The sequence below is a fragment of the Notechis scutatus genome, chromosome 1 (genome assembly GCF_049901735.1).
Source record: "Notechis scutatus isolate UNSWTSFEM ecotype Mainland chromosome 1, rNotScu1.2, whole genome shotgun sequence".
Taxonomy (NCBI): domain Eukaryota; kingdom Metazoa; phylum Chordata; class Lepidosauria; order Squamata; family Elapidae; genus Notechis; species Notechis scutatus.
Window position 1 is genome coordinate 132,787,061 of NC_142009.1, and position 144,179 is coordinate 132,931,239.

The window sequence follows — 144,179 nt, forward strand, 5'->3', positions numbered from 1 at the left end:
CCACATTTCTTGCCTGTCATTATTTAGGTAAGCTTCAAGTGACCTAGCCTCTCTTTTTTGCAGCCTCTAGTCCTCCTCAATAGCATAATCCCAAATTAATTGTCAATGAATCTCACTTTAATCTTTCTGATTGAAGCTTCTATTGCAATCAATTATATCAAACGCCTTTGGGAACAGGATGACCATGTGACTTTATGAGGGCCAATAACATAAAAAAGAATGGCAGGGCATACAGAAAAGGAGGGGATGGAAATCGTCAGGTGAAACATGTTTTTGAGGTAGAGGGAGCCATTTTTCCAGAAGAGGATGAGAACAAGGGAGTTCTATGCAGCTGAAAATTTGGTATAATGGCTCTCAGATTATGATGCTGTCCTTCAAACTGCAGGAAGTGGACTGCCTGTTACAGTGGTGGGATTCAAAAAATGTTACTACCAGTTCTATGGGCATGGCAGGGGAAGGATACTGCAAAATCTCCATTCCCTCCCCACCCTACTAACCTGCTTTCCAGCTCTGTTCTCCTGTGCAGGGCAACAAAAGAAGACCTAGCCAATCAGCTGGGATTCAGGAAGCAGAGAATAGATGTGGGCGGTGGGTTCAGCCAGACGTAGTATTTGCCGGTTTTCCGAACTACTCAAAATTTCCACTACCAGTCCTCCAGAACTGGTCAGAACCTGTTGAATACCACCTCTGGCCAGTTATCAGATGTGTAACTTTAGCCTCTCTCTCCTTCAACGCTTTGAACTATGGTATTTATTTCTTGTATTTCATCTACAGTCTAAGTGGGCTCTGATCACACTTGCTACAAAAGGGTTACTATGCCCAGGAAAAAAAATTAAATCAACAGATTAATAATTTCTTGACATAATGGACAACAGCTCTCCTGTACATCAGGGGATAAACCAATCTGTAGCAGCTGCAGATAGCTATTTACAGATTGGGCACCAAGCCAAAGTCTTGTTAAGTGTAATATTCTTTCACTGCTTTTCCCCGCTCTTTGGGTCCCACTACACACCATTGTTTAGAAGCAAAGTGTCCACCTTTACTCATATGAAACATGGCTAGCCTTGTCAAGCTCAGGATATATCCATGTTGAAGTCTATTCTCCGATTCCCAATAAGCGAATTATTCACCAGGCAGTAACAATGCTGCAAGGTTTTTGCAAATGGATTTGAAACTTACTAAAAACCGAGCCAACAGGAAGATGCTGTTCATAAGGTTGCATGATTTCGAATAGTCAGTCTCAGAAGGATATCACTTGGACGAGTAGTAAGCCGATAAGGCAGGGATGAATTTAGGACCCCCATGTTTCTAAAAGCCAAATACTCGCAATTTGAACATTTGTGGGTTCTGAATGTACCCGGAATTCCATTCCTTTATTTCAGAGCACCTGGTGCAAGATGATGATGTGACCACAACTGGTGGAAAATGGGGTAGAGTAAGAGAATGGCAACAGGGATGTTTGGTTCCTTTCAGGTCTGTTAGCCTGCCTGCCATTATGGTTTCATTGCCCATCAAGAGTTAGATGGTGATCCAATCCAGTCCAATCAGTGGTGGGATTCAAATTTTTTTTACTACTGGTTCTGTGGGCGTGGCTTGGTGGGCGTGGCAGGGGAAGGATATTGTAAAATCTCCAGTCAGAGGTGGTATTTGCCAGTTCTCAGAACTACTCAAAATTTCCACTACCGGTTCTCCAGAACTGATCAGAACCTGCTGAATACCACCTCTGAGTCCAATCCCATCCAATTAGTCTACTTCTCGGAAAACAAAGCAATGATGTTGGTTCATTTGGATGAAAACATCCTTTCCCAATGATTTAGATGGAATGTCTCTTTCTTTTCTTTTTCGTTTAATCAGTATTTATGGAACATGTGCTACCTGGCCCTTTACAAAATATGTTTGTGTCCGGCGGTGACCTGATCCAATCATTCTGCTTCTTCAGCCCACCTATCCTGCCTGGCCAACTTCTTTAGCTCAAAGGCTGAAGTTATGTAATTTGCACTCTTGTAGGTGAGAGAGACAGGTGACTTTTTTATTTTTGTCTTCTCTTTGGTTGGTCAGACTGTTACAAAAGAACTGAAAAACAGGCATCAATGTGTACATGTTGTTAGAAAATTGGCTTCTGAAACATGGCCATGTTGCCAGCAGGAGCCCCCTCTAACAGTCTCCAACCCTGCTCCATTCTCCATCAGATGTGGTCACATCACCTTCTAGCACTAGGCAATTCCAGGTAAAGGAATGGACAACTGATTTTGACACTGATCCCTGGTCTTTTACTTTCAAATATTACCAAGGGGAAACCAGAAACACTCAAATGTCCATGCAAAGCCCAGGAGAAAGAAGCTGCATGATAGGTTGGTAGCCCTGATGTTAGAGTGAATCACATCAGAATCACTTGGATCAATCAAGCAGCCTAACAATTACTTTGGTGAAAATTTCACATATAATCCTCTAACTGGATGTCATTATTTCAAACTGCTAACAACTAAGAGAATTCTCTTTTCTCTAAATTGCACTCAATTTTCCCAACTCCTCACCTCCAAAGTGGATTTCCAATTCATGAAAATGAAATGTAAGCTGCAAAAGCATACAACCAATGCATTAAGAATTTATTAAATGAAAGGGGGGGGATGTATTGCTATTTCTAGTATCTGTCCTTTAGAGCTGTTAAAAATGTTTGTTAAATTTTTTGCAAGTATTTAAATTATATTATTGCAATGTTTCCTTATTGGAAACATTAGCCCCCTTTTCATATTTGTTTATTTATTCATCTTAAAAGCAAACAAAACACCAAATAAAGTCAGGATATGAATCTAAAGAAAAATAAATTAAATAAACAAAAAATAGCAATAGCACTTAGACTTCACAGCACTTCACAGTGCTTTAAACAGTGCCCCCAACAATCTGTGTCTTCATTTTACCAACCTGGGAAGGATGGAAGGTTGAGTTAACCTTGAGGCAGTGAGAGTCAAACTGCTGGCAGTGAGCTGAATTAGCCTGCAATATTGCATTCTAACCACTGCGCCACCACCAATTGTTTATTTATACATCTCTCATCTCCAATTAATCTGAATGGCTAACAATCAGAAATCTTACCAAGAATCCCCCCCCAAAGATCATTTTTAAAAAACCCACCCACAAAATAAACCAAATAAATAGTGTCAAAAACTAAACAAAAACAAAATAAATATACAAAAGCATGTATCTGTTAAACTCAAATATACAGTTGTATCATGATCTCTTCTGTCGGATGGAATAAAACCCAAAGGGAGGCACATACCAGTTCTCCAGGAGGAAAGGAATCCAGAATATGCAAGCAGGGATAAGTAGTGTTCACTTCCAAGGTTATATCACAGGGTATTGTCGTATAGGGGTGGAGGAGTTGAACTTATTCAAGCAGATTCAATAGTTAAATACAAGCGATGGCTTTCCTTCAGACAATTCAAACAGTAAACATGTAGGGCCTTAAAGGTGACAACCAGCCCTTTGAATTGTACCTGGAAGCCAACCGGTAACCAGTGCAGTCCTCAATGCAACAGGATCACCCACATCTATTGGGACACACCCATCATTGTTCAGGCTACCACATTTTCAGTTTCCAAATGCTTTCCAAAACAGCCTCATGTACAGCAGATGGTAATCCATGCAGGGGGTGACTAAGGTGTTAGTGACTGTGAACAGAACTTTCCCATCCAGGAATGACTAGAATTGGTATACTGCATAAAAACACTTCTGACTAAACAAGAGCTGTGAGTGCAGAAGGACGTCCACCTCTCACTCCCCCAAATTGCAGACCATGTCTGGACAAGGGAATATAACTCTATTCAGGCCAAAGGCACTCCACAGTCTCACTCTGTTCCTCCCCACCCAGACCCTGACGGCTTCCAGACACTGGATGAGCATTTCTGCCTCCAATAGCAATGTTTTTCCTGAAACAGTAACATCGGTTGTAGATTCTATTATTTTCCACCCCACAGTGAACCTAATTTGAGCTTCAACATACTACTGCCCATAATTATTACTTTGTGTGTAGGGATACACAACCCGAGGAGCCAGAGTTGCATGAAAATGAGACACCCCGCCCCTCCAAAGATTGCTCCTAAATGAAGAAGAAAGATTGCTCTATGCAGGCAGGGCTGCTGCAGAGGAAGTGAACAATGTCATTATGGGAAATGTAACTTGACAATCAAAGTCCTGCACTTTTTAACACCCATCTGATACTGCTAATTTCCCCTGTGGACATCCCTATTAACCAGGTAACAGTAGTGGGATTCATTTTTTTTTTTTTACTACCTGTTCTGTGGGTGTGGCTTGGTGGGCATGGCAGGGGGAAGGTTACTGCAAAATCTCCATTCCGTCCTCACCCCACTAACCTGCTTTCCATCTCCGTTCTCCTGTGCAGAGCAACAAAAGAAGACCCAGCCTGATCTGCTGAGACTTGGGAGGCAGAGAATAGATGGGGCAGGGCTAGTCATAGGTGGTGTTTGCCAGTTCTCCAAACGACTCAAAATTTCCGCTACCGGTTCCCCAGAACTGGTCAGAACCTGCTGAATGCCACCTCTGCCAGGTAAATAATTCTATTAACTGTTTTCCATTAATTTAACTAAATAGCTAGTTTGGTCTAGTGTTTAGGGCACAGGGTTAGAAAGCAGGAGACCATGAGTTCAAGTTCTGCCTTAGCCACAAAAGCCAACAGTATGATCTTGGGCCAGTCATTCTCCCTCAGCCCAAGCCACCTCTCGGGGTTGTTGTTGGGAAACTAGGAGGAGGAAAGTATGATGGATATGTTCACCACCTTGAATTATTTGTAAAAATAATAAAAGGCAGGATACAAATAAATAACAAACAAATAAAACAAAAGCCTAGGAATAATTTTTACTATGTTCCAACCTATTAAAAACATCTGCCAGTTCCGCACTCACTATAGACGATCTTCTACTGACTCCGGAAGTTTTGCCCACACTTATGGTCCTAGTGAAACTGAGAAATAAAATGATTTACAATTGTGGAGTTTGTAGTTTTGAATATCTATAATTATGTATCATAAAGTTTATAAACATAAACTATTATTTTTTTTTAAAAAAGGATAATCCCAGAATAAATAATTTAACAGAAGCCAGCCATATTGTGGCAGGTTTGTATATCCATGTCTCAGAAATCACTATGTTATAGAGTCCTTCAGCTCTTTCGAATGTTTCTGATTCATTCTGCCAAAACTCTCTCAAACCATTCCTACTTTCCTTCATTAGAAGAAAGAAAAGTGAATAAATTGCTCCTTTCAGAGAGGAAGGGAGGAAGGGAGAAAGACTTATTATAGCTTTATTTTCAGTCTTATATGGAATCCTTCCTCAGTGAAATTAAAGAGAAAAAATAACATTTACTGGCTTCAAAGCTGGAAGACCTTAGATCTGAATCTGAATTCCATCTGTCTTAACTCCATCACCCCTCAATTTGCTCCTTTCTAGGGTGAGAAATCATTGGCTTTGGAGGTATCTGTGAAACTGGAAGTTTCCAATATACTTCAAAAAAAAATGAGGACCCAAGGACTTATATAAGCTAACATTCTGCATGCCATTGATCATTCAGAGACAATCAGGAAGCTCACACATAGGACATGAAGAAGTGTGAGAGAAAATGGACTTGTCCAACATTTTCCATGCCATGTATGATAACATATATCTTTATTTTACCCACCCATAAACTAACAAGCCCCAGTCTCCACATCACAGAATCATTCTGAAGTCTTATTAATTTTGTTTGTACCTTTTCCAGAACTGAACTGTGTTAAATTGCATAGGATACATTTGCATGATAAATTTATATCCATATATTGATCTATATGTTGGCTGGTTAATTTTCAAAGTCTTTTATAATGTGGCTTGTTTTTTTTTTTTTGTTTTTTTTTTAGCATAGAACTGTTTTTCTAAAATTTACCCCCTTCAAACTTGTAGAATTTGGCTTTCCCATAATATTAAATTTTGGGCAAATCTTCCCAAACAATTATTTAAAATCTACATACATCCCCAAATGAAACAAATGTCAGCTTTGGAAGCCATATTGAGATCTGATGCTCCCACGCTGCCACAATTGACCCTGGGAAAGTGAGAGGGGGAATTCATTTGAATATATCTAGTTAGATAAAATATAATTCTTTTGTTGGTTCAAGGTCACATAGTGTTGCGCATAGTGAAAAGGAAGTCTTACTTTGGGATGGATGGTGATTGGGCCATGTGATGTGGTGATGGGTATATAGGGGATGGGTTTGTAGTTTTTACTTTTGCAAGGAAGCCCGAAACTTTCAGATTCGGGATTCTACAGATATACCAGTTACTATCCAAATAAAAGGAACCTTTGAGAGATGTCTGTCTTGGAGTTATTGGTTGGAATGGACGTTTGCTGGAATGCTGACAACAAACAGCTTTCAACCATCACTATTATTTATTTATTGTTTCATACAGAGAAAGCTCATTTACATGAACTGATTCAGTATAACATATGCAAAATTAATTAGCGTGGTTACTTACAAAACAATAAACTGCCTAACCATTTTAAAGTATTTTGGAATTAAATACCTGACCTGACATGTGAACTTAAAAGAAGTATTTTTATTTAACAATAATCTGGTACCAGAAATATTCAAGACCTTACTGCACAGTAGTATAATGAGAAATCAGAATATAGAAGAAATTCATTTAATTGAAATTTACTGTTCAAGCTTAATTCAAAGTTTAATCTAAATTTGATGTACAGGTAACCCTCAATTTATGACCACATCTGAGCCCAAAATTTCTGTGGCTAAACGAGACAGTAGTCAAGTGAGTCTTGCCCCGTTTTACAACCTTTCTTGCACCAGTTGTTAAGTGATTCCCTGCAGTTGTTAAGTTAGTCACATGGTTGTTAAGTGAATCTGGCTTCCCCACTGATTTAAGATTGCAAAAGGAGATCGCATGACACTGCAAACATCATAAATATGACTTCGAATTTTGATCACAGAATCACAGGAATGCTGCAATGGTCATAAGCAGTGGTGGGATTCAGCCAGTTTGCACCAGTTTGGGAGAACCGGTTGTTAACTTTCTGAGCAGTTTGGTGAACTGACTGTTGGAAGAAATCATTAGGGCAGAGAATCAGTCGTTAAATTATTTGAATCCCACCACTGGTCGTAAGTGTGAAAAAAGGTCATAAGTCCCTTTTCCTAGTGCTATTGTAACTTTGAATGGTCACTAAATGAACTGTTGCAAGTCGAGGACTACCTGTGTAAAAAGTATCCAGTGCAAAATTTCAATCCAAGTTCAAATCTTAGAGTTCTGACAATGCATATCATTTTTAGTATGCATATTTTAAAATATGCAAATCAAATTCAACTAATTGAGCTAGACAGAAAAGTAAAAGTGAAAATCTGCAGGAAACAATGCTGACATATTCTCTTACCCCTTAGGCTATTTTTGTTGTTGTTGTTGTTGGTGTTGGTGGTGGTGGTGTGTTGGTGTTCATTGGGAAAACATCCTTCTACTGCCTACCTTCCCGCATACAGCAGATCTCCTCAAGATAAGCAGTCACTAATTTCATTTTCTTCTAAATATGTATTAACCCTCTGCAAAAGATTGAAAAGGGCTAAAAAAGAAACCCAGTTGCTAAGACATGACTTTAGGAAACATGTAACTTATCCAACCTGGAAAAGGCAATATTCTCTATGAATCAAAGGATAAAATAATATGCATCACTTGGCAGAGATTTTATGATATTTTACAATAATATTCTGTATTTAATTATACTACAGTACTACATTATATGTATTAATAAATCAGTGGCTATTAAGTTTAATATATAAGTAGATTTTTATTTTATTGCAGGAGGCAGAGGGCTTCTCTTTTCTTTTTCTGATTGTTTCTTTTTTTTTTAAATTTCAGAATTGTTCCATTTAATTTCAGTTTTTAAAGTGTATTTTAGTCTCGTGGGTATTTAGTGTTTTCTGTAAATTGAAATAAATGTATTTTAAACAAAAATAATAATAATGGAAAGACTCCATGAAAACATGGATGCTCCCTGCTTTTTAGCGTTTTAGTAATTTGAAGGGATTATTATTCTAGTAGAATATTGTTGTTCCAGTTTTCCATCTAAGCAGCAAGGAAGGGACATGAACTGGTAGAAATGGAAGCAGAGATTTTCAGTGTCAACTGTACACTTCACTTGTACAAAGTCTGCTTGGCACCAGGAATATGAACTACAGCAGTGTTCACAGTTGTATACATAGTGCTCTGGCTGAGCAAGCATACAAATTAAGCCTCTGAGAGGCATTCTATGGGAATTCTCCATGTCTGCAAGCTCATGATGTCCAAGACCCAACTTCTATTGGTCTAACTCTAAATTAAAGCAAATGGTGATATGCACTGCTTTCAGATCAGTATCTAGCTTCAGATGCAAAAGAGGATGGATAACAGAAAAAAGCTTTTTTGTTTTATTTTCAGCAGCAAAATTGCTGAGTTAAATATTCAATAATGCAGAAGACTTGACTGCTATGCTGTCTCTATTCACTGGTATAATTGTAATACATTTTTTGTATCTCCTTCTTAATATGGTATGAACCTTCACTACTCTCAGTTTAATCTCTCCATTATCACTAGACCCTTGAGTTGGTTCTTGTAGTTTTTCAACCAATGCTCCAAGCAGTGGTGCTTCTTTTAATCTGCAGAGATGCTTCTTTACAATAGATGTAAAAAATAGATGTCTTGTCTGTGTCAAACATAGTTGTCAAGTATGAATGGATTTTTGAGTGATGCTAGGAGAATGTAATCAGCACATGTACCAGGAAAGCAGCAGCTTGAGGTTATCAGTGCTTGTGAGGAAGTGGATAAATACTTTTCCTTGCTTTTCCCTTGAGTTCTGATGGAGTAGAATTATACTGGTAGAATCATAGGGCTGGAAAAAGATCTTGGAAGTCTTTTAGTCCAGCTACGGTAATAAAATGATTGCATGCCAGGCTGTTAGATTTGCACTGAAAAAAATATAAAGGGGAATTCAGGGGAATTTAGATTATGCAAAAACCCAGCTCTCTAGAAAAGGTTCTAATGCTTGGAAAGGTGGAAGGAGAGAGAAGAAGAAAGCCAGCAGCAAGATGGGTGGTTTATTGGAAACTTGAAGAACAGTTAAAGGAAGATATAATGTAGGAAAATCTACTTACATATCACTAAAAATTGACACAAATGTCATACTCAATCACTCAATCAGTCAGTTTTTGAAAGGCTCATATCACTTGACATAGCATCAATCACTTTTATGGATATGAATCAAGTATTATGTGAAACTTGCCTAGCAATCCTTGATGATGAACCTGACATTTTGTTTATACTGGTCACTATAATTGAAAACAAATAATGTTCATTGTTTATTATAGAGACCAGAATATGCAAAGTGCTTTCAACCATGGCCTACAATCAATGGCTTGGTTATCACCTGTGGAACAATGATTGAGGAAGGAAAGTTTGTAATCCAACCATAATCAGAAGTCTACTCTACCATATAGTAGAAGGTTTGTCCAAGCTTTTTGGAGATCTTCCCTTTCTACCCCACCTCTAAAATAATGTCTTGATTCGGAGAAATCTGGATGGAAGAGTCACCACTAATCAACATATTATGTAGATCTTGGAAGTTTAGAAATATAATTGTTATCCAATTACTTATTTATCTAAGGAAAACGGCATCCTTTTATTCATTATTAAAAGGTGTCCTATTCTACCAAATTTCAGGGCAAAATTTTGGGATTTTATAATATTTATTGCTTCAGGCACCTTGCTTCCTAAAATCCTATGAAATTATAAGTGCTTTTTAGTTTTTTTACCTTTTTGTTGTGGAATTACAATCTAATTTCCCCTGCCATTCCCTCTAGCTATGTGAGCAATGGTCAGAAATGCAACAGGCACTCCCAGACATCCCTAGATGTCCAACTCTCAGATGGATCTAGGACAAGTCGCCACAGCCAACTTGCGCCAGCCAACTCCCCCTTGAAACAACTTGCTGCGGCCAACTAGCTTCAGGACAACTTGCCATGGAACAATTCAACACAGGATAACTCAAGAGAGGGACAAGTGAATTGCAGCAGGCTTTGTCTTGCTTTTGGTTGAAATTTCTCAAGTTAGAAGTCCTCAAAGCTGGGGTGAGCTACAATTCTGCTTGTCCCTTTCTTGAGTTATCCTGCATTGAATTGTCCCATAGCAAGTTGTCCCATACAGAGTTGGCCATGACGAGCTGTCCCATTCCACTCCTAGATAGTGAGAAGAAAATATATATTATAGTGTATATTGTATATTGCAATTTTATATTATGCTTCAGAAAAACCTGTGAAGGCTGTTCTTGAAGGCTGATATTATCATCACGAGCTTCATCATTATTTCTGAATGCGTACTTAGAAATGTGCTGTTCAATGAAAGTGTGTTTGATTTGCTATTAGAGGGTGGTAAATATGGATTCTTTACTTCTTTTCTATTGATGTTTAATTTCAAAGGGGTTCAGAATAGTACTTAAGAGGAGGCATGTGAAACATGACTGAAAAACAGAGACCTTTCTTTGTGGCTTCTGCTAATGTGAGTAAAAAAATGTTCTACTAAAGTTTTCTGCTTATAGACTCAACTGCATGAAGCACAAAGAGATAGGGATTACTTAAAATTGGGATATAATTCACTATCAACAGTTAATCAGTTCTTAACAAAATTGGTATATGCTAACATAAACTTGTACTGTATAGGGCAAAATCCAAGGACAATTTATGCTTAGTTCTAGCTATAGACAAAACAGGACCTCTGCTGTCTCCATTTATTTTCTTCCCTTGTTTGTGGCCTTTAATGTTTGATATATTAGTTATTATCTAAATTGCTACAACAACATTTTTGGTTGCATCTAAAAATACACATTTTCAAGATTTTTAGAAATATTTGCTAATACCTCTGTGTCTTACTAGTCCTTTCTATTCTAAAGGAACATTATATTTATTTATGATCATGCCACTGAAACAAATGCTAGAGGATGTCCATATTCATCAGCAGACATGCTGAATTAATCTCTTCCATCACACACAAGTTTGCAGAATCTAAAAGACCATAACTTTTATGGAAACAGAATAAATGTTACATGCTCATCAAATATGAAACACTTCTATCTTTTGGATCCCATGCAAACTTCCTTCTCCCCTAACATTCAGTAATTGTTCTATTAATCCTACAGAAATAAAGCAAGCTCAGTGAAATTAGTGGGGCTCTATGCAGAATAGATGAAATAAGAGTACAATCTCAAATCCTGTGAGGTCCAATGTAAACAGACAAAGAAAAACACAGAAGGGGAAAGTAAGAAGGCCAAATAAGAAGCAAACAAAATGAGGGAAAGGAGAAGCAAGGAGATTTAGGCATTGGAATTTTCCGTTGCAAATTATCATCACAAACCGGCTGTCTGGGAACTTCTCCAACTTGGTGTTCCCCATTTGATAACATGGTGTTTCTAAGCAACATTTTGCTTAGTCCATGCATACAAATGGTCGGTCGCCATTCTGTGATATGAAATATTTTTTTGAGAGATGCAGATGAATTTCACAGTTGTGGTTTTTCTAAAATAAATACAGCAGGTTTTTTTTTTTTTAAGAATGTAAAGAAAAGATAACAATCCTTAGTATATTGTGTAAAACAACCTTGCCACAATGCAGATGAGATAAGGGCATTTTCTCAATAATATATTAATGGATCGCTGTTCTTCCTGAAAAATTCAAGTAGATACGTATTCAAAGAACATGTGACAGGACTGTGAGATGTATCTTTGCTTGGGCTTTAGAAGGAAATCATCAGCTCTACACAGCAATTTCCCAAGACGTCACCAATAATACCGTGTTTCTCATATAATAAGGCCAGGTCTTATTTTTTTTTGAGCCCCCCAAAAATGGCTAGGCCGTCTTTTCAGGGGTGACTTAATTCCCCCCCCTTGCATCTTCGGGCGGGCGGCGACGGCTTGGATGTTGACCTCAGTGTTGGTGGGGCACTTTGTATCAGGGTCAACGCAGGCAGCACCATATCCGAGTGTGCAACAAAAGTACTTCCTAATGGCAAGCCCCCCCCCACCATTCCTCCCCCCCATTTTGCATGTTTTAATATAGGCCTTAATTTGGGGGGAGGGGCTTAATTTCATTTCATGCCTATAAAACATGCTGGGACTTCCTATTGGGGGAGGCCGTATTGTTGGAGAAACAGGGTAGTTCACTGATTTTGCTCAGTTACCATTTAAAGTCTGGAGAGATCCTTACTATAAGCTTTTTTTAATGCTTCAATCCATCAATAAAATGGATAAAATACCAGACTGGTATCTACTGCAAAGACCAGGTCAGAAACCTAAAATATCTTCAGTAATATGTCTAAGAAATGGTAATTATTACATTAAGGTTTTTTTTTTCAACCTATAGGATCAGGTGATTTCAATGCTTGCAATAAGATGTGTGATAATTATATGCAGGCCTTCCTTCATATAATCACTTAATTAGTGATCAACAGTTAGTAACGTATTTTGGAAAACCTGTTTCCCTTTCTAGCAACTGAAACAAATTCTTAATAGTTATCCCAGAGCAGACTCATAGAAACAGCCCTGAGATACATCTGCAGAGTCTTGTCTGCAAAATGTTTAAGACACTCATAATTGATGAGTCTTGACACCAGAGGTGCAACAGGCAAGATTCCTGATGCTGATGATAGAAAAGAAACAGTCTTATTCTAAAGTCGGAAGGATATTTCAGGGATATGTTATCCTGCAGGCCAATGCAATAGCTTACATCTTGGCAAAAGATTCAGGAAACTGACATGCTCTCTCCCATCTCCTGGGCCAAGTTTGCATTAGATAACTTAGACAAACTCTCTAGTTATTTGACAAGAATAGCCACATTTTAACTTTTGGAACAAAATCCTTCTTTCTCATCTGAGAATCTTCAGTTCTAATTCCAGTGTAACCAAAGTTGTTATACATCTTGGAACTACCATGTACAGTATTTCATCTGGAGATTAATAATATAGTGAGGAAATCTAACAAAAAGAACTATCTGTGAAAAAGAATTTTCATTGAAATTGCCACCTTTCCTTTAATGGAAGATTGTTGCTCCCAGGCTTAAGATTTTGGAAGTTGTTGTCAATGTGAACCTCAAAAGTAAATTGTGTCAACTGTCCTGGAGCATGATATTTGGAATATGTTCTTCTAGTTCCTGTTTCAAGTATAGTTACAAAAATCAAGCAAATGGAATATGAACGTTGTAATACTGTAACTATTTAAAGAGTGACATTTAATCACCTGCTAAATGACATTCTGCTTCTCCTTATATTCTAGGGATCTTAAAGCTGGCCAAGAAACCAGGAGGCTGAGAGTTCTAGGATATGAAAGATATGAAAGACAACTAGGTGATTTTGAGCCTCTCTCTCGCTCTCTCTCTCTCTCTCCACACCTCACAGGATTGTTGTTGTGGGGAACAGTGGTGGGATTCAAATTCTTTTACTACTGGTTCTGCGGGCGTGGCTTGGTGGGCATGGCAGGGGATATTGTAAAATCTCCAGTCAGAGGTGGGATTTGCTGGTTCTCTGAACTACTCCAAATTTCCGCTACTGGTTCTCCAGAACTGGTCAGAACCTGCTGAATACCACCTCTGGTGGGGAAAATAGGAGGAGGAGAGAGTAGAAAGTATTTGAGTTATTTATAAAGTAATAAGGGTAAAAGTAGTCCAGGATAATAAAAAAGTAGGATTTAAAAAATCAAATAAATAAATAAATCTCCCCATCTTTTTGGAGGATAAAGAATAAGATCAAGTCCCTTAAGTCAGGGGTCCCCAGCCCCTGGTCTGTGCACCACAGCATGCCAAAAATCAGGCCGCACAAAAACATGAAGCTCCATCCAGGCCATGGAAAAACCTCTCTCCACGGAACCGGTCCCTGGTGCCCAAAAGGTTGGGGGCCACTGCCTTAAGTTGTTCCTAACACAGCCATGGACAATGCACTAGGCCCAAAAATATATCCAGACTTCAGTGGGATCATTTTCTTCTCACTAGTTCCTGGCTCCCTTCATCAACTAGCCTCTGAACTCTATGGAATGTAGTGCAGAATGAGGTGAGGTCCACATGATGAATTTCTGAGGGAGGGAATGAAAAAAACTGCATGCTTTGAAGTCATGATTTTATTTACTAATCATCAGGGTCACTCAATTTATAAATGGCTGGTGCGGAGAGATATAAAGATGACTATTATTTCATGATTAATAGCCACATGCAGAATTAATTCCTTTACCTTCAGAGGACACAAGGGGGTTATATAGTTTCAGGTAATTTAAATTTCACGGCCAATAGCCGAAGATCACCCAGCAAACTAGTAAAAGCCATTTACATTACCCATGATTCTAGCATTTTAGGGCAATTCAGTATGAAGAGAATAGAAAAGGTTTGCAGTCTTTTTTTCTATAGCAAAATCTCTCACATGGTAACCTAACTGATTACTGTAATGTCAGTTATCTCTCTTGTAGGTGACTGAGAAATAAATGTTCCCTATTCATTCATCTTCCTGGAATAATCCAGACACTTGAATAGGGATTTTTTTAAAAAGAAAATAAATCCACTTAGAATCCCAATGGGAGAAAATGGGGCTGGTTTTTTTGCTTCCAGCAATTCCTGAGGGGAAAGGATATTAGCCAGAACAAATTCCAGCTAGCATCCATCTTTCCCTAGGAAACCGAAACCCTATGGTGGAGATGGATGGAAGTTGTACTGAAATTTACAAAATTGTCAAAAAGTCCTGTCTTGTTTTTCATAGAGTTAAAAAAAAATCTACAGCATTAAGAACAAAGATTTTCTTTCTGCTGTTCCATGTGACCATACAACATTCCCCTTTTCCAGTAATCCCCGATTTGGAATTGTTTAGCCTGACTCTTCTTTTGAAAAAGTTGTGTTTCCTGTTTCTTGGCCCTCTTCAGTTGATTTAAGAATATTAAAAACCAGATGAGCCAATATTTGGTAGCAAAACATCACTTTTCATTCTGACATGGAAGCCAGACCAACAATCAGTGACGCTTCTGAAAATAAAGAACAAACACATGCCGTGTCACCTCCCCTTCCCTCATCCTTTCATATATGGATACTCCACTCCCTGCTGATCCTTGTAGTCTATGAAATTTTACAAAGTCACTCCAGCACAAAGGAACATTACTCAGACCCAAAGGTGCTTTTTCAGGAGGCAACTGGAGTTTCTTGTTTTTTTTTCTTTTGAAGACATTTCACTTCTAATCCAAGAAGGATTATACTGTATATTCCTTCCATTCCCCACCATCCAGTCAGAGCTGAAGAAGCTTCTTGGATGACAAGCAAAATGTCTTCAAAAGAAAAAACAAGAAACTCCAGTTGCCTCCTGAAAAAGCACCTTTGGGACCAGTGGTGGTATTCGACTGGTTCTGCCCGGTTCTGGCGAGCCGGTAGGAGCGATGAACAGTGGAGACCGAACCAGTTTTCTCCACCGTTCTGCTCTTGTGCCCACCTGCCTGCCCAGGCTCCCAGCTGAATTTTATCTGCTGAATTTGAAGTGCAGCTGCTTTGCGCGGCACAGAATAGTGCCACGTGGCAGTTGCTGAAGTGACCGGGATTGTGCAGGCTTGCAGGAGGTGAGTTAGAACGCCTCTGCGCCTGTGGAAACACCTCTGTGCCTACGCAAAGTGCGCATTTGGCACGCACATGCACGCAAAATGTGTGCACACGCATAAAGCGCTCCTACCAAGCCACGCCTACAAAATGGTGGCAACAATATTTGAATCCTACCACTGTTTGGGACAACCATGACCTGGATGCCCAAGAATCTCCATAGACTTATTACTTAGAGTACTTAGAGTGGCCTCAAAGTAAATCCATTCAGAGGAAAGTTGGCAAGTAAACTTAGAAAATGCATATGAGCCTCCCTTGTTTGGTATGTATCACTCCCTAGATGTGCAAGGATGTTAGGATTTCATTTTCTAAACAGTCATAGAACAACTGACAGACCAGAAAGAAAAAAATAGCAAACCACTAAAAAAAATAGTACAAGGGCAATAATGCAATACAGGTAGCCCTCATCTTACAACCATTCATTTAATGACTGTTCTAAGTTACAATGGCACTAAAAAAAACTTATGACTGTTACAGAATCCCCACAGACACAGGATCAAAATTCAGACACTTGGCAATTGGCTCATATTTAGGATGGTTGCAGTGTCCAGGGATCATGCGATCACCTTTTGCTACCATCTGACAAGCAAAGTCATATGGGGAAGCCAAATTCACTTTACAACTGTGTTTCTAACTTAACACCTGCAGTGACTCATTTAACAACTGTGGCAAGAAAGGTCATAAAAGGAGGTAAAGCATATCACTTAACGAGTGTCTCATTTAGAAGAGAAATTTTAGGCTCAATTTGGTCATAGGTCAAGGACTATCCATATACAATAGAGATTTCTGTAGAGCTTGGGAAAATGAGCAAAAGAGATGGCATATAGGCAAAATGAATCAAATCTCACATTTGAGTAATCTTGAGCCTGAGTCTGAAGTGATTCATCAGACATTGCTTACAAGGGTAGCATTCAGATTTCCCCACAGACAATGGCAGAGAATCAGGGGATAGCCAAATATCTTCCCTTGAATAGTGGTCTTATTAAGACCATCCTTCCACTAGAAATAGAAATGGTCAGCTGGTTCTTGCCATTCCTCAGATCAGTCAGGCAGCAGAGACTTCTTTAACACCAGAATAAACCAGCCACTTATTTGTGACACATAATTGGTCTTGTGTTCTTAACCCTGTTTCTGAGTTAACATTTCTGAAGTATCCATCTTCCAAGACTGAGTGAGCATCTTCAAAAAGTCACTCAGCCAGCATGTCTTCAACAGTCAGCGTTGCCGCTTCAGTTTAATCTAGCATAGGGTTGAATTCAACACCCTGCGGAGACTGCTGTCAGATTAATTAATTAATTTTATATTTTGCTTATTCAATTGTATGAACAAAGGAAACACTCACTGATTCCAGTAGGCCCAGAAAATTGATCAATAGACATCGAACAACCATGTTATTCAAAAGTAAGAGACTCAGTTTGGTCTAGTGATTAAGGCACCAGGCTAGAAACCAGGAGATTGTGAATTCTAGTCTTGCCTTAAGGCATGAAAGTCAGCTAGGTGACTTTGAGGCAGTCACACTTTCTCTCAGTCCATCCCAGATAGTTGCTGTTGTGGAGAAAATAGAAAGAGGAGGGAGTATTAGGTGTATTCACTTGAGTTAGCTACAAAAATAATAAAGGCAGGATATAAATAAATAAATATAAATAAATAAATAAATAAAAATAAAATAATCATTAAGGATGAATTGATTAATGAAAGTGACTATGCTAATAATCCAAGTAGGGCAGCTTCTTTAGTGGTCTGTCAAAGTCTGAGGAAAACACATACAATCCCCACACAAAGGGGGCCTCCCCTGCTGAATGTTGGGTACTCATATCCTTCTACCTCACCAAAAAGGACACCTTTTCGTTCTGACACTGCAGTCAGCTGCTTGCATAATTCATCTTTCCCAAAGTTTCAGGAAGTAGGTATATCCACTGTGGAGTCAAGATGCTGGCCATGACAATGCAATCACAAACACACCACCCTTTTTAATGTAATCACACTCAGAAAGTATGTAAAAGGGGACAGAATTTTGATGACAGTTGCAAAACCCCATTTTGAATTTGTGTGTGTGTGTGTGTGTGTGTGTGTGTGAGAGAGAGAGAGAGAGAGAGAGAGAGAGAGAGAGAGAGAGATCCACACCCATCTGGAACTTTTTCTAAGCAGGACCTCTGAAAAGGAGATAATTAAAACAAAATGGGACAACTTGTATTGTACTTTTTTTTTAAAAAAAAAGGTTCATTGTGATATTATTCATTGTACCATATTAAGCATTTACCTTTTATTTTTATTATTAGCCTTGAGCATTTAACAAAAGAAAGACAAAGAAAGCTATGATTCAAAACAGGAATAGTTCCTTGACTTTGCAATTTCACTTGCTTCTATAAGCATCCTTGTTTGGGCTGTTTCCCAAGGTTTTTGTTGTCACATTCATCTTGTACAATGACTCACAGTTTTAGCAAGCATGCGGCCCAAAGCTGGATCGGGGGAACAAATCTCATAATTTTCATCCTCGGCTTCCTCATGATGCTTCATGAGGCTGAGGAGAAAGAGAAGAAGCGCCAGACTTCCATCAGAATCATTTGGAGATAAAACCTCCCAGGATTCTCTGACCTTTGAGAAACACTGACATAAACCAAACTGGGTCATCTTCACTCAGAACAACAGCCATGTCAAAAGTATGCTGATCTCAAATCCGGATAATCGTAAACGTGGAAGGAACGCCACCTCATTTCTGTTCCCAGCAAGCGTTCCCTCAAAAGTGACCTGTTGGCCCTCCATCTTCCAACCTCCTCATTCACACGGGGAGCCGATGCCTGATTTCCAAGGGGTACAGACTGAGGCCCTGCCCCTCAGTTTGACACAAACTCTTTTGAATAGATGGGGTTGGCGCCTTCAAGATTTAGGAACCACTTCTGTACTTAGCAATGTTTAATCAGGCAGTTTTAAAATGTTACAGTGTAAAAAAAAAACATCTTTCCCCAGCCTGGTTCCAAGACCAGCCGCTTGGCAGCCTTGAGCAGTATCAGATAGTACCCTCAGATAATTTCAGAGTACAAAGTGAAATATTTCCTAAAAGAGCTACTCACTTAGCTCACATGATTTTTGCAAACAACATTGGGCTTCCTCTTGCCTTTTAAGTCCTGGTGGTCTGGCTTTTGAAGTGACAGGCTAATCGGCAGCGACAAGTGGGCTTGTCTGCAGGGCTGTGTCAGGCTGAGCGAGCAGGCGGGTGCCTTTTTGCCTTTTCCTTTTAGCAGGAGGTGGTTTCTGGTCAGAAAGTTGGTGGATGCCTGTCTCCCAGCTCCGTGTGTTTGGATAAAACTGGCCAGGCCTGTAGGAGGATCAGCGTGAAGCATCACACCTGGAGGAAAAGACAACTCGCTCCAGCCCCAGTGCCATAAGACTGGCTCCACAAAGTCTAGCCAGCATCTGGAATGGATATCAAGAGACACAGTGCAGCCCTGACTGGCGCTCTGAACTACCTTTGTACTGTTCTCTACAAATTGAAAAGCAAAACAGACATCAAGGATATATTTATATAACTGTCTTCAAGCTGCTTTTTCTTCTCCCATCTGCTGCACATGATAAGTCTCAAATATTTTTCTAATAAGAAAACAGTTCTTACAATCTTTGTGCAGCTCGGTATACCAAACTGACCTTTCCCTTCTCTCTCTCGCTCTCTCCCCCGGTTTTCTTTTCACTTTAATTGTTTCCAATTTTTTAGGGAATAGTCAGCTTTCTGGAGCCAAAGACCCACACTGGTATATGAAGAAGTCCTCTTATGGAAATCATGAACATTGTTGCGCAAACTATTTATAGGCACCCAGATAAATAGCTAGATGACACCTACTCTATGATAGACAGAAGCACACACACATACTCAGAGAGAGGAATCTATATAAACATACGCATATATATCCATATATAGAGAAACGTCGATATAGATAAACATAAAATACCACCCACACAAACATCATTGCTGCATTCAACAGTAAGGAAGCAACGTGCATCTAGGTTTGCATCCCAATTTTAATTCAAGAAGGGGGAAGCAGGACCCAAGGAAATAGACAAGCAGAGAGCTCTACTGCATCAGACCCAAGATTTACCAGGCTAAGAAAAAATGAGGGGTTGCATTTCCATCCCTAAATGAATCAATTCACACAACCCAAGTGGATATGCAAATTAGAATATACCCATATGGCAAAATCCATAATTTTCCAGTTTGGGTGATGCGGTCATTCTAGTCAAATGTAAACCTTAGGAACCAACTGTTTAAAATGAAAAAGTCCTTTTCCATCCATACTGAAATGCAGAGAATTGGGAGCAGTTCCAATTGCCTCAGGACCAGGTTATCTGAAGGACCGTCCTTTCCCAGTCAGGTCTACCCAATGCACCAGAGCAGGGAGGTAGGAAATGCTACGGATCCCCTCTTTTAAGGAGGTCCATCAAGTGGGCCTAAATGGTCAGTGGTGGGATTCAGCCAGTTCGCACTGCTTCAGGAGAACCGGTTGTTAACTTTCTAAGCAGTTTGGTGAACTGGCAGTTTGGTGAACTGGAAGAAATCATTAAGGCAGAGAACCAGTTGTTAAATTATTTGAATCCCACCACTGAAAATGGTCCTTTCCCTTGATGGCTCATTCCGTGCAGAACATCATCCCTACAAAGATAAGATTAGCTTCCACTTTGACACTCTTTTGTAAGGCCCCGAAGACCTGGTTTTGCCAACAGACCTGGGAACATGCTAACCGTGTTCCAATATCTAAGGGGCTGCCACAAAGAAGAGGGGATCACTCTATTTTCCAAAGCACAAGAAAGCAGGACAAGAAGCAATGGATGGAAACAAATCAAGGAGAGAAGCAACCTAGAACTCGGGAGAAATTTCTTGATAGTTAGAACAATTAACGGCTTGCCTTCAGAAGTTGTAGGTACTTCAATACTGGAGATTTTTAACAAGAGATTGGACAATCGTTTGTCTGAAGTGATAGAGAGTTTCCTGCTTGACCAGAGGGTTGGATTAGAAGACCTCCAAGGTCCCTTCCAACTCTGTTATTTTGACCCAGAGTAGGATGGGGCTTATCAAATGGTTCATTTGATTGCTGTTGCCAGAGCAGTGGAGGTTGTTGTTTTTTATTGTTTTTATATTGTTGAAAGCCATCTGGCCACACAGTATAAAATAAATATATAAATTTCAAGGAAAAATACTCCTCCATCTGGGAACAATGCAGGTGAAAAGTTTTTCCCATGTGACTGGCATGTGGATCCCTATATACAAAGATGGCCTCAAAAGATCCTCTCAGATGTATGGGTTTATAGCAAGGCAGACAATCTCTAAGATTGATAGGGTCTCATCATTCAATGATTCCATGATTAGATACAATACCTTGAAAGTTAACTGGCCACCATGAAGCTATTTCAAGACTAGGTGACACTAGCATTATGTTAGCCGAAATATAGTATAACTAAAGAATCAATAAGTTTTGCCACTTCAGATGGACTCAGGGAAGTCCTGGCAGCCATGATTAACACAGTTGCACAAATGTACTGGTCAACACCAACATCTCATAATCCCAAAACGGTATCAGGTTAAGGAGGCTGCTTAAGTTATAAAACTGAACATTTTGAAGAACTATAGCTGCTTCCAAAATATTTCTTGCTACTGGCCAAAATAATCTTCACTTTGGGGTTTTTATCTCAGCTTGTTTGGCTTCTTCCAGACCATTGTTAAATACAGGCAATATTTAGGGCTCACTGACAGTGTTCAAAGAACCCTGTCCAATGTTGTTGAGCAACCTCTATTCAAAATGGTTAGAAAGCAAATTTAACTCATTTTCTATTTTCAATATCAGCATGAAATATGGAGGTATCCTCATGAAAGGATCCAAAGATGTGGTAGATAAACCTAAATTAGGTTACACTGTTAAGTACACAGTTACAGGTAGGGTCAAATCTCTCTCTGTTTTTTCCAGATTGAACTCAGTTCAAATTAATATACTCATTATGTCTCTTTTCAGAAAAAAAAAAATCCTTAAAACTATAGTGCACATGCCAGTAACCTCCAGATTTACTTTGTGTGTGACTAGTCTGGAAACTTTCCTGTGTCCCAAATCTAGTGGTTAGGTTGGCCTCAGAAGGAACGCAAAGAGGCCATATTACACCAGTATTTAAAACCTGGCACTGACTTTCAGTTTGTTTCCAGACAAAATGAGAAAGGCTGGTCATTCCTTTTAAAGCCTTCTAGAGTTTAGGTTCAGGCTCTTTGGGAGAACAACTCTTTCTCGATGTGTATTTACAGGGAACATCTAAGCATGTTCAATGACAATCCCTACAAACTCATCTGGTGGCAACTTGGATCTCAACTTCTCTTTGGCACAAATGCGGGGAGAAAATAAGACACTCTTCGCTTCAGTATTTGGTAACACAAAAGCTTATTTTTTATTCCTTCCTCCGCAAGGAGTCCGAGACAATAGCTAAGCAAATAAAATAAAGTCGTATCTAACCCGAGTTTCCTGGGATTCGGTATTTATAATGATTTCCCCTCATTCCTCTTTATTACCCCTGATTGCCTTTATTACCCATGATTACCATTATTATTTAGGATTACTCATCATAACTGAATCACATGAATCGTGGTTAATGTGTATATCTTAACCTCACAGTGTTTTACATACACCGCGCGTATTATTATGATACAGAGTTTATTTCCGATGAAGGGGAATTCCATTCTTCAGATTGTTGTGACTTCGGTTCAAACACGTGTGTTGCATAGTCACGACATGTGTCCCCCTCTACCAGGAACCAGTCTATAAAACAATATACATTATATCACTACTTATTTCTCTACTTGTGGCCCAGGTTTATCAGGATATTTGGTATGGGATTGCCTTATCAGTCTATTTGCACACATATCTGATACTTTCACCCATGTTGCCTCTGTTTCAGATCTCACTTAGTATTGTAATACTTTTCCATCTCACTTAGTATTGTAATACTTTTCTACATATCCAGGAATCTAGGATTTTGTCAATTTCAGCATGTGTCACATCTTTAGCTAGTACAGATTACTCAAGTTGAGGTATATTAATGTGTTCTACAGGCTTCAGTAAACTAGCATGAAACACGGGATATATTCGATGTAACCATGGTGGTAGTTTAAGTTTTACAGTTACGGGGTTTATCACTTTCGTAATTTGGAAAGGTCCAATATATTTTGGTCCTAATTTTTGACTATTTAGGTGTAATTTTATATATTTAGTTGATAAGTAAACATAGTCTCCAGGTTGGAATGTTTTATACTCTTTTCTTTTCTTGTCTGCTTGTTGTTTGTATTCTAGTGCTGTTTTATTGAGAGTCTCTTTTACTTTATCCCAACTATCCTGTACCTTTTTTTGACCACATTTGGACACTCACAGGTTGTTGATCATCACATTGTAAACCGGGGATTGGTACAAATTCTATCCCATTTACTACTTGGAATGGGCTATATCCTGTGTTTGCATGTATAGCATTATTATATGCTACTTCAGCAAATGGAATTAAATCAGCCCGTTCTTGCTGTTGATAAGAGATGTATGATCTCAAATACCTCTCAATCATCGCATTAGCTCTTTTAGCAGCACCATTGGTGCTGGGATGGTATGCAGAGCTAAGACCTTGAGAGGATCCTAAAAAATGTACAAATGCTCTCCAGAATCATGCCGTGAATTGCAGACCCCTATCCGAAATTATCGTCCTGGGTGTGCCATGTAGTCTATATACATGTTTGATAAATAAGTTTGCTAACTTTGTTGACGAAGGTAATCCTTTACATAGTATGAAGTGAGCTTGTTTTGAAAACAAGTCTATGATATTCCAGATTACTGTGTATCTGTTACTGCTGGGCAACTCTACAATAAAATCTATGGCTATGTCTTGTCACGGCTGGTTTGGATCTGATACAGTTTGTAATAGTCCTAAAGGTTTTCTGACTCGAGGTTTCACAGTAGCACAAACGAGGCATTCTTTAATGTACTGTTCAATTTCTGATCTCATATGTGGCCACCAAAACTGCCACCGTACCAAATCCAAAGTGTCCAGCCTGCCTTACATCATGACATTGGGATAATATCTTTTTCCTATAACTCGATGGAACATATATTTTATCCCCTTTCCAATACAACCCATCTTTATATAAACAGACAGTGTTATTGGATTTTATCCATGTATTCAGTTTTGTAGCAACTTGTAATTCCTTTTTGGTTATCTCTTTTGTGGTCAACACCTGAATTTGTTCAATTGGCATTTCCCCAGAGATCATGGGCTGAATAACTTCGTCTCTAGGTGCATTGTATTGAGGTAGACTAGTGTATCCACCATGAAGTTTTTTCCTCCCGGAACATATCTCAATTGGAAATCAAAACGTTTAAAATACAAAGCCCATCTTACTTGTTTATGGGATAGTTTTCTTGGTTTCTGTAATGCTTGCAAATTTTTATGATCTGTCCAAACTTCGAATTTTTCTTTTAACCCTTCTAATAGGTGTCTCCATGTACTAAGTGCCCATTTCACAGTGAAAGCCTCCTTTTCCCAAATAGCCCACCTTCGTTCTGTGCTTGTAAATTTTTGTGATGTACATGTGCATGGCTGTAATTGGCCGTCCAGGTTATACTGTAATAGGACAGCTCCCACAGCCACATCACTTGCATCAGTTTGTACTACAAAACTCTTAGTTGTATCAGGATGTTTTAAAATGGGCTCTTGAGCAAATAAGATTTTTAGGTTGTCAAACGCTTGCTGACACTCCTGTGACCACACAATGGGTTGACTAGGTCTGGGTTTTGCCACTTGATGTTTAGTTTTTAACAATTCTGTTAGTGGTAAAGCAACTTGTGCAAATTTGGGAATAAACTGCTGGTAAAAGTTCGCAAATCCTAGAAAACTTTGTAATTGCTTTCATGTTTTTGGTTCTTTGCAATCCACTATGGCTCTGACTTTATTGGGATCCATTTCTATTCCTTTATTGGATATTCTGTACCCCAAATAATCCAGCGACGTACAGTGAAACTCACACTTCGAAAGTTTCACATATAACTTGGCATCAAGTAATTTTTTCAGAACTTTTCTTACTAAGGCCATATGCTCCTCCATTGTTTGGGTATAAATCAAGATATCATCTAAATATACTAAAATGCCACAATATAAATGTTCTTGTAATACTTCATTTATAAGTTGCATAAAGACAGCGGGTGCCCCTTGCAACCCAAATGGCATAACGTTAAACTGGAAACTTCCAAGGGGGAAATTAAAAGTAGTTTTCCATTGATCCCCCTCTCGTATTCATACTCAATAGTAGGCTTCTCATAAGTCCAATTTCATAAAATACCTGCCAGTTGCTAACGTTGCTAACAAATCATTGATTAGTGGTAAGGGATATACATTGTCTACACAAATAGCATTGAGTCCGCAGAAATCAACACAAAGACGCAATCCACCATCTTTTTTCTTGCGAAATAAAACAGGAGCAGCTATATGTGATTTCCCGGGTTGAATAAATCCACACGCCAAATTTTTATTTATATATTGTCTCATTTCCTCCATCTCTTTTGGAGTCATGGCATACATTCTTGGTTTTGGAAACTTGGCACCAGGAATTAAATCAATTGCGCAATCAGTTGTTCTGTGTGGTGGTAATGTTTCACGCTCCTTTTCGCTAAATACATCTGCCAGATCTTTATATTCCTTGGGATAAAGTAGTTTCTCAGAATCATCTAGAGCGGTTACAACTTCCCTATTATTCACATATGGAGGGGACATAGGACCAACTGCAAGTCGTAACTTTCTAAAACTGTCTTCCCACCATATCATACGCTTCCATTTGTCTAACCATACTAGACCTAAAATTAGTGCCTCCCTCATCTGTGGTACTACAATAAATCGCAAAGACTCCCAATGACTCCCTATCTCTAGTTTGATAGGGGTTGTTATTATTGTCGCAGGACCCCCACCTAATAATGAACCATCTACTTGTTCAAAACACATAGGTTTGGGCAGGTCTTCCACTGATAACTGTAATTCATCAACCACTTTCTTACTAATTAAATATCTAGTACATCCAGTGTCGATCAATACTCCATACTGACCCCTCAATTTTCTGCTTAGATTCTCTAATACTTCTAGTATAACAAATGGTCTCACAGGATTACTCACCAAATCATCCTCATCCGGACTGTCCTCTCTGCTATCATATAGCCCCAAGACTACCCTGGGTAGTTGTTTGCCATCAGATGTTTTCTTCTCACGTCTACTTGTCATTACTTCCATATTCATTTTTTGTGACACCCCTTGAGATCTTTCTGTCCCTTGTTTCATACCACGGGGCACCCTACTACTTGGTACATTACTACTTGTGGCATCAGGAATGCGAGCCACATGTTTTCTAATGTCTGTTTCTATAGATGGACACTCCATTGCTCTATGTCCCAGACCTTGGCATCGGAAACACCTGATTGGCCCCATTCCTCTACCACTACCTTTAGCCTCTTCTCCCACCTTACCCCGTGCTACTATTGCTCCTATTTGTTGTCTTTTGGGGCCTCCAAACATAGGAGGGAACTCCCTCAGTCCCACATCCAACTCCACAACTGTTTTATACCATTCCCCCAGTTTCTGGGGGACCCCCCTATAAAGACAAGCCTGCCTCAATCCTTTGTCTAAACCACATCTAAACTCCCTAATCAATAATCTTTCTGGCCAGGGGCACAACCTAGTTGCCAACTTCAGAAACTCTCTGACATACTCCACAGCAGGCCTCCCGTCCTGCTTTAATAACTTTAATGCTTCTTCATATTGATGTATCCTCGACCTATCTTCAAATTGAACTCTGAGTGCATCCAAAAACAAACCAACATCAATCAATTCCTCTGCATGCACACTGTGCAACTCTGCTGCCCAATCGGCAGCATCACCAGTTAACACTGTAGTTATTGCAACTATAATAGACCACTGAGAAGGGTAGCAATTTGAATATAATTCCAGGTGGTTCACAATTTGACTTAAATATAATGTTAACCTATCAGGGTTCCCATCAAAGGAAGTGTTTATAGGAGGTGGACCCCAAACCATTCTTTGAGGCCAATATCCAGACATGCCTGACGGACCCCAGGACAGAATTGTTTTTCTATTTCCCATCTGCACATCCATAAATTCAGCCCTGGAACCTCGAACCAGTTTAGAGGTTTTACTCAGAGTTCCTGATACCCCTACTACATCTGCTAGTGATTCATCTACTTCCTTAGAAAATGCTCCCTCCGACCTCCTACTCATATCCATGCTATCTCTGGCACTTGGACTAAAGAAAGATGTTTCTTCTGTTCTAAGTACCCTCCCTGGACTGTCCCAAATGGTCTGGAGAGTAGAATCATGAATGCTTAATTCACCATACTTGACACGGAGCAAGTCCAACGTACTGGCATTTAAACTGGTGGGAGAAATAGTCCACTCATCATCGTCAGCAATCTGTCATTTCCTCCATTTTTCAAACGTCCCAGAGGGCAGCGGCATAAAAGTGGGAGGCTTTCCTTGTGAAGCCTTCCCTGTCATATAGTCCCTCAACTCCAATCCCAATTTCCTTTCCTTCTGGATTTTCGGCCATACCACAGGCTGAGAATCTTCTTCACATCTCACGTTATCTGTTTGTCCACTTTCCAGAGACACCACATTATCGTCCAATTGGATTGAGGGCTGCTCAGGCAACATGCCAGCCCCGCCAACAGCATTAGCTGTCTCCACCTCCGAAATGTCTTCTAAACCACCGCCAACAGCAGTACCTTCAGCCATAATATCACAGATAATGAAATAATATAGGATATGGTGAGATCCGACTTTCCTCTCAACTTCTCTTTGGCACAAATGTGGGGAGAAAATAAGACACTCTTCGCTTCAGTATTTGGTAACACAAAAGCTTGTTTTTTATTCCTTCCTCCGCAAGGAGTCCAAGACAATAGCTAAGCAATTAAAATAAAGTCGGATCTAACCCGAGTTTCTTGGGATTCGGTATTTATAATGATTTCCCCTCATTACTCTTTATTACCCCTGATTGCCTTTATTACCCATGATTACCATTATTATTTAGGATTACTTGTCGTAACTCAATCACATGAATCGTGGTTAATGCGTATATCTTAACCTCACAGCGTTTTACATATACTGCACGTATTATTATGATACAGAGTTTATTTCTGATGAAGGGGAATTCCATTCTTCAGATCGTTGTGACTTCGGTTCAAATGCGACACATTGGGGCTGCCTTTTCTATTGCCACCCCGATTCTTTTTAATCCACTCCCTGCAGAGTTCAGATTTTTATTAGTTTTTTTTTTTTTAAGTTCCCACATCATTTTGAATGGGCTTTAATGTTGACTTAATAAAGTTAACAATTTGGGTTGTGTTTTTTTAAAAACTTGGAGCTGTTTTAGTTGCTATTTTCAATTTTTCAGTGTCCTGATTTTACATTGGTTTCTCCTACAAAGCAAAACACTTTAGCAATTGATAGTGCATCTAAACAATCAGACAAACAGTCCCTGACTCTTACAAGCAAGGAAGCTGTGAAACCTCAGGTTAGAGACAGCATCACAAATCTCCAGCATATTTGGATTTTCAATGAAATCGGTGGGATTCAAAAATGTTTACTGACTGGTTCTGTAGGTGTGGTTTGGTGGGCATGGCAGGGAAAGAGAAATCTCCAGTCAGAGGTGGTGTTTGCCAGTTCTCCGAACTACTCAAAAATTCCGCTACTGGTTCTCCAGAACTGGTCAGAACCTGCTGAATACCACCTCTGAATGAAATGCATGTCTGAAGAAGGGTGGGTTTATTGAGGGATAAGGCTTTGGATCAGAAAGGACATTGATTCTAAAGAAATATATGTAAAGTATAGCACCTCTTTTTATACACCTGGTGGGGTATAATTTTATGTAAAGGTGGATAAAGATGGCAATTTTCCTATCCCTTTTAAGCTACTATTTCTTTTGTAGTAAAAGTTTGACTAACAGTTGCAAGCTAAAGCATAGGTGTCAAACTTTATCATGTCACCTGACGTATTGTGACATATTGCGACCTTTTTGCCTTTGCAGAGCCAGGGTGGGCGTGGCCTACAAGTGACACATCTGGCCCACGGGCCACCAGTTTGACAGGCCTGAGCTAAAGGGAGTACGTAAAGCTCAGGATAGCAATAGCCTGCAATTTCTCCACATCTGGCCTGCCGAGGCACTTCCTTCAGCCTGAAACCATGTGTCCCTTTTCAATGATCATCCCTGATGCCCAAATTTACCCATGCTTCTCTGTGCAGGGAAAAAGAGGCAATCCATCAGTTTTTCCATGAACATTATTCAGACCCTCATTTTCCATCCCTGCCCACAAATCTTCACTGATCACAGATTTTCTACCTCATGGAACACTACCACAAGAGACACTTTTAAAAATACTTAAGAATACTTTTTAAAAAGTATTATCTAACCTAGTGTTTCTTAGCCTTGACAGCTTGAAGATGGATGGTCTTCAACTCCCAGAATTCCCCAGCCAGAATGGTCTTCAATTCCCAGAATTCCACAGTTATCTGGGGAATTCTGGGAGTTGAAATCCATCCATCTTCAAGCTGCCAAAGTTGAAAAAACACTGATCTAACATATTCTAACCACTTGAGTTTCTGCTGTTATTATTTTTATAGTAGCTGTAATTAGAACGAGAACTAGCAGACACCTAGTGTATGATTTATTCTGTCATTTGCAATAGTACAAAAGTTGCTAGAGGAAGTGACTGTGGTAGCAGCCTTAGTGATTCCAGCTGGAGAGTCACACTACACAACAGGGAACAACATGTTGCACATGTTTGTTGGATTTCCAAAACAATTATTCATTTCATTTTATTTGCTTGCTGTCAACATGAAACAGGTTCTATTCTGTATAGTTAATAAGAAGAAATAATGCTTTTAACTGTCTAGATGGGAACCGTTTTACAATCCCAAATAACATTTGTTATCATTAAGAAAGATATTCAAAGTCTTCCAGATCCCACTATAGGCATGTTCTCTCTAACAATACCTTCTAAAACTTATGGAAACTTATTTCACACACACACACACACACACAACCTATCACAGAAATCCTCCCCATTCAGGCCCCTTTGTGGAATTTCAATTTCACACAGGTTAAAGTAGCCTAGCTTGCAATTCAAATCAAGAACTGGAAGATCTCATTATAACAATGCAAGGAGAAAATCACAATGGACAGCAATAGCCAGCAATAGCAAATTTGGCATTTATTGACACCATCTTCCTTTTTTGGAAAAAAAAATAAGTCTGATGTGGTGGTTATTTATACCCCATGTTTGATTCTCAAGAATCCCCAAAGTGTTGTAAAGATTATAAATTCATAAAAATCATTTTCATAAAGTTGAGATGGAGAGTAGAGGAGAGGCAATTCAGGGCATCATTTTGCAAGAGCATTTCAGGTATCCTTCATGACATGATTGAATAGAAATCCTGAGCAAACTGCAACTCAAAAGCTGCATGCAGCCTCCTCCAACCTGCTTTTATAATCATGAGAATAAACTAAGAAGTAAACTAAGATGGTTGCATGATTTCATGTTAATGCCCATCTGGAAATGAAAAGAAAGGCTAAGAAATATAGAAATAAAAACAATAAAAAGAAAAAAGAAATGCCCCAAACTTCTGCCCATGGTCTTTGGTTTTGATATTATTTCACTGCCTGGCCCCAGCTGGGAAGCCAACCTGAATCCACAGTATTCCAAACTGGGAAGAAGCCATGCTGGGTTTTGTGCAACAAAGTTCATTCTTTTATAAGTTTGCTGGATGAACTATACTGTTCTCCTCTTCCATAAGTAAACAGTAGGGTCTATCCTCAAGATAAAGAGAGTTTTACCTTCCTGAACAGTTTTCTGGCAGTATCCCACTGGCAAGGCCAAAACTAAATTAATTAGTAGATGTATTGGAAATAACAGTAGCCAAAAACATATGGCTTCTAGACCCAAAATTCTCCTAAGAACACTGCTTAAGCCTGAGTATTGTCTTACTCTATTTACTCTCATTCCACCTCCATCTTTCTGTAGCTAATTAAAGGCATTGTGTTTTAATACTGTATTTTACTATTTTACAGCTATAGTCAAACAAATGGTAACAGGACTCATAAGAGAGGGGAATTAATTGTATATTTGGTGATGAAAGCCTACATGTTTTGCTCCTTTTCAGAAATATTCTGATCCTTTTAGACTCCATCTTGTTTCTTCCCCCCTCCCACCAAAAAAAAATATGTGCTGTGATATTCAAATCTCAGTTCTGTGTGAGGCTCTACAATTTCTTAGAAACTCCGTCTGCACTTTAATGCAGAACAGCCATCGAGATCCTGTCTGAACAACTTGCAGACTCCAGAATTTGTATGGAATCTATAAACTCAAAGCAGGGAGACAGAACGAATGGGTGCCAATAAGTTTAACTTCATTTATCTATATTTGGCAAAAATTGTGCTGCAGCTGGAGACGAAACGCTGAACTAAATAACTGCAGTGCTGTGAGCTCCAAAACAGCAATTACTAAAGTGGAGCTGCCTTGTATAAGATCTTACTTTTATTTATTGCATTTAAAGCCCTTTGCAAGCTGTAGAGTACAAGTGTTGCCTAATCAAATAATGCTTGCTTCTAAGGGTATTGTCTCCACTTCAATTACTAAAATATTATGATATAGAGATAAGGAACATTTCTTCCTTTGTTTCAGCTAAACTAAAATAATATGCTTGGCACTCCTTGTTCTCCTTTGCTCCTCATTTTTCAAACAGTTTATTCCCGTATTAAAACTTCAGCAACAGTTCTTCCATAGTATTTATCTGACTATTTCACTAGGGATTAATCAAATCTCGGTAATATTTTTTCCTTTGCTCTGAGCATGAAACTTTCTCAAATCATAGACATACAATTCCTAGCTCAAATCATATTTAGGATTTCCTCTATCCCTGAATCTCAGAGATGCAGAAAATGATTGTTATTTATTACTTTAGGGCCCAAGACCAAACTAAGATCTAGAATGGTAAAGAGCAGCCCTTGGTGCTCTCTGAGCTTGGTTGTTTTCTTGCAGACATTTCATTACCCAAACTAGGTAACTTCATCAGTGCCAATTATGATGATGTTACCTAGTTTGGATAATGAAACATCTGTAAGAAAAACAACCAAGCTCAGAGAATGCCAAGAGCTCTTCCTATCAACCATGCACTACAAATATTCTCCTTTAATGATAAAGAGCATTGGGTGAGGATCCCCATCCCTTATGAGATATGAAGAGAAGGGACCATATGAAGGGTGTTCTCTATGGGACTTCCCCTCCTGCAGAATTGCTTGGCCACAAGACAAGAATGACCCCAACTCTTTGGGCCCTCCAGAATTGGCCTAAGACCTAACTTTTCTGAAAGACGCCAAAGCTTGTTAAGTTCTTGAGTTCTTCTCAGCTTCTTGAATGAGAAGTGGAACATTTTCAAAGGAAAAAGAAGAAGAAAGTCCAGTTACCTTTTAGAAAAGTACCTTTGGGACAACCATGACCTGGATAATTGAGAATCTCCACAGACATCTTCTAAAAGGCGTTTAGCTCTTAGTCTCAACCATCTAGGGTAGGCGTTTCCAACCCATGGCCTACAGGCCACATATGACCTGGACAGCTAGAAATGTGGCCCCACCAGATATAATAAAAATATAAACAAATAAGATCTAGGGCAAAATCAGTGCAAGATTTCAACAAGGCATACAAAGATACAAAGTCCTAGGGGGAGAAATGAGAGGGAAGATATATACACAAACACATACACACACACACACACAAACACACAAATGCAGAGAGAGAAAGAGAGAGAGACATCAAAGCACTAGTAATAGTAATTTGACTGTATTTGAGTGAACTCCCCCAACCCACCTCACTTGCTAAAGGAACCCCATCATGTTCTTATGGAATTTTAGGATACCGCAAAACACTATTTGAAAAACTTTCGATTACACATCTTAGGTTTTTTTTTCCTCAGAGTAATAAATAATCTTATTTATTAAGGGATGCTTTAAAAAGCATTTCAGCCTCCCCCTCACATCCCAAAAAACATTTTTTTTTCTCAAGAATAATGGGGAAAAGCAGGACCTGAATCTATATCACTTCTACTCTCAAGCCAAGTACAGCAAACTGGCTAACTCTGCTATATATTTCCTTTACTGATATACTTGTTATTCCACAAACAGATATGTATGTTCCAGATCAGTTGGAAGTTCTAAGAGATGTAGACCATTTCATCACTTGTACATTACTGCAGAATTAAGTACAGATAGTTCTCTACTTACAACAATTTGTTTAGTGACCTTTCAAAGCTATAACAGCACTGAAAAAGTTATTTGTGATCAGTTTTTACACTTACGACTGTTGTAGCATCCCCATGAGATGTGATCAAAATTTAGATGTTTGGCAATTGATTCATAGCTATGATGGTTACAATATCCCAGGGTCAATAATCCTTTTGGGACCCTCTGACCAGCAAAGTCAATGGAGAAGCCATTTAAGAACCATCTGACTAGTTTAACAACTACAGTGATTTACTTAACAGTAGTGGCAAGAAAGGTCAAACTCACTTTAAAATGTTTCACTTAGCAACAGAAATGTTGGACTCAATTATGGTCATAAATCAAGAACTACCTTATATTGTAGCAACATTATTTTTCTGCCATATCTCCTTGACAATGCCTTCATTTCTTTGTTTATCCATCAGGCTTAAGTCGTTCCTAGCTCTACCAGTCTTAAAGTTGCATTCTCTCCCTTATTCTTACACAATCCACAGACAGTTTCCAGATGTATAAAATCTGTTATCTTGGATAGACACCAGGTCATACAGGGATTGATAATGCAGTCATGAGAAAATGACTGCAATGGAGAGAGCAAATTTCATTGCAGTATAGTTTTGTGCCAACTCCAAGATGGATGCACAGCATTAGAATAAGATAGCATAGTAAACACTGTCAGTTCAGCAAATCTGGAAAGTACCAGGATGAGAAGGCTGATGTACGTTTTCAAAGGTAATTAAGTCACAACAGATAACATGGCCTCTGATTAACCGATTAGCTCCTTATAAATCCCATCATTCTTGATGCATTGTCTACTGGTGGGTTCATAAATAAGAGACATTGTGTAAGATTATTTTTTTGTTTGGTCTGCGATCTTTCAAAATTCCTGAAATTTGAAGCTTTGAGAGCCATCTAACTTATAGCATAGTGCCCTGAACTGATTTTCATATGTAGAACTGAAATGCAGCTTTCCTTTTAAAGTAACCGATGAGAATGCTGTTCTTACTCATTACCCACTGTGTCCATTATAAAACAGTGGTGCAGACATTTTACAGGACAATTTTGTCCTTTGATGGTATTGCAAAATTTAGCAACGACTCACTAGCTTGTATTTAATTTGGAAGTCTAAGATGTTCTTATTAGTAGTACCTATTTAATAATCAGACCATTCTATACTTAAATATGTTTTGATTGCAGGCTCAAACTGTTAAGATACCCAGTGATTAATGCAAAAGCTAAAAAAGATATAGACATTGGAGTTTTTCAAAACTAATCTATAGTATTTAGTTCATACATTAAAATATAGTAAAAAAAACCAACAGCTTGGATTTTCCTTTTCATTTGTTGTCCGCCTCTTTCATTCATCTAAGGGGGGGGGGGGGCTCCCAGTCATTATTTTAAATAAACTGAACTTTTGTTCAAATAGAGGAACTTTTTTTAAATTGGAGATGACAAATCAGAATCCAAATGGATGTTCTGAACCTGGTTTATTGAATTGTCATTAAACAACACAATGTTCCTTATTTGGGTATAATAAAAATGCATTGTTCTCAAACTAGATGCCAAATGCATAATGTATTCTTCCCTTCTGCAAAAAAGAAAGAAAGAATGGAGGTTGAAGAAGAAACCAAGGCTGCTGCCTGCTTTTCCATGTTATCAGTTGAATTCCATTTGTAGAAGAAATGGCAGAATCCAAAATGGTATGTTTATGACCCTCCTAAATTCCAATGATTAAGAAACATTGGGCATTGTTTAGTTAAATCAGGGTCTCCAAAATTGGCAACTTCTGGGAGTTGAAGTCCACAAGGCTTAAAGTTACCAACTTTGGAAGACTTCTGAGATAAACCGTTGCTCCTTTTCTAGAATAGTATTCAATTTTTTTAAAAAAAAAGAATATGTTTTTAATCTCAAGGATGCCAAAATGATTCAGGGAAAAAAAAACATGACTGAAATGTTGTTCTTCGAATGGAAAACTTATGCACCCCTCTAGAATAGCAGGGAGTAACATTTGTTTGGAGAAAGGTGTAGCTGTTCTTTTTCCTTGTTATGTAACTCAGCAGATCCCTATCACAAACACTCACAGCTATACCTCGGCTTCCCTCCCTCGGAATCATGCTGGACTTCAGCTTCTTTAAAAATCACACATTCCTCGGAATAATCAGAAATATCAGTCTTCTTGTCACTAATCTTGATTGAACATTAACCTGTGTCTAAAGTGGTGGGACCCTGTTTATTACTGTTCTATTGGCATGTGGGTTGCTGGATGACTTTATAAAACACTATAAATCTCTGGACAGGGGACAGCCATACATATATCATCTGTCTTAATCCATATTATAAATCATTCTCCTGACATCTGATTCCTTCACTGATGGTCACTGAAGGAGAATCACACGTGGATTCAAAGTGTGGATTGAACATTTGAGGCATGATATGAATTCTGAGCAGCCTTTCAAAAAGTCTCTTTTCCTCAGTTTATCTCCCATATAATGGAGGCTCTGGAAAGCTTTCTTCATATAGCAATAGCACTTAAGACTTATATACTGCTTCACAGTGCTTTACCCTCTCTAAGCAGTTCACAGAGTCAGCCTGTTGCGCCCAACAATCTGGGTTCTCATTTTATTGACTTCAGAAGGATGGAAGGATGAGTCAATGAGTCAACCTTGAGCCAGTCAGGATCGAACTCCTGGCAATGGGCAGAGTTTGCCTGCAGTACTGCATTCTAACCACTCAGAGGTAGCACCTGAGAAGGAATGACTGAGGCGAGGAGGAACGGAATGAGACAAGGATACAGATCGATCATCATTGACTTACAACCTCCAAAAAGGTAGTTACAACCTGGATTGTTGACTGCCGCATCTGCATCATGTCATTGCATTTTGGGCACTTGGCAACCACCCACTTTTATGGCCAATTGCAGTGTCCTGTGGTCATGTGACATCTAATTATATATCGTTTACCAGAAATTGGCATTTACTGGCAAAAATATATATAAATAGATGTCATGTGACCACAGGACACTGCAATTGGCCATAAAAGTGGGTGATATTTACTTCCAGTTTCTGGCAAAATACATCCTTTATGGACAATGGGTTTGCTTAACAACTGCTGTGTTCTCTTGGTGGCCATCATGTTCACTTAATGACTGCTGCATTCACTGAATGACTACTGCAAAAATGTTGTAATTTGGACTGGTCACATGGGTGCCTTGATTTACAACTGCCATGTAATTTAACAGAAATTCCTGGCTCCATTGCAGTCATAAATCAAGAACTATCTGCCCTTTAAAACCAGAAGGACTTAATTGGGCTGGTTCTTTCTTCTTCTTCTTCTTCTTCTTCTTCTTCTTCTTCTTCTTCTTCTTCTTCTTCTTCTTCTTCTTCTTCTTCTTCTTCTTCTTCTTCTTCTTCTTCTTCTTCTTCTCCTCCTCCTCCTCCTCCTCCTCCTCCTCCTCCTCCTCCTCCTCCTCCTCCTCCTCCTCCTCCTCCTCCTCCTCCTCCTCCTCCCTCCACAGCAAGTGCAATATTAACTCCTTGCTGGGCAGAAATCATGAATGTATATGGAAGAATCTCTCTTTAAAAAGACCCAGTCTTTAAAAGCCTCTTGCACTGAGGATGGTACAACATCTTCTTACATTTAAGCTTCACAACATAATCATTTTGCGATTTCAGGAACATATGTGACTTCTGTAGTCCCATGTGTTATTTATGAGAAGCTCCTCTGAGTAGAATGGGACTTATTTCTGAGAAAACCACATGGGCACTATACTCTAGGTATTCTTTTCTGGAATGTACTAACTATATTGGTTATTTCACAGTTTACACACGCCTTTGCAGTACCCTGTTGAGATCTCTGCAAGCAAAATTCAAACAGAAATAGGCTTCTCCTTTTTTCCACGCCCTTCAGCTCTCATTCTTTACATTGCTACATAAATAACCGTGATTATAAGGACAGAACTACATTCTCTACTTCTGTTTGATGTAAACACCTCAACTTCAAAATATTCTCAGGGCCTATCAGCACTGAACCCAGATACATTCTCACAGTCAGAGTGACACAGAATTAAAGTAGGTATTGTTTTTAATACAATTTCTCTCGGTAAATAATTGATGAGTTTTTGTGGTTTCCACCTGGGTATAAATGTGAACTGCAGTGTACCCATTTTTGAATGCACTGAAGACAAATTCTTTCATATTTACAGCCTAAACTACATGCTTGTTCAGAAGTAAAATTAACAGTTTTCAATCAACTTTCTCATAAGAAATAAATTTAGATGCCATTCTTCCTTTGCAAAGAGTATTTAGATTGCCAAAAGTCCTTGAATGGCAAAATATTCAATTAAAAACCTCCTACACATTTTATGCTGACCCAATGCAGCCTCTTAAATTCCTGAACTATTAGTATTTTTGGAAACAGTTTTCCCAAATCTTTATGTCTTTATGAACTGGAAAAAATAGAATACTGTTTGAAAACCGTTAAATGGGCTAGAGTTTCAAAGAATGTTAATTAAATATAGGTAATCCTTGGTTTATGACCACAATTTCTATTGTTAAGTGACTTTTGCCTCATTTTATGACCTTTCTTGCCAAAGTTGTTGAGTAAATCACTACGGTTGTTTAGTTAATTACCCGATTGTCAAGTGAATTTTTCTTCCCTATTGACTTTGCTTGTCAAAATGTCGCAAAAGGGGAACCACATGACCCCATAACACTGCAACTGCCATAAATGTGAGTCACCTGCCACGCATCCGAAGTTTTATCATGTGACCACGGGGATGCTGCAGGAATGGGATTCAAATTTTTTAACAACCGGTTCTGTGGGTGTGGCTTACATGGCAGGTGTGGCTTGGTGGTCATATGACTGGGTGGACATGGCTTGGTGGTCATGTTATTGGCTGGGTGTGGCCAACTCAATATCACTCACATCGAGGCACGCATCTCCCCACCTGGCCTCTCATGACTGTGGGGATGCTGCAACAGTCGTAAGTATGAAAAATGGTCATAAGTCACTTTTTTCAGTGCCATTGTAACTTTGAATGGTCACTCCACACAAGCAAAGTATCTGCAAAGGAAGGGAAAAAAACTCCAGAAACTCTAGTCCTGCCAAGAATGTAATAAGGGTTTACGGAGAGGCAGTTTCTATAAGCAACACCAGAATGTTTCCTTCCTGCCTTCCTTACAGGATTAGGCCAGTAATTTCTTCTAACAACCGGTTCTCCGAACTGCTTAGAATGTTAACAACCGGTTCTAGCAAATGGGTGTGAACTGGTAGAATCCCACCCCTGGGATGCTGTAATTTTCATAAGTGTGAAAAACTGTCATAAGTGGCTTTTTTCAGTGCAGTTGTAACTTTGAACAGTCATTAAATGAACTGTTGTAGAGAAGGGCCACCTGTAGATATTCTATAAGCTTAACATGTAAGTAATACTTTTTTCACATATATTCATTGAACACTCAAACAATATGTAGTAAGTATTGGATATGTAAGTTGGAAGTATGGGCCTTTTGAAGTTGGGTTTATACTGTACGGTAATTTGCAGGGGATTCTGCTTCATAGTTTTTGGACTTGTCCTACATTTATTTACAATAAATATGTTCAATTATGTAATTATAAAATTAAACCAATTGTTTTTGTTAAATATGCATCAAAGTTCTTAATAGGTATTAGGGAAAAGAGTTAAAAGATGAATGGGATATTAAGTTATATTATGAAAACTAGGGACCCATCCCATTGTCAAGAACTGTGGATATACTGGGCATGAGCCACAGTTAAAACTAATAGACTTGCTCTTGTAGATGGGTTTCTCATTTAAAAGTTTGGATGGATAATATGGGTTTGATTTCATCATGACCTATAGTTAATATGGAAAATCTATCTATCTGTTCCATTTTTAATATTGTATTATACATTTAAAAACAGAAAAAGAACAACAGAAAGAAAGGAAAAAATATAAATAGGAAAGAAATTTTACAACATTAAAAAGAATTTCAAAGTAACATTAGTTTGGTTCTATATATTAAAATATATTATGCATCTATTTAAACTTAAAATATCACTCTGAAAATTGAAATAATATGCAGTAATTAATTGTAACAACCAATATAAATTATAAATCAAGATGAGAAATTAAAATAATTTCTGCTCAGTCAAAAAAATCTATACTTATTTAGCAAGTGATAAGGAAACTTAAACATTAAAATCTTGTGTTAGAAGAAACGAAACTTTGAATAGGGTAAAACCCACATGTGGAATTTTAATCCAGTCTTGGTTTCCATATTGTACACACTCCCATAACTTAATTTACCCTTGTTCTACAGGAGGAATTATAAATGATTCAGTGAGAAACAGTTATTACTATATTCAAATCCAGTTTGCTGTACCTTTTGAGATTGTGAGGTTTAATAATGTTTAATAGAACATAAAACAGTTTCTATTAGAAATTCTTAGAAAACGAATTATATATTTTAATAGATACTGGAACAATATATTATCAGTTTTCACTGTTCATTTGATATTATTTACCAGTGCTATCTGGCTTTGGGCCAATCATTCTCCCTCAGCCCAACTGACCTCACACGATTGTTGTTGTGGGGAAAATAAACAAACAAACAAATAAAATAATCATTGTTTCATGTCAGCTGTTGTGTTTAAATTCTGTATCCACTGAATCACACAATCTTCTCTTTCTGTTTATACATTAAACACAAATAATTTTGAGATGCTACGAACTAAGGTACACAATCAAATTCATTTGATGTTCAAAATAGTAGTGTGGTTCTAAAAATGAATTTCCAAGACATTTTCCCATCTTGATTTACTGTAACCAATTGTTTATCTAACTAAGTTCCCTCCAATCCCACTGATATCTTTCCTGGATTTAGCTCCACATATTCCATAGGAGTCACCCATTTTTAGTTTTGTTCCATTTGCACAGCTGTCCTATCATCTTTTTATATATATATATATATAAATATATATATATGTATTCTTTACTGAGTCAACATGGGAAAAACTGTTGTTTGGCACATGTAAAAGGAAGCCTGAAGGATCCACACTTCACTAATGTTTTCCTTTGCTAGCTGAAATGTTTATGAGCCTCAAATACTGTTAGAATGAATTTATCCAAGCTTCGCCAAGAGAGCCAAACAGGATTTAATTAGTTTCATTTTTACTCTAGAAAAAGGTAGATCAAAACCTAAACAAGAGCAAAAGAGGGAAATCCTAACAAGAAAGAGAAGACCCCGTAAAGTTGAGGGCATCCTAGACATATAGAGATTGGGCTCCTAGCCCAGTCAAAAAATGAAGAAAAATATATCCTGAACAGAAGCTAATTCATAACTCCATTTTTATTATTATTATATATTGACAGATGCAACTTACATTTTAAGAATTTTAAAACTACTGTAGCATTTTCTAAGATGCCTAAATATAGCCTTTCTCTACTGATCTGCCTGCCCATGAACATCTGGATATGCAAAGGACAAGTAATTTTATTTACGAAAACAAATATTAATTATTAGAAGGAGCTTAAAGCTTTGCACGTGTTTTTAAAAATGGGGGAAGCAGCCTTGTCCCGTACTAAGTAAAACCTAGCACTAATTGCATTTAATGCATTCAGAGAGCGAATACCATTTTCAGGCTGAATCCAAGTCTTCAGAGCTAAGCCTAATTGTTGATTTCTTTTTTTAAAATTTCTTCATTTCCATCTGCTAATTACCGCAACATCATGCCCAATTAAGAATTCTAGGAACTCAAAAGCTTGCCATACTTTCTTGCCTTTAAGTGGATTATAATAAAGGACATGAATAATAATCAATAGCAAACTTTGGGATTTTTTCCCCTGAATGATTTTATATCGCAGTTTTAAATGTTGAATATACAAAAGACCCTGTGTTTGATACAGACCCGGTATTTTGCAAATAAAATACGATTTAACCACTAAGTATTCTTAAGAGTTAAAACTTCAGTTCTTTGAGATGGAAAGGGTTTTCCCCTTCAGCCAAGCTATTGCTTTAGATTTAGTTCACCTACAACCTTCATAATTGCAGTGATGTTAAGCATATATCTCAGCCCAACTTATCTCACGGGGTTGTTGTTATTGTTGTGGGGAAAAATGCAGGAGAAAGGACTATTAGCCACCTTATGTTTCTTATAAAAGTAATGAAGGTGGGATTAAAAAATATCTAATAATTTAAAAAAAACAACCAACTGTAATATTGAAGAAGTTGGGGAGGGCAGAGAGAAAATTGTAGCAAATGTGTCGATTGCCTTCTTACTGGCAGCCTTATAGCAATTATGGCACCCTCGTGGCAATAGCCTGCCTGGAACATGCCATATAATTAGCCTCAGCTTGCAGCCCAGCACCGAGACCCAAACTATAGGACAAGAATATAGGGATCCATTCTACTGATCCTGTAGCTCCTCTCTCTGTTGCTCTCAGCAGAGACTGATGCAAATCTACAGCCTGGAAATTAACTCTGGCAGAGAGGAAACATCCCACAGTGTACATGAATACCCAGAAAAGGATAATGGGGACCTTGTTCCAGCAGCTGTGTCTTGCCCTCTGAATATTAGCACCTGTCGGTGGAAGCAATCAATGCTGGTCAATGGGCAGCTTCCCTTATAGCTCAATTCACACAATGATCATCAGTTGGAGTGGCACCCCACACTGCCAAATGGTGTCCTTTTCTTTTCAAGCACAGCAAACAATGTCACTTCTAAATCACTGGCACCACTCTGCAATCTCACTTGATTCTCTTTACTTTATTATTTCGTTGTGGTTTCCAAAGATGATGGTCTAGTCAAAGAATGTAGACACATGTGTTCGTACGTGCACATATGTTCTATTTGATTTCTTTAAGAATTCCACTGCCGCATTTAAAATCAGTCAACTGGCACATATCAATGATATCTGATGGATTTCTTGCTTATTACCTCTGTTGTTTGTTGCATTGAATGAAATTGCTTTTCGTCATGAGAATACAGAGTTACTTTTGGAAAATAAAAAGGGAAAATGCCTCTATTTGATCAAGGGAAAAAATCACATCCCTTGGTCAACTTTATTAGGCGTCTTCTGCTTATAAAACAATCATTTCAAGGATCTTGATTTGTCTCTATCAGTAGTGTAAATTAAGCTAAATTGTGTAAAACCTGATGAATGAATGTGAAAGAATGAATGACTAGCTGCTGTTGGAGAGAGTTGTGTGAGGCACAAAACATTAGGAATGAAGGCGAATATATGTGGTTATGTTGTAAGATTGAATCTAGGTTGGTCACAGGAACCAGACGGTTTATCTTCCAAGGTTTTGGACTTGTTCTGGAGCCCATCTTCAGGGAACCTCTCTGGCAGGGTGTGTGCTTTGGGTTATTCTGGGTATGATATGTATATGGTGCCTGGAAGCTCAGAAAACAAAACCTCTGATCTCAGTGACCGACTTTGATTGGATCCTGCAACAAAGAATCAGGACCATTCTTAAGGTTGCAGCATAGAAGATTCAGTCAAGGCTATACAGAAGAATTTGGTCAACTGAAGTTCATCGCTAAACTGGCACCAGATAAGAGTCAATGGAATTCAGGAAGGGTTGAACTTGAAGTGCTTGTGGGAAAGCAATGATTCTAAACTCATGACATGCTTAGCTTCACCCTCCAGCTGTGCCAGTTCTTCTCTTACAGATTGTGTGTATGTGTGCAGGTGGCTAGCAAGGCACATAAGTAACCAGACCAGGAGTGGATGCCACCAGATCAGGGAAGAGGGCAAATGACTTACCAAAACAATTTACAATCTGCTGGCACTGACCTTGTAGCAACCCTGAAGCCTCAAAGATGGCCTTGTGGGAAGGTCACAAATGTTAATTGTGTAATCACAGGATGTTGTAAACTTCATAAGTGTGAGTCAGTTGCCAAGTGCACCTATTACAATCATGTGTTCTCAGAGATGTTAGGCTGGTCAGAATTCAAGGACCACTCATATACCACCGATTCAGCACAATCAGAACTTTAAACACTCACTGAATGAGTAGTCATTAAGTGAGGATTACATAGTAACAATGAAACATATCCTCATTATTGCTGTGAAGCTAGGCTGTGTTCCACAGTAGAGTTCTCTTCTTTCCTTCAATATTCACATTGAAAAAATAATGCTTTTGTCACATGAAACAAACTTGGTCCAATCAGTCTCACTGCTTAATTATATGAACTACGATATGATATTGAGTATATTCACTATTATTAGTTTCTGCCTTATTTTGATTAACTTAAAAAGCTACAAACTGAAAAGATCTCCCAGCTTGATAGAAACTTCTCTGCTCTTTTAGATATTACAGTAATTTATTTCTGGATTTCATCTCAGTGTTTCCAAACAAACTTTTGTAATGTTCCTGAGTTTTTTAAAAATGTTTTTTTTGTTCTGGAGAGGTTAGAAATCCTTTGGAGGAAATAAAAGACTTTTACTATGTGACTAAATATTTTATACTCTTTCCAAAAGAAAAAAAAATGTTATTGTTTGCAATTCTCCCTAGATTAAAAAATAAATAAAAACTGTTTCATTGAATAAATAAGAAGAAACGGTTCTTGATCCATCCAGTTCATTTTCATATCTGCACTGGGACTGGATTTTTTTATTTTTTATTTGCTGAAACCAAAAAGAAGAGAGAAAAAATAAACAAATTGAATCAGGGGATGGAGAAAAGATAGATGGCTCTCCCAATGCCTTTCCCCCGCCTTTTTGTTGCTCTTTCAGACTATATTCGTCCTTCATATTTATGTAAGCCACATTCTATATTTAAAGCCCATGAAATATAAGGTCGTATTCAAAACAAGTTTTAATATTCACTTTCAGGAGGCTATAAATTTGCTTTGTCTCATCCTGCATCGGTATTTTCTCCTAAAGTACTTTAATGAGACTTCCTTCATGTAAATTAGCAGAATCACAAACCGGAAAAGTTCTTTTTTTTACTACAACCACAACTAAGCAGAAGTACAAACCTTAAGAGAAGAAATAAAATACAGATAATCCTTGATTTAACAATAGTTCATTTGGTGACCAAAGTTCCAATGGCACTGAAAAAAGTGACTTACGACCATTTTTCAGTTATGACCTTTACAGAATTCCCATAATCGTGTGATCAAAATTCAGATGCTTTGCAACTGGTTCATATTTATGACTTGCAGTGTCTTGTGATCACCTTTCATGACCTTCTGACAAGCAAAGTCAATGGGGAAACCAGATTCACTTAACAACCATGTTACTAAGTTAACTGCAGTGATTCACTTAACAAATGTGGCAAGAAAGTGGGGCAAAACTCACTGAACAAATATCTCACTTAACAGAAATTTTATGGTTCACTGTGGTCATAAGTTGAGGACTACCTATAGTTGGAAAAACTAGTAATTTCTTGAAGTCAGCTTTAAAAAAAAATATTATGACCAGTTTGTTTTTCTAATAGCAGTAAAGCAACAATTGACTGAATCTAATTAACAAACCAGGTCTATGCATGTTCCTTTTAATACACAATTAGGGAGTTCATGGTTTATATTTACAATACCAAAGGCAAATTTCTAGTCAATTAGATCTAATCTTGTCTCAAAATTAGATCTTCTTGGGGTGCTGTAGAGACAGGGGAAAGGGCGGGTGCCAAATGTTATGAGTATTGCACCATTGGGACATTTATTTTATTTTTATTTTATTTATTTGATTTGCCAATTGTTTACAAGATAATAAGTATAAGTGTATACATAGTTGTGAATACATGAAATGGGTACATATAAGAAAAATAAAAGAAGAATAAGAGAAACAATAGGACAGGGACGGTAGGCACGTTGGTGATACATACATTGTATGTATGCGTAGAAGGGGAGGAGCTTGCAGTGCTGAGCTCATCATTGTGACAGAGTAATTAGATTCTGCAGATGCCTCTGGATCAGGCCAAAAGCCCATCTACAGGATGTTGTATCAAGCAGAGAATGTTAGCATATTTTATCTACTTTTCATTCTCTCTCTGTCTCTCTCTCTGTGTCCCTCCCTCCCTCCTTCCCTCCTTCCCTCCTCCTCCTCCCCCTCTCCCTCTCTCCCCACACCCACAAATATACATATTTCAAATTTTAATTTTATTTCATTAAATTCTCATAGTTGGAGACTGGTATTTTGGTGTTTATTTAACTAGGTAGTAGAAAAGGGATCTCCTGTTTTCTACTGTAACAACCATCTCTCCCATGATCTGGAGTTTCTCTGAATTCAATTAAGTCCCAATTGGACACTGCAGCTCATAAATGTCCCAATGTCTAGTCTGAACCTCCATCTTTGTAATTTTAATCTATCACTTCCGATATATAGCAACAATAATAATGCATTGTATGAACTCTACAAATATTGGGAGTAATTCATTTCAACATTTGTAAAGGAGTTAGGCGAAGGGGATTTAAGGACTAAATAGAGACACGTGTAAGTCTTCAATCATCAAACATACAAAACATGTAATTAAGTATGTTGCTTAGAAGGAAAAAGGACATAAATCAGAAGGGCTTGGAAATTTCGGTGGCTTGGGCTACCTTTTGCTGTTCAAAAGAGAGAGAAAAATATTTGCATTTTGTTGATCCATATTAGAAAGTCTTGCTTCATTCTGCTGTAAAAAAAGTAAGGCAAGTGCTCTTAAACAGATTATGATTAAAATGGCGGTGGGTTCAACAGATGTGGGTGTGGTTTGAGTAAGCTAATATTTGCACATGAAAATAATTTATGTTTATAGAGGACAGGCCTCTGTGGTTTTACAGAATGATTGATTATATATCTGCAGCTGGAGATTGAAAGGAACCACAGCTGTAGCAGTAGCAACCTTTTGCTATTGTGTGAGAACAACACTAAACAAGAGCTCATGCCACTAATTGCTGCTAAAACCTCATGTTCCAGCTTCTTTGTGATGTTAACAGCACTGGGATTTCAAAAACAATAACTAAGAGATCTTTGGCTTTGAAACAATCACATTCCTTTAAGCAGAAAAGTATCAGTCAACTTCCACCACAGGCAAGGATAGCAAGAATGAGGGGGAGAGTTTCTTCTCTGATACCAGTTCAGAAGCCGGAAGTACATTTTGCTATGTGCAAGACAGCTGCTATGGGTGATCTGGTTTAACAAAGGCCATCAGAAATAAAAGCCACAGCTATGGGCACTCCAGAAAGACAGGTGGTCCTTGTCTTACTACAGTTCATTTAGTGGCCGTTCAAACTTCCAACAGCACTGAAAAAAATGACTTATGACTATTTTTCACACTTATGACTGTTTTTCATACTTATGACAGATGTAGCATCCCCATGGTCATGTGATCAAAGTTCAGATGCTTGGCAACTGGTTCAAATTTATGACAGTTGCACAGGGTTGGGATTCAACTGTGGGCGTAGCTAGGTGAGCGTGGCTAGGTGGGCATGGTCATGTGACTGGGTGGGCGTGGCTTCTTTTTTGCAGCAAACCCCTCCCCCCCATATTTTTTGCCTCCTGGGCCTCCTGGATGAAGCAGTAAGACAGCAAGAGGGATCCTGGCACAGCTGATCATCAGAACAGCTGATCGTTGGGAGAGGGAAAAATACCTTAAGCAGTGACTGGGCGGGAAGAACGCAGTCAGTGATGTCGGGCATGCAAACAATGTCACGCATGCACGATAAGAACCGACTGGGCAGGGAGGGGAGCGGTGGGTGGAGAGGGGCGGGGCCAGCCAGAGCCACAAGTTGCCAGTTCTCATAACAACCAGTTCTATAGAACCAGTCTGAACCAGTAGAATCCCTCCCCTGAAGTTGCAGTGTTCCCGAGTCATGTGTTCTTTCCTTTGTGACCTTCTGGCAAGCAAAATCAATGGAGAAGCCAGATTCGATTCACAAGCGTGTTTACTAACTGAACAATTTCAGTGTTTCACTTAGCAAATGTGGGAAGTAAGGTGGTAAAAGGAGGCAAAAAAACAAATGCTTCACTTAGCAACAAAAAAATTTGGGGATCAATTGTGATCGTAACTCGATGACTACCTGTGCTGCAAACGAAATTAGATAAACCAACCAATGCAAGATTCTTCCTTTTGATGCGCTGCTTTTTATTGTGGCAAATGAACTGTCATTAAACGTTTCACAAGACGTTGATTAAAATTGCTTAGGGTATATCTTATGTACCAAGGAATCCCTGCTTTTCTTAAAAGCCACCTGCCTATAATGAGGAGGAGAGTTTTACTTGATGAAAAGCAATCCAGAGTCTAAGTAATATCAGAAGTAAGAGAACTAAGACTTGTTAAGTGTTCTAAACAATTGTTTATTGCACATTGCCCAGAGATGATGATTGATTGATTGACAGACAACCAGACAGCCCAACACACAGACTTACCCAAACTTATACAACAGTACTGGGGCTGGAAAGCAGATCTCTGAGAAATCCCAAGCAAATCTTCAAAACCAGAAAGGCACACGTTTGTGAGATTAAATTTTAAATAAACTCAAATTAATCCTATAACAGTAATATATCAAGACTAATTTTTGGTGAATTATATCGATGAGCAAGGCGCTGGAATAACATAAACCTCTATGTTATTACATAGTTTCCCTTGCAGGCCTCCATAGCATCTTCTACAAACGATGTTTTGCATTTTCCCGCTCCATAAAATTCCAAGGCTATAATTCCCAGTTGACTGGCAGGAAGAAAAGAAACTCTGTTCCAAACTTTCATTAGGGCACTTTATGAGTGTGTATGTGTGTTTTAAACCCATTAAACACTTCTGGGGTGAACTAAAAGCTAAATCAGAGACTCCAGAGACCAGCAAACTGTAGCTCACAAACCCACATTCAGTCCCAGACCCTTTTTGGCCTCAACAGTATCCTTAGATTGCAAAGTCTGTGGACAAAATAACTGATTTGGGATGCAGGAGGTTTTCATCTCCCCCCTCCACCCTTTGTTTTCCAAAAGATGAGCTAGAGAAGGCTACTGGGAAGAGGGGCAAATTACCTTTATTCCCACCCTTGAAATGTACCTTTAAAAAAGAAATAAAGCTCAAATCTAGCTCCCACCAGTTGGCAGCAAAGTGACAGTATTCCCACTGTGTGATTTCGTGGAAGTTCAGACTAGGAATGGAAGCAGTTTGCTTTTTTTTTTTTTTTTATTCCCACATTTAATCCCATGCCAAAAACAGAAATGTGAGAGGAAAAATTCTTCCACGCCTCTTCTGATAAAGAGATGTGGGCCTCAACCTTATGCAAGTCTCCTGCTTGTAAGATTTGATCACCTCCAACATCTTTAAATGTCTGCCTGCCATCTTAGTCTCAAAATATACGAGAGATACAATTCCTATAACACATGTTCATTTTCTGGTGAACTGTGGTGAGGGGAGAGGGGAAAAAAATGAAATAAATTTGATAGTAGTACCTCCTCGCCCTACAGTGGGTTTTTTTTTTAAAGGGGGGGCAGCACAAACACTCCCCTATGGGAGATTAAACCCATCTCAGAAAAACTTGCTGGAATCGTACCTTATTAATTCCTTATTATCATACAAAAACATTCACTGGTGGAAGAGATAAAATTAGAGAGCTGTTCAAATCATAGTTTGCAACATAAAAGCATCTTCCATTAAAAAAAAAAATGTAAAATGAAAATAAAAGGCTCTCGGTAGACCTGTGAGATGAATTTGGTCTATTCATAATTAGAAGAAATTCTGCTGTCAAGAAATTCGAGCAACAGAAAGCAAACATGAGCTGAATTTGTAAAGCAGAAGAAAAAAAATATCAGACATAAAATCATTTCAGCAGAAGAAATTAAACTGAAAATGTATAATTCTTTTGCTAGAATGGTTACAGGTAGTCCTTCACTTACGGGAGGTCACTTAACTTCCTTTCAAAGTTACAATTTATCTGAAAAAGGGGACTTATGACTCGGAATCAAAGTTCTGATCGTCAGAAAACGCCCCCCCCCCTATAGTCACATGACTGAACACTGAGTGCTCAGCAATATGGCCACCCTTGTAGCTTCCTGTGAGTTTTACAATGGTTTTGTTGAAAACCAGCACTTTTGTTTCTCAGCAAAAATGCACCTACCTATTGGTACCCATTCACTTAATGACTGACGCAAAAAAAAAGGTTATAAAATTAAGGCAGTCAAATGATTGACTCATGTGATGTTTATAAGGAGTATTCAGTGCAAATAGAAATACATATTATTTCAACAGCAAGGAAGATAAAGCGGTAATAGTTCAATTGGTTGTTCTATTCAAAGGGGAGAATCTATGTTGTTTATTTGGATAACACTTCTGGATTTTGGGCTTGTGATGAAAAAAAAATGAAATTTTGATGATTAGATAGAATTATTGTTGCAGAAATGGCTAGTTATATACCAGGCCTGTTAAACTGGCAGCCTGCGGGCCAGATGCGTCACACACAGGCCACGCCCACCCTGGCTCTGCAAAGGCAAAAAGGTCATGATATGTCACAATGCATCACATGATGCAATCGAGTTTGACACATGTGTTATATGCTAATATGTAAAAGTAAGAAGTTGAGGTTGTAATGTTGTTATCTTGTACTGTACTATGCTAAAAACAGTCAGAAGTCAACGCCTTTTTCTTTCTTCCCTTGGACCTCATATTTTTTTGCCCCCTTTCTTTTTCCTTCCCTTAATTTCCTGCTTTTATTTTTCTGTGTAGTGTATATGTTGATAAAACAATAAAAGTTATTGTCAGCCTTCAAGATTTTCTCCCTTTGCTTTGCATCTTTCGGCTGTCATAAGTAACGGGGGGAGGAGGGGGGATATGGTTATGGGAAGTGAGCTTGATGTGTTACAAAACAGAACTGTATAAGTTGGGGGGGGTAGATTCTTGCTTAGGCTTCTATCCTATGCTATGCGCAGCTGCAACTCTTTATCAAAATATGTCAAGGTCAACGGACAGAGGCCTCATCACCACCTGGAGATCCCCACATGATGATATACACAACTTTTAATTGGATGAGCCAATTGAACTATTGGGGGTGGAACGTTGCCATCACTTTGTATATGTGATTTACGCGCCCATTTTCTCAGATTCAGAATTCTTTTGTTGCTACCACTTGATTTCCAGTAAAAGATATCTTTTCTCTAATTAATGGAGTCTAAGTATTTCTTTCTTGGATTTTGAATGGAGCACCAGCTGAAAGTTATATATTAAAAAAGCATGATTGACCCATCTGATGACTGTTATGACATACAACTGGAAAGAGCAGTCTCCACAGGGGTGGGCTTCAAAAATTTTAGCAAAGGGTTCTCTGCCCGGTTGTGGGTGGGCGTGGCCATGGTGGGCGTGGCCTAGCTGGCCTCCTGCATCACAGCAGGGGGGATGTTTTTGCCCTCCCTGAGCTCCAGAGGCTTTTCTCAAGCCTTTGGGAGGGCAAAACAGCCTCCCCGGGCTCTGGAGGCTCTCTGGAAGCTGGAGACAGGCCCATTTCCGGCCTTCCCAAACTTCCGGGAGGGCCATTTTTCACCCTCCCTGAGCCTCTCCACGTGCCCTGCACTTACCAGCATCCAAAACGGGCCACGTGGGGACTCCTGGGATGGGCAGGGTGGGCGGGGCCAGCCAGGAGTGGGATTTGGGGGTTCGCTGAACTGCACAGAATGTTAGCTAGGGGCTCTACCTGCGAACCCCCAGAGCCCACCCAGGAGTCTCCATGATAGTTTTCCATCAAGGACTATTTTCTAGAATGACCTGATGCCTAAAATGAAAGTCCATTAGCATCTATGAAGAGAGGGATGGCACAAGGGAATACAATTATGAAAGCTGTGTTGGAGTATTGTGATGCAAGCCCAACATTGTGATGTCACACACATGTATGAAAGGGACAGAGCTTACAGCAGGAGGCTGCTTTTATTGTGTTAATGAAAGCAGTAAAATCCCGCAGGCTCCCATGCTAATGTCCCTTGCTTGCGTTACCAGGTTTTTAAAAAACTCGTTACAGATTTTTCATTGATCAGAGACTCAGGAGAACATTACGCTCCATTTCCTAGCTCTCTACCCAGTTTCCACCTAAAGTTCAAAATATTCTGTCTAGTGAAATGTGAGGGATTTGTGGATAATCTCTCAACCTGTGTGATTCCAAGCCAAACCTCATTTAGGGAGATCCAGCCTGGGCCAAAGTTATAGGTATATATGTATGTATTATGCTGTCCATCTCTATCATTTTGTGATTCCTGATGACATCACCCCCTCGACAAAACTATCTCTGAATATTGCAACATACGGGGTTATCATCTTATCAAGTCCTTTTTGGCAGAAATGCAGGCATCAGAAAAACTAATTGTCCAGCAGATTTTGAATTAGAATTGATGTCCTGGCTTGCAAATTTCATAGCATGGAGCAGCTCTGCAAGGAAAGTGGAATTGGGTTAATGTAATGGGGATCTATAAGACTTAAAAATGTTTTTCCTAGCAGTATTTCTTTTCATGTTGGGCATTATATAAAATGGTTCAGTTTGGTTTTATACATGTTAAAACCTATAAAAGCAAAACCCAGAACTAGTTTTCTCATTGAAAACCAGTTTTATATTAGAGATTTCCATTTCTCTGATCAACGTCCTTCCTTTCAAATTAAAGCCAGAAAAAAATATGCTCTGTATATATTACTTGTTTCTCCCTGTTATGAGTTTCCCATGCAATGTGACAGGTCACTGCAAAATTAGCAGGAAAGATGAAAATAAGTATGTAGTAACCTAAATTTGCATATAAAGGGATGTTCTATAAATTATGGTCATTATCATTTTTTCCCCTGTAAAGAAAGCTCTGCACTGGCAGTGCATTTGTCATGACGAAAGCAATATGCAAATGCTGCCTAATTAGGATCCCCTGAGACCTATTTCAAGAAAGTAAACAGTAGCACTTGGAACTGCTGTAACACTAAGGAGTAATTTTGGGCCTGTTTAAACTAACAGAAACATCATAATTAGCTTCATGGCCTGTGGATCATGTTTGAAGGATTCCCATACGACAGGCGCACTTTTAAAAGAAATTGGGATAAAAGGAAGGGCTGTCCCTTTAATGTCAAAGACCAACATCTGCAAGGCCATTTGCAGAAGCTCCAGAATTGCTCCCAATGTGCAGCAATCCAAGGCAGCGTCTTCATAGCTTACTAAAGTCATGTCAAGCGTGTTTTTTTATACAGGCAATTATCTCTGAAAACTTTGGCCTACTTAAGAGAACGTTTCTAGCCTGATTTCTCCACTCATCAGAATGCTCTGCAGTATATTTGATGTGGAAGACAGCAGGACAATCAAAGCTTTGCAGCGGCCCTGTGTTTGAAAATAAGGAAATTCACTGTTACAAGCCATGTTCTGCCAAAGTCTACCTTGTATTTCTCAAAAAAAAAAAATCTGCTGTGTTGCAAAAGGGGTTTCTGATTTTTTCCCCCCCTGTCTTATTCTCAGGATGTTTGAGGAATTCTGACACAAAAATGTCCAAAAAAATCACCCCAAAACCTGGTGTGTTTTTAAAACTTATTTTGATAAAGGACATTGTTTCTGTTACAATTTTATTATTCTATCATTGTGAAGTATCTCTGGCTGCTCATATTTTGAAGATAAATAGCATTCTTGGGGAAACTTTCCCCTTTAACTAATGGGTTATAAGTCATGCAGGCTATCTCAGCCTCCAAACATACCATGAAAGGAAAAATTGACAAATACCCCTTGGGCACCATGGAGCTAAATAAGTACATAAATATCCCACTCCATCCATGAGAATTCATCAAAATCTTTTTTGAAATGAAATGTGCATAGAAATTATATTTCTTCAAATTGAAGGCAGAATGTTCAAATGTTCAATTTCTTTTGCAATCCAGGCCCAAATAGTTATGGACTGTAGTACCCACTGATGGGGATGGGCAGAGGTGGCATTCAGCAGGTTCTGACCAATTCTGGAGAACCGGTAGCAGAAATTTTGAGTAGTTCAGAGAACCAGTAGTGGAAATTTTGAGTAGTTCAGAGAACCAGTAGTGGAAATTTTGAGTAGTTCAGAGAACTGACAAATACTACCTCTGACTGGCCCCGCCCCCATCTATTCTCTGCCTCCCGAGTCCCAGCTGATTGGCTGGTTCTTCTTTTGTTGCCCTGCACAGGACAACGGAGCTGGAAAGCAGGTTAGTGGGGTTGGGTTAGAATGGGTTTTTGCAGTAACCTTCCCCTGCCACGCCCACCAAGCAATGCCTATCAAGCAACACCATGCTCACCAAGCCATACTCACAGAACCTGTAGTAAAAAAAATTTGAATCCCACCACTGGGATGGGGAGTAGAAGGGCTGGGGTAGAGGGGCTACAGCAAACAAAATGGGCCAATGGGAGCAGGGCAGATCTTAGCCCTGAACCACCTCATCAGTGAAACATGCTAGATCCGGTCAATGAAATTGTAGTAGAAAAAAAGGAATATCTACATTAAATTTGGAGCAGTTGCTTTTACTGTGGTCTGGAGATGAGATATGAAGGCAATGTCACTAGGATATGTTGTATAAAAATGCTTTTCGGGTTATGTCTATGTCAGAGGGAAAGGAGATGTAATAATGAGCTCTTGAAGGTGCAATTCTGCCTGAGTACTTTGAGTGACTTGTTTGAAGTGGTGCTTCATTCCCTAAAACACCTCTCCAAAGAATACTCACAGTTTTAAAACACATACAATTTAGCTGCAACTATTGGAAAATCACATCTATATTTAGGATTTGTTTATTAAGTAGACTTGTAAGGGCACCCAACTCCAACAACATGACTCTGAGTAGCACACCACAACCCAAAAGAAATAATAAACTCATAATATCGAAATATATGCAATATACAAATATAAGATACAAAGCATGAAATGGCAAAACGGACTCCATCTAACTGGTCTCTAATGCCTGGGAGAAAATCCAAATCTTAATGGCTTTCCTAAAGCTGACGAGAATTGGGGCCCATCATATGCTACGTGTGGGAAAGAGTTTATTCATCTCAGACTGATGCGTAAACCTATGGGAGATGGCAGCATGATTCATTTTTCATTGCATGTTGTTCATAAGATTTGAGAAGAATGTTATGCTTCCAAAATATCTCTTGACTTTAATAGGGCACTTTAGATGAGGATCTTTAGTTGGCAAACTTGCCTGATTCCTAAATGTGCCTCTTTACTAATTACTATATATAGTATACACAGTATACAAACCCCTAGTATTATGGCTTACTTGGGCAAGGAAAAGAAATGGGATGATAGAAGAAACAAAAAGAAATCAGCAAGCTCTTAGAAAGCAAGGAGATTGTAACAAAATGTAATATTGCAGTTCCAACGCAAACAGTGCATAAATGCAAAAAAAACTCTTTATTAAAATCCAGAATTTTATTCTTTCCTGTAAGAGCCCTATCAGCTCGCCTACAAAATCCAGGGGATTAAACTTCCAAAACTGCAGTGATCTGATGTATGTATCTTTCTTTGAAATACTGACCTTTTTACAATTATTTATCTTCTTTGATACTTTCACTTTATTGCACTTTCCCAAGCAGTTTGTAGTAACAATTTCAAAATCCCTTCTTAAAAAAAACATGTTTCTTAGCAAATGACAGTAGATCTTTTACTGTGTTGGAGCTTTGTTCCTGTTCTTTCTCTTACTCTCTCTCTCTCTCTCCCTCCTTCCCCCCCCCCTTCCCTTCCAATCGCACATTTGCATCTAGCAGACATTTTGGAGAGGCTAGTAAATATCAAGCAAATGGTTTTAAAATTATGTGTCCTTCTAATTATGGGGTGTGCATGGCTCTCCAGCTCAACTGCCATGTGCACACCCATATGCTAGCATTTTGCAAAAACGCAAGCATGATTAAGGATTGACGCTGCTACTGAATGTTCCACTCTTCTGTCACAGGCAACATCTTTAGATCAAGTCCTAAGTGTTTGCTAAATGAACACACACACACACACACACAGAGAGACTGTGTGCTGCAAATACCATGATAGACAGTTGACTAATATAAGTTTGAAATATAAAAGTTTGGAGCTATCTGAGGAAGGGGACAAGGAAGATGATGATCTTTGCCTCCCTATTAGAGCAATATGACAAAAGAGAGCATACTGCAGATAAGTCCAGAGAATTTCTTCATTGGCACTAAAAAGAATGGACAAAGTTGAAGGGGAAATTATTGTTGGCATGATGTCAAGGTGTCCCCAGCTTTGCAGAAACTCAAGGGAAAGTGCAAACAAAAGTAATGCAATTGCAAAAAGCATTATTTTCTACCAATAGTGGCTTTAAAAAACATACAAGTGCTTGAATATTCTTGGTCCTGCCAGTTGATGACAATTTGTTTCTACCAATAAAAAATTTAAAAAGTTTTTGACATGAGATGGGGAAAAAGTCAACTAGTTAAAATGCCACAGGATGGAAACTAATATTTAACCTACAAAAATGACACAAAGGTTAACCATTATATCCTATTTTTACTATCCCCCCAAAAAGCTGGGAGCAGATATGACAGTTCCAGCCCTAACCCTAACCCTAACCCTAACCCTACTAATAATTCTCCCAGCTAGTAGGGTTCTTGTCTTGTGTGGCCATAAAGGAAACATAGAATTCCTTCTCCCATTGAATCAAAAGTGATGGGATGGGTACATACCAGAGCTCCTTTGTAGCGCTTGGGCTTATATACCGCTTCATAGTGCTTTACAGCCCTCTCTAAGCAGTTTACACAGTCAGCATATTGCCCTCAACAATCTGAGCCCTCATTTTACCCACCTCAGAAGGATGGAAGGCAAGTCAACCTTGAGCCGGTCAGGATTGAACTGCTGGCAGATGACAGAGTTAGCCTGCAATACTGCATGCTAACCATTGCGCCACCATGGCTCCTGTACATCAGAACATGCATGGGATTTTGCCATAGTTCCTACGAATGGTATTGAAGAAAGCCTTGATCACATTGCCTTTCATTGCAACGTTATTGTTCTTCAGATTAATCTGTTTCACAGAAAGTTCTTCAGTTCTTGGCAGATTTCCCAAATGGATGCTGTCAAGATGTGTTGGACAGCACTCATAGGTGCCTGGAGGATATTGGAATGTAGATGAGATTTTAATACTAATCCAAATCCAAACTCAATAGGTTTAGATAAATATAGGGCAGGGGTCCCCAACCACCGGTCCACGGACTGCACCCGGTCCGCGGAACAAGTCCTACCGGGCCGCTGGTTGCTGGGCACGCCATCTTTTGATGAAAAGTGCTTCCGGTGAGCTTTTCCGGGTGAAAGCTCACCGGAAGCACTTTTTCATCAAAAAGATGGCGGCGCCAGCGCTGTGAGCTTTTCCGGGTTGAAAGCCATTTCTACCCGGAAAAGCTCACTGGAAGCTAGCCGCCATCTTTTGATGAAAAGTGCTTCCGGTGAGGTCACCGGAAGCACTTTTTCATCAAAAAAATGGCGGCGCCCAGCTGATGCCGTGCCGGGCCACGGCGCCCAGCTGATGCCGGTACCGGGCCGCGGCATAAAAAAGGTTGGGGATCACTGATATAGGGTATTCCTAAACTGAAGTAAAATTTCTCCAAAGCAACCCAAATCTAAAGCTAATCTTGCATAGGAACTCCATGGAATCATGTCCCACCCATCCCTACCATTCCAAATCTACACCCCACCCCCCAAAAAATGTACAAGTTCAGGTAATCTTCAACTTACAACCACAATTGAGCCCAACTTGTCTGTTGTTAAGTGAGACAAATTGTTAAATGAGTTTTGCCCTATTTTAAGACCTTTCTTGCCACCGTTGTTAAGTGAATTACTGCAGTTGATCAGTTAGTAACACAGTTGTTAAGTGAGTCTGGCTTCCCCATTGACTTTGCTCATCAGAAGGTCGTAAAAGGGGAACCCAGGACCTTGGGACACTGCAACCGTCATAAATATGAACCAGTTGCCAGGCATCTGGATTTCAATCACATGATTATGGAGATGCTGCAAATGTCATAACTGGAAAATGATCATGTCACATTTTTCAGTGCCATTGTAGCTTTGAACAGTCACTAAATGAACTGCTGTAAATTGAGGACTATATGTGAAGTGTCCAATCTCTTTTGCGGCTATGGCCAAAATAGGCCCAGCAGCCCACAAAGAGGAGACTGTCCCAGAGCAGAACATCAGGACTCACTACAGCCAAGCAAAATCGCAAGCCCCAATTGTGCCCCCCACTCCAATGCTCTTGCGTCACCCACCCCAAATGGATTGTCTTCTTGGGAAGTTTTATTTTGGGAAAATAAGAAAAGAATGCCACAAAAACAAACTTCAGGCTGCCTCCTGCTTATATACATGTCCTCTTCAAACACGGTGGCAATTTCATGCCATGACAAACAGGACCTCTGAATGAGCTTTACCACATATACTTTTTTAGACAAATAACCCTAACTTATTGAATGGAAAAGTGCAAAATATATTTCTAATTGTTCCTATCTAGCTGTAATTATCCATTAAGGCAACTGAGCATTAGCTTCAAACACCGATGGAAGGTCAGCATTACAGAGGTTTCCCTTAGCCATCATGCCCTTAACTCTTTTGTACTCATCTTTAATTATTTGTTTTGTAATTCTCCTTATCCACCATGCTAGACATTAATCTATATTGTTAAAAATGTTTTCTGTGGCATGATGAGTGCCTAAAAGTTTGGTTTGAAGGTATCATCAGATATCATAACTGTTTCCATCTCATGGCATGAGAGATTGACTTCTATCAAGGTACACCTTTGTCAGGCTGTGCTTACAGTAGGTGTTAGAGGTTAGGATTAGGGGTTAGGGGTTAGAGGTTAGGGGTTAGGGGCTAGGGCTAGGGCTAGGGCTAACAAGCTGGCTGAGGAATTCTGGGACTTGAAGTCCACAAGTTTTAAAGTTGCCAAGATTGGACATCCTCGGCTTAAGGCATCAATTGGCTTCAATCCAGCCCTGTTCCCATCACACAGAAAAGACATTTTTTTAACAAAACACACTGCCACTTTGGTTTTTTTTTCTCTCTCTCTCTCTCTCTCCATCCAGAATATTTTGCATTCTTCTTTTGTCATTGGGCAAATATGCCTATAAACTCTTTGTTTAGGAGACATGGCATGTATTTGTTTATTGGAGAGAGGGTCATAGGTACAGTATTTATATTAGGCGCATTATTCCATATGATAATAGCATAATTTTGTTCATTGTAAAAAGCCCACATCTCGGTGAGTGAATAATTATTTACGACAAGTGAAGCGAGCAGTTCAATAATGAAATAAGCTATCAGATGATCTGTCCTATCAAATAACAAAATAAACTACTGAGTAGGAAAAGTGCAGCTTGATAATAATTACAGGTTCTGTGCTTTCAGCCTTCTCTGCAGTTTTATTTCAGTCTTGAATCTAGCAGCCATCCTTTGAAGCACCCATCACAATTCTTCCTAGGTATCTTATTTTTTTTCCTTTTCCAAAACTAGAAGACTTACAAGGAATTCATCTGAAGCTTCAAAGTTGACATGAAACATCTAGGACCATGATCGTGAACCTATGCCACACGCCATCTCTTTGGGCACACCAGCCATCGCCCATTGCTCTTTCAGGTTCCAGTGTGCATATGCACGCCAGCCAGCTGGTCTTCACACGTGCGCAGGAGCTTCAGAAACCAGAAGGGCAGCTCCCCGGAGCACATGCACGTGCCAGCCAACTGGTCTTCGCAATGCGCATGCACGTTAGAAACCGGAAGACCAGGTGGCTGGTGCACATGTGCGTGTTATGTCTCCCCTTTAATTGCAGGCGAGCAACACAAAAAGCAGCCGTTTCAGAATTAGTTCAAATCAAAAACAAACCCCCACAAGAGAACGGCTGGAGTAAATTCCAATACACAGCAATAAATCCACACTCTGTCCGGCAATCCTGGTGTGGCAGTAAATCACAAGCCTCAGAGAGTTTGCTGCATGTCTTCACTCCCAATTAGTCACTTTGCTTCTGGCAACTTCCACCAGCCCAGCCGTGTCCTTTTATTCACTTATGAAGCATGCTAATTTCCCTAATTAATGACTAGCTCGACACTTCCTTTCTAACTGAATTTGTCTTCTCAGCCTCCTTCTGTTTCTGACGTCTAACCATAAGTTCTCCAAATTTTCATCTCCACTGGAAGACTCTCTCATGCCTTCCCTGTCAGCCATTCCCGGCTGCTGATCAGATAAAGAACCAGAGGAGGTCGAAGGTCCTGACAACTCTATTACTTCAGGTCTATCTTCCCTTGTTACATCCATCTCCTCATCCTGGTTACTATCCCAATCACTAAGCAATGCCGGCTCATATTTTGCTGCCATGTCCTCATCACTTGAACTCATATCTGCCACAGGAGCAGAATCCAAACCCGGAACCACAACATGTGCATGCCGGAAAGCTAAGCTTCCGGTTTCCGGCGCTCCTGCATACACACATCGGGGAGCTGCTCTTCCGGTTTCTAGCACATGTGTACACGCACAGTCCCATTTTGGCACTCGGTGCCGAAAAGGTTAACCACCACTGATCTAGGATATAGACGGCAGTTCTGGCTGGATCATTGAGGAAAGATATTGGATAGAGAATTTCTCCACTCACCAAAATATACTCAAAAACTTAGGAAGCAGATTTAAATGGGTGACATTCCAGAACTGGAATAAGGAACTGCTCAGTCATCTTATTCAAAGTCTTGTTTTCCCAAAGTCTTTAACTCTGCCTGCAGATGGAATTAGTGGAGAGGCACAATAAACCCACAGCTTCCCTCCAAGGAACCCTGCTTGAGATAGTCATTTCCCAAAGCCTTTAATTCATATCTTCTCAATCTCTCAAGGCTAAAATACATACGTTCGGTGGTGGTATTCGACTGGTTCTGACCAGTTCTGGAGAGCCGGTAGCGGCGACGAGCAGCGGAGACAGAACCGGTTCTCTCCGCTACTCTGTGTTTGGCCCACCCACCCGCCTGGGCTCCCATACTCACTTTTATGGCCAGAATTCAAAGCGCAGCTACTTTGCGCGGCACAAATTGCGCCGTGCAGCAGTTGCTGCAGCGACTGGCATCATGCAGGCTTGCAGGAGGTGAGTTAGAATGCCTCTGCAACTGTGCAAATGCCTCTGCGCCTGTGCAAAGTGCACATTTGGCACGTGCATGCACACAAAGTGGTGCATGTGCGCAAAGCGCGCCCACCAAGCCACACCCACCAAACCGGTGGCAACTTTATTTGAATACCACCACTGCATATGTTATATTTCATGTTATTTCATTTCCAGCTATTATTGACTATCATGTAAAGACAGAATCTCCTTCAAATCAAGTTCAGTTTCTATAACATCCATGGAAGTGGTCTTCCATTTCATTTTCCCCCCACGCTTTTTAATGTTCTGGTGTAATCCTGCACCTAACACTTCTGAATAGCCTCCCTTTTGAACACAGTACCTACAGGTAATCCTCCACTTAACACCTATTCATTTAGCAACCATTTGGAGTTATGATGATCCTCACAACAGACACATGGTGGCAATCCAGGCACTTGCCAACCAGCTCTGACTTACAACAGTTGCAGCACCCTACAGCCATAGGATCACCATCTGTGATCATCTCAGCCAGTTTCTACAAGCAAAGTTAATGGACTGGGGAAGAAGCTGGCAGGAGACCACAAGGTTCGGTCACATGATGTCTCACTTAATAACTCTGGGTGATTTGCTTGATGGCCATGGCAAAAAGGTTGTAAAATTGGGGTGGCCTCTTAATGACTGCACCGCTTAATGAATTTTCCAGTCTCTATTGTGGTGATAAGTTGAGGACTACCTGTATCAAATCTAACTCTGCTTAGCTTTTGAAAGTCATACAAGGTTAGCTAGACAACGTTACTCAAATTAATTTAAACTCATTCAGGGCTGAATTATTATTTGTGGCATGATAGATGCCTAATCTTCCCAGGCCTTTAACAAATATAAATCTGCATGAAAATGAGTATGTGTTTCCAAACAAATATACAGAAGGATTAGTTATTTCTCTGGAATGAACTGCCATCTCTTCACTTTTTTTAAAAAAAAAAAGGTAAATTGGGACACTATTATTTACAATATCTCTATATCTCTGCCCCTGTTTTTTTCCTATCTATCTATCAACTATCATCTGTCTATCTATCTATCTATCTATCTATCTATCTATCTATCTATCTATCTATCTATCTATCTATCTATCATCTATCTATCTATCACCTACTTCCATTCCCAAACTTTAAAATCTGTATTTCACATCTGGGGCTCAAATTTTCTTCCGTTTTTCCTGATTTTTCATTTTGGAACCTTACTTTTATACTTAAATTGTTCTCATATCTGTGCCTATGGTACCTAGAAATTCGTTGTTTTGTGGCAATTTACAGAAAGAGATGGAATGAGACACACAACTGTCATTTTCAAGAGTCGCGTCCTATTTCTTAAAGCAGCAGTGGCTACATGAAAAACACTCTTATTTCAACTTTCCACCTACTCTAAAGCTCATGCTGGCTTTGCTGCTTATAGCATGTCCCAAAAGTACCGTGTTGGTGTTTTGTTTTTAAATTTGTTTCTTGGATTCTGTGTTAATTCCTGGTAACTGCCTAGATTAGTCCCTGTAATTTTCTTGGTAAGGATTTGTGGAAATGATTTGCCTTTCCTTGCTGTTTAGGATTAAGAGAGAATGATTGACCTAGATCACTCAGCTTTGTGATCTAGGCAGGACTAAAACTCATAGACTCCTGGTTTTTATCCTGATGCCTTAACCACTTCTCCAATAACCATAGCACTTAGATTTATGTACTGCTTCACAGTGCTTTACAGTGCTCTCTAAAAGGTTTACAGAGTCACCATATTGTCCCCAACAATCTGGGTCCTTATTTTACTGACTTCAGAAGAATGGAAGGTTGAATCAACCTTGAGCCAGTGAGAATCAAACTGCTGGCAGTCAGCAGAATTATCCTGCAATATGCATTCTAACCACTGTGCCACCATAGCTCATAACCTAATAAGGCAACAAGATAGAACTTGGATGCATTCTCAAGTAATGTATGAGTCTGCATTTCAAAACTAGACAGCACGATTCTCTACAATGTTTTCCAATGTGATTTAGTTAAATGCAGGAGCAAGTGATTTTCTTACCAAAATGTTTGCTGCCTATCAAAGATGGCTTATATATCTATGACCTCCTATAACCAAATGTTTAATCTTCCTACAAACTGTTACCAAAGCAATTCATTCAAAGCATTTTCATTTGTAAAAAAAAAAAAAAAAGTATTTTGATAATATGCATTCTGCATCCCCCATCAGAAATCACAGCACCATACAATAGGTACAATAGGCATGTATCTACAGTCATTATTGATTCAATTAGGATTGTAGATTCAATTCAATTAGAATTGGCAATGAGACCCATACAATTAAGTCAATTTGATTCAGATCTATGAACAACATAAAAAAGGGGCTTTTGCTCATATGCAAATGTTCTTCCAAATTGTTGAACTGATTCACAGGCATCTCATTCAGATCATCAATCCTGACACCTGGTTTATTTTCAGAAAGTTAAGCTATTAATTTTCAAATCAAATCTCAGATTTCAACTTCACATATGGATAATAAAGTACGTGCAGATAAAATACAGATAAGCAATCTCATCTTAAAAGGAAACTTTCCTCTGGTTTCAATAAAAAAGGAAACATGCATCGAAAAGAAGTAAACCTAATGTTTCCCAACTATTTCCTTTCTTCAGTGTTCCGTATTTTATTTTTGGTACCAAAGACACAGACCAAGTTGGGAAGGACACATAGGTAGGACACTGATGATACAAATCCAGGTAACTTGCATAAAACATCATTTAGCTATTATGCTTGATTACAGTGGAAATAGTAATTGTGTTAGCCCCTAGATGTTCAACAGGGTATATCTGGAAATTGTTGAAGAAAATGTATCCTTGAAGAATCCAGATTTTTCTCCCAATCAACTGTGCTCCTATGTACCACCAGATCTCGACTCAGCTTTTTAAAAAAAAATTGTGTTGTACTTTGCATACAAATGGTCCCACATTTATATCTTGGGGCCTCCTAGTTCCCTCTCTTGTTTTGGGAAGCTACTCATAATAAGCTCAGGTCAGGCTCTGCACTGTTATTTCTTCCAAAGATTTGGAACAGATCAGATATTAGCTGAAGTGCAAAACATCTGGAGGATACCAGAATAGTTGATGGCTAACCTGGGATGCAGTAGCTCAGTGGATAAGATCCTGAGCTTGTCGATCACAAAGGTCGGCAGTTCGGCGGTTCAAATCTCTAGCACTGCGTAACAGAGTGAGCTCCCGTTACTAGTCCCAGCTTCTGCCAACCTAGCAATTCGAAAGCATGTAAAAATGCAAGTAGAAAAATAGGGACCACTGGGAAGGTAACGGCACTCCATGTGCCTTCGGCGTTTAGTCATGCCGGCCACATGACCACGGAGACATCTTCGGACAGCGCTGGCTCTTCGGCTTTGTAACGGAGATGAGCACCACCCCCTAGAGCCGGAAACACCTAGCACGTGTATGCGAGGGAAACCTTGACCTTTACCTTTAACCTGGTATAAAACATCTTTTTTACATTCTGGACATTCTCAGTAAGTGGCATTTCATATCATGAAGCCATTCTAAAGTAGAATTCCATCTGGGGGGAGATAAGCTATTGAATGAGGGGACTGTTAATTAGCACTGGATCAAGAAAGCTGCCTATGTGGTTTTAGGAAAAATACATAAATGTTATTGCTATTTTTTTATTTCCTTCTGAAATCATTCTCAATCAGTTAGCTGCTAGAAACCTCCATGCTGCCATAAAGTACAGCTGGAATACTTTCAGACATTCAGATATAATCTTAAATAGTTCTTGAACCTCAGAAAAAGATGACCTACATGAAACCAGTCCAGGGAGTGTCTTTTTGTTTCCATCTTTCTTCCTTCCACAATTTTAGAGCCCAGCAGCTTTCGGGAACTACAAAGCACAGGTATAAATGTTGAGCAAATTACACATCCGGTTTTATGACAACAAGCTCCCCTTCTTTTGTTGGCTTCTGTCCATTAAAAGCAATTTGGAAGGATCATCAGAACTTGAAAGGGCAGATCAAACAGCAGTGAAAATTGCAGCTGCATTGGCCCCAATTCAGAGCAAATTCTAAGCAAAGAGCTGATAATTTATTCCATTTGAGACATATAGATACTTTACAAGACTCCCTTTCTGCACGTGGGTCTCCCTGCTTTGCTTTATGGTGCAAGAATTCAACATGTCTTTAATTTCAAAAAAGTATTTTATGCATTAGTTGCGGAGGACATTTATTACAAATGTTGTACATATGTTTACATACATAAAGATGTATTGTTCAAAATTTGGCTTTCATTTTAAATTACATTTTACTTAGCAATTTCCATAACCATCAGGAGCAGTCAACTCCGAGAAGGTAAATTATCTTCCATAATTTCAGGCCTTTTCATTTTGCAGGTGGAGGGCAGCTGGGATGAGGTTGGAAAGAAAACAACATTTAGACAAGAGTATTGGCTCTGTACTTTGGCGTCTGTGATGCTCCAGCTGTAACCTGATGTTTCAAAATGGAGGGCAGGCTGAAGCAACTTAATTTAAGAGACTGAGGGCATCAGCAATTGCTCCTCCAAAGTAACCAAGGAAATGGCTACCAAGAGGAACGCTAAACTCCAACACCTGACTTTTACAAATACAAGAAAAATAATTGGCCTCCCAATTCAGTTGATATAATCACCACGTATATATTCAGCTTTCATATATATTGTGATTTTTTTTCTTTTGCTCAGCTTTATTTTTCTTTTTCTTTTTTAATCAAAGTATTTTAGGAAAGTCCAATAGAGATATAAAATTCTGAAGAATATCATCTCCATATGTAGCTGCTTTGCAAAGATTAAAAAAGGAACAAGTAGAATGGCACGCATACAAAACTTCTGGTACAAATGCTTTGATTATATATGAGCAAAAGATGGGGGCTATTTTAAGTAACTGGGTTTTTTTGACATGACTGCTAGTAGTGGAGAAGACATCTGCTGACAGTTGAAGGTCATCTTTAACATTAGATTAGGAATAAATTTTCAGAGATGGTTTATCTCTACGAATGGTCTCCTGCTTCTGGCCTTATGCTGTGTTATATCCCCCACACAGACAAATGCACAGAAGCATGCACCAAAATATATTCTGTCTTGTTTTTCTTAAGCATTAAAGTAGATGTTGTTGCATTGGTTAGGTGACAGTCCTCTTAAAAACCCATGATTTTTTTTCCTGATTTTTTCCTGACTTTCACAACTATAGAAATGTCTAAAAAATCTGTATTGTGAATTGGTGTCATTTAACTTATTCATAAATGAGCTAGCATTGGGAATGAGTATATGGTGATTTCAACAAATTATTTAGAATAATAAAGCCCTAAAGGAGCTTTAAACTTGTAGAATGGTAGCAAAAGGACAATTCCGTATTGTTAAAGCAGATATAAAGAGCAAACTATTTATATGCTCATGCTCCAATTACTTCATATCAGTGATGCACAAAGGGAGAGTACTTGTATTCCCAACATGGATTTCACAGCTTCAAGAGCAAGTTTGGTACAGTGGTGAAGGTGCTAGCTGAGGACCCAGGAGATTGGGAGTTGTAGTCATGCCTTAGGCATAAAAGCCAGCTGGGTGACTTGGGGCCAATCACTCACTCTCAGTTCAAACTCACCTCACAGGGTTTGCTGTGGGGAAAATAGAAGGAGGAAGGCGTATTAGTTATGTTCACTACCTTGAGTTACTTATGTAATATGTAATAAAGGTGGGATAATAAGAAAGGAAGGAAGAGGAAGGAAGTAGAAGAAAGAAAGAAAGAAAGAAAGAAAGAAAGAAAGAAAGAAAGAAAGAAAGAAAGAAAGAAAGAAAGAAAGAAAGAAAGAAAGAAAGAAAGAAAGAAAGAAAGAAAGAAAGAAAGAAAGAAAGAAAAAGCAAGCAAGCTCCAAATAGGAAACACAACTGTGCTCTCACTGCAAACCTTCGCTATACAAACTCTTAATGCTATTGTTAGAAATTGAGTGGGATAAGATGCATTGTGCATGGTAGGACATGCTAAAATACTGTTTCACATTTCTGTGGGTCTCTTGTGGTCCATATCCATTGTTTTGGTCCATCTCATGCACTCGTGGGGACAACAACTCTCTGTCTGAAGTACCACAGCTCTTTCATTAAAAAACAAAGGTGGCCAATGGAAAGTTCCTGTAAAAAGTATGCAGTATGTAGGGAATGTGGATACTTAGATGTTTGGGGCCACTCAGTGAAGCTGAGTGATAGAAAATTCAAGGCAAGAAAAAAAGGAAGAAAGCATTTCTTCCCACATACAGTGATCTGTTTGAATTACAATCAGATATTGGAGTAATAGGTCTCCAAAAGGGATTAACATCTTCATCAAGCCTAGATAAGGTTACTAACCATGATGAAACTATCATTACTTTTCAATACCATTTACTAGAAAATGTGATCTGAAGAATGTTTTGATGTTTATGTCCTACTTGTGGACTTCTCAGAGACTTAAATTGAGCACTGAAGGTGTAAATTAGCATCATACAGCATTGATTTCTATTGATTCTTTCATGTTAAGACAGCCAGTTTAGAGAGGTAGACAAGGCATACCAATCTAGAAACTGGAAGGTTGTGAATTCTAATCTTGTCTGAGGCACAGAAACAGTTGGGTGACTTTGGGCCAGTTACTCTCAGTCCTAGAAAGGAGGCCATGGCAAACCACTTCCCAAAATGTTGTCAAGACACCTGCAAGGACTTGTCCAAGCAGATATCAGGAGTCAACACTGATTCAAAGGCACACACACACACACACACACACACACACACACACACCAAAAATCATGTTAAATTCCTTAATCCTCTCCCTCAAAAATACTCCTTGTGGATGGATGGATGGATCGATGGGTGGGTGGGAAGGTGGACGGATGGATGGAGGGGCAGACAATTCTCTTAGAATTTTTTTCTGTGACAGACCATAAAAAGGCTAAGACATCTTAAAAGAGCAACCTCTTTGATAAATTATTTTGCTACAATGGTTGCAAATGATAGTAAATCTAGCTGGTAATTTTTTATAAGAAATGTGTTAAGATAAGCATAGTAATTTTAAAACACATAATGTTGTTCTTGAATATTATTCCTGATTATCTGATATTTCTGTTACACTTAATTGGATATTTTTTTTAAAAAAAAAAAACCACCTTAAGCATGGCAGATGCAATGGTAAAACAGGAAATAGCTATTTCTAATCCAAAATAATTGGAAACCTGTCTAAGTTGGAAAATATTTGATCATCTGTGAATTCAATTAATGCTTTTCTTAGTAATGTTGTAGAACATTCCAAAGATTAGAAAAACAACTTAAAGCTCACACCATTAATGGCTATAGAGCATCTCAAAATATTTAGAATTCATTTTCATTTTTATTTGAACCTGTATAAAATGGGGTGATTTTAAGCAAGACATAATATAATACAGGTAGTTTCTCCTAGTGAATTCTACTAACAACTGGTGCCTTCCATATATGCCAATTTTTTAAAGTTCAGAAATATAAAACTGGGAAGTATGTGCAAGGGTGCACTATTTGCAAAACGCATTCTTGTCAGCTCCATGAAGCAGTAACCCATGAAATACAGTTGGTATCTCAGGGGCACAGTACTCTTTGCCTGCAAACATTTAAAATTGCACTTGTGTAACATAAACTATTTATAATGATCTCACCCTCGTATATAAACTTTATTCCACATCAGAGAGGGAAGATGGGGGAAGATGAGAGGCAGAAACAGTGAACAGCTGAATGTGAGTACAGCATCATAAATTCATAACATTTACAGCTTTTTAACCACTAGTCATAAATTTGACTGATTTAATTTACAAGCCTTTGTGCTGGCATCAAGAATATCTATTTTAAAATACTTTCTTCATTCCAGAACAAGTTGGTGTCACCAAAGGCAGAGCTAGAGTTTAGGTGAAGAGAAGACATTCTGTGCCACATTTCACCTTGCTTACAAAAGAATGGCTGGGTGAAAGAAAACACATTTTACACACTCACTAAGGCTAAAAGGAAGAACGGCATGTAAGAGAACAGAGGATACACCTGGCCAAAATGACACACTTTCAAATCCCATTTAATTTAATATAAACTTTGAAAGATGATTAAGAACCGGAAGCAATTGGAATTATGCATGGTTATCTTTGACCACATCTTGCTTCAAGCAATCCTCTTTCATTCCTAACATCACTTTCCAGGAAGTAAAAAAAGAAACCAGGAGGAGTTTGGCTCCTTCTGATTTTTTATTTTTGACTTTTCCCAGCAAACATATATCATTAAAAGGCATAAGTTTATAGGCCCATACTTCCATACAAATAACCAGCCAACCTGAAGCAGATTTTCACAACCAACAATGAATAACAGGATAACGATACAATATGAGAATCAGGTCTTGCAACCTATCCAGATGTCTACTTTGCTCCCACATCTACACCAATATACCATTACAGGCCCTGATAACTTCACACACAAGATTACGGCAGAGGAATCTCCATGTACTCTTCCTCTGATATATGCCACTATGAGCCACGATGGCGCAGTAGTTAGAGTGCAGTACTGCAGGCTACTTCTGCTGCCGGCTGATTGTAATTTGGCAGTTCAAATTTCACCAGGCTCAAAGTTGACTCAGCCTTCCATCCTTTCGAGGTGGGTAAAATGAGGACCCAGATTGTTGTGGGCAATAGGCTGACTCTGTAAACCGCTTAGAGAGGGCTGTAAAGCACTGTAAAGTGATACATAAGTCTAAATGCTATTGCTATCTGCCATCAATGCCCTTTGGATTCTACATAGATTCTACATAGAAGAAACTGGCCAAACTTTTCACAAAATAATTAACGGAAGCATTAATTGATATCAGGACTCAAAACAAGTCCTCAAAGCAATTATAAAAGCACTTCAACCTCCCAGGAAACTCTGTAGCAGACCTCAAAGTTGTCATGAAAAAAGAGGACTTTAATAGTGCCATCAAGCAAGAAACATGTTAAACTCACATTCATCTCTAAAGGTTTCAGGCAGAAGTCTCAACAAAAATGTTGAGGTTTTTTTTTTAACACATTACAGTTGTTAATTGCTGAAGTAATTGTAATCTATCTCACATATAATCTGCATTTACATAACCCACCTGTCTTCTCTTCTTTCTCATCTCAGTTTATATCCTATATCAGTCTAATCACTCTATGTATTTGATAAAGTGAGCTGAAGCCAATGAAAACAGTTTTAATTCAATAAAATTATCCAAAAAAAGAAGTGCTACCGGACTCCCGTTTTTTTGCCATTATAGACTAACATAGTTCTCCTCCTACAGATACCTGGAAGTAAATCTATTAAAACTGATTGGAGTTATATCTTTATAAAATCATCTTAGTTTAGTTACAATAATTTGACCGGCACTTGGGGTGGAAGGGTAGAATTGGGGAATGAAATAACAAATGTACTAGAGGAGTTCAAACCAAAGAGAAGACAGGTTTTACCCTTCCAAATGTAACCTGTGAAATTGTAAAATGGGCTAAATAGAGATTTGTATCATATTTAATGTGCTTTCATGGGTTTAATGTGCTTTCATCCAAGCTAATGAAATTCAAGCCTTCTCTCATTGGTTTCAACAGCAGTTTAAATTTACCCTTAAGCAAACTGCCTAGAGAAGTCCCTGGGGTTTTTTTGGGAAAGTTTTTTCAGAAGTGGTATGCCACTGCCTCCTTCCTAAGGCTGTGAGAAAGTGATCGGCCCAAGATTCGTGAGGTGGCTTCATGCCTAAGTGGAACTAGAACTCCCAATGCCCCAGTTTCTTGCCTGATGCCTTAACCACTACACCAAATTGACTCTCATGGTGCTATTGGCAAAGTCTTAAAAACAAATGGTATTCACAATCCATCATCCTGATTCTTAATGAATCACATCACAATTAAATACAAGTCCACTCAGAAGTAAAGTCTTTTTCAGTTGAAAGTGGCTTACTCTCAGGTAGGTCAGTATTGAAATATAATCCCAATATATTTCAATTGGAAAGAGAAACATGCATTTCTGTGCCTATAATATCCTCTGGTGTGGCGGATTTACCTGCTTTGCTTGCTCTTTGGGTCTCCAGATCCCTGCACTTACTCAGCTTACTACTTTATTATACTAATACAGTCATGAAGGATAAACTGCCATCTGTGTGATTTTGGGATATGCACTATCTCAGTTCCAAAGCCTCCAACCAAGAAAAAAATAAATAAAGAGGCCTCACCTCTATCTCCTGCCATCAAAATAAAGAGTCAAATTTAGAGTCCCTCTTAAATGATAAGCTGCAGTGCCCATTTACCTGACTCAGAATAATCCCTGCTTAACTGAGTTCGTCAAGGGTGGGATTCAATTTTTTAACAACCGGTTCTGTGAGCGTGGCTTAGTTGGTGGGCGTGGTTTGGTGGTCATGTGACTGGGTGGACATGGCTTGGTGGTCATGTTACTGGCTGGCCGTGGCCAACTCAACATCTTCACATTGAGGCACACATCTCCTCGCCTGGCCTCTTGTGACTGTGGGGATGCTGCAACAGTTGTAAGTGTGAAAAATGGTCATAAGTCACTTTTTCCAATGGTCACTCCACACAAGCAAAGTACCAGCAAAGGAGGGGAAAAAAACTCCAGAGAAATTCCAGAGACAGGAAGTCTAGTCCTGCCAAGAATGTAATAAGGGTTAACGGAGAGGCAGTTTCTGCAAGCAACACCAGAATGTTTCCTTCCTGCCTTCCTTACAGGATTAGGCCAGTAATTTCTTCTAACAACCGGTTCTCCGAACTGCTTAGAATGTTAACAACCAGTTCTAGCGAATAGATGCAAACTGGTAGAATCCCACCCCTGGAGTTCGTGGTTGTCTTTCCTGATAGCTTTAAAGACTAGGAGAACAGCAGTTGCAGAATCTTTCTGGAGAGCTCAACCTGCAAAATGAATGTGAATAATAGGTATGGAATAAGGAGGAAAGAAAACATATTTTTAAGAAGACAGTGGACAACTATTTGTCTGAAATGGTATAGGGGATTTTGAGGGCTTGAGCACGAGTTTGGACTAGAAGACCTCCAAGCAGTGGTGGGATTCAAATAATTTAACAACCAGTTCTCTATCCTAATGATTTCTTCCAACAACCAGTTCACCAAACTGCTCAGGAAGTTAACAACTGGTTCTCCCAAACTGGTGCGAACTGGCTGAATCCCATCACTGCTTCCAAGGTCTCTTCCAACTCTGTAATTCTGTTATTTGGAACATTCACATCTTTCGAATATCTTATGTATCAAAGCTTTAATTCTGAAAGTGACAACAGGAGTGTTAGAAGGTAGTTCTGGTTTGACGCGTGCCACAGTTAACACAAATATGGATCCTCAAAACCTGTGAATTGTCAAATGTGACCTGCCATTTTTGTGTCAACAACAATATACTAAACACTAGTTCACAATTTTAATTATACGCCATTGAATACCACATACCATTTCAGGCCAATTACAAACCCTCTCATAACCACAGGACAGAACCAAAAAACAAAAATCAAATATGACGCTTCTCATATTAAAACTTTATAGTAAATAATTAGCGCAGAAGAATTTTTTCCAAAGCTTTGGTCAGCTTCCATTCTGCTATGAATTACACAAAATCCCCATATTGTACAATAAGAAAGGCATGCACGGAAATTGGTTGAGGCCAACATATTTGTGAAGCGAAAAAAGGAGTGGAAACTTTAAGATGTTGTGTCTCATGGTTAAATTTGTATCTTTGAGCTTTTTTTTTTTTTTTTTTACTACAAAGCAACAGGTAATTTCTTCTGAGGGGAAAAGTATGTTCTAAAAAGAATCAGAACTTTAAGCATTTTTATTTATTTATTTTAATTAGCCCTGAGCTTTGGCAAATAAAGCGCACTATTTATTTTCTTGGACATTGAGATAGAAATTTATTTTGAGTCTGGCAGAAGAAAAACCTTTGAAACACTCAAGAGAACTAGGCGCTTGCTTCAGAGTCTAGTGTCTACACCTGTCAAAAGCTTGATTTTCTTCTGTTGCACATGTTGGCATATTGGAATGCTAACAAATAAACAGCCTGCTTTGAGGGGGGGTTAACCCCCTCCTCCTTTTCAGATTTAAATTTCTGTCAAGGAGGGGGAGTACGTTCGGATTTTATATTTTAGGCATTTCTTTAAGCAGACGGCAGACCCAAGGGTTTCTGAGACAGTGATAGAGAAAGTGAAAAACAAGCTTTTCTGGAAGGTTCTGTTGCTGCCTGTCTTATATGATGCAGAATGCAGATATTTCTCCTGAGTATTTTGTTTTATTCATTTATTTAGAAAATTTGTGTTGACACCTACTCACACATAGTGACTCGAGGCTGAATACAAGGACATAAAAACACAACATAAAAGAAATAATGATAATAAAAAAGAAAACTAATAAAATAATAACCCACCCACCCACACTCACCCCAGCGACAACACACTTCCATGCCAGCCATTTTATGGGCTCCATCCAGTTCCCCAAGCCCACTGGCAGAACCACGTCTTCAGGGCCTTCTGAAAAAGTGTTAGAGTGGGGACCAGTCTAATTTCCAGAGGGATGATGTTCCAGAGGGAGGGAGCCACCACAGAGAAGGACCTTCTTCTGGATCTCGCCAGATATCTCTCCTTAGGGGAAAGGATACACAACATTCCTTGCCTTCCCACTCTAGTGGGTTGGGCAGATATGACCTTCAAGAGACGGTCCCTCAGACAACCTGGTCCCAAGCCATGAAGGGCTTTAAAGATGACAAACAGCACCTTGAATTGCACCTGGAAACAAATCTGCAACCAATGCAGCTCCCACAGGAGAAGTGATACACGTACACATCAAGGTCTGCACAAAACCATGCGGGCTACTGCACTTTGCACCAATTGGAGCTTCCGGGTGATTTTCAGGGGCAACCCCATATAGAGCGTGTTGCCATGCCATGAAATCCTTTTTTAATAAGCTACTAAGGGTATAATTGGTAGGGAAGGAGTTGATCCACATTGTTTTTGGCTAGAAACATCCAAGTTGGGCATTCAACATAACCAGTTAATGAAAAATCTACTATTAGGTAAAAGGATAATTCCAGGTGTGCCACTATTTGACTCGGTTGATCACAAAGGAAGGGAAAATTAATCCGTTCAATAAAATACATTGTGGAGATCTGTTCTTTCAGGGTGAAAGAAATCCAGTGCTCTACTACCTGACTTCCTCTTGTGTGATGGGAATTTTTTCTTCTTTCCCTCACTTGTAATCATTTCCCCATGACCACCAAAGGCTGCATGGACAGGTCTGGTAACCCCCTTGCCCTAGTCTTTCAGATATTTTGGCGGCAACCATGCCTTTCCTGTTTTGCCAATTTAGAGCTGGAACCCCAGAAGACCCAGGATGATTTTTTAGAAGCCCCCAGACTCCCTTTACTCATATGGTTGAATTTCTCTGGCAATTAATTGCCAAAAATTGATACCACAATCTCCTACTATTTGGGGGCAGGGAACACTAACAATGACAATGTGAATCCTAGAATTATTTTCATTTTTGAAACAAAGGAAATTCCCACTCCCCAACATGGAAGTAGAGAAAAGATCCCTGTCCAACATTGATGTGGTATGGCTGCTCTCGATTTATTGCATTTCTGTTCCCACTGTGAGTTTTACCTTCTCTGAAAAAGTAACATGGACAGTGGTCAGATTCAAAAATTTTACTAGCAGTTCTATGGGTGTGGCTTGGTGGACGTGGCAGGGGAAGGATACTATAAAATCTCCATTCTTTCCCCACTCCTGGGGGAAGGATACTGCAAAATCCCCATTTCCACCCCACCCCACTAACCTGCTTTCCAGCTCTGTTCTCCTGTGCAGGTCAACAAAAGAAGATCCAGCCGATCAGCTGGGACTCGGGAGGCAGAGAATAGATGGGGGCGGGGCCAGTCAGAGGTGGTGTTTGCCGGTTCTCCGAACTACTCAAAATTTCCGCTACCGGTTCTCCAGAACTGGTCAGAACCTGCTGAATACCACGTCTAAACGTGGCCCTAACAGCAAACGATTATCCAGAACTCATGTGGCAACAAAGTAGAGATTAATTTTATTTATTTATTTTGATTTGTCAATCGCTTACAAGATAATAGGTATAAGTATATACATAGTTATGAATACATGAAATGGGTACATTTAAGAAAAATAAAAGAAACAATAGGACAGGGACAGTAGGCATGTTGGTGCACTTGTGCACGCTCCCTACACACCTCTTAGGAAAGGGGTGAGGTCAATAGTAGACAGTCTAAGGTTAAAGTTTTTGGGGTTTGGGGAAGAAACCACAGAGTCAGGTAGAGTATTCCAGACATTGACCACTCTGTTGCTGAAGTCGTATTTCCTACAATCAAGTTTGGTGCGGTTAACCTTGAGTTTGTATCTATAGTGTGCTCTTGTGTTGTTATGGTTGAAGCTGAAGTATTCATTGACAGGTAGGACATTGCAATGTATGATTTTATATACTATACTTAGATCAGACCAAAGACGGCATAATTCAAGGTTTTCTAGGTCTAGAATTTCAAGTCTGGTGGCATAAGGTATTCTACAATGAGTAGAGGAGCGGAGAACTCTTGTGAAATATTTCTGGACTTTCTCAACTGTGCTAGTATCAGATACGTAATGTGGGTTCTAGACTGATGAGCTGTATTCGAGTACTGGTCTAGCAAATTGGCCAAATTGAGTATCGCAGCAGCAGGAGTTAGTAGCTCAGAGCTTGCCATATTAGTTTATGATCAAATGCTGTTTCAAAAGCTTTTACTAAAAGCACACAATTACCCTCCAGACCAGAGGTCATTTCAGGGGCCACCAACTGGATTGTCATGCCACAAAACAGAGTGTTCCTTTTATTCTATATATATGATTGGACAAAAATGGATTTCTCTTTCATGTACGTGTACGCGTAGCCCTTCTTAGCCAAAAGAAGTACAGGAAGCCCTCGACTTACAACAGTTCATTTAGTGACCATTCCAACTTACAACAACACTGAAAAACATGATTTGTGGCCATTACTCACACTTATGACCGTTGCAGCATTCCCATAGTTACATGATTTACATTCGGATATTTGACAACAGATTCATATTTATGATGTGTCCTGGGATCACAGGATCCCCTTTTGCAACCAGAATAGCTTGGCCTCAGAGGTTGTGAGAGCACCTGTCAGAGCTCCAACAAATCCACCCTCATTCAAATCAAAAGTCTGTAGCCGCATCTCAGAGAAAATAAAATTGATTTATTAGAGGTTGCCATGTTGGCCCGTGGCTGGGTGCAGCCGATACTAAATTACATCATACATTTCCCCCTTGACCCTAGTCTTTCCCCCACCCCATGAATGTGACTTCTCCAATGGGACACATCCATCTCCAAGAGTCATCCATCATGCTCTCCTTCTTATGCTCCGACAACTTTGGGCTACCGGGGTGATTATCTAGGCATTTCAAGAATGCCTTGTTTTCCCCCACTCCCTTTTTCTGGCAGCTAAAAAGACCAAAGGAGGATCTTTTTAGTTGACAGCGCCATCACTTGAGACTTTCAAGAAGAGATTGGACTCCCATCTGTTAGAAATGGTGTAGGGTCTCCTGCTTGGGCAGGTGGTTGGACTAGATGACCTACAAGGTCCCTTCCAACTCTGATTATCTGTTATCAGACCTTCTGATGAGCCAAGTCAATGGGGAAGCCAGGTTCACTTCACAACCATGTTACTAACTTAAGAACCACAGTGATTCACTTAACAAATCTGGCAAGAAAAGTCATAAGATGGGACAAAACTCACTTAACAAATGTCTCACTTAGAAACATAAATTTTGGGCTCAAGAGGGGGTTCATAAGTCAAGGACTACCTATATTCCTTTAAGACAGACTAAATTTGAGGCGAAATGGCAAGATCCAGCAAAGGGGAATCCGCAGAAGTACAAACAGGGAATGAATTCACCAAATTTGTTTTGTCCAACCCTCTAAACCAGGGGTCTACAACCTTGGCAACTTTAAGACTTGTGGCCTTCAACTCCCAAGATTCCTCAATTCTGGAAGTTGAAGTCCACAAGTCTTAAAGTTGCCAAGATTGGAGGCCCCTGATCTAAACTGTATTCAAAAACGTGTGTGTTTATGAAACTCATCGTGAAATGCCTAATTTTAGCAACTTTGGATACCCTTCCTAGAACGCTACATCTCTACATTTTCTTTTGCTTACCCATATTTCATTTCCCACTTTCTTGGTGCAGTTAAAACAAATCTCTCATCAGCTGTGTCCTGAATGCCTACGCAAATCCCTATATAGAAAAGGCTTCAGAATATGAAAAGAGGAGTTTAACAAGACACACACCTTATTGTTTGTTCAACTGGCAGATCTAATTGAGCGACGGTATTCCAAGCCACGCTTGTGTTCAGATTGGAGAAGCATAATTTCTCTCTCATTTGCGGCTATATCGGAGAATTAACCCTCATTTAAAACACTCCCATTTGGAACGTTTCTCCCTGCCATGTTGCTTCTGTTACTCTCAAAAATTTCAAAAGTTAATTTAACGCCCAATTCTGTTCAAATCGACAGACCTGCATAGCTGAGCTGAGGCAAGTTAATTTGCAATCAAATAAAGATATGCACGCCACTGAAATATCTGAAAGTCTTCCCTTGTCAATTAAATGAGTCTATGGATTAAAATAACGAGGTTTTTGCATTGGGAGAAGCGTTCTCAGCTGAACTGCCTAACCTCCAGAAACAAAACGACAGTGTCCACACCCTAAATTCTTTTTTTAAAAGTTTTTTTATTTTTTACACAGACATAAATATTACATAAACATAACACATAAAACATAAAACCATCTTTCAGTTACATACAGTGTGTCGGTTGGTACAAATCTTTTGTGCATAATCTCTATAGTCTTTCCCCTCTGATTTGAATTAATGCTCATATTATCCATCAACTAACTATATATACATACATACATACATATGTATATTATTATCATTGTTAATTATTTACTAGACTATTATTAACATTCCATCATTTTATGCAAGCTAATCACCATTTTAACTTAACTTACATTGTAACATTCATTTCATTTTCATTAATCAATTCAATAGTAATATATCCTTACATTATTTTCTTTCTACAATTCTATTATACTTATGCTATAGTCTTACAGAGTCTTGTTTTTTTATCTAACCATTGATAAAATAGGTCCCATATCTTATAAAATTGTTTATCTTCTTGCTCTCTAATATCGAATGTCAATTTACTCATTTCTGCGTACTCCATTATTTTCTTAATAACTTCGTCTTCCACTGGAATTTTCTCATTTTTCCAGTTTTTAGCAAATACGATCCTTGCTGCAGTTAATACATTTACAATCAAGTATATCAATTCTCTACTGTATGTTTCAGGTGTAATGCCCAATAAAAATATCTCTGGTTTTAAATCTATTTTTTTGTCATTTTTTCCAACCATGTGTGGATTTTAGTCCAATATCTTTTAGCCTCAGCACATGTCCATCACATATGATAATATGATCCAGATATCTAATGACACTACCAACATTTCTCCAATTTGTTCTTAAATATTCTTGCTATTCTTGCTGGGGGTAAATGCCACCTGTAAAACATCTTACACAAATTCTCCTTATATACTGTTGACATTGTCATTTTATAATTTCAAGACCACAGTTTTTGCCATTTCTCTAAAACTATCCCATATCCAAAATTCTTCCCCCAAGCAATCATTGTTTCTTTAACTTGTTCTTCTTTTAGTTTAACCTCTAGCAAATATCCATATAATTTTTTAATCATCTTTTCATCAGTACCTGTCTCCACGCCCTAAATTCATAGCTCAGTTTTAAAGCCCAGGTTCATTTAAATTCATCACTTTCGTCTTTAGTCCCAATGTGTTCTGGAGCTCAAACTGCTTGATCCTGCCTATCAAGGCTTATTTTACAACAGACGTAACAAACTCAAGGCCTGCGGGCCCGATGTGGCCTTCAGGGTGCTTAAATCTGATCCACAGGGCCAGCCTGGAAATAGCAAAGGAAATAGCAAAGAAATAGCCTACGGTGCCAATGGCAGCCAAAACGTTTTGGCTGGCAGAATGCTGCAGCAGGCCATCCAGGCCCAGAATGGGCCGTAGGCAGCCCCCCCATGCCCAATTTTGGCCTACAGGGTGCTGCAGGAGGCGTCTATCCTGTCTCCCTCCCCCAGCTGGCCCACAGAGGAGAATTACAATGCTGATTCAGCCCTCAAAGAAATCCAGTTTGACACCCCTGTTTTACAACATTTAGAGCAGTCCAATTGAGGGTATGCGTTTTTTAAGACTTTGAGACATGGGGCCTACCGCTAGCATAAAGGTGAGCAAATTGCACATCTATGCAATTGCAGGTAGTCCTCGACATACAACCCAATTGAGCCCAAAATTGATGTTGTTAAGAGAGACATTTGTTAAATGAGTTTTGCCCCATTTTACAACCTTTCTTGCCACAGCTGGTAAGTGAATCACTGCAACTGATAGTAACCTGATTGTTAAATGAATCTGACTTTGCTCGTCAGAAAGTTCCCAAAAGTGATCACAAGACTCCGGGACACGGCAACCGTCATAAGTACGAGTCAGTTGCCAAGCACCTGAATTTTGATCATATGGTTATAGGGATGCTGCAAAGGTTGTAACTGTGAAAAGTGGTCATAGGTCAGTGCCGTTGTAACTTTGAACAGTCACTAAATGAACTGTTGTAAGTCGAGGATTACCTGTACAACACTATAAATTTTCTGGTGTCATGTCCAATTTGCAGCCATAGGCTACATTAGTGACATGATGATATCACCAGAAATGGAGGAGAGAAAACCAAGTTTCTTACCTCTCCCTTTTATTTTTTTTAAATGAAGAAGGATGTTAAAACCAAAATGGAGTTTCTAAGCATTTTGGAGACTTAACACATGTAGTTAAGAGCCGTGGTGGTACAGTGCTTGAAATGTAGTTTTGCACACTAACTCTGCCCACTGTCAAAAGTTGGATCTCGGCTAAACCTGGCTCCAGGTTGACTCAGCCTTCCATCCTTCCAAAGTCAGTAAAATGAGGACCCAAATTGTTGGGAGCAATAGCCTGATATTATAAACTGCTCAGAGAGTGCTGTAAACCACTGTGGAGCAGTATATAAATATAAATGCTATTGCTAGTTTGCCTCATATTTTATAGGGGCAAATCATCCCAAATTACATGGCCAGCAATATTTTATCGAATTTTGGCATGGGTATCTCAAGAGGATATCATCAAATAGGCTGTGAGACTGAACATCGCTTGTAGACTATTTTGTTACAAGGCTATGTTCTCCATGACAAAATAAGTAGATCTTAAAATTAATTAGCAATTTTAAAAAATCAGAAGCCCAGGAGGTTTGCAGAGTGAATTCAGAAGACATCAAATCCTGCAAGAGGATGAATATAATAGTGTTGTTTCATTTCTTGCATATATATCGTAGTTTAAAATATGTAAGGAATGTTAAACTATGTTGTGTCAGTTTTCACTGGAGCCAAAGCACATATTTATGAAGGCCCTTGAATGTTGGGATAATTTTAGATTATATGTATTCGCTCCATTGACAATAGCAAATTTTATTTCTTTCCCTGATTCCTTAACTGCAGTTTCTCCACATCCCTGCTCATGACTATTGTAATCCAACTGATTAAAACATAGAAGAATAAAAGGCCTGTATTAACTGATATAATTTCATCTGAATGTTGCTGATTACCCAGATTTCAAGAGTTTAAAAAACAAACCATTTGTAGTGCTGAATGATATTCTCACTTATGTCAGTTTTCCTGATTTTTATGCCTAATATTCTTTCTTCATTCATGTCCCTAATTAATTACAAATCTGTTATAAAGTATTTCAGATTGTCATCGGATATCAACAACCCTACATGAATATCTTTATCACAGTACCTCAGAATACTTTGTGGCTTTTAACTACATTTAAATCTTGCTGGAAGTAGTTTCTGAAAGAACTGCAGCTGCTAGTCCAAAAATTATCGGATAATAGGCTGTTTTTTTTGTTTGTGCTGGAACATTCACCAGGTTTCTAGACCATAACTGCTACAGACGTCCCTCTGTTCTGCTAATGAATATATCCCAGACAAAACTCATTTATATAGGCATTTATTAAAGCACCATCTTATTTGTTTTACAAAAATAAGATTTATATGTAGATGTGTGTGCTTCATTTAGATAATCCAGGATTATGGTTTGTATCTTTGAGCTTTTGTTTTGCTTAGACTGGAGCTCAGCTACTTTGTTGAGGATGGACAATCGGAAGTCGCTAAAAGCTGAAAAACAAGCATCTGAACTGCAAAACCTAGCAATTCTAGACAACCATGTTGAAACTGATGGATGCTTAGAGTTCATCAATGTCTAAAGCACCACAAGTACTGCCATGATAGAGTTAATTATTAAAAAGCAGCCGTGTGTACCTGTATGTGTGCAGGGGACTGGTTGAAGCTTTTAATTAATGGACTTGGTGTTAGCGTGCTTCCACCTTCTTAGTCTCTCCATTACTTAATTGCATAGTGTTATGATACAGATAAGGAATAGTCAGTACAGGTAGTCCTCAACTTACGACAACAACCGAGTCTTAACATTTCTGTTGTTAAGTGAGACATTTATTAAGACAGTTTTGCCCCATTTTACAACCTTTCTTGCCTCAGTTGTTAAGTGAATCACTGCAGTTGAGAAGCTAGTGATCCGGTTGTTAAGTGAACCTGGCATCCACATTGACTTGGCTTGCCAGGAGATCACAAAAGGTGATCACATGACCCCCATAAATATTAAACAGGTGCCAAGCATCTGATCACCTGATCATGGGGATTCTGCAAAGGTCGTAACTGTGAAAAAATGGGCATAAGTCACTTTTTCAGTGCCATTGTAACACTAAGTGAACTGTTGCAAGTCGAGGACTACCTGTGTGTAGTGCTTCAGATGTTGCTAAACCCACAAATCACGAGACTCCTTAGTAAGGGCTATGCTTTCTAAAAATGGTCAGAATGATAGCTTAACAATATATGGAATGTCACTATTTGTCCATTCTCTCTATTGTCTAATGTAGGATTATCATCTTATGTTATTCCAGATGTAAATCCTTGGCTAAACCTAGGAGTTGGTGTATCTATGTGATTACAAGAATAGTGTTTCTTATTTAAAAATGTATGCTGTGACTAATATATATATATTATATATATTAATATATATATATAATACTAATATATATATATATATCTATCTTTGATTATTCGGTTTTCTCCCACGTAAGATTGGAAGTATCTAGGCAACGTTGATGGAGTCTCATTCATCATCTTCAGGCTTGTGTCTTCTACTCTGTGCTTCTCAGAGTAATGCTTCTCAAAGTAATTACTCTGAGAGGCACAGAGCAGAAGACACAAGCCTGAGGATGATGAATGAGACTTCATTGAAACGTTGCCTAGATACTTCAATCTTACGAAGTGAGAAAAACCCGAATAACCAAAGATCCACATACAAATACCATGAGAACCTCAGAATATATATATATATATATATTAAGTTTTCGTGGTACTTATATGTATGGCCTTTTCGGCTTTGTTCGGTATTTTCCTGGTCATTGTAGTTGTTCTTTTAAAGTTGTAGCAACGTTTCAGCAGAATCTCATCTGCCATCATCAGGCTTCTGTATTGTGTCCGTCTGTGAGTCAGACTTTTACAGTGGTTTCAGATTTAAATTTGGGGCAGCCTATTGCTGTGCCAGAATGGTTTTTTTTCTTCATCCTGATTGGTTGGGAGTCTTGGTCTGTGTTTATTGGTCTCAGAGTTTGCTGTGTTCTGCTTGATTGATGTCTCTAATATCTTCTGTCTGTTTTTTGGCTCTTTTTGTATCTTGATTGGCTGGCAGCATTGTGCTACTTTATTGGAGGCCTTTAGTGCAGCTTGGCTTCGGGTAAATGGACGGCTATCATTAGTTAGGAAGCTGGGTTTCATCTGGGTGCCTGGTTGGGATGTGTTTGAGCTGGAGGTATCAGGGGGATCTGTTTGTGCCCAGGTGTTTGCCTGGCTTGTGGTGTGGAGATTTTTTTGTTTGTGAGTGCAGGCTTCCAAATGATTGACAGCCTGGTGGAATCATCTCTTCTATTCATGCTTTCTGGTCTTTTTTCAATCTCTATGGCTTCTCTGATGATTCTGTGATTAGGGTTTTCTATAGTGGCTAGGGTTTTGGTGCCATTGAAGTTGATGCTATGACCTGTGGCTTCCATGTGTTGGACTAGTGAGGAAGTGTGTTCCAGCTTTTTGACTGCATTTTTGTGTTCATCCAGGCGGGTACTTATTCTTCTATTGGTCTGTCCAATGTATGTGGCTGGTCATGATGCACAGGGGACTTCGTATATGCCTTGGTTTTCCAGGTCAATTTTATATTTGGGGTTGCTAAGGATGGCTGCTATTTTTCTGTCTGTTTTGAAGGCAGTCTTGATGTGATGTCTGTGTAGTACCTTACTAATTTTGTCTGTAGTACCTCTTATGTAGGGCAGGACAGCTGTTCCATAGGTCTGTTCATCTTCTGGGTCTCTATTATGTTTCAGTGTGTTTTTGTGGATCAAGCTGGTGATTTTGCTTTTGTGGAAGCCGTTGGCTGTCAGTACTTTAGTCAGGGTGCATAGTTCAGTCTTAATGTGTGTCTTGTCTGCCAGGCGTTTGGTTCTGGCGATTAGTGTTTTGGCCACGGAGTTTATCTGTGCTGGGTGGTGGTGGGATTGGGCGTTGAGGTAGCGGTTGGTGTGTGTTTTCTTCTGGTATATGGTGTGTCCTAGTGTGCCATCTGTTTTTTGTAGATTAGTACATCTAGGAATGGTAGTTGTTTGTTTGTTTCATTTCCATGGTGAACTTGATTTTGGGGTGTGTGCTGTTTAGGTGTGTTAGGAAATTGTTTAAGTTTTCTTTTCTATGGGGCCAAATCACAAATGTGTCATTGATGTATCTTAACCATAGTTTGGGTTTGTGGATGGCATTGGCCAGGGCTCTGATTCAAATTCTTCCATGAACAGGTTTGCAATGATGGGTGACAGTGGTGATCCCATAGGGGCTCCTTCAATTTGTTTGTATCTTTGTCCTTTGTATATGAAATATGTGTTGGTTAAGCAGTGTTCTGTTAGTTCCATGAGGTGTTTAGCTGGTTGGTATTTATTTTTGATGATTTCAAGGGTCTCTTTTATCGGGACTTGAGTGAATAGTGAAACCACGTCGAAACTTACAAGCAGATCTTCTTGCTCCACATGTCAATCATTTGGAAACCTGCACTCACAAACAAAAAAATCTCCACACCACAAGCCAGGCAAACACCTGGGCACAAACAGATCCCCCCTGATACCTCCAGCTCAAACACATCCCAACCAGGCACCCAGATGAAACCCAGCTTCCTAACTAATGATAGCCGTCCATTTACCCGGCCAAGCTGCACTAAAGGCCTCCAATAAAGTAACACAATGCTGCCAGCCAATCAAGATACAAAAAGAGCCAAAAACAGACAGAAGATATTAGAGACACCAATCAAGCAGAACACAGCAAACTCCGAGACCAATAAACACAGACCAAGACTCCCAACCAATCAGGATGAAGAAAAAACCATTCTGGCACAGCAATAGGCTGCCCCAAATTTAAATCTGAAACCACTGTAAAAGTCTGACCCACAGACGGACACAATACAGAAGCCTGATGATGGCAGATGAGATTCTGCTGAAACGTTGCTACAACTTTAAAAGAACAACTACAATGACGTGGGAAAATACCCAAACCAAGCCGAATACCATATATATATACACATACATACATACAGATACAGATACAGATACAGATACAGATACAGATGCAGATACATCATATACATATACATATACATATACATATACATATACATATACATATACATATACATATACATATACATATACATATACATATACATATACATACATACATACATACATACATACATACATACATACATATATATATATATATATATATATATATATATATATATATATATATATGGATCTTTGGTTATTCGGGTTTTCTCCGTGTAAGATTGGAAGTATCTAGGCAACGTTTCAATGAAGTCTCATTCATCATCTTCAGGCTTGTGTCTTCTGCTCTGTGCTTCTCAGAGTAATGTGAGCTTGCAGCTGCTTCTTGGTCTGCTGAAGAAGCAGCTGCAAGCTCACATTACTCTGAGAAGCACAGAGCAGAAGACACAAGCCTGAAGATGATGAATGAGACTTCATTGAAACGTTGCCTAGATACTTCCAATCTTATGCGGGAGAAAACCCGAATAACCAAAGATCCACATACAAATACCCGCGAGAACCTCAGAAAATGTGTGTGTGTGTGTGTGTGTGTGTGTGTGTGCAGGTCTTGGCATGTTCGGGTCTTTTCCCATGTAAGATTGAGAGTATTTTGGCGACGTTTTGACGAGGTCCTACTCTTCGTGCTTGTGCGAGCAAAGCGTGATCGGAGCTGCTGTCTCTCTATAAATACTGGTGGGGAGGTTGGCTGTGTTGTCATTTCTTGATTGGTTGATGGAGTTGATTTTTGCAGATTTTGCAGATTTTTTGTAAGAACATGTGTGGCTGAGGTCTTGGCTGTGTGTCTATCAGCCTCCTGTGTTGTAACGACCTGGGTAATGGGCTATGTGATGACATTCTGAGTTCTATTGTTTTGACATCCTGGGTCTTGTGCTATAATCTCCTGGGTCGTTGGGTGTGTTGTAACATCCTGAGGTTTTGTGGTGTAGCCTCCTGAGTTCCGTGATGTGATATTCTGAGCGGGTGGCTGTGATGTGATGTTCCGGGTTTTGGTTTGGCTCCGAGTTTGAGGCCTGGCTATGTGTTCATGGCATGTGTCCGTTTGCTTGGTTTGGGGGTTGGGGTGTGTGGCAGCTGGTGGATTCAGCTGTGGTCTGGTTTCTGGACGGTGGTTGCCTTTCATCTATGGGATGGGTTTGGGTTTGAGTCTGGTGAGGGAGATTGGTGGTGGCATCATGTGTTGTTTTGGGTCCGGTGTTGGTTTTTGTGGCTGGGACTCGTTTGTTAATAAGGCCTAGTTTCCAGATGTCTGGTAAGCAGGAGGTATCATCCCATTTATTCATGTTATGGGGGTGTTTCTCTATTTCGATGGCTTCCCTGATTATTCTCTTGTTGAAGTGTTCAGTATTGGAGATTAATTTGGTTTCCTCAAAATTAATTTCATGTCCAGCACAAACAAAAAAAACAGCCTATTATCCGGTAATTTTTGGACTAGCAGCTGCAGTTCTTTCAGAAACTATCTATGCAATTACAGCACTACAAATAGTTTGTTTTTTAAACTCTTGAAATCTGGGTAATCAGCAACATTCAGATTAAATAATATCAGTTAATACAGGCCATCCTTGAATTATAGCCTCAGCTGAGCTCAAAATTTATGTTGCTAAGTGAAACATTTGTTAATTGAGGTACGTTGGTAACACAGTTAAATGAATCTGGCTTCCCCATTGACTTGGCATGGAGAAGGTCGCAAAAGGGAATCCCATGACCCAAGGACACTGCAGCAGCCATCATAAATCTGAGTTATATTTGGCATATTTGGCAATGCATCTGAATTTTGATCATGTGACCATGGGGCTGCTGCAACAGTGTGAAAAACGGTACCCTTTTTTTCAGTGCCGTTGTAACTTTGGTCACTAAATGAACCATTGTAAGCTGAGGACAACCTGTAACATCAATGTATGCTTCATTTATGTTGAATAAATAAATGGATGTTACAGTTTTCAGGCATAATGCAAAGCCTAGTGTTTGAAAACTATGGAATTGGAGGAGGGGGAAAAAATGCAAAACCAGAATTGTCCACACTCTCTCAATCTACCTACCTGATTTCCTCATGGGTTTCCATTCAATCAATTGCAGTTTTGCTGCAACAGATCTCCCAGTGTTGTAGGTACTTCTGTTTATGTAGAAGAAGAAATTAAACATCCTACACAGGTGCCTGACAATAAAAATCCCATGCCATTAATCATAAAATAGGTTGCACTGGTCTTTCTTTCTTATTTTATTCAGTTTGTTTCACTATAACTACAATAAGTACAAGTACAAGGTAGGATTAGAAAGCATAAAAATACGTTAAATATAGCTCTTAGTTCCTAAAAGATCCCCCACACCATCTTAAAACAAATTACAATGTGTTAACCAAAAAAATCTAGCACATTAAAATCAGGGCAATTATGACAGCAACAAGAGACAAAGCAATATGGTCAACAATTAAAGCTCAAGATAAATAAGTTTTCATCTGACGTTAACATTGTACAGGTTTTGCACCTGCCAGAACTGGAACAGGAAGAGTTGGAAACTCTTTATCAAGGTTGTCCTTTCCCTGTTAGGACATCCCCAGGAAATGCAACATCAGAAAAGGAACATTCCAGAGGTGGTATTCAGCAGGTTCTGACCAGTTCTGGAGAACTGGTAGGCGAAATGTTGAGTTCAGAGAACCAACAAATACCACCTCTGACTGCCCCCCCCCATCTATTCTCTGTCTCCCAAGTCCCAGCTAATTGGCTGGGTCTTCTTTTGTTGCCCTGCACAGGAGAACGGAGCTGGAAAGCAGGTTAGTGGGTGGGGAGAGAATGGGGATTTTACAGTATCCTTCCCCCTGGAGCGGATGGGAATGGAGATTTTGCAGTATTCTTCCCCTGCCACACCCACCAAGCCAAGCCACGCCCACCAGGCCATGCCACGCCCACCAGGCCATGCCATGCCACACCCACCAAGCCACGCTCACAGAACCGGTAGTAAAATAATTTGTTCACCACTGGAACATTCCCAACATATTTTATCAACTCAGTGGGTCCAAAAGCTTGATGGAGTCCTCTGGTTCTTCAGATGAAGTTGAGATTTGGAAGGGTATGTTCTCTGCACTAGAAGTGAAGGCTGATGTACCACGTCAAAGATCTCAACCCAGTTTGAGTTCCGAATAGCTTTCAGTGAAGGACTACCTCTCTCTTTCTCTTCCTCTTTCCAGAATTGAGACAGGGCTGGATACTGGACAGGTTTCCAGATTTGTAAGGTTCAGATGAGGTCTTGTGTTTTAGAATACTTCAGGTTCTTCAGTCTGAGTAAAAGTCTCTTGACTGTGGACTCACTCAGATTTCCTTCAGCCCTACGTCACCCAGCACGACTTCTAGACCGGAACCTGACTTCATAGTTAGCTCTTGGGAATCCCTAGTCAAACAACTCTGCAGCCTCAAACAAGGGCAGAAGCCATCTCTTATTTAGGAAGGGAATGTTCTGTTCTCTGCCTTCCTGACTTTGCATTCAAATCTTGATTCTTCAAGGTGATCCTTCATCTTGTCACTAAACTGAAGAACGCAACCCACTCTGAACTCTTCTAGAAGCTGTTCAAATGTTTCTTCTTTTCATAAGAGTTTCTTACAAAACAACGTAGACCTACTATTTTATTATCCCAAAGCCTTTTTCATCTTTTCACTGCTTGATAAGATGAACATTTACTCACAGGGTCCATTCCGTTACATGGGGGAGGGGGAGAAGAAAAAAAGATAAGTGGCAGGGGGGGGGGGAGAGAAAGTACCCTAAAAGACAGAAGATGAAGTTCGTGTTGAATGAATTCATAGCGGGCAGGTGGTTGGGTGGGTGGCATGGCAGATAAACACTGTGATGGAGCCAAGGTAATTATAATTATAATCTGGCCAGCAACGCTTTCAGCTGAGGGGTGTATAAACCTCCCTAAGTTAATTCTGAGAGAGTCCGGTCCCCACCTGCTCCTTGCCTCCACCTTTTTGATACAATATAAACTGGGTCGTTTTATAAAAGGTTGCAAACCCCAGAGATTAAAAACAAGATCGCAGCCATTTATAGCGATCTGAATTTCTCTCCAAAACTACATACATTTCTGGACTGCTTTCATTTTTTTTTTTTTTCAGCACTGCTATTCACAGAGGTCTAACGTGCCCAAGCTAACAGAAGTCAATGGCAGATGTGTCGGCAACTTTCCTTCAGCAATTTTACTAAATGGATGTAGCCCATAAAAACAGTGTTAATTAATGAACATTTTGAATGCACTTATATTTTGGGGATGAGGTTGCCAAAAACAAAAGTTTGTTGGGGGGGGGGAGGAATATTAATCCAACTTTCCTGAAGATAATGAAAGCAAAGGCTGGTCTGCCCAATATATAATGAAATTCAGTTCACCGCTGGACCATCTGGGAGAATACATAGCCCAGTCACTCTGTAGCCAGCTCACTGGCTGTGCAACAAGCCAATAATATTGTGCCATTCTTAAAAGTTGTCTTCTCCAGTTAATCCTGTGCTTGGTGGATAGAACTTTACCTTCTTGCTGTGTCTGAAGGAATCTGTTCAGATGGGACAATGGGAGCCTGGTCAGTTAAGCATTGTCCACCATCCACCCACTCCCAAAAGGATATGCGCCCATTAAGCAACAGACAGAAGGGCACAGATATGCATTAATGTCATACGATCGGTCTAGAAGGGAGGCCATGCTCTGTATCCCATTGGTTGGGGAGTTTTGATTGGCAGGATTGAGGAGGAGGGTCTTCTCAATTGCTGCCCCTGCCCTATGGAACATCTTACCCCCCAGAGGCAAGGCGAGTCCTCCTTCATCTGGTTTTCCAGAAGAGTGTTGAGACCTGGCTTTGCCGATTAGCACGGGCATCAAAAGATGCAATGCAGTCCTGGAGATGGTTGGTGACCTGATGAAACTCCCATTGTCTTGTTAACTTCCTTGCCATTGAACTTTAACCTAATTTATTTTTATTTGCAAGGGTTCACTGTTTCTTTCTTTCTTTCTTTTTTTTAAACTCTGTTTTTAAGCTATGCTTTTATTAAGGTATTGGTCTGGTTTTATTATGCTGTTGTAAATTGGCCAGAGCCACTAAAATAAGATGGGCAGTGTAGAAACATAGTAAATAAATAAATACGTTTTGCCTAGAGTTGTAGTAATAATTATAAAAATGAAATAGAAATATACTACCTCCCACGATGGGGAGGACAGGATCCAATGGGATTGTTTATGTACTTGGTCTGCTGGAGAAATGCCAAGAGTGTTTCAAAATATCTGTTTCAACATCCCATGCCTCCTTTTTATGGTTTTTGAGCCCTAAACTGGCTACAGCCTGAACAGCCTTGCTAAATAAATGCTTTTAAATGAAGAACTGCCCTCTAATTGCTCATTCAAAGTAAGATATTCTTTAATTGCGGGGCATCTATGTATCAAGAGTACTCACCTCTGGTTGAAGTACTCATTTCATAGATGCTCCTCTGTTGGAGACAAGAGAAAGTCATGGAAAAGAACATACTCAAAATGTGTTTGATTAAAGAAAAGAAAAACATGATTACTTTTGTTTCTACTTGGAAGCCACTTCTGGACTTTGTGCTTGAGGTGGAAAAAAAAATGAAATGTTGATGCTATTACATAAAAGTAAAAAGTTGGGGTTTGATGTTGTCTTTCTTCCCCCCGCCCTTTTTCCCTACACTTTCCCCTCCCATTCTCCCCTGTTTTTCCTACTATTTTCTTTAGTATTTTTTTATTTTATATTATAAACTGATAAAAATGAGGGTTTTTTTAAAAAAAGGGAAGCATTTCTCAGGTTTGCAGACTTTCCACAAAGTATTTTAAAATTTAAACTCTTCTCTTTATTTGTCACAGTGGATTCCTTGGGGGAAAAAACCCAATTCAGGTCACCAACAGTGATTACTTTTGCAGCATTTGGCAAAAGCTATACAGCTATTGAACCTTGGCAAAATAAATCTATCTATGCATTCATGCTACACTTTAACTATGGGCCATTTTTCATATCACCTTGTTATTAAACCATCATATAGCAAATGCCTTGGGACAACAAGAGGCAATTTATCACGAAGGAAGGAATCTCTTGCTTGTAATCATATTGGGGGTATCAGGTGGCAATGTGTGATAATTTGCTACCCTTTCGCCTTTTCTGTCAAAAAGACTGGGGAAATCTGGTTAGGATTTTTCTATATTCCTTCATCAGAGTTTGCACAGAATTATCTATAAATGCCTACCATTAATATCTTCTCTTGTTCTTATGCAGAATCACAAAAATAGTTGGCTGTCAGGCTTATATTCACAGAACTCCACTGTTTATCTTCAAATAGTAGTAGCAGTACTAGGAGGAACTTGGAGCAGCTTTAGAAAATGTTAGATATATATTCAGGGTGGATAAGCATAATTAATTGTACTTACTTGTGATTACAGGAAAAAGGAGAGAGCACATAAGCAAGTAAGCAAGTCAGTCAGTAAGTACTGTAAGTATGTAGTTTATTGAATAAGCCTCCAGAGCATTTAAATTATACTATAGATAATAAAAATACATACACTTACGTTATGACACTGCTATTAAAAATCTAAAATTAATAAATTTAAAATGATAAAATTTAAAGTCTCAACAATAATCATATTAAAATATTTTAATCTTTATAACATTAAAACTATTAGAAAGAATCTACTATGCCTTTATCCCCTTAGCCCTATTGTCTTACCTGCAAATATGACAACCTACCGTGAAAGAATATCTATCAGACAGGAAGGAAAAGGCCTTCTCCTGCATTTTCCCTAATATGTGGACTATATTTCCTTATTGGTAGGATTTAATCCCATCCTCTCTCTAGCATTTAGAGTCAAAGACTTTAGCAAGGCTTTTATTTTAGTCATTACATGTATTTTTACTTTTCTTTTAACAACCCTGTCACCACTTGCATTGGAGTGAAGTTGAGGCAACTGAATGGAGCACAGCGTTTATTGACCAGATATCCTTTCTAATGCCTACATGCAGTTCACAGCAGATATTTTCTCTTTGCACCCGGAGAAAGAAATATCTGCCCCTACTTAGGATCAAACTCACAGCCTCCTGATTATGAGGCGAGATCTCCACCTTTAGCCATCATGCTGGTCTTTATTCATTAGGTGTATTTATTTATTTATTTATTTATTTATTTATTTATTTATTTATTTATTTATTTATTTATTTATTTATTTGATTTGCCAATTGTTTACAAGATAATAAGTATAAGTGTATACATAGTTGTGAATACATGAAATGGGTACATATAAGAAAAATAAAAGAAGAATAAGAGAAACAATAGGACAGGGACGGTAGGCACGTTGGTGCGCTTATGCACGCCCTCTACAGACCTCTTAGGAAAGGGGTGAGGTCAATAGTAAATAGTCTAAGGTTAAAGTTTTTGGGGTTTGGGGAAGAAACTACAGAGTCAGGTAGAGTATTCGAGACATTGACCACTCTGTTGCTGAAGTCGTATTTCCTGCAATCAAGTTTGGCGCGGTTAACCTTGAGTTTATATCTATTGTGTGCTCTTGTGTTGTTATGGTTGAAGCTGAAGTATTCATTGACAGGTAGGACATTGCAATGTATGATTTTATATACCATGCTTAAATCAGACCGAAGGCGGTGTAATTCAAGGTTTTCTAGTTCTAGAATTTCAAGTCTGGTGGCATAAGGTATTCTACAACGAGTAGAGGAGTGGAGAACTCTTCTTGTGAAATATTTCTGGACTTTCTCAATTGTGCTAATATCAGATATGTAGTGTGGGTTCCAGACTGATGAACTGTATTCGAGTATTGGTCTAGCAAATGTTTTGTATGCTCTGGTTAGTAGTGTGATATTACCAGAGAAAAAGCTACGTAGGATTAGGTTAACAACTCTTAATGCCTTTTTGGCTATGTAGTTGCAGTGGGCTCTAGCACTTAGATCATTAGAGGTGAGTATTCCAAGGTCCTTTACAGAGCTTGGGTCATCAACAAGATCTTGACTATTCAGCTTGTATTTTATTTTCTGATTTTTTTTGCCAATATGTAAGACAGAGCATTTATTTGTTGAGATTTGAAGTTGCCATTTGTTTGACCATTCTGATACATAGTCAAGATCTTTTTGTAGAGTAGCAGTATTGTCTGTGGTATTGAACAGCTTTACATCAACAACTGAATGGAGCACAGCGTTTATTGACCAGATATCCTTTCTAATGCCTACATGCAGTTCACAGCAGATATTTTCTCTTTGCACCCGGAGAAAGAAATATCTGCCCCTACTTAGGATCAAACTCACAGCCTCCTGATTATGAGGCGAGATCTCCACCTTTAGCCATCATGCTGGTCTTTATTCATTAGGTGTATTTATTTTTGTAGCGTATGGCAAATACATGGATTTATAGTGGTTCAAATGTTAATGTCCAGTCCACCCAGCCATTCAAAGACAGGATGGTCTATGTTGAAAAAAATCAGACATTGGGCCGGTGTAAGCTCTTGATGGACATTCGGACACAATGTGATAGATATTTTGTCGAGGAGCACCACAGTCTCCTGTGGTAAACCCTTTTATTTGTACTGCACAACTCAAGAAGAACACCCATAAGATTCTCTCTTCATCTTCTCTCCATAACCACCACCTTGTGAGGTGGGTTGGGCTGACAAAGAGTAACAATTCAAAGTCACCCAACCAGATTTCATGCCTAAGGGAAGACTAGAACTCAGAGTCTCCTAGGTTCTAATTCAGCTAGGAAAACTCCATGATATATGTTTAAATTTACTTGTTTTGAACCATAAACTATTTGAAAAAAATAATATAAATCAAATAAGTAAATAAGGGAGCACTTATTTACTTCAAATGTGATTGGTCTATTCTTGGTCTCTTATCCAGGAGAACCTTCAAGAACAACAAAAAACGCAGCTGGATTTGTAATGACACATATGAAGAAAGAGACTGTTAATGCCAGACTCTGGACACAATACAGCCAACAGTTAAGCACTTTTAAACTCTATAAAATGTTGGATTGATTGTGTTTGATTAAAAGTTTTCTGGCTTGAAATTCAGTGGCAGCTGGCCCAACTCCACCAGCCTGCCTTTGCCTCTAGAGAGAAAATCACTAATAATAATATATTTGCTATTCATGTGGACTGCTTGAAATATTCTCAGATGTAAAGGACTACTTATACTTTCCATGGCATTGAGTCTTTCTCAGAGCAAATGAAATGCTTTATAGAAACTACCATGTACCATTGTAAAGGTTTACAACGAGAAGGTATTTCTACATTTTTCTTCCATAGCTACAGATTTGAAATACCAGAGGAACTGGGATAGTCAGGGAAGTGGTCTATTTTGTATAATCATAAAAGAAGAATCATTTTACAATAAAAATACTATTTTCATTCAAAAATGTAATCAAAATAGCCGCTTGGCCGTATTTTATTGAGTAGGACACAACATCAAGTACGTTAATCTCATTTGAAGATTATTTTAAACACATGGTGTAAAGGCGGGATAGTTTAGATTAAATCTAAATCTAAATGAAGACATAACACTTTCACTCTTTGGATAGTACTGAAATTGATATGAAAATTGGCATAATAGGATTAGCTATTCACCTACACACAAATAATAGGAAACACTGATGCATTGTTTTGTACAACAATAAAGCCAGCTGTATCTGTTTTTAACCCAAAGGAAAATGGAAAGATGCATTCTGTATATACAGGTTTCAATTGGAGCAGTAATGGAAAGGTAGATGGTAAAGCTTGGGTCTTTAAGAGGGCTCTTATAATTTCAAGGCTATAGCATTAACTTTGTCTGGAGATCTTTACTGAGCTATCAACTCAATAATCAACATGATGAAAATACAACACAGAGAAAGCTTTGTATTTCAATTGGAATTTAAAAAGCAGTCAACTTGAAAGCACATGAATACTGCGCGTTCTGTGAAGAAAAAGGCTACCATTTCTAAGTTAGCCTCATTCATCTCAAGAGGTTATTATGGATCTTCCCAAAATGTAATATGCTTTTAGAAAAACAGCACTTGAGTCACTTCATCCTTTACGTATCTTTTCGCAAACTATAAATGTATAAAATTTTCTCGTCAGAAGAGCCAAATTTAATTTGCACTTTTCATTTGAATTCCCATGGGAAATACAGAACATATTTAACAAGTTAAAAATTAAAAACTTTTTTTTAAAAGACTGTTTCTCTTTTAATAATTAAAAAGGCTCATTGGTTGCTTAATGTCAAGACATTCAACACTGATTTTTAAACAGAGAGAAGTGATATTCGAAGTGTTAACATTTTCTATAATATTAGCACCCAATATAATAAAATTTGCCACCACCACTTTGAAATTAAATGTAAATACCTGTTCTCAGACCCAGGTAGACCAACACCTAAGGCTTTCTGTTATATTGAATCTCCTTTTTTTATCCTTTTTGTCCTTCCTGTATTTGTGAAACTATTAAACATGGTAAGTTCTTATTTTAAAAAATATATAATCAAAGAGATGTCTCATCTATTAGTATTGGTCAAGTTTATTTTCCAGTTGATATATTAAAATATTCTACATGAATTGCACAGTAGTAAAAAAAAATACTAACATAAAATCAATTATTAAATCTAGCATACAGTTATCTTACTCAAGGAATTTTTTAAAACATCACCACTAAAAGTCTATTACAGAAAGTTATTCATACATTGCGGCAATTACATTTAAAAAGAGAATTTACATTGGAGGAAACTGTATCTCAGTAACCTGCATTAGGAAAATGTACATAACACAAAACAAAAAGGGGACAATTTCCATTTAATAAAGGAGGGATATGAGCAATTTATATTCACTGCTGACAGTGGTGGACTGCAACCAGTTTAAAAACTGGTTCGCTGAGTGCATATAGCATTCAAAAACTGCCCATTTTAAGCTTAAAGACTTACCTTCTATGTCAGCGCTGGTGAGTAAAACAGCTGAAGTTCAGCAATACGCTGTGTCACGCGAATCAGCTGAGCTAAAAAACAGGGAAATATAGGACAGGAAAGGGCAGGAGCAGGTAACCTCACCAGAACTATTGGTTCGCTAGAACCGGTGCGAACTGGTAGCAGCCCACCACTGACTGTTGAGTGTATTAAACTAAGATATATCAAAGGCTGCAATATGTAATATTGTAATATATGTAATATGTATACTATGAAAATAAATAGTTATGAAAATTTCTACAATTTTCAAAAATTGTTAGAAAAAAGAGCAGTAGTTTCATAATAATGAGGAGTAAAAAACCTGGCAAGACTTTTAGCAATTTGTACATCCTTAAATCTCAACTTCTGGAGGTTTATAATAGTTTGTCACAGCCACAGGAAGCAAAACAAAACCTTTCATTCAACACAGGGATTCCAATCCACATTTTAAAAACAGATCAGTATGGAATCATATACATGCAAAACCAATCTTGTGAGAATATCTAGAGAACTGCACCTGAAGCTAACTCAGTCCAGTTAACTCTAGACTCTTTACACATGTACACCCCATCTAAAATGTCTATGATAATGTTCAAATCCTTTTGAAAGCAAAAATGTCCTAGATAGATTTGAATGATGAGCTAAAATGAATATGAAGGAGTTTAATGAAGGCATGTTAAGTTTTGCGCTAAAGCAGGAAAAATGTAAGACCCAAATATTGAATGGTTTGGCGGTACTACATGGGAAAAGAAACAGAATGTCCTTGTTGACCACAAGTTAAATATATTATTCAAGTCTTAAAACTTGATAGCTTTAAGACTTGTGGACTTCAACTCCCAGAATTCCTCTTCCAGTCATGTTAGTTCAGGAATTCTGGGAGTTGAAGTCCACAAGTCTTAAACTTGCCAAGTTTGAAGACCCTTGTCTATGATATAGCTGCTAAGGAAGTCAATGCTATTTTGGAGTTCAATAACCGGACCATGAGTTCAGACCACCAGAAGTAATCATTTCCCTCTACTCTGCTAAGGACAGAATTCATAGTATAACTTAAGTAATGTGTCCAGTTCAGAAAGGACAATGACAAATTGGAGCAAATTCAGGGGAAAGCTACCAAGTTGGTAAAGTGTCTGGAAACTAAATCTTATAATGAATGGTTAAAGGACCAGGGAATGTTTAGGCCACTTCCATCCCCTCCAACAGTGATGAGAAATAGGATAGCAGTCTTCAAATATATGAAAGACTGGCATAGAGAAGGAGCAGACTTTTTCTCTACTGTCCAGGAGGCCAGAATTTAATGAGTTAAAATTACACAGAAATAAGCTCAGGCTAGAGATCAGGAGGAACTTCCTAACTGTAGAAGCTGTCAGCCAATGGGATAATCTGCCACATGACATGATAAGTTCTCCTGTAGAGATGTCTTCAAAAAAGGCTAGCTGGTCATCTGTTAGACATAAACCATTGGATCCTGTCCTGAGCAGGAGGTTGTATTATGATTATAATCATTTCAATTTAGGTGCATCAAACCAACTTTGATTATCTCTAGGATCCCTTCCGTGTGATACTATGACAACCAGAAAAGACAAGAAAAGGGCATATTGAAGTGGTGTCTCAGCTGTTAACACTTGGATTATAGGTTGATCAGGCACGTGGTTTACCTCTAGTATTCTCTATTATGGTAAAATATATTTGACACAAACCTGTATGCTCCTTTTTGACAAAACATTTTACAGTGGGTTCATTCCAAAATTGAGAGCTCTATACATCATTCACAAAGAAAAACACCAGATATATTCAACACTAGATATATTCAATATAGATATATTCAACCTAAGGGATCAACATTTGCCAGCAAATTACTTTTCTAAATTAGTAGGAAACGTTCTATAAAGGATGGCCATAACTAAATCTTCCAGGAGCTGATGTCCACACATTTGGAGAGTGCCCATGTTGGGAGAGGTTGGTCTGTATTCCCAAAGATTTTCCATAGAGAATATAATAGATTGATGCCATTACTGGTCTGGTTCCCATGACTTTTAAGACAGCTACTAAGATAATATCCACAAGGTTTAGTAAGGCTAGAAAACTTCCACAGAGGGTGGCAGAGCAGGAGGTCATGCCCATTGCAAAATTTATTCTATGTTTGTCTTAGAAAGGACAACAGAAATCCCTATCAGTCTGAATATGCTTTTTTGACAAATTGAGAAAAGCTGAAACTTTCAAGAAGTTGAGAAATTTCTCAGCAGGGTTAAACACAACTCCCCTGCAAGCCTTAAGATATCCATTGCATACAATCTTCTTTCTCATCTGCAAAAATATAAACAAAAGGCAGCTAATAATAAGCTAGTTTCACCCTGCCCTTGCCACAAAAGTTATGTAGTAGTGCCCATATTATGAGATTTATGGGGAAAAAACACCTGAGATGCTCAGCACAGACAAGGAGTCTGCCCAGTGTTGAAGACATTTCGAAAGTGCTAAAAGGAATCTCAGTGCTGGAAAATGCCTCGCTGAAAGAAATTTCCATCCTGGGAAATGCTCCCCCAGATTCGCTTGGCAAGTTTGGCAGCCTCTTCACACCAATTCGCTCTGTACTACAGATGGCTGACTCAACTGCCTTTCTACTGCAGTGCATCATATTGCTCCCACTGCACTGCCAAATTGTCCACCAAATTTGTAAACAGTCTCTAATTAGGCAGTGGGCACCGGCTCAGTTTCCCACAGAAATACACACATGAACAGGCCTGCCAATATCAAATTGCCAAAAGTCATAGCAGGAGCCATCGCAGACACTTAGTTCATCATCCCAAACGATCGAGTCGATGGGAATTTGTAGTTGAGAGGAGATTACTTAAGTGATCTTTTGGCTGACCTCAGATACGCCGGAAGATCCCTCTGGCTAAGACTGCCTACATACAGTACTTCAAATATGCAAACGTAGATCACAAGAAAGTTGATCCAGGTTTCTCACTTCCATGGGATACCCCGGTGTGGTCTATGAAAAGTGGGAAGAAAACAGCATGAACCACAAAATTGTTCAAGATCTGTTATATGAATACCTGCAAGAGAATAGTAATATAGCATTCATATTAAAATAGCACTAGCAATAACACTTAGACTTATAGCAGTAGCAATAGAACTTAGACTTATATGCCTCTTCACAGTGCTTTTACAGTCCTCTCTAAGCAGTTTACAGGGTCAGCCTATTGCTCCCAACAATCTGGCTCCTCATTTTACCTACCTCGGAAGGATGGAAGGCCGAGTCAACCTTGGGCCTGGTGAGATTGGAACTGCCAAATTGCAGGCAGCCAGCAGTCAGCAGAAGTAGACTGCAATACTGCACTCTAACCACTGTGCCACCATAGCTCATATATCGCTTTACAGAGAGCTTTACAGCCCTCTCTAAGCAGTTTACAGAATCAGCATACAGTATTACCTCCAACAATCTGGGTCCTCATTTCACCGACCTCAGAAGGATGGAAGGTTGAGTTAATCTTGAGCTGGTCAGGATTTAATTCCTGTCAATCGGCAGAGTTAGCCTGCAATACTGCATTCTAACTACGTCTCCTAATAGGATGCTTGAAGGAGATATTTCAAATAAGTAAAAATGGTTCAAAACTTTACATGATCCTTAAAAACCATGCCTCCCGTACAGATTTCTAAAGGTCAGCTGCTCTCAGATTAGCAAATGAATTGGTTGTACAATAGCCATCCAATGTGCCGTGTTTCTGGATGAGATTGAGCAAATGGTTGCCTTCCAGCAGGCAGTCCTCCATTTCTGGAACGCTGTCTTGTCAAGCATATCTAACATTGAACTTATTACCTTAAAAAGAGACCATCATTTTCCCAAGCCAGGTTTGGTACAAGATCAGTAAAGCATCCAGTATTGGGAGATATTAACTAATTTTTGCTGCAGTGTAATGGTCTTCGACAAGGCATCTTAGAGATAGGAAAACAGATTTCCCCCTCCACCTATGCTCACAAAATGAAAACAGGCCATGAAACCTTCCTTGTTCCCAATGTGCAAACGTCCACCATGGCGCATTCTGTCGCTGTTCTGCCAGTAGAAGCAGCAGCTAAAAGCGACTATCCCCAGGCTGTGCCTACAGAAATATGGGAAGCCTTTGGAATGATACAGTGCATTCCAGTGGTGGGATTCAAATTTTTTTGCTACTGGTTCTGTCAGCGTGGCTTGGTGGGCCTGTCAGGGGAAGGATACCGTAAAATCTCCAGTCAGAGGTAGTATTTGCCGGTTCTACGAACTACTCAAAATTTCTGCTACCGGTTCTCCAGAACTGGTCAGAACCTGCTGAATACCCACCTCTGGATTTAATGGAGATAATTCAATCATATGCCTCTTCCTATGAATAATAACTCACAAAGTATGTAGTTGGACTCAACTGGAAAGGAGAAACGTTCACCTTTTTATTTTCTAATTATAAACGTGGCTGATGACCTAGGTAAGTTTTTATTCCAGCTAAATCGTTGTTCAACCTTACCAAGCGAGCACAAGTTCCAGTTCTGCTCCTGACTCTGTTCTTTGACTGATTTCCCAAGAAGGCCTTAACCTGGGGTGCATGTTGAAGCAGATCATTTGATTGAATTTCCTCAGGTAAAGTGCGTAATTTGCATTTCTGAATGGTTGGGGGATAATCCCCTGAAAAAAAGGCTTGTGAATGTCTTGCCTGCTGATACATTCATCAGGGATGGTCCCCCCTCACATTTCACAGGTAAGGTTGCTCTGTCCACTTGTAATTCTATAGCTGCTTTCCTAGGATTAAGCCACTCCAGCAATGTCTGGGAGGGAGGTATCAAAAAAAGAAAGAAAGGTGGTTGTAGCAGCATGATTGAAGCCCTACCCTTTGAATATGTGTACCATGTTGGTATATGTAGAAAAAGGAAGGGGCTTCAATCACATTTCTGCAACCATCGTCTTGGCTTTTTTAATTATTATTATTATTCCTGCCACCTCCAGAGATCATGCTGTTACTTTCATTTTTTAAAAAAATCTCCAAAGGGAGGCATATCTACAGCTTTCTGGAAAAAATAAAACAGTGACCAAGGCTCAGTTTACCAGAGTGGGGAATCCAAATATCCTTGGAACAGCAGCAGCAAAGAATTAGAAGATGGGAAAATGTCAAGTTTCTAGAAAGTAAAAGAGGCCACCTTCACCCTATCTTCAGACACTGGTAGGTAAGATCAAGAGAAGAAGGGCAGAGGGCCCACTGCCAATCTATTCAGAAGTTAAATGAAGCCACCTTGCCCTCTTTTGCCTATTTGATGTAGGATTTCAGTATCTGCCCCTCCGTTAAGCCAACATGTGCTGGAGCAGCAGCCCCCCAAAAAGCTAATACAAACCTTGGTTGTATAAACAGAGGTATAGAATCAATATTACATGAAGTATTAGTACAGCTTTATAAAGCCTTACTAAGACCACGCCTAAAATGCTGCATCCAGTTTTGGTCACCACATTATAAAAAGAAATGTTGCGATTCTAGAAAGAGTGCAGAGAAAAGCAACTAAGGCAATTAAAGGCCTGGAGACTAAAATATATGAAGAAAGGTTGCAAGATTTGGGTTTGGCTACTCTAGAGAAGAGAAGGACTAGAGGGGAACATAATAGCAGAATTTCAGTATTTGAGAGACTGCTACAAAGAGGAGGGGGTTAACTTATTTTCCAAAGCACCAGAAGGCAAGGCAAGAAATGATGGATGGAAACTAATCAAGGAGAGAACCAACCTGGAATTATTGTCAGGAGAAACTTCTTAACATTGAGAACAACTAATCAGTGGAACAGTTCACCTTCAGAAGTTGTGGGTGTTTCATCACTGGTGGTTTTTAAGAAGAGACTGGACAGTCACTTGTCTGAAATGGTATAGGGCCTCTAGCTTGAGCAGAGGGTTTGGACTATAAGACCTCCAAGGTTCCTTCCAATTTTTGATTGAAATTGAAATTGATTGGATGGTTCCCATGTCATAAATTAGGATTGCACATTGTAGCCCACAGGGTGAAGCAATAGTGGAGTTTGGATCCTGACACAACACTCCACCAAACCGTATGCTCACTATTAGCCGGCATATGTCCACTTTCTCCAAAGCTTGTCATCTTGTATCCTAGTGATACAGCTTCCCCTCCCCTGGACACTTCATTTAGTGCTGCCAGGCAAACCACCATGTTCACAGATTGCAAATCTAGTGTGGGGAATAACACTTTTAGAACTTATGTTATAAGGAAAGTTATGCCGCTTGTGGTACAATTATATGATCAGGCAATTACATGCGCACTATATATTATCACCACAGCAACATCTACTTTTAAATGTGTACCATCTGTATGAAATGCTGGTCTTATGCATTTGCCATTAGTGCTGACCTTATGTTCTACCTGTGCAGTGTTCCCAAGGAAAGAAGAGGCAAAGTGATTAGCAGCAGGTACATTCAGGTGTGCAGATGGCTCGTTCCCATTCCTAGGAAATCGTGTGGCTGGCTATTCAAGTATGGATGTAATTTCAGTAGAACTATGTCATTGGAAGCCATAAAGTGAAAGTTCATATGTGTGTGTGTGTATGTGTTTTCTTAAGTTTTCGTGGGTATTTATATGTATGGTATTCAGCTTTGTTTGGGTATTTTCCCACATCATTATAGTTGTGCTTTTAAAGTTGTAGCAAAATGTCGCTACAACTTTAAAAGCACAAGTATAATGACGTGAGAAAATACCCGAACAAAGCTGAATACCATATATATGTGTGTGTGTATGTGTGTGTTTTCTTAAGTTTTCGTGGGTATTTCTATGTATGGTATTCAGCTTTGTTCGGGTATTTTCCCACGTCATGATAGTTGTGCTTTTAAAGTTGTAGCAACGTTTCGGCAGAATCTCATCTGCCATCATCAGGCTTCTATAGAATACATTCATTGTATTCTATATGAATACATTCATTACATACATTGTTTTAATTAACCATGCAATGGTTTTGTGTTTTTATTGTATTCTGTTTGCTGCCCAGAATTCTGGTAGATGTATGGCTATATCAGTTACATACATACATACATACATACATACATACATACATACATACATACATACTCTTACACTTGACTTCCTTCCTGGGCTCAGAGTTGCTCTAAAAGTCACCCTCTCAGTCGTAAGAGACAAATGCAATGAAAGAGATGGCTTTCCTTTTACTATAAGCACATAAGAGTTCTTTGGGGTTTCATTTATCTTGTTTCACTTTTTAGGGTTGTAGATAAAGAGCTTTCTTCCATTTTAATCTATTCTCCTCTTACCAGAGGGGGAAAAAGCACATGAAAGTCAAATGCTGCATTAGAAAGATAGAAAGAAAGAAAGAAAGAAAGAAAGAAAGAAAGAAAGAAAGAAAGAAAGAAAGAAAGGAAGGAAGGAAGGAAGGAAGGAAGGAAGGAAGGAAGGAAGGAAGGAAGGAAGGAAGGAAGGAAGGAAGGAAGGAAAGAAAGAAAGAAAGAAAGAAAGAAAGAAAGAAAGAAAGAAAGAAAGAAAGAAAGAAAGAGAAGGAGGGGAGGGGGAGGGAAGAGGAGGAGGGGAGGGAGAAGAGAGGAGAGAGGGAAGGGAAGAGAGGGAAATGGAAAGACAAAATGCAGGAAAAAGAGAGGAAAGGAAAAAGAAAAAAGAAAATATAAAGAAGTAGTTTCTATTCTTCTTCGCAATTATTCTTGTATAAATTTACGTCTTACTGTATGGATAGAGTATAACTTTCATTTTTTTCTATAATCTATTTTTTACAGTCATCAAAACCATATACCATACATTCATTTTTAATGGTTTTTTAGTCAGCAATAACCTAAAATAATATCTTTTCTCTGATCAAAGCTATCAATTTGGCCATCTCAGCAAGTTCCATGCTTTATAACCTGTTTCAGAGAAACAAAGAAATGGGCTAATAGGACAGCTCATTTTTAGAAATGTATGCTTCATATTTATTAAATGGAGTGTAATAAAAGAATGCCAGATTCAACTTTGGTGGGAGCTCATTTTTGACTGGGGAAGATCAGCTTAGATGTGCTCATGATATGGAAATAAAACATTTTTTTCTATTGAATGGTTACAGCTGGATTGCATGATTGGTCTTCCATATTGGGAAATCACTACTATGCTTATATATTTACACAATGCTGCCCTTTACTTCTTCTCCAACATCTATTCTCTTACTCTCCTTTGACAGGTGGAAAGAGTTGCATATATTTGGCATCCTCTACTTAATTTAGACATCAATGACCTTTCCAGAGAAAACGAAGAGATAGATAATCCTTATATGTGGGAATTGAGAGGGACCTAATATTTTAATGAGAGGCAGTTTGCTGTAGAGGCAGTTTGCTCCAGGCTAGAAACTGGGAGACCATGAGTTTTAGTCCCAAAGCCAGTTGGGTGACCTTGGATCAGTCACTCTTTGCCAACTCTAAGAAGGAGGTAGCAGCAAACCACTTCTGAAAAATCTTGCCAAAAAACACCCTACAGCAGTGGCCCCCAAACTTTTTTGAGCCAGGGACCTGTTTCACGATTATTTATTCTTCCACGGACCGGTATCTGAGTAACGCGAGACTCCACCGCCATCGGGACGGCTCTTCGTTCGAAGCCGCCCCCCCCTTCTACGAAACTAAGGCACGAGCACCCAAATGCCGCTTTCCAACTGAAAACCTGGAAGCACTTTCCAACTGAAAACCCAGAAGCAACCGAAAACCCGGAAGCGCCGTCGAAACAAGATGGCGGCGCCCAAACTTTGCAGCCCAGTAAAAAATGATCCACGGACCAGTACCGGTCTGGGGACCGGTGGTTGGAGACCCCTGCCCTACAGGTATGTATCCAGGAAATATCTGAGAATCCGATACAATTGAATGGGAGGGATGGGGGAGGAGGATTTAAATTCTTTTCCTCCCCTCCATGCAGTGCAGCCATTCTTTTTTGGAGTAGAAGAACCCATCTTTTTTGGTCTAGTTCTAGATGCTTTACACCAGAGTTTGTCAGAATGGGTTCTCAAACCAGGTTTAGATTTGTATAATGAACTAAGCTATCTATAAAAGAGCATATAGTAGAACCCCTGGTCACGACCATAATTCATTCTGTAACTTCAGTCAGAACCCGATTTGGTTGTGACCGGAAAGACAACTGACTGAGCATGTGCTTAAAAAATGGCGCAGAAGGAGAAATCAATGCAGAAAGGAAATCGTCCATAGTCATGTTTCATTGCCACCTGATTTTGAATTGTGACCCGATTCAAAAATGTGGATTTTTTTGTTGGAACCCGATCGGTTGTGATCAGAAGCATTTGTGACCAGAGGTTTTACTGTATATGAATGTGGGACTCACTGCAGAGAGATATAAATTCTGTAAAGCGTACAAATCTGGAGGTGGCTGTCCTGTTCCTTGAATTCAGCCAAAATTCAGAAGAGCCGTGATGGTGCAGTAGTTAGAATGCAATATTGCAGACTAATTTTGTCAATTGCCAGCAGTTCGATCCTGACTGGCTCAAGGTGGACTCAGCCTTCCATCATTCTGAGGTCGATAAAATGAGGACCCAGGTTGTTGGGGGCAATAGGCTGACTCCGTAAACCACTTAGAAAGGGCCATAAAGCACTATGAAGCAGTCTATAAATCTAAGTGCTATTTATTGGGGCATAGGGATTCTTCACCACAAGCTTTACTCATCTTGTACAGGTTGCATTGTCCTAGTGCATGTACAAAAAAACAAGGATATGACAATGGATGGAGAAAAGAGGTAGAGTCTGCCACACTGCTTTCTTCAAGCTCTTCGCTTGCCTCCTACAGATGCCACCAGCTCCCCAAATTCCGAGCCATGTTAGGAATTCTACAAGGGCAGCAGGTCAGACCCGACTTTTCGCTCCGGGAGTCCTAAACATATGATGAATGCCTGAGGGAGAGACAATCAGGAATAATAAACTGCCTCCACACACAACTAAAGAAAAACAAGAAAATGCAGTGATGTATTTGGTTTTGGCTTCTCCCTGCAGCCTCATTTTAATTCACAAGGAGAAATGACAAGGTCATCTAAAAATGCATGACAATGACTTCCACCTTTCTCCAGCTGTTATATTTACAAGATGAAGGGAAACAAAAATCAAGAAGTATAACATTATGCAAAAGAACTCCAACATCATTATCCTTGTCCTTGTTCTGTTTTCTTCTCACATTCGCATTTTATAGCTCGTCTCAAATTATCCTGCACATTTCTGGAGCATATTTATTTATTTATTGTACGGAGGGCTGTCAAGCAATGTAATATTTTCAGAAGATTGCTAGCCTCTCTTTCAAGTGATTGACTAATTAACTCATTAAAATTAATAGCATCATCTCAATATAAGGCAGCATTTTAGTTATGAAACAATGGAAAGAACTGTTCTCCAGACATATTATATAAACAGCTCATTCTTATGGATATTCACTTGGATCTAAGCCCCACACTTTGCAGCAGAGTTTCCTCCCAAATCTTAAAGATCATAATCCAAGAGAATGAATTGTTAAGAGGCATCTGAAGGTATATCTGTAATATTTTGCACTGCATAAAGCAGTTTTCACAAAAAAAATAATCCTGAGAGGTCATAGCGTTTAGGCCCTAAATCCACATTTGAATCTGATTGCTCACTTAATGTATACTTCAACTGTGTTATAATGCTGTAATATTTATCTGCCTTGCTGGGAATCCACTATATAATTAGAGAAGAAAAACGAGGAAAGGGTAAAATATATCAAGAATAAAAGCATTTTATTCTTGTATTTGTTGTGATCACTGCTATTTTTGAAATCTCTATTGTCTTTAACATGATACAGATATTTTTCTTTCCTGTTAGCAGGCATCAGATTTAGTGTTTGCTTTTGGTCTCAGAAGAGCCCTATTTCCATTTTCTTATCTGTGAAAGTCAGAGAGGTACCTAGCAGGAATTTGGATACATATCCTCCCTCCTTTTAAGCTGCTAGAGAAAAAAGATCTGCAAAATAGAAGTCTTAGGTCACAGCTGTAAATAGCTATAGCTTGATGAAGTGGCATTTACTCTTTATTATTTAGTACATTTTTCTATACATTCCTATGTTTAAAGAAAAAATCTAATTTTTTGCAATAGTGGAACAATTTTGCTTGTCAAGAATCCTAGGATAACTACGGTTCCAATTAAAATGCTTTACAATCACCCAACAACCCTTGAGATGATATCCTCCATTCTCTATCAATATGGTGTAAGACCTTTGAAAAGCAGTAGGTTTTCTACACAAGTATGCATTGGATTTCTTTGTTGTCTCTACTGGTCCCTTTGTGTCAATGAGATAATGGAACAAAAGGAAGAAATAATTACAAGGCAATGAACAAGCACGATGCAATAAGAATGATCTTTATCTATCCTTGTACCTTATCTTCATCTCTGCCCTGGATATTCCAACGCATATATTTAAAATAAAATAAAAATGGACATCAAAAATAAAATCTGGACTAAGGGAGAAAATAGCTGTAGAATAGCAACTCAGATGGCGATGAAAGAATCAGTTTAGATCCAGCAAGAACAAGATGTGTTACTAGAATATTTTGATGGATTTCACTGATTAGAAGCAGCCAATGGAATTTGGAATAAAAAAATATCAGGCAGTGATCATGCTCCATACATGAAGCATCTACAGTAAGATGCACACCTAGCTTTGTGCATGAAGAGTTCATCCATTTAAGAGCATAGAGTTGGTTCAAGACCAGAAGTTTTTTGAAAGGAAGGGGGAGGATTGTATCCTTGGTATGGTGAGCAAAGTTGTATCAGCTTAAGGAATTAAAGAAGACGTACTAAATCTGCAAAATTCAGGGTCAGACAACATCTTTACTGGGACAGTTTTCTTTAGAATTAATCAAACATATTCTAAATTGCAGCTGACCTTTTCAAGTCTTCTCCTCTTTGGAAAACAAGACAATTACAAAAAAAAAAATAGATTAGAGGGAAGGGGAATAGAGCAGGGAGGATAACAGAGGTTGAGGTTATGGAGTTTACACGATTCATCAAAAGAGGGAATGCTAGAAGAGGTCTAGAATTGAAAATGGTCTCAAGGAGTCTAAAAAGATGGCCCTACATTTTTAACATAAACATTTACTTATTGTGGACCTTGCATTTCTACTTGCATTGCAACATTCCTTATGTTGATTAATTGATTGCAATTCCCAGTATTGTGCCATTTTGTTCATCAGCCTCTGAGTGACTTAACAATTCCTCCATGGAGCAGCTTAAGTTTTAAAACATACACAACATAAACAAAATTCTCTGCAATGTCAACAGGACCGGGGTGAAATTCAAAATTTTTCCCTACTGGCTCTGTGGGCGTGGCTGTGGGTGTGGCTTGGTATACTTGGTATAATAGTAATAGCAACCACGGGTGATTTTTTTACCAATTCAAATCGTCCCTACCACCTCTCCCAAGGTGTGCCAAGATAGTTGAATTTCACCCCTGAACATGATGTATAAACTACAACAGTACATTCTCATCCTTTGGAACAGCATTTACAATTCTGTCTTCCTATCCTATTTAGTAGTACTACAAAAGAACCAGTTCTTCATTGTCCTCCAAAACACTAATAGGGATATTAGCAGGGGTGGGTTTCTACCGGTTCTGTCCACCTCTGTAGAACCAGTAGCTCTGAAGAGCAGCAGACATAGAACCAGTTCTATGTCTGCTGATGTTTTTGCCCACCCGGGCCCTTACCTGGCCTTTATTTCCTGATTTTTCAACTTCAGCTGCTGAACAAGCCACAGCTGCAGTTTAAAAAAAACAAGAAAAGAGGGCTGTTTCAAAGGCTGCTTCTCGTCAGACAGCGTGCTAATGATGTGCTAATGACGATTTATGACGATTTACAGGAGCAGCTCACAGCGGGCAGGGAAGCTCGTAAATCCCGAACCGGTAGTTAACCCTTTGGTATCCCACGCCTGGATATTAGTCATATTTATCTCTAGATGCCAAGTTAGTCCAGAGGAGAGGATAAACCACTTAAAAAAAGCTTGCCTTCCAGATCTCAGATATCAAAATTTCTTCAGAGGTGGGACCCATAGCAAGCCTTCCCTCCTACATCTCACCTGATGAGGAGATTCCACAGAATAAGTGGAAAAATACTTAGTGTGAGAGTTATTCACACTGATAAAATGACTAGCAGTTATCAAAACAGTGAAATCAGGGGTGGGATTCTCCTGGTTTGGACCGGTTTGGGCGAATCCCTTGCTCTGAAGATCAGATGGCTCCGAACTGATTCGCTCCGATGAGCGTGTGAGCCCCGCTGCCCCTGATCTTTCCTGCGCTTTACATCTTTTTGTTAGAGCACAGCTGATTTGTGTGGCAGAGCGGTTTGCTGTGACTCAGCTGTTTTCTTCAGCTGCAGTTGAAGGTAAGTATTAGCTTTTCTAAAGGTGGGGCACGCACACATGTGCACGTATGCACATTTGCAAAGCGCACACTCACCAAACCGGTTGTTATACCGGTTGAATCATACCCCTGAGTGAAATGAACTGCAGAGTGCTCTGCCTTCATAAAACAGACCTGGACCTTTACAACAGAAAAGCAGGTGGAAGAAGATTGCCATTTTGCCATCATAAATTGATAATTCAGACAATCCTAGGTTAACTAGATAACTGGAGTCACTAACTCCATTGCTAAGTGATGTGGTCATAAAGCATGATGTCACACAACTTACACCAATTTACGACAACCATTCTGTTGCAATTGTTGCCATTGGGCAAATCTTGCTCAGTCATTCAGCATGTCATCATGCGATCATTATTTAAGACTTCCTTCTGCCTTCCCCATTGACTTTGCTGGTTCAAAGCCACCAGGGAACGATTGCCAATGGCAAACATGTGACCATGGTATGCTGTGGCTGCGGTAATTGTGAGCCAGTTGCCAAATACCTGAATTGCGATTGCATGACCATGGGGAAGCTGCAACAGCAACAACTTTGAGAGCCAGTCTTAAGTTGCCTCATTCAGTGCTGATATAACCTCAAATGGTCATTGAATGAATGGTCAATATCCAAGAGCTATCGGAATAAAAATAATATTTGAATATAAGGTACTTGCTGGAACTCTTATATACAGCTTCACATTATTTCTGGTAAATTCTATTCATCAGAGTACGTACAATCTTGTTCCTTGGATTAACTGTTCCCAGTCCAGTCTGCAAAGAGGGAAAGCTGTCAATCAACCCTCTATCCTACAGGGATTTAAGGGAAATGGCTACCATTTTTGAGTTGCACCCGGAAGAAAACCAGTAACTCATATTATTCTCATAATGATGGTCTCAACTTAATTCAAGTGTTGATTACACTTGTAGAAAGTTAGCACCCAACCTCTCCTAGACGAATGAAATAAAAGGCATGATAAAATATTTCCCCTAAAAGAGAAATAAAAATCTTAAGGAGACAGAAACTCAGAGCCCCAGCTCCCTGCCCCCAAGCAGTTACTAAGCTGATGCCAGCTTTTAAAAATGCAGATTTGGTAATCCATTACTCCCTGCAGCAAGATCTGAACAAAGGTAGGGTTAGCCTTCAACTACAACAGAAATTGTCCAACAAGCCCCTTCAATGCATCAGTCCAAACTTCAACCAAACTTGCTCAGACAAACTCCTAGGATTTGTACATGGCACCATGGGAGCCTGACAATAGTCAATTGAATACATGTTCTTGCATAGGAACAGGAAGCTCAAGTTCAAAGCCCAAGCGAAGATATTAAAAAACCCTCACTCTCAATTCCATGTGGTCAGCTATCTAGAACCCATGTGGTTCTGCTTCATCATTAAACCATCTTTCTAATCAGCCTCCATGTTTCCAGTATCTTTTCTCCCTGAACGAGATGGGCATTTCTTCCAACACAGTCATAAACCAGCATAAACAGGGGTCTCACATGAGCAAACCCAGATCAGTCTCTGCCTGAACTTCAAGAGCAGCTCTGTGTGGAGCAAGCTGCAAATATCCAATGCCTCATTGCAATTCTAGCATATGGTTTAAATTTCAGAGCAATGATGACAAAATCTGTTATTCCTCCCATCTTGGAAGATAACAAGATTTTTTTAAAAAAAACTGGGGGTGAGGGGAAAGAGAATTGGGAATCCTGTCTTGGCTGGGTGGATTTTGGTTTGTTGTTTTTCATGTGTACATTTAATGTGTCTAAGTTTTATCACCTGATTGGATATTTTGCTTGGCAGCTCTGTGCTTTGGGAGTCGTGCTGAATATTAACCATTCGGCTACATCCGCTTCTGATGCGGGTTAATCTCCGTATCATAGACTGCCACCAGTTTCCTAAGCAGCTTAAAAGAACATGTTATAACTTTGACAATGACCCGCTAATGGTTTGACATTTCTCAAAAGTATTATGAGCTGTCTTTGTCACTGTTATCTTCTAATGAGATCAGTAAATTTAGGGAGCAGACATGGCTGATGCAAACGGCAGTGCTTCAGCCAAGGACAAGGCATATAATTGCTATACTATAAATAATAATCTGCAAACTATTTAGACTCGGCTCCTCCTTCAGTGAGTGATTCCATTTTGGGTCCCCTGGAGCTATCAAATCTGTTCTAGGATCGCCTGTGGTCTTTCTTTTCACATTGTGCAAAGCCCCTAATAACAAAATGCACCCCGAGAAATAGGTTTTGTCCTCTGGAATTTTTTGTGGACTTACTAAAGGGGGATTTTGCCCTTTGATCACTGGCAGTTCTTTTCTGGGTCAAATGTGAAATATAATATTTTTAAGGCAGTTCAGATTGATCCATCCACGTGGGACAATGATAAACTGGCATTTTTCGAAGCAGGTCTAATCCAGTCCCCTGGGGAAGAAGGACGAGATTTAAAGGGCAGTGATAGTGATTTCTCCCCAGCCAGTTTCACTTTGGGAGGTTAAAGAATGGGATCTTTATCATTTCTGGTATTTACTAACTTGAATTACTTCTCCCAAACTAATGTGGGTTTAGAACTTTTGATTCCCAAGCATTCCAATGCCTTTCTCCACACACACACAAAAAAGTGTCAAAATGTATCTCAAAATATGAATTCAACCCCATTGCCTTTAAGAACCAATTGCATTTGAAAACAGATATCTCAATCTTAAAATGGATAAAATATATTTATAGAGGCACATATGTAAAACTGAAACAAAGATATCCACTTAGCCATATCTGCAAATGTGTTTCTGTAAGTAAGTAAGGGGAACATAGAAGAATAGAGTTGGAAGGGACCTTGGAAGTCTTCTAGTTCAATCCCCTGTTTAAGCAGGAAACCCTTTATCATCTCAGACAAATGGTTGTCCAGTCTCTTTTGAAAGCCTCCAGTGATGGAGCACCCACACCTTCTAAAGGCAAGCTGATCCATTGGTTGATTGCTTTAACTGTTAGGCATTTTCTCCTTAGTTTTAGGTTGCTTCTCTCCTTGGTTAGTTTCTATCCATTGTTTCTTGTCTTGCATGTTGGTGCTTTGGAAAATAGTTTGACCCCCTTGTCTTTGTAGGAGCCCCTCAAATATTGGAACACTACCATGTCTCCCCTAATCCTACTTTTCATTGGACTGGACCTATCCAAATCCTGTAACCATTGTTTGTATGTTTTACCTCCAGCCCCCAAATCATTCTTGTTGCTTTTCTCTGCATTCTTTCCAGAATCTCAACATCTTTTTTCTATTGTTGTGACCAGAACTGGATATGCTGTAGTATTCCAATTGTGGCCTTACTAAGGCTTTGTAAAGCAGCACTAGAACTTCACATGATCTTGATTCTATCCCTCTATTAGTGCAACCTAGGATTGCATTGGCTTTTTTGACTGCTGCCACACACGGGTGGCTCATATTTAAATGAGTGTCCACTAGGACTCCAATATCCTTCTTACAGTTACTGGCATTAAGCCAAGTGTCATCTAGTCCAGGGGTCCTCAACCACCGGGCCGCGGACCGGTACCGGTCCGTTGAGCACTCTGTACCAGGCCGCAAAGAAAAAAACATTAAAAAAATGGCGGCTTTCTTCGCCTTCGGTGAATGCTGCTGGGATCGGGGATCAAGGACACAAATGAAAGAAGGGGAGGGAGGAAGCAACCAAAGCCTGTCCTGCTCTCTCGCTCAGCGGCTTCGGTTTCCTCCCGCCTCGTTCCTCTCTCAGTCGCTCTCTCGCTGCTCCACCAGCCCAGGAAGAAACTGCTTCAAAGAAGCCGGCAGGGTGGCTTTTCCTGTCAGCGCAGCTCCTCCGGCGCCCGGTCACCCCCACCCGCCCGCCCGCGCGCCAGTTCAATCCACAGTGCTCCATTCTGCCTGTCTTCCTGCCTTCTTCGTTTCGGAGCAGGTTCGGCTGATAAAAAGAGGCGAATAGTTATTATTCTCACCAGAAACGAAGAAGGCAGGCAGGCAGGCAGAACGGAGCACTGTGGATTGAAGCGCGCGCGGGCGTGCGGGTGGGGGTAACGGGCGCCGGAGGAGCTGCGGCGACAGGAAAAGCCACCCCTTCCCGGCTTCTTTGAAGCAGTTTCTTCCTGGGCTGGTGGAGCAGCGAGAGAGCGACTGAGAGAGGAACGAGGCAGACACCTGAGGGAGGAGGGAGACACCTGAGGGAGGGAGACACCTGAGGGATGGGGCTGAGGGAGGCAGGGCTCCCTGAACTTGGTGGTTTGCTGGCAGGCGTTTTATTACCCGACTAGGTAACAACATCAGATGTTACCTAGTCAGGTAATGAAACGTCTGCAAGCAAACCACCAAACTCTGATTCTTCCCCCAGTCCTTGAAAAAGTGTTTGTGCTTGAAACTGGTCCCTGGTACAAAAAAGGTTGGGGACCACTGATCTAGTCTGTATCTTTACAGTTGGTTTTTCTTACCTAAGTGTAAAACCTTATTTTTATCTACGTTGAATTTTATTTTGTTAGATAGGGCCCAGTGTTCAAGTCTGTCAATATATTTTTGGATCTTGAGTTTGTCTTTTGGGGTGTTGGCCATTCCTGCCAGCTTAGTCTTCTGCAAAGATAACTTCTCCTTCTGTTCCCTGGTCTAGATTGTTTATGAAGCTATTGAAGTGTACTGAGCCTAAAATGGAACCTTGGGGTACCCCCACTTACTTACTTCCATGTGGATGTAGTTCTGTTGAAGAGTACATGTTGAGTATGAGCATCTCACAATAAGAGTGGACAGCAAAGGCACTTAGCTATCTCCTCCTTTCTGTACCACCCCTGCTTCTTGTGATCCCTGCACTTTATATTAGAACACAGAAAACATGTATTTATTCAATGTGCTTCCATCATTCTAATGCATGTGTACCTTTTCCTTCTGCTGCTTGTTCTATTGTTTATGAGAGTTCATGTTGTGGCCCACCAGCGGCTGATGGACCTGGCAGCAGAGTCGTACAATGAGGAGGTTGGGGAAGAAACTGGGCCAGTCCTGGAGGCTGAGGAAGGCTCAGACGAGGGCTCTGCATCAGAGGCAGAAATGGGGCCAGGGCAGGCTGGCAGTCATCAGCTGCCTTCGGGCTCGGACAGCAGTGAGGCGAGGGAGCTTCTGGAACTGGTTCCCAGCCTGTGCATGTGCAGAGCTGCCAAAAGGAAGAAACAATTAAAAACTCAGAGTCAACATGGAAGTAAGGCCACAGACGGACGATGAATGGCCCCTCCCATAAGGATTAAAAGAGGAGCAAAAGGGAGGGGGCTTTTGCAGGAAACAATTTATTCGTTTGTTTGTTTGCTCGTTCATTCCAATCTTGTGAAGATCTGTCTGTGTAACCTAGACACTCTGGGCCCAGCCCTTCCCTGTCATCACTGTGTGTGGAAATATTTACTGGGCAGCTTTCCAAGATAGATAAGGTTTGAGGTAATAATTATACCTTTGCAAGACTGTTTGCCAGGCCATTGGCTGAATGTGAATGCAATAATCTCACATTCATTTAATAAAAGAGGCTTTGCCGGGACACAGAGTTGCTTTTTGGGGAAGCCAGGGTAGTTATAAAAAAGAGAGACAGAAATATTCCCAAGACTTCAGATTAGTGAAGTGGTTTCAATAAAATGATATGCACGCCACACTTTCCTATTATTTTTGGTTACTCATATGAGACCTAGTTAAAGCATTTTGGATTGCAATCCTCTTTCCTGTCTGTTGCAAACAGATACCACTACCTAAAAGTGGATTAAGGACAATTTAAAAGTGGCTCAGTGATGAGATGAAGACGAGAGAAAGACAATGCCAGGAAGACATGATCTTGATGCCATCAGAGGGGAACGACAAAGAGCCTATTAGCAGATACAGCACAAACCTTCTCAAAAGCTCCATCAAAACAGGGAGGTCTTTACAGTTTAAAAAACCAAGACCAAATTCATGCTTTGATACTTTAGCTACATAGAGAAAGCCTGTTGGTCTGGTAGTGAAGACATCAGACTAGAAACTAGGAGATTGTGAGTCCTAGTCAGGGGTGGGGCTGCTGGGGGTTCGCAGGAGTTTGGGAGAACCTCTAGCTAAGATTCCTCACATCCCACTCCTGGCTGGCCCTGCCCACTCTGCCCTGACCCTCCCAGGAGTCTCCACATGGCCCGTTTTAGATGCAGGTCAGTGCAGGGCATGCACAGAGGCTTGGGGAAAGCGAAAAACAGGCCTCCTGGAAGTTCAAGAAGGCCAGAAATGGGCCCATTTCTGGCTTCCAGAGAGCCTCCACAGCCCAGGGAGGTAATTTTCATTCTCCCAGAGGCTTGAGGAAAGCCTCGGGAGCCTAGGGAGAGCAAAAATGCCCCCCCCTCTGTGGTGCAGGAGGCCAACTAGGCCACCCCACCATGGCCACACCCACCCAGCAACCAGTCAGAGAACCCATTGATAAAATTTTTGAAGCCCATCCCTGGTTCTAGTCCCGCCTTACCATGAAAGCCAGTTGGGTGGCTTTGGGCCAATCCCAAGGAAATCAAAGTTTTAGCCCGCCTTAGCCATGGAAACCAGCAGAGCAACTTTGGGCTCCTCACACTCTCTCAGCCCAATCTACCTTGCGGAAGATATTGTTGTGCAGAGTATTAGGTATATCTTCTATGGAGATTCTCAGTCGTCCAGGTCATAGGTGACCCAAAGGTGCTTTTTCAAGAGGCAACTGGACTTTCTTGTTTTTCTTTGAAGACATTTCGCTTCTCATCCAAGAAGCTTCGTGCTTCTCCTTTGGGATGAGTATCAGGTAAATTCATCTTCTTGGGTTATTTATAAAAATAATGAAGGCAATATATAAATAGATAGATAGATAGATAGATAGATAGATAGATAGATAGATAGATAGATAGATAGATAGATAGATAGATAAATAAATAAAAATAAAATAAAATAAAATAAAATAAAATAAAATAAAATAAAATAAAATAAAATAAAATAAAATAAAATAAAATAAAATAAAATAAAATAAAATAAAATAAAATAAAAATAAAATAAAATAAAATAAAATAATAAAATAAAATAAAATAAAATAAAATAAAATAAAATAAAATAATGTATTAGAAACCCCACACATATCCCAGCATAGAAGTCATATATGTCTCTCAATACTTCATAATGGGTTCATTTTAAGCAACCTGTAGCAGTCACCAAATAAGCCAGAGGTGGTATTCAGCAGGTTCTGACTAGTTCTGGTGAACCAGTAGCAGAAATTTTGAGTAGTTCGGAGAACCAGCAAACGTCACCTCTGACTGGAGATTTTACAGTATCCTTCCCCTGCCAGGCCCACCAGGCCACGCCCACAGAACCGGTAGTAAAAAAAAATTGAATCCCACCACTGAAATAAGCCCCAAAGTCCACAATGGGCTTATTTCTCCATAAGGCACAGCAGCAAGATGGGTAGCAGCTCTTTCAAGGTAGAAAATATAAGGGGTGGATTGTGACTACGGTCTCATCTCAATCTCCTATTCCAGGATCAAGATTCAGGAAGGCCCCTGGGTCTCCTGACATACAAGATAAATAATAAATAATCAGACTAGAAACTAGGAAACTAAGCTCTGAGTCTTCTGCTGCCAAAAAAACCACAAAAAAACCAATGTACATGACAAAAGGGAACATTCAAAAGGCAACCTTAAAACAGCAACATACATACCTAACACTTTACAATGAAATAATGACATTTATGTTCTTGTCATAAGTCGGGAAAAGAGAATGCCATGTCTAGGAAAGAAAAATATAAGATGGGATATGCAGTTAATTTATGAATGGAACAACAGGCCAATCGACACAATCAGCAGATACAAAGAGAACTGGATAGTCTTGCCCCCCCCCAAAAAAGTTTGGAATGTAGATTAATGGCTGCAGTGCCCTCCCAGATGTTCCCTCAGCAGTCCAAAGTGGGAAGAGAAATGGCCAGCAGACCAAATCAGATTTTTATATTCCTCTAAGATTGTGCCAGACATTAAGATCCCATCAATATAACATCTGAGGCCCAGAGACAGTGCAGTGAGGTTGGCTTCACCCCCCCCACAATCAATCCATTTTGCTGAAGATGGGATAAAGAAACTCAGAATCAGAACATTCAAGAGCTCAGATCCAAAAGTATCAATTGAAAGTCAATACTTAGAGCGCCTGTAATCAAGCCAAGGAAGAATTTATGGCCTAACATTTCTGACATGGGAAAACTTATTGTTTTGTTTTTTTTGCTGATAGACTACAAATGCTCGTTTTAAACATTTCTAGCCCTTTCAAGTTGGGAGCCTGTGCACACTTTCGGAAACGGGGAAACAAATTGCAAGAGATTCTGTGCATTTTTATTTTATCCACCGATTAGAGTTGTGTGGAAAAGAGGACTTTGTCATTGGAATCATCATTGTCATTATCAACATTAACATCTTCATTTTGACCAAAAGGGATTTCTTCTCTTCAATCTGCCTTGGCATGGTTTTGCTAAATAGTGTTCCGTGCAAATATTATTAATGTAATATTTGTATATTATATTAGAAGGTTCTAAAAAATCCATTTTTGGTCTTTCCAAAGGCTTTGACACACTTGGTGGATTTTTTTGTTGGCTTGCTTGCTGTATCATTCAAGTTACTGACATTTTTTTATCAGTTATCTTTTGAAAGTTGAGAAACAATATTTGCTCACTAAGCCATAGATTTGACTGCAACTATATAGTCTCTCTTATGTTTTGTCAAAACACTTGTCTAGGGGATGAGACAATCTCACTTGTTAGTGGGTTATACACTCTGGAAGAGCTAAGCAAAGAGTTTCTGTGATTTCTGATTATCCAAATTTACAAATACAATGTGTGGTTGTTGCACAACAAACCAAGAACCCCACAACCTGAACCAAAGTCCACCTATTTCCTGCAATTTCCTCACAGCTAGAAAAAAAATATCAGTGGAATGACTTGCCTTCAGAAATTGTGGATGCTCCAAAACTGGAAGTTTTTAAAGAAGAGATTGGACAATCATTTGTGTGAAATTGTATAGGGTTTCCTGCCTGAGCAAAAGGTCCCTTCCAACTTTGTTATTCTGTTATTCCATATTCCAGTGTGACCAATTAGATGCCATTGGGAAGTGCAGAAGCAGACTATAAATGTGATAGGATATGTCCACCCATGTTCCTCAATACTGGCATTCAGATGTTACAACCTTGGTTCCTGGAGGGGAAGTATAATGATCATCATGAGCACCTATAAGATAACCAAATGAGTGCAAATGTAGATCATGATACCTTCATGCAAATGATGCATATTGCATACTAAACATAATTTACATCTTTGTGCCACAGGTGCAAATTCCATATTTCGTGTCATCTGCACAATGGCATCATGACGGATATAGTTTCTTTGTGGTTTCTATCAGATACATTTGGCAATAACTAGGGTAGATTTATTACCCCTGGATTTTGTCAAATCTTCTTTTAAAGCCATCCATATTAATGGGTACATTTTCAACTGGTTAACTGTTCTGCATAGATAAGGTTATTTGTTCTTTCTTGGCTGAATCTCCTATTGGATGACCTTGATTTGTAGAACTTTGGGGCAGAGAAAAAACCCTTTTATTCCACTTTCCATATTTCATGCATATTATATTTTAACTACTTTTTTCTAAGCTGCAAAGATTCAAATATTCTCTTTTTTCATGTGCGAATTGCTCTGCAGCATTGATTCTTTCCGTTGTTTCCTGTTTCTTTCACACTATGTGAATATTACCATTCTTTTGGGGAGGGGGGATGTTGGAGATAAATATTAATATTTTTTTAAAAAAAATATTGTTTTCAACCCATAGCTTCACCAGTAACAGGTGAGAGGAGAAGACTAATTTGATTTGCTTGCAGTCTATATTCCATTTCCAATTTCCTAAAATGGACAAGCCAACTGGCGGAGATCCCATAGAATCTTTTTTTTCTCTCCTTTTGACTGCTGGAATAAAGCAGGTTCTAAATTCTGGCAAATATATTAAACCTCTTTGTTGTTCACAGACCCATGCCTCTGTAGGCATACAATGTCATGGGCACATAATTATTTAGAAGAATAAGTATCTATAATCTGTGCTTTACCGCCAGCAGTGTTCCAGACTAGGTCTGATAAAGCCTTCTGAGTTGGCTACGTTGAGCAAAATCCTTTATACTGGAACATAATGCCGCTTGCTGTTTTGCTTGGCAAGTATAGGTCTTAGATTTTACCATTCCACACAAAGAGTCTTTGAGATTATGCTTTAGAACAGGGCTGTCAAACTCCCGGCCTGCGGGCCAGATGTGTCACACGCTGGCCACATCCACGCCCAATTTAGCAAAGGGGGGGGAAGTCCTAATACGTTACATAACGCCACCATGACAACGTGAGTTTGACACCCCTGCTTTAGAAGAATAACAGAATAACAGAGTTGGAAGGGACCTCAGAGCTCTTCTAGTCCAACCCACTGCTCTGGCAGGAAACCCTATACCATTTCAGACAAATGGTTGTCCAATTTCTTCTTAAAATCTTCCAGTGTTTGGAGCGTTCACAACTTCTGGAGGCAAGTCGATCCACTGATTAATTGCTCTAATTGTCAGGAAATTTCTCCTTAGTTCTAAGGCTGCTTCTCTCCTTGATTAGTTTCTACCCATTGCTTCTTGTCCTGCCCTCAGGTGCTTTGGAGAATAGCTTGACTCCCTCTTCTTTGTGGCAGCCCCTGAGATATTGGAACATGTCCCCTGCCAGACTTTTTTTTCATTAAACTAGATATACCCAATTCCAGAAACTGTTCTTCATGTGTTTTAGCCTCCAGTCCCCTAATCATCTTTGTTGCTCTTCTCTGCACACTTTCCAGAGTCTCAACATCTTTCTTACCTTGTGACAGCCAAAACTGGATGCAGTATTCCAAGTGTGGTCTTATCAAGGCATTATAAAGTGGTATTAACACTTCACGTGATCTTATATTTTATACCTTTGCAATATTGATCTCTAAACTATTGGGGGATCAATGTATCCTATGGTAATTATTAGGTTAAAATTATAGATGTGTATATTATCAGTTATGTACAGCATATCAATCAATTAGTAGTGAAATGGGAATGAAAATATCACCCAATTGCTCATCTTCTGGCTCTCTTGTGGCTGGGCAGTCTTGATTTCCTGAAAAGATGTTCTACTTACCCTTTGCACCCCACCATTTTCCCAGATTTTATGACAGCTATGGTAGGACTTTCTTCCATAAGGTCTTCTTTGATCATCCTGGTCTGAAATGGATGGTAGAGACCAACACAGAAGTACAGCTTCTGTTCCTCCTGAGCTAGTGACCTTTAGGTTTTGGCATCATTTATATATGCCAATTTTACAAAATGAGGTCAAGATACCAAGATTTGTACAAACCGTTTCCTATTTAATCTTGAGGTGCTGAGAATTACATTTGCACCTGCATTAAAATCCTCCAAAGGAAGTGGTATATGCCTATTCAAGCAGGTAGCCTGTCACTGTCCATCTCTTGATTTTCACTTCAGAGTTGTTGTGCAAGATTACTTTCATTTATTTCCTTTTATTCCTGCCTTTCTTAAGAAGCTTCATGCCAGTTTTCTGGTTTTTCTTTACGTTCTTCCATTTCATATCTCTCAATTGCTGGGCAAAGCTTTCTAAAATTATTTTACCACTTGTTCTAGGTTATTTGGTGACCTTAGCACTTACATTCTTCAGCTTTGTATCTAATTTCCCTGTGTTATTGGTTCAGTAGTTAAGCATTTCAGCACTGGTGTTAAGCTTAGAATCCTTCAGGCCTACTTTAGGGTCTGCATCTCATTTTCCTGGCGGATTGCTTCTGAAGAATAATCATCATTAGGGCTGGTTTTGAAAGAGTAGTCAAAAAGTCTTCTTACTCAGCCAGATATTTTGCTCTTCCAGCTGCTGGAAAGATTGTTAGTGTTGGTTTCTTGCAGTGGTGGGATTCAAAAAATTTTACCACTGGTTCTGTGGGCGTGGCTTGGTGGACATGGCAGGGGAAGGATATTGTAAAATCTCCAGTCAGAGGTGGTATTTGCCGATTCTCTGAACTACTCAAAATTTCTGCTACCGGTTCTCCAGAACTGGTCAGAACCTGCTGAATACTGCTTCTGGTTTCTTGTCTTTTCAATGTGTTACAAATTAGACATAAATCAGATGTTAGTAGTTGCAGCCCAGTGGGAAGTGATAGTGAATTAATCTCAAGGGAGTTGGCTCTGTTGTTATAAGCTTCCAGGATATTATGAGCATGACAAAATTGTGATAGGTTTCCGAAGGTTCAAGATCAGGTAGTTCAACCAATTCAGAGGCAAAATTATACCCTGGCATCTCTGGCTCTGGGGAATACAGAGTTTGGAAAGTCACTGTTCTTGAGGTAGTTAGTCCCAAGTATCTTATTGTCAGAGACTAAAATAGGGCTAGTTATTTTTGGGGGGGGGGGGTGTCTGCTGCATATGGTGAGGTCAGATACTTGCCTCGGGAAGACAAGGATCCCAACCATTTTTGTCTGTCTCCAAATCTGTACCCATAAGGCTGCCCCTTACTTCTCCCATTTAAAATACCTCAGGAATGAGAATCATGCACTCATTACGTTCCCTTGCAAATATTTCTTTCTTTCCTGTATTACTTATTGCCGGTGTTAAGCCTTGTTTATGAGTTCTTGCTTGTATGGAGAAATGCAATAAGTCTCACTATGTCAGGCTGTTAAATCACCTGTCTGCCAGTAAGTAAATTAGGTCTTCCAAGCAGTGTAGTAGCAAGAGGGAATATATACTCCAGGGAGGGTACTCCACAGAGGGATAATCTGAGGATCCTCAACTTCGCTTCGAGTCAGCAGTTGATCTTCTCTGATTCGATCTCGGGAAGACAGACTGAAGTTTTTTTTTTTTTAATGTGTTTTATAGCCACGTTTGCAGGAGCTCAAAGCACACCTCCTCTCATTATTCTAATCATTCTACTAATTATTCCAGTGTAAGGTCTGGTCCCTTGCAGATTCACTGGACTGTACCTGCCTTTATTTTTGTTAGGAATATTATGGATATTGCAATCAAGTACATCTAGAGATCACAAATTAGATAAATCTAGGATTTTCAGATCTGAGGTACAAGAAGCCAGATCTTTAGGTAGAAACCTAGAGATAGAGCAAAGCCTATTTTTCTACCCTTTGGTGATTCATGTAAGTTTTGCAGCCCTAGTAGCCCTGGGTAAATCTGCTCCAATTAAGTCTCCAGTTTGTTGCAATTATACATTAGTTACTCTCTGTAGTAACTATCACATGTGCTTCTCAATCACTTTTCTAATAAGCAGTATGCAAACAAAATAAATACAGCCATTAAGAAGAGAATACCATTCCTCTGGTCTGACTAGAGATAATAAGTTTTAAAAAGCTCCATCTAACAGTAGGAGAGATCTCTGCCAGGGTTGGAAGACATCTGCCCTAGAAGTCCCATTTGCACTTATGGATGCAAATCTATGTTTTGCTAATGACAGGCCCTAATTTGAGGTATAATGGAGATAAGATGAAGGCAGTTTTGAATATTCAAGATGCAAAGTCCTCCATTCTTCAGTAAGGCTGCAGGTTGATGTTCCATATCTATCTCAGCATCCTGCATTCTCTCATAGCTTCAGTTCAGATTTTTGCAATAAAGTTTCCCCATGGGGCAAACTTAAGGGGGAGAAAAAGACCCTAAGGCCCATAAGATGTTTTCAACAAAAAAAAAAAACCACAAAGTTTTCCAGTAAAAGCCAGTGGCGGATTTTATGTGTAAACAATGAAAATGCAGAAGGTACAGGAATAACTTAACAAAGTTACTTTGCTAAAAAGAGAAAAAAAATAGGGCTTTTTTTTTCCTTTTAGAAAATTATTCTAAATGTTCACAGAATAATCCAAAGTTCACAGATCTCTGCTTTCTTTTAAGAGCCATTTGGGAAGGGTGTCAGTTCAAGGTCTGAACGCATCTTCAAAGTCAAGAGAAGAATGGGGAGTTTTCTTGAGTACCCAGCTGACTTTGATGGCATTCTAAAAGATAAGAATTGCAGGATCAGAACTGGTTAGTACTTGGAAGGGAGATCACCAAGAAATTCCAGGGCTGTCGGATAGACTGGGAAGACAATAATAAATGGTGTTTATATTGTTGCCAAAAAACCTTAAAATTGGTGTCAGTGAAACCACCAATCACTCAGGGACTTTCATGTTTATTGTTCTATACCCATGCACACTTTACATACATATAATAAACTGATCACTTCGTAGATTAAATGCAGAGAACCATAGATTTTATTTTGGAGGGAACACTGTTTAACAATACTTGGAGCAGGCACACAAAGAATTGTGTTATAAATAATTATTTCATGTATTAGGATCCTGTGTATCAGGCCTATCTTCTGCTATCAAATAAGTGCCATCTTGATTTGCCATGGTGATAATTTGTAAATAATCCATAGGTTTTCCAAAGACCTGGTGATTCAGTAATCTCTTTGGTCCTGTCCAACTGTCTTTGTCATTGCCTTTTGCTTCTTCTACTTTACTCACTCTTGCTAGCCATAGTAAAAAATTTATAGTTTTTTGTCACAAAAGGTAACTGAAAAAGCACCTTTGGGACAACCATGACCTGGATGACTGAGAATCTCTGTAGACATTCTAGTTCTTTATTCACTTACATGGCATGTCCAGAGTATCTGAATTTCTGGTTGCTGATCATCATCTCAGAAAATCAATGACTAATTTATTTTGTGTAGAATCTTAGATTAGTTCCTTTCTTTCCAAATCCATCATTGTAAGGTGTATATCTTCTTTTCCACTTGCTTTCTTAATGTCCAGAAGTTTGCTAAACTTTTCAGTGTCCCTGGCATCAAGTCTATCTTAGTTAACTGCTTATAACTTTTCCATTACTCCTGTGCAGTTATCCAAACTCACAATAGATTGAGCAAGTGTTAGCAAAAGATTAACTAAGAGGAATTTATGGAGGAGGAAAAATGTCCGCAAAGTCAATCCTTTTAGGGGTAGGAGGCTTTGGTTAAAATGTGGGTTCTAATAACAGAATAGGGATAGGAATAGGAATAGGAATAGGAATAGGAATAGGAATAGGAATAGGAATAGGAATAGGAATAGAATAGAATAGAATAGAATAGAATAGAATAGAATAGAATAGAATAGAATAGAATAGAATAGAATAGAATAGAATAGAATAGAATAGAATAGAATAGAATAGAATAGAATGAGAGAAGAGGAGAGGAGAGGAGAGGAGAATAGAATTCTTTATTGGCCAGGTGTGATTGGATAAACAAGGAATTTGTCTCAGGTACATCAGCTCTCAGTGTATATACAAACAACAAAGTAATATAATTATAAAATACCAATACGAGAAGTTAGTAGAAAAGATGAAGACACTATAAATAATAAGTTTTCAGCATATAGTGATTGAAGTGAAGGGTACAGGGACAGAGTTCTGCTCCACCAGGAAAGAGTTTTTAAAACATGTCTCAAAGGCAAACTATACTAGCAAGCAGCCATGCCATTAATCAATCAGAATGGAGAAGGAAAAAGAAAAAAGAAAAACATCAGAAAATTATTTTGAAAAATAGCAATCTGGCTGGACAACGTGTACAGACTTTAGAGTCGAAAACAATTTTTGGCAGGAGGGGGATAAAATCAAGCTAATTATCATAGCCTGAATTTCTGCTTGAATCTTCATATCAGTTTCAACATGTCAATCTGTAGAGATTTAAGAGGGAAAGGTTGCAAAGCACACGATGTCAGCCTCTTAAAATTAGAATTACAATATAATTTTAAGCAGCTGTAGAAGTCATATCTGAAAAAAAATAATCATTGAAAAGAGTGCTACTTCTGCATTTCAAAATGGCAGCAACATTTCATATTAAAAGACCCAAAATCAGTTTCAACAGATGGTCATTCAAGATAGAAGCATACAAGAGAGATCAATATTACTATCTCCAGGATGAATTTCTTAATCCAGTTTGGGTGAAATATATGATGTCCCAATCTTCCATGCATTTTTTTGAAAAGACTAAATCTAGAAGTAAAGTGGCAGAGAGCAAAGAACAAGAGGTAAGATAGTTATTTGACTTACCTTCACCTTCCTGAGATAATTTTGTAGTTTTAAAAATATGGACTTTGCTCAAAGAAAAATAGAAAACAGGATCTCACTGCTGAGTAGATGCCATCAAGTCAATATTAACTCTTAGTTACAGAGCTACTTAGTTACTCTTAGCAGGTGGATTTTCTCAATGAAGATCTCTCTCTAACTTGATCCTTTGTGTCTTCTAGTGGTCTAATGGTCATCAGGAGCTTTGCAACTGAGTCACAATTTTGCCACCAGAACAACAGAAATAAAAGGCAGACGAAGATGTCCCACTGTCAAGAAAGGTTGAACATACTATTCTATCATATGCACTTAAAGATAACTTTCTACATGCAAAACAAAGCTGGACTGTTATTATTCCTGACTGCCTTATTTCCCACGGCCAGCTCAAAAGTATATGGTGCCCCTAGATTGTATCACTTCCGTTAAATGAAAATTAAATAATAAATAAATTAAAAGAAAACAAAAACAAACAAAAAACCTTCCAAGGGCAGGCTCAAAAAGACCCCTTTTTCTGCACTCAGTTTTCTATGTTTCTATGTTTTCTACTTTATCCACCATAGGTGTCACACCTTGTTTGCGAACCATCCTTCTCTTAGAGGAGCAACATAAAGTGATGGGAGAGAAATCAAAATATTTCCAGATTATTTAAAGACACACAATATAATGTTAGCGTAAACAAAAGCATCCTGTTTGTGTTGCTGCAGCATGTCAGAACAAACAAAAACAGTCTTACCTGAGAATCTGGAGCATGAAAACAAACACTTGGGCGTCTGACAAGATTTTGAAACAGACTCAAGAAATAAAGCTCAGGGAAAAGGCTGCACTTTTCCTTGCTGTGACTGAAAGTTTCCAAGTATCATCTTCCCTCGGCATGTGATGTGCAATCTGTTTTCCTAGCTATGGTGTTTGCATCTCAGATTGGTTAGAAGAAAGAATTCAGGTAGTACACAAACAATAGGAACAGGACAACTCTACATTCCCAGACAGTTGCAGTCATCCTATCTCATTTGCCAGGCCCATCATTAAAGGAATTGGGTCATTGGTTATCTTTCGGCCTAGTTCTCTAAACAGCTGCCATGTTTATCTGGATCCCATTTACATTTCCCAGAGTTCTTCCAGTGTAGCATCCCTTACAGGCATTCAGGGAATTTGGAGAATGAGCTGAAGCATCAAGCAGGGTGCCACAAAGTTCAGTCTGGGTCCTCTACTCCTCCACATGTTTATTCATGACTGGGATGAAGTGAAAGCATCTGTACGGTATTGAGAGGCTAGGAAAGGAGCTGAAAATAAAAAAGGGAAATTTGACGCCGAGAAATGAAAATGTCTTCACTTGGGAAACTGAAATGGAATGCACAGGCATTGCTAGTTTAGCAGCAGTCCTTGTGAAAATGATTTTGGAACACTAACTAATTACATACCAAGTTATGAGTCACCATTGTGATATTGGCTGCACCAAAGGCAAATCAGTTTGAAACCGCCTCAACTGGAATGTGCTTTCTAAATCTGTATTTGGCCAGTTCTCACCTTGCATCACATCCAGTAGGGATTCAGTCAAATTAGCTCAGGGAATGATAGTAAGGGTGATAAGAATACTAGAAAGGAAAATATAATAAAGAGAAAATGAAGTAAATGGGAATTTAAGGGCTTAGCCTTGAAATAGGTATGAGACCATTTTTCAAACACCTTAAACCGGTGTTTCTCAACTTTGGTCACTTGTAGACTTCAACTCCCAGTGTGGACTTCAGTTCCCACATCTTCAAGTGACCAAGGTTGAGAAACATTGCCTTTAATCATATGACAAAATAAAAAGATTGAGATATGGTGCAGGAATAGTCTAATGTATAGGTCACTTTACAGGTATAAAAGAAATCTGAATTAGTTTGGAAGTGGATTTCTGAGATCTGTTTGAGGAACAATACCTTCCTGCTGTTGAAAGCAGCAGAAGAGAATTCAGGCAGAGTCATTTGAACCTCAAATAATCTCAACTAAGTTGATAAGAATCTATGGGTTTCAAAAATCTGCAATTAATGTTGATAGGGAGAATAGCTACAATTAAAATGAATATACTGCCGAGATTATTGTACCTAATTCAAACAATTCCGATAAAGTTGGAAAAAAATACTTCGAGGAAATTAATAAAATAACATTAAAACATATCTGGCAAGGGAAAAAAGCAAGAATTAGCTCTAAAATGTTGCAGGACTCAAGAAATAGAGGAAGTTTTGGACTACCAAATTGGTAATTGTATTACCAGACAGCAGTATTAACATGGATGAAAGAATGGATTGCATTGAGGCATACAAGATTATTGACTTTGGAGGGACATGATCTGCAACTGGGCTGGCATGCTTTCTTATGGTATGGGAAAAGTAAGATACATGGTTACTTTCAAAGACATTACATAAGGAATGCACTATTGTTAGTATGGCAGAAAATGAGAGAACAACACTATTTGAAGATACCAGTCTGGCTCTCAACAATGGAAGCACTAATTTACCCAAATGTTATTAACATGGGAAATATTGTTAGATACAAAGATATTTGGAATGAAAACGGAAAGCTCTAAACTAAACAAGAATTAAGTGATCAAGGGATTGATATGGTATGGTATTCACAAGTGCAGATACATTCTAGATATGAGAAAGATGCTAAATTATATGGTTTCTATAAAGAATCAACAGAATTAGATAAGATATTATCTTAGGGACAGAAGAAAGACTGAGGAAGAAATTGTACAGCTACTTATTGAGCATTAAACTGGAAGAGGAACAAGTGAAGGAGACAACGATAGCATGGGCAAAAAACTTTGGTTACATAATAGAACTAAGATAAATGGCAGAAATTGTGGGACAGGAACTATAAATTAACAATGTCAACTGCATATAAAGAAAATCTGTACAAGATGTTTTATAGATGGCACTTTGCAATGGCGAGGTTGGCAAAGGTGTTTAAAGATAAGTCAGCTAAATGTTGGAAGTGCCACCAGATACCTGGGTCTTATATGTGGTAGACTTGCATAGAAGCAAACAAATATTGGACAAAAATACATATGTGGCTGGAAAAGATGATAAAGCAGCATATTGACTTAAAACCAGAAATATTTTTGTTGGGGATCTTACCTGAAACCTACAGTAAAGGGAATGCATACTTAATTATCCATATATTAACTGCAGCTAGAATTGTATTTGCACAAAACTGGAAAAGTGAAGAGATTCCTACAGATGAGAATGTGATTAGGCAAAATTAAAAAATAAAGACACTTCAATAGACTACAACAGCTGGAACTGCTGGTACAAATGGATAGACCAAAGATAGACTTCACACTAAAAGGCAAAAGAGGATAGGATAAATCCATAGTAGTGATACACAGATATATGTAAGGATTAGGTGTGTGTATATGGCATAAAATAAGGATAAAAAAGAGGTCTTACAAACTGTTGAAGATGAGAATGTTTTTAATTGTTTTCTATTTTTTTCTTTCTATTTTCTTCTCCCTTTCTTCTTTTTCTCTCTTTCATTTATGTACGTGTTGTTGGTTTGTTTTAATTGTAAAATCAATAAAATTTATTTAAAAATAAATAAATAAAAGAAGGAGATCAGTGGAATATAGAAAATATGTTAAGATAGAGACGTACACAATATGATGACTGTTATTAATATGACTTTTAGGATTACTCTGTTTAATATTATTATTATATCCTTATTAGAAGACAATGTTAAGAGAGAGAAATGAATAGGTTTATTATGTACAATATTATTATATTATATAATATTAGAATAATATAATATTATATAATATTAGAAGGGCGGCATTATTGGCACTCCACAATCTCCTAATCAACACCAATATATGAACCAACTAAAGCAGCTAGTGGGCAAATGAATGCAGGCAAGACATTCACAAGCCTTTTTTTCAGGGGATTATCCCCCAACCATTCAGAAATGCAAATTACGCACTTTACCTGAGGAAATTCAATCAAATGATCTGCTTCAACATGCACCCCAGGTTAAGGCCTTCTTGGGAAATCAGTCAAAGAACAGAGTCAGGAGCAGAACTGGAACTTGTGCTCGCTTGGTAAGGTTGAACAACGATTTAGCTGGAATAAAAACTTACCTAGGTCATCAGCCACGTTTATAATTAGAAAATAAAAAGGTGAATGTTTCTCCTTTCCAGTTGAGTCCAACTACATACTTTGTGAGTTATTATTCATAGGAAGAGGCATCTGAATGAATTATCTCCATTAAATCCAGAGGTGGTATTCAGCAGGTTCTGACCAGTTCTGGAGAACCGGTAGCAGAAATTTTGAGTACTTCGTAGAACCAGCAAATATCAGCTGTGACTGGAGATTTTACAGTATCCTTCCCCTGCCATGCCCACAGAACCACTAGTAAAAAAAAACTTGAATCCCACCACTGACTAAATCCCTTCTTGCTTAAACTGCAGATTGCAACAATCCAATAGGTTCCTTTTTATCATGGGTTCTTTTAAGTATACCCAAGTCAGTGGGCTCCAAAACACAAGAGACGAAATATGACAAGGCACATGAAATACTGTTATCTTCCCACTGAAGTGGTACCTATTAATCTGCTTGCGTTTGCATGGTTTCAAACTGCTACGTGGGCAGGAGCTGAGGCAAGTGACAGGAGCTCACCCCATTGCATGGAGCTCGGGTCTCAAACTCGGGCTGTCAGCTTTCCAGCTTACAAAATCAGCATCTTTAACTTCTGAGCCATTGTGCCCTTACAATAAGAAAATACCCATCTATAGATTTGTTAAGATAATTTATCCGTGACAATTAAACACAAGCATGCAGATACATGGTAGGACTATAAAGTCATATATTTTGGAACTTCACACACACACACACACACACACACACACACACACACACACACACACACAAATGGAATTACAGTAATTGGCATCTTTCAATTGACATCATTTTATAAAGGAGAAATAGGAAAAGCTTTGCTAGTAAAAGGTATTGGCAATAAACATAGAGTAATCATATTTGTCATTTTCATTAATCTTTCAAATTAGGTGTTCACAAGGCACTAATAACAGTATACAGTATTCAATGCAATTTCATGGATATAATGCACAAGGAACATTTCCATGTTTGTTCTTCCATGCAGCTGTTAGGAAGCATTACACTTTGTAGATATCTCTGTGCAGTGAGCAAATTCAAAACAGTTGAATCTAAATAGGATATTATAGCCCCAAAGCCACTCCAAATTAAAATACAGTGTGATTTGTCCCTCTTCACAACTTTGTGAGTTATTCATAGGAAGAGGCACCTGAATGAATTATCTCTATTAAATCCTTCTTGCTTAAACTACAGGGTTTGACGATCCAATAGGTTCCTTTTTGTCGTTGGTTCTTTTAAGTACACCCAAGTCAGTGGCCTCCAAAGCACAAGAGAGCCAACGTAACAACATAGGTCCCTAGGCAGGATTTCTTGCATATCCACATTGTGCCTTGCCACAGACTGGCTGAGGGTGCTTAAGTATAATGGAAGACCCTTCAAATAGCAGCAAATGACAGCTAGCCCAACAGCGCTGTCATACCTCTGGGAAGAGATCTTCTGCTGTTGTTGTTCTGCCTGGGATAGGAGCCCCAGTGGAATGGGGCAACTTGCCACAGCCAATTTTCCGCTGCCAATTTGCCAAGGCCAACTCACCGTGGCCAGCTTGCCATGGCCAAATCCCCACAGGACAACTCGCCTCAGCCAACTTGCTGTGACACAACGTGCTGCAGGACAATTCAATGATTTTATTTAATTATTTAAAATAATTCAAAAATTATTTTAGTTTTTGTCATTCACATTTCATTTTGTTCCTCCTTTTGTATCCTTTCTTTCATGATTCTATTCCACCATTTCTTTGGTATTATGTAAGTTATGTCCCACTTCAGGTTGTCCCAAGTTGGCCGTGGCAAACTGTCCCATGGAGAGTTGGTCATAATGAGTTGGCCACGGCAAGTTGGTTGTGGCAATTTGGCCGGAGTGAGTTGGCTGTGGTGAGTTGTCCTAGACATGAGCCCCAGCAGTCTGGTGCTTCTTATTTATTTATTGGTGCTCTATTTCAAATGCTCCTATGACGCTTCCACCATCACCCCTCTAAGTAGCTCACCCCAATAAGAACATCAATAAACAGTCAGCAAAAAAACACTCTTAACAACCCGAGTTTTGCAAATTATTCTCTATTCTTCTTAATTATGACAGAATCAAATCAAAGACTAATAATTACAAACAAAACAGGAAAAAAAGAGTATCCAAGATTATTGCAGGTAGGTCTAAATTTATTTAATTATATAACATGCCTACAACTGAGGGACATCTGCTACATTTTCAAGGTTGGACATATTAGACCAGCTGCAGAAGTCCCCTGAATGCTTTCCAAACATAAATTGTTACAAAAAGCAAAGGGGGAGTGAGCAAAATACCCCAGAGATATTCCTGTTATAACACTTTTTTTTTTTTGAACATTGTATTATGCTACCCATAATACTTTGAGTACTAGAAATTGGGAAGGGGAGGAAGAAATAAAGATATTCCTACCAGATTTTTTCATAAATCATAGAAACAGAAGCAATGTGGCAAAACTAAGGAAGAATCTGTCAGGATCATTAATTTTCTCCATTCACCCTCCCTTTTTTGTGTTTTAGCTCGAAAGATTTATATAGTCTGCTTTTTTTTTTTTTTTCGCTAGCTGTTCAAGAACATTTAGCTTTTGGGGTGAATCATAAAACCAGAGATTCAGATCTGGAAGACATCATGGAAGTTATCTAGTACTATGCCCTGCGCACTGCATGAACATCTCTGATGTATGACCTTCCAGCCTTTGTTACAAGACCATTAGTAGAGGAGACCTCGCCATTTCACATGTCTGCCAACTCTGGGATTCCTCTTGAATGTCAAGTTTGAACTTCCTTCATTAACGTTGTAACTAGGGGTGGGCTGCTATGGGTTCGCCCGGGTTTGGGCAGACCCATTGCTAATGTTAGGGCTGGTTCAGTGAACCGCCAAATCCTACTTGGCTGGCCCTGCCCACCCCAGTCTGCTCCTCCCAGGAGTCTCTACATGGCCCATTTTGAATGTGAGGTAAGTGCAGGGCTTGTGCGGAGGCTCAAGGAAAGCGAAAAACGGGCCTCCTGGAAGTTCCAGAAGTCTGAAAACCGGTCCATTTCCAGGCTCCAGAAGGCCTCCGGAGCCTGAGGGAAGCAGTTTTTGTCCTCCCAGAGATTCGAGGAAAGCCTCCAGAGCCTGGGGAAGGTGAGAACGCCCCCCCCCCCCCGCCGCCGCCATGGTGCAGGCGGCCGACTAGGCCACGTCCATCATGGCCATGCCCACCAAGGCCACGCCCACCCAGCAACTGGGCAGAAGACCCGTTGCCGAGATTTTTGAAGCCCATCCCTGGTTGTAATCTAGTGGTTCTGGATCTGCCCTCTGGGGCACAGAGAGCAAATCTAGGCCTCTCTTCCATGTGAAAGCCCTTCAGATAGTTGGAGGCCACTATCATAATTCCCCTTAGTCACCATTTCTGTAGCTAAATATAATCCATTCCTTTAACTTCCTTCATGAGGCTTGGTTTCTGGATCCTTCAGCATCATGGTGGTCTGTCCCCAGCATCTTATTCTCCCTGTCCTTTTTGAACTCTGGTGCCCAGAACTAGAGTAACTACTCCAAATGGGGTCTGAACATTTGCTTTAGTTTTAGCTTGTTTGATTTCTATTTTCTTTGATTCCTGTTGCCAAGAGCTGCCATTACCAACTGCTTTCCCAGAAAAGGTCAGTGCTATGCCAGGGCGATACAAAACAAAAGGCTCAACACCTAAGTCCATGTCCTTGGAGACAAGTTCTATTTATCTCAGTGGGATTCCTGTCTTGGGAAACATACACACAACTGGGGGCTGATAAAGAGATTAAGAGTTCATAATATAGGAGCAAATACCACATTTTCCTAAACAAGTGAGATAAGTTGCGCTAATGCAATTTCAGATAAAGGCAGCGTGCTTTTTACTTTGGCTGGTAAGATTGAGTTTGTTAGAACGAAAACAAAGATAGTCTTCACAGTTGTTTGCTGATACCACATTGGATAGGGGAAATGACTCCGCAACCCACATTTATTTGCATGTTGCCTTTGTAGAATCCTTTGAATTGGCTATGTTTTTCAGTTGGTTCAGGAGAGATGGTATTTTTAGCCTTGATTCACAGTTTCAGCAGGATGAAAAGAGGCCAAAAAAAGAGAGAGGCAAATGCAGAAATCAGTGTTTGCATTGTTCTGCCAAATAGTTATTGAGGCAGGCAGGGAATCCAAATCGCTAAGTATACATTCAGACACACACATACTGCTCAACACAGGACTCCCAAGCCCTTGACATAAAGAAGAAGGAGTCAAGCTGTTCTCCAAAGCACTCGAAGGCAGGACAAGAAGCAACAGATGGAAACTAATCAAGGAGAAAAGCAACCTAGAACTAAGGAGAAATTTCATGACAGTTGTCCCAAAGGTGCTTTTTCAGGAGGCAAGTGGATTTTTGTTTGGTTTTTTTGTTTGAAGACATTTTGCTTCTCATCCAAGAAGAAAAAACAGAAAAGTCCAGTTGCCTCCTGAAAAAGCATCTTCAGGACAACCATGACCTAGATGACTGAGAATCTCTACAGACTTTTAGCTATACAATTTGGGATGAACACCCTTTGAATGGTGTGGGAGTAGGAATGGATTTCCAAAAAAATTGCAGACTACAGAAACCATTAGCACTACTCAGGTGACCCTGAGGATACAGGTAAACCTCCAAGTGCTTCAATGACCCTTTAAAAGGATGCAAGTGTCCAGCTTTCAAGGAGTACAAATCCTTCCATTCCCCACCATCCAGTCAGAGCTGAAGAAGCTTCTTGCATGAGAAGCGAAATGTCTTCAAAGAAAAAACAAAAAAAAAGTCCAGTTGCCTCCTGAAAAAGCACCTTTGGGGCAACCCTGACTGAGTACAGACTTTCATGACAGAATTCTAGAAGTTGTGAATGCTCCAACATTGGAAGTTTTTAAGAAGATATTGAACAACCATTTGTCTGAAATGGTATATGGCCATGATGGCAAACCTATGGCATGTGTGCCACAGGTGGCACGCAGAGCCATTTGTGCGGGCACGCAAGCCCCAGGCAAATTTACCTGCACTGCACATGCGCGTACCTCCTAGCTGATTTTCGTCCTGTTTGAGACTATTTTCACCCTCCCAGAGGCTTGAGGGAAGCCTCTGCAGCCTCGGGAGGCCGAAAAACAGGCGTTCTGGAAATACCGGAAGTGCCTAAATGGGCCCGTTTTCAGCCTCCCAAGGCTGCAGAGGCTTCCGTCAAACCTCCGGGAGGGTGAAAACGGCCTCCCTCGGGCTCCAGAGGCCCTCCAGAGGAGAAAAATGGACACTTCCGGTATTTCTGGAAGGCCCATTTTTCAGCCTCCCAAAGCTGTAGAAGGTTCCCTCAAGCCTCCAAGAGGGTGAAAATGGCCTCAAACGGGCCGAAAATCAGCTGGGAGGCACATGCATGTGCAGCGCACGTAAGGGGGGCAGGGGTATTGTGCGCACATGTGCAGGGGGTGGGGCGCATTGCATTGTGGGTGCTGGTGCATGCGCGCTTTCGGCACACCACAACAAAAAGGTTCGCCATCACTGGTATAGGGTTTCCTGCCTGGGCAGGGGGTTGGATTAGAAAACATCCAAGGTCTCTTCCAATGCTGTTATTCTTTCCTGCACTGAAAGAGAAATGTTTTTTTATACTGAGGGATAGAAATTTATCAACACAGTTGAGTTTCCTCAGCTCGATCCCATTCAGAAAGGTATTAGTTTTGTTTTTGGATGTCCCTAGCTTTCACTCAGCAACTTAATCTCTGGAGAAAATCATCCACTGAATAGTCTAAGAAATCAGACCACGGCTAAGGGGTGGGGGGTGAAAGCATTATAAAAACCGAGAATGTTGCTCAGTTGTGAATCAAACAGCTGTGAGCAAGCCCAGGTGTGCTAACACATCAAGGTCTGTTTGTGCCTTCCTAGGGTGGGACTGGCCAGGTTTATGGACTCACAGCTGACCTTGTAACAAATGAAAGGTGGAGAAATGAAGCCTGTGAAGCCTCCGCCTTGAGTACACATTCCCATGCTTAAGATCGCCTTTGATACTTCAAAACTGGAAAGGCAGAAAAGCACATCACAATAATAAACCCTTGTCCCAACTGTGGTTCTTGTATCTTTCTTTCTTTTCTTTTTTAAACATGGATTACAAGAAATATGCTCTACGTCCAGCAGTTGAAACATTGTCTCTGCCTTTTTATTGACTGTTGCTTGTTGTGAGCCCTCAGAAATATCACCACTGTTCAATATACTCCAAGAAAGAGTTTCCTGCTACTTGCATGTACAGGGAGTCCTTGACTTATAACCACTTTCTTGTCTTGCCTTCTGGTGCTTTGGAAAATAAGTTGACCCTCCCTCCTCTTTGTGGCACACCCTCAAATACTGGAGCATTGCTATCATGTCACCGCTAGTCCTTCTTTTCTCTAGACTGGCCATACCCAATTCTTGCAACCGTTCTTCATATGTAACATACATTTTATTATTTTAAGTGATTATCAGGACTGGGGGGGGGGGGTTTCACTGAAGTTGGGGGAAAAAGCTATTGGAAATGTCATTTGGCAGTGTGCAACATTACACTTCAGCATTATGATCTTCAGAACTTCCCCAACAAATTCTCACCGCCGCCCCCCATTACCCAACACAGATGGTGTTTTCCATTTGTTGCAAAATAAACAACCTTAACATCAGAGAGTTGAAGGTAGCACCAGAACAACCACCCAGTAGTGCTGTCCTTCGATCACCGCTGAAGGAAGGTCAACTCCATCTGTGATCAAATAGAAACCCCCATCTGGAAGTCACCCACAACTGTTCCATCCTCAGAGGAGCTTCTAGAGCTGATTCACTCATAAATATTAGTGACTTTATCATGTGTTGATTATCATCTGGAGAAGAAAGATATGTATGTTTGATAGATGTAGATAGATAGAAGATAGATAGATAGATAGATAGATAGATAGATAGATAGATAGATAGATAGATAGATAGATAGATAGATAGATAGATAGATGGTAGATGGTAGATAGATAGATGTGTGTAAGTGAGAGATGATAGAAATAGATAGATAGATAGATAGATAGATAGATAGATAGATAGATAGATAGATAGATAGATAGATAGATAGATAGATAGATAGATAGATAATTAGGTAGGTAGGTAGATAGGTAGATAGGTAGATAAATAGATAGATAGATAGATAGATAGATAGATAGATAGATAGATAGATAGATAGATAGATAGATAGATAGATAGATAGATAGATAGATAGATAGGCAGGCAGGCAGGCAGGCAGGCAGGCAGGCAGGCAGGCAGACCAAAGTTCTCAATACTCTGTAACAAAACAATAGAAAAAAGTGTTATCAGATTGCTTTCAATCAGTTTCACTACATTTTAAATATGAGGGTATATTGTATGGTAACTAACAATTCTCAGATCCTGAGAATATGACAGGAATGCATCTAAAAGGTAGATGAAGCATTGTATCCATCAGGATTCCAGGAATGAAAAATCTATTCTTAGTTGAGATTGAAGGGGGGGCAAGGGGGGGAGAGACGAGGGAGAGAGGGGGGGGGGGAGAGAGAGAGCACCCTGATCTCTTTTACTACATAAAAATAATGCATTGAATAATGCATGGAACTCCTTGCAATTCATATAAAATGGCAGATATATATTTGGGGAAATAACTTAATTGGATATTATTGGTAGAGGCCTTCAAAAAGCATGTATTCTTGGATTACAGTCAAACATATATTAGGTGGCTCATTGTAAAATTTATTAAATATTGCTTATATGAGCAATCATTCAATATACAATTAAACTTACAAAAGAAAACTACGCAGGAATGTCCTTTATTTTTCAATAAATTACAAAAGAAAAAAGTGATGGTATAAAATCCAATATTCATTCACATGTCTTCGATGAGATTTAGACTTATCTGCAAGTTCTAATGTGATTAATCCCGATTTCTTGTAAATGATAACTAAATTGTATTATTTTAATTTAGATGCCCATCTTTTTGCTTGGCGAGACTCACTCCTAAGGAAATGTACACATGATTTCAATCTAAGATTTCCTTTGTTGTAGACATTCCTTTGCATTCAGTTCTGGTAAACATGCACGAGACTAAGCAGTGTGTAATAAACAAAGCAGGTAGACAGACCTGTCCTTTAGCCAAATACTGAAAAATGTGAGCAGTCATTCATGTCCAATTTTTTCAAACTGATGAATTAATGTGGAGAGGATTGTGTAACAATACCAGTTTTTATTTACTTTATCTGCACATGCACACAATACACACAATAAACACACAATTAAACAATGTTTTAAGGTTTATCAATCAATAATATGTGCCCCATGAATGCATTTTGGAAAAGCATTCCATTTTGTTGGCTTCATTTCCAAAATATTCCCTTCCAGAAAGTAAATATCAAGGATCTGATGAATCTGCATCCCAAAGTATGCGGCATTTTGTATGATTTTTTTTGGTTTACCATTCTCTTTCTATTTCTGGCAGAATTCAAAATATACAGTATATTCCACACAATGCACTCCTATTCTGGATTCTATTTCAAAGGCACTCATATGATTCTTGAGTCTATGCTCTTTTCTCCTATTTATTTCCTCCCACAGGATAACCAGTAGGTACAAGTATGTGGGGGGGGGGCAGTTTTATCAGGATCTGCACAACTATTAAAAAAAATATGTCATGTGAGACCAATTTTCTACAACGTTACCAATTGTGAAGGTTCATTTGTGTGTTGTGTTAATAATGAATAGCTGATATTACAACTGTCCAGACCAGTGTTTCTCAACCTTGGCAATTTTAAGATGGGTGAACTTCAACTCCCAGAATTTTGCAGCCAGCTTGCTTGAAGTCCACACATCTTCATGCTGCCAAAGTTGAGAAGCACTGGGGTAGGATATGGCAATTTGGTGCACTGAGATCAGTGGTGGGATTGGAATAACTTAACAACCAGTTCTCTGGTTGGGTAGGCGTGGCCAGTTGGTCATGTGACTGGGTGAGTGATGTCACTCATCACACCCAGCCCTGCCTCCTGGCCATTCGCCTCAAAGGCAGATAATAGGATTCAGCCAGTTGGAGCTAATCCCACCACTGGCTGGCCGCCCATTTTTGGCCTGTTTTTTTGCCGTTTTGGGGGCCATTTGGGTGGCGTTTTTAGGCTGTTTTGGGGCCATTTTCAGGCCGTTTTCCCAGCCATTTTCAGACCGTTTTTCCAGCCATTTTTGGCCCTGAAAACGGTCCTGAAAACAGACCGAAAAACAATTGTGGGCAGGGTCAGCCAGCGGTGGGATTTGCCATTTCACCGAATCTTAACTACCGGTTCGTCTGACCTGGTGCGAACTGATAGCAGCCCATCTCTGACTGAGATAAACAGGCATCATCAGACAAATGAGGTATCTCATTCTAAGAATCAACTGCCTTTCCGATGTCAAGTGGAATGGAGGGAGCTGGAAAGTCTATGTAAGCCAGGCCTGACTAGGCAGTCCTTAGGAATGCTGTCATTGATTATCTATTTTGCACCACCCTGTCCATTGCTTTTGAAACAAAGTTTCTGGACCAACAGGGAGAAGAAAGTCAGATGCATCCTTAAATCTTAATTCTACACCATAAATTCTCTCCGTCGCCAAAGTCTTACAAACACAGCTATGTTTCTTAAAGAGAGAAAAAAAACAAGGCTTGCCTGATGGCAATTGTATTATATTTTCAAACATCATCCGGGATAAACTGCATCCAATTAAGTTGAGAAAATATGGCACAGCTAGACGCCTGGAGATCCGAGCCACGTTCTGGAGAAAAAGTGTGATATAAGTCAACTAATAGCTTATAACAGTATGTACTTTCTTTATATTACTATAAGAATTAATTAAAGTGTATTTCTCCTCTACAGAAGATTCAGAAGTACCATTAAAACAATGTTCTCTCTGTAATGTACTTAGAAGAACTATTCAACATCTGGCAGTGAAAAGGAAATGGTTTTCTGATTATGCATATCGGTTCCCGAGAGCCCTAATAATTTTGTTAGTCTTTATGGCAGCCACGGACAATCTGAAGCCCAAGGCCAGAAGAGACTGCTCACGAGACCAGCCACGGATGTTTACACACACACACACACACACACACACACACATAGAGCCCGGTGTGGTCTCAGGAAGTAGAGCTGTGGCAGTCTCTCTGGCAGGATTCCAAAGCAGCCTCCATTAGCTGAAAGAAGGAAGATGCAACTCTGCAGTTTAGTTTGGCAACCAAGAGTTATAGCTGAGAGAAAAAGACGGCAGAGAAAGGAATGGTGCACTCATACGCCTCTTACCTCCAAAGATTGCTGAACAACACCTGAAGCACCCTCCTTAAGTATAGAAATGATGACGGGAAAGCTTTCTTGGGGAGCGGGAAACACTTTAATGTTTGCCATACAGAATATCCATCTTTCCTTGTGGCCCTTAGCCACAAGGGAATATTTACAGAGATTTTTACAGTTGATTTAAAGTCGAGAACCATGTGATCTCAGTCTAGCTTATTTGCAGGTTCCGCCACATTTCTGGAGATCATGGGTTTTTTGAGTGTTCCCAAGAACCAGGCATTTTGGCACTTGATCTTAGCACAATTCTGCTCATAAGACAGAGCTTCATGAACTTCTCAGAGGGGTAATCGCTATATACTCTTTTGCAACACAAAAATTATCATGCGGATCCAAAGTTAGGCAAGAGGAGAAAACTGATCAGAATGAATTATTGAGGAGTCAGGTTTTGGAGGCCAGGAACCATATTTTTCTCCTGCTCTCAGTGCAAACAACCGCTTTCCAGGACTGAAGGTCAAGAGGATTAAAGGGAGAGAGAAAGAGTTAAATTGTCTCACATCGTATAATTACGAGAGGGGAGGGAGGGAGAGAGAGAGAGAGAGAGAAAGAGAGAAAGAGAGAGAGAGATATATGCTTATGATGCATCCAGCCCAAAGTATGGAGTCTCTGTACCCATGGCATTCACGAACTTCCTATTGGAGTCAAAATCATAAAAGTAAAGCCAAAGCTCATTCAGTCCTCACCTGGTCGCTAACTCTTTTTACTTACATAATACCCACTTTGAAAGAAGCTTGTCTGTAACAAACGGTCACCTAGTTCCCTACAACCGTTAAAGACTAGAATGGAAACATCTGGAGGAAAGGGGCTGGAGAGCTCCCTTCTTCTTTTCTATCAGAGGCACTAGAAAGAGTACTATTGCAGAAGAATGAATGGATGACTATTTGACTGATTCATAAGCAAACTCAGGATGGAGAGGTTGCCTAATAAATAGAATGGCTGAGTATGCTTCAGAAATGATCAGGAAGAAAATATGCAGCAAACTCTTGAAAGCAACTGCAAAGCAAACTCTATGAACCCTTGCTTCTTTCCCCATGGTTCTATGTGACTAAGGGGAAAGATATGGCTACTTTGATTGATTCCGTCAAAGAGTCTGTCAGAGTTTTCAGCAATCAAGTAAATAATCCAGCACACAAGTAAATAATTCAGTAGGATTGATTTATAGAAGAAATTGGTTTATATACAATAATATAAAACATGATGCATGTATACAATATCCATGCAGTTCTTTCAATGTGGTAGCAAGGACAAGGACAAGAAGCAGAAGCAATCAGAACCACCAGAACTCAAGCACAGAAGTTATATAAGCACAAAAGCAATATAGAGGCAGTTACCCTAAGTCATGCCCAGTCTCCAAGCCAACTGGCATGGCTCACAACAGGTGTTGTTTCTTAATCAGTTCCCATTGGCTGACTTGTTGTTATGACTATCCCAGCTCATAATGTCTTATATACTGACAGAGTCAACCCATTTCATACTTGCATGTGAGTTGAGTGGCTATACAAATTAGTTTAATAAATAAATAGTGAAAATTTAAAAAAATGGTGGTAAGATTGGGTCGACACACATGGTGACTCGACTTATGACCACAACAACTTACAGAGGAAATTCTGGTCCCAGTTGTGGTTGTAAATCTGTATAAGAAGCCAGAAGAGCATCTAAAATATATATCACTGCAGAATATAAATAACTATTATTTCTACTCTAATTATGTCTTATTCTTATTTCCTAATCTGAAAGGAACTAAATATTAAATTCTACTTAGTCTGTATTTAGTTAGGTTGAAGGTATTTGTTAAAATAATATTTCTCTGGTCCACAGTGAAATTTGTTGTATATGATAGATTTTATCCTCTGTTTTTGAAACTTGGCACCTTTAAGATGCGTGGACTTTAACTCCCACAATTCCCTTGTTCAGCACTGTCATAGCTTTGAATGCTTGCTGAACAAGTGAATGTTAAATGAAGACTGCCTGCTCCATTAACAAACTTTATTGCTTGGACTATCCTGTTTGAGCCACAAAAAGTCAGACAGATACTACCCAGGGTTAGAATTTTGTGTGTCTCTTTGCTGACGGGCCTAAGCACCCGGGTTTTTGAAGCCAGGATATGGCAACCAAAGTGGGGAGACAGTTCATGGGAAATGGAACAATAAAGCAGTGTGGAACAAAGAAAAGAACAAGACAGTGAAAAGTCACCGCCACCCCACTTCTTTGCCACATCCTTGTCTACTGCTCCTGCCAAGTCAGTTACAGGTAGTCCTCAATTTACGATCACAACTGAGCCCAAATTTCTGTTACTAAGTGAGACATTTGTTAAGTGAGCGTTGCCCCATTTTACGACCTTCGTTGCCACCCTTGTGAAGTGAATCGCGGCGGTTGCTAAGTCAGTAACACAGCTGTTAAGTGAATCTGGCTTCTCCATTGACTTGGCTTGTGAGAAGATTGCAAAAGATGATTCACATGACCCCGGGACTCTGCCACCGCCATAAATATGAACCAGTTGCCAAGCATCTGAATTTTGATCACGTGAACGTGGGAATGCGGCAACAGTTGTAAGTGTGAAAACAGTCCTTTTTCCAGTGCTGTTGTTACTTCGAAAGCCACTAAACGAATGGTTGTAAGGTGAGGATTACCTATACTGTGCTTACTGCCTACCTCTGAATCCATGCTCAAAGTAGAAGCGCGGAAGGCACTTTCTGGTTGGAGGGAAAGAACCCTGTTTGCCGCCTTCTTCCAATCCCATTTTTCAATATCCCAGGGATAACTCTTGATCTGCGTCTCCAAAAGTGGGTCCCAACAAAGAAAGCCCTTGTGTTTGTAGAAATCAGTTCAAAGAAGCCCGCAAATAGGCCTCGTGTTCGCTTTTCATCGTGCCAAAGAGCTGAGCCAGCCCAGTGGCAACAAATAACTCATGCTTTTGAGAAATAAGTGGAGCCCAATTAAGCCCGAACACATGCTAATGTTCTAATGAAGTCAATGGACTTCAGATGAGAAACAAGGCACATGTACCAATTAGCTGACACTGAAGGCATGTGAAGAAATAGCACCAATTGTAATGAAACAAAAGAGCGGTAAAAGTCACCATTTAAAGTAATTACCCGCAGGGCCTTTGCCAAGCTCTCAAAATGCCCTTTTTTTGCACAGTGAGAGGTCAGGGGACTTTTGTTTTTAAGATGTGGCCAATTCACAGTCTCCATTGTCTTTCCAAGCTGCCCCCATGCCTCATTTTTCCTGAACAAAAAAAAAAAAAAAAAAACAATCCTTCCACTGCAGCTTATTTACCTACTAAAACGAAAACCCACTTTAGCAGCAAATGAGCACTGAGTGTCGACTTAAAAACCGCCCCTCCCCAAAAGAAAACCATCCACCCTCCTCCAGCTTCGTTTGAACAGCTGTGGAGAGTCTGTTATTTATCAGAAACATTTTTAACAAAGGCCAAAAGTGAGGGGGGAGGAAGCAGCAGTTCAGCAGAGAACAAGGAAACTCACCCAGCTGTTACCCGATATGGAATGGAAGCATCAAAAAGGGGGTGAGAAACAGAAAACGGCCACGCTTTCAGACAAAATGGATGCCTTCGTCTTCTTTCAAGAGAGTGAAAGAAACATTTTAAAGTATCTGTTAAAATATTCCCCCAAACAACCATTTCCCCAAAACAATAGCTGTAAATCCAAGCGTTCTATCCATGAAAGGGATAGCAATCGCAATAGCAAACTTATATACCCCTTTATAGAGCTTTACAGCCCACTCTAAGCAATTTACAGAGTCAGCCTATTGCCCCCAACAATTTGGGTCCTCATTTTACCGACCATGGAAGGATGGAAGGCTAGTCAACCTTGAGCTGGTCGGGATCAAACTCCTGGCAATGAGCAGTGAGTTAGCCTGCAATACTGCATTCTGACCACTGTGCCACCAGTGGATTTCCACAGTTAAGAATCTTCCGATGATGGAACATAAAACCCAGCAACCCCATCTAAGGATTATTTATACTGGCCAGGATAGGGGCAGCAGTAATCTAGAAAATGCCAGATTGGGAAATAATAATGTCTAATTATTATACAATGGAAAAGCTCAGTAATCAGCATGATTTTATACAAGAACAGCTCTCTGTCCTTGACATTAGCTAAAGTAACTCCATAGTAAAGAAAATGCCAGACTTTTCATGCATGTTTTGAAAGAACAGCGGTCTGTAGCCAATCTGTTTCTGGGAAAGATCTTCTTGAAGCATATATGTTCCTCTGTTTTCACCCAGTTTCGTTGATGGCATGTATCTCTGTGACTGGTTGATGGCCATCAAGTGTATCTCCATGCCTGCTATTTCTCACTAAATCTTTATTTTTATTTATTTATTTAATTTCCCATCTGTCTTATTTTGATAAATAACTCAGGGTGGTGAACATACCTAATACTCCTTCCTCCTCCTATTTGCCCCACAACAGCAATCCTGTGGCACAAGTTAGGCTGAGAGAAGGTGACTGGCCCAAAATCACCCAGCTGGCATTCATGCCTAAGACAGGACTAGAACTCACAGCCTCCTGGTTTCTAGCCACTAGACCAAACTGGCTTAACCACCACAATCTCTAAGATTACAGAGGTAGGTTGTCTTATAAGTAGGATGTTCATATCTTCCCAGAGTTGTTCTCAAGGTTTTCAGGAGCACCTTTCTCCTTTGGTTGTCATGGAGTACCTAGTTAAAGACCTTCCTCTTTTCTAGCCATGGAACAATCAGAAAGTATAACACAGAGCTATAAATACAATATAATCACTGAGTAACCAGTATATGTGGAGTGCTGAAAAAAAATGCACAATCTAGGTCCATATATAAAGCGTAATTGACTAGGTTCACGCAAACTAAATCATTATAAGCCATAACAGTTTTCGACAACGTGTTTAGCAAACTAGCAAATACATCATTATTTGTGCAATGCGTAAACCAGGTCAATGTCACATCGTGTTCCCTTCGTTGAACTGATTTGAATGAATGTTGTTCATTTTCCATGTAGCAATTATTCACAAGCTATCATCTGATCTACTTTATTTATGGGTCCATCATTCCTTATGGGAGACTATCGGGTTTCTAAATTCTTTTTCATGCATCGAGCAGTATTTTAATTGCAGATTAATCAACAGAAAAATTAATAGCAATCAAATGAACAGATTTTTACTTTTTTTCTAATCAAAATAGAAAACATAAGGTAATAATTAACTTTATTTTTTAAAAATTAATTGTCTTGATTAAATGTGCCAATTATTGTAACCAAAGATTTATACACTAGGATTCTAAATTCACAGAACCAGTTCTATACACCCAAGGAAACGTCAAG

The 144,179-nt window shown here is 39.3% G+C and overlaps 2 long non-coding RNA genes across 2 annotated transcripts; both read right to left on the reverse strand.

Annotated features, from left to right (window-relative positions):
• Positions 1 to 64,429: 64,429 nt before the first annotated feature.
• Positions 64,430 to 89,486, reverse strand: LOC148132995 (uncharacterized). Its single transcript, XR_015747026.1, has 3 exons — positions 89,363 to 89,486; positions 85,979 to 86,052; positions 64,430 to 64,457 (listed from the first exon to the last, which is right to left on the reverse strand). It is a non-coding gene; the product is annotated as an uncharacterized LOC148132995 (long non-coding RNA).
• Positions 89,487 to 122,145: 32,659 nt separating this feature from the next.
• On the reverse strand, positions 122,146 to 125,198 carry LOC148132996 (uncharacterized). The gene is made up of 3 exons (XR_015747027.1): positions 125,103 to 125,198; positions 124,355 to 124,638; positions 122,146 to 122,365 (listed from the first exon to the last, which is right to left on the reverse strand). It is a non-coding gene; the product is annotated as an uncharacterized LOC148132996 (long non-coding RNA).
• Between the last annotated feature and the right edge of the window lie 18,981 nt (positions 125,199 to 144,179).